This window comes from Zosterops lateralis (genome assembly GCF_965231275.1).
Source record: "Zosterops lateralis genome assembly, chromosome: 5".
Lineage (NCBI taxonomy): Eukaryota > Metazoa > Chordata > Aves > Passeriformes > Zosteropidae > Zosterops > Zosterops lateralis.
This window is the reverse complement of record NC_139766.1, coordinates 72,200,593-72,323,266: the sequence shown is the minus strand read 5'-3', so window position 1 is coordinate 72,323,266 and position 122,674 is coordinate 72,200,593. Positions and strand designations below refer to the sequence as shown.

Below are 122,674 nucleotides of genomic sequence, written 5' to 3'. Positions count from 1 at the left end.
GAACTAATCAATTGTTTACTTAAAAAGTGGTTACTATAGAAATTATCATTATGGATTGGCTGAACTCAGGCAAAACACAAAATGTAAGAAATGTTTAGCCTTCTAGCTGACTCCTGTGCAGCCCACAGCTATGCTTCCTTAAATGTCAGCAATTAAAAACAAAAACAAAAACAAAACAAAACAAAACAAAACAAAACAAACAAACAAACAAAAACCCCCAAAACAAACAAACAAAAAAACACCGGCAAAACATTAATTTGACATATAAACTTTAATATTCTAATATAGGTGATGCAGCTTTGGCTTGAGAGGTCTCATTTACATTTTTGGATTACAGATCCAATATTTCATTATACGTGAAATACACACACACAAATAAATCACTTTTTCTTATGATTTGCCTTTATTTTACCTTCAACCACACTTGAAGAGAATGAGAAAGAATCCAGAATCTTGCCCAGATGCCCTTTGCCTGTAATTGCCATGGTGTTTTTCAGTTTTATATTCACAAAGGATAATCATTTTGAAAGCTCATCAAGCAAATTAGAAGCCTGAAACACACCTTCAGAATCATTTATGCATGTTAAAATGCAAGGCTCACAGAGTACTAATGCATTTTAGGATTTCAAGTGCTTAAGCCATTTCTTAACTAAGACTCCCAAAGTACAGAATATATTACAGAACAAATGTTTTGTTTTTTCAACAAAGCACATACAGATCTCTTAATTGAATCAATTGTTAGAAGCTTTTGCTTTCTGGGCTTTTTTTTCCTCTCACAGTTCTCCCTGTAAGGAAATGGTCAAAGTTGGCATGATGTTTTAGGAGCAACTAATAGAAAATGCAACATCAGCATCTGAGATAGAACACAAATTATTTGCAAGACAGTTGAGTAGGATATATATGTATATTTCCAATGACATTGACCACGGATGAGGACAGCCAAGGGCAAAATCACCTGACTTACTGCACCAAACAGGCAGATGTTGATACCAAAGGGGTTTTCAGACTGGAAGGGTTTGAGTGTTAACAGTAACGTAAATTTACCTTCTGCTAACTCTGCACCTCTCCCGGGCTAGCACTGCTCCTCGTAAATTCTTGATCTGTCTGGATTGTCTTTATTTTCTTTAATCACAAGGCCACACCACTTGAGATGCTCACAGAAGACTTGCTATAATGAAGAAATAGAGATAGTTAAAAAATGTAACCTAAAGCAAATGCTATGGCTACATAAAATGTGTTTTCAATCGTTCTTTTTCATGTGCAATTTACCAGAATTAAAACTGAGTGGTTTATACAAGGCTAAGAATGTGTATCACAGAAAACTGTACTTCTCTGAATGTACAACCATGTGTGTTCTTTTCCTTCTTTCTCCCTTTGCCTTGGACAGCAGTCATTGCATGCTTGCTGAACAACTTCAATTCTATTACTTCTGTTTAAAATAAGTCAGGATGGTCTAATTTTAGTTTATCTTGCCTCCCATTTCAGATGGATCTTTCATGCTCTGCACCAAGGAGGTCCTGTGAGCTGGTCCCTTTGGTATGTGTGCTGAAACAATACAATCTGGGGTTCACAGTGCCCTGAATGACACAAATAAAAACATTCCAGCACATATAGAAGTTGCAACAATGGCAAAACTGTACATATCAAAGACAACCAAAGCATTCACCAGTGAGAATGGCAGGATTTGGGGTTTGGATTAATTTTAAAGTTTATTTGGATGATTAATTTGGTAGCCTTGTGGAAGTTGTAGCAGTCCTGAGTTTGGGTTAAAAATTCAAGAAGTTATGAACTTTTTCCCATCCCTGTATAAATTGCAAACAAAATTCATGTTCCCTCACTTCCTGCTTCCTGACCTTCACGACGACACTGCTTCCAGCAGCTATAAATGAAACTGAAAGTGGATCCACGAGGATCATTTTACCATAGCAGAGGTTTCAATGCATTGTTTGTCTTGTAGAACTTTTTAAAGAATCTGGCACACAGGAGACAGTTCCTGAAAGTTTTCACTGAATCCAGATCTCAAGCTTTCCCACTACTCCTATGGAGTGCTCAGTGGAATGATCAATAACCTGGAGGAAATTGAATAAACACAGAAGTCACAGATGAAAGAGATAACAAAAGATCATCATTTTTCTCCAGATTTAGGAGGGTGGTGAGGCCCTGGCACAGGTTGTCCAGAGAAGCTGTGGCTGTCCCATGCCTGGAAGTGTCCAAGGCCAGGTTGGAGAGGACTTGGAGCAACCTGGGCTAGTGAAAGGCGTCCTTCCCCATGGCAGGGGGCTGGAACTGGGTGATCTTTAACATCCCTTCCAACCCAAACCATTCTGTGATTCTATGATTCCATGATTTCCTGCAGCTTTATGTTACCAATAAACCCAAGTGTCCAAAGTTAACCAATGTCACAGACTCACCAAGTGAAGGAAATGTGTTTTTTAGGTATTACTTCCCTAATTAGAGCCTACACTGACTTTTCAGTGATATGTAATCCATTCCTTAAGAGCCTAGTGAACAAGAAACATGGCTATGGGTCATACACCCTTGTGGAAACTGAGACACAAAAAAACCCCTAATTTAAAAAAAAATTAATTACTTTTGCCTTCATTATGTCTTGATGATTATTGTAGTATTTACAAGAGTGTTTTGGTTCGGGTTTCTAAAATACAAGGTGCTGGAGAAGTGTCACACTTTCCCAATGCATTCAAACCGTCCCAAGATTAGGAGCACACTTGTGTCTATGGCTTTGCCCACGACAAAATCAAATCTTGTAAGTTCCATGGTTCTAAAACCGAGTTTCTCTAAAGAACTCAAGTGCTTTGATTGCTGTTGCACTCACAGAATCTCAGAGTCATTTCAGTTGGAAAAGACCTCCAAGACCATTGAATCCAACCTGTGACCAATCTCCAGCTTGTCAACCAGACCAGAGCCCAGACAGACACAGAGCCCAGACAGACAGACCAGATAGGACACACTGTCGTGTCCCGCTGTATCTTGAACACCTCCAGGGATGGCATCTCCACCACATCCCTGAATAGTCCCAATGCTTGACAACCCTTACTGCAAAGAAATTCTTTCTCATTTGCCACCTGAACCTCCCCTAGCACAACTTGAGGCTTGTTTCTTCTTGTTCTATTGCTTGTTAACTGGGAGCAGAGCCCGACCTCTACCTGGCTGCACCCTCCTGTCTAGAGGGAGTTCTAGAGAGTGAGAATATTCCCTGAGCCTCCTTTTCTCCAGGCTGACCGCCCTAGCTCCCTCAGCCGCTCCTCATGATGTATTCTCTAGACCCTTCCTCAGCTCTGTTGCCTTTCTTCCCCTGGAAGGGCTCCAGCTAGGGTGGAGGCTCAAGCTAGGGTGGCAGGGAGAGCAGGGGTAAACTGGGTGCTGTGAAATGGAGGAAAAGGACTTGCTCTGCAGTGCGAGATGAGGAGGCGCCACTCTTTGATCAGAGCAGAGGTCGCCACCATAAAAGAAACGGAACAAACAGTCTCCGACAGGCCACTCTGCCTGTGCCAACACCAGTGGTGCTGCTAACTGCTCCCTCTGATCCTGGGCTAGGGAGTACCACACACAGATAAAATACTGTGGCTGCTTCCATTAGCGAGAAACTGGACCCTTTCCAAGTCCTAACAACCTGAAGTTGGATATGGTGCAAGTGCCCCCGGTATCAAAGGCGGATTTGTGATACAATGTAGCTGAGGGAAACCGCAGCCCGAGCTCTGCAGTAGAACCCGCAGGGGCCATTCCCCACCTCACACTGTCCTGGGAAGGGACAGAGAGAGGGTGGCTGACATCTCACAGGATAAAATCCAGCTCCACAACCACTCTTCCCGGACCCAGGTGGGTGAATGTGGTGCATTTGGACTACCTGTATGGCTGCTTGTACAGTCAGAGCAATCTCAGATGTGTTTTGTTTAAAGACAGTCGCCTCACGGATTGAATACCTTTTCCAGGCTTATCCATTGGAAACGTGACATCCTTGTCACACCACCCCATACCACAAAGACTGTAGGGCTGAGATTACCTATATTCACTTACAGTTCCCTTTTCTGCCTCTTGTGATGACAATAAATAATATATAACATTAATGCCAAGTAACATATATGTTATATAATTGCAACAAATAACAAATGTTTAATCTGTGTTTGCACCTCTATAGAAACCAGTAAAAATCAATGCATTTGCATTACTTTTCATGCAAAAAAAAAATTAAAAATATGAGGACAAACGTATTATTGTCACTGAACTGCCACCACACATCTCGTGCTGGTGTAGTTTGAGATTTATGTGCAGTCATACCAGGAAGCACAAGGTAGGTGGCTAGAGTATTCAGCTTATTCCTATTGGTTCACATCAAACTATAATCTGCAGACATATTTATAAAGGTACTGTTCAGTTTAGACCTTGTACCTGAAAATTAGAGGTTAATCTTCTGAATTAGAAGGTTAAGAATCTGTGGCAGTTATTTCCAGCTGACTTGAAAATAATGTAATTTAACAGTGGGGCTTTTACAACCAAGGCAGTCCCTTTTATTAAGACCATACAGAGGCACGTATCAGGATCTTTCGGTGGGATTTCAGCAACACAAAGATTTGGGGGGAACTGTGGTTCATCACTCCATGATGAGTGCCAGCTGAGGATTTATTTCAAAAGTAATGTTTGATTTCAGAGGAGCTGCCAACCTGAGGGGTACTCTCCAACATCACCCAAATAAGAGAAACAACACCTGAGTAGTCAAATAGCAACAATCTCTTTTCATTTCTGTCTGGAACAGGCAGTTGGTTTGAAACACCCATTCCAAAACATCCATAGTGTGCCAGTGCATAGAGCCATTACTGATCATTACAGTCATGTGTTTCTGCAGTTAACATCATTTTTATTTCCAACAGGTCTAAAAAGTAAAATGGAAAAGGCCCATTTCTCCAGCAAAGAAGCCAGAATTTAAATATTTAACTTATATTTATACTTACATTTAACATACATTTAACTTTGGTTACTGCAGGACTTGGTCTGCCCTAGTGGAGGCAGCAGTATTAATATCCCAAGTACACTTTGGGAATGAAAATCTGGGGAAGGGGGGCCTGAGGGCTGAAGCAGGGCATCATGACAAATCCAAAGGGTTTCATTAAAGAAATGTGGTTGAATTGACATGGGCATCTCAATGTTTGTAATTTTTAGTGAAATTGTAAGAAATTTGTTGTAAAATAGGGATTTGGAAGTTACTGTTAAATGCAGAGCACACAAATACTTAGGCTGGAAAATACCCCCAAGCCGCTGACTTCAGCCTTTGACAGATCACCTTGTCGGCTTGATCAGAGCACTGACTACCACGTCCAGTCGTTCCTTGGACATCATTTTAACTGGAATTCTGCGCTCTGCCTTTTCACTGACCACCACTTTCAGTGACGCTCTACCAATTTATTTTCTGACTCTTTTAGCAAAACCTCACCAATTTCTATTATAAGAGGCGTTTGGAGATTGTTTTTTAATTCATATTGTCCGCACTTTTAATCGGAATTCTGAGAGCTGTGGAGTTTCACCGCGGGCCTTCCCTGACGAGGGTTTCCCGCTCCCGCTCCGGGGCAGCGCTGCCCCCACAGACCGCGGGCCCGGCCGGGCGCTGAGGGGGGAGCTCGGGGCACCCCCGTAGCCACGGGCGGCTCCGGGGAAACGTTCCCGACGGAGACCAGGCCGAGCCACCCGCGGCCCACACCGAAGCGGAGCAGGCTGAAGGCTGGCAGTGATGACGCAAGCGGCGGTTCCGGCGCCGGGGCGGTGACCGAGGCGGCGGCGCGGGCGGAAGGAAGGGAAGGAGGCGGGGGAAGGGTGTCTCGCCGCCGCCGCCGCTGCGGTGCCATTGCCAAGAGCGGGAAAGGGACGCGCGGGGAGCGGGCGCGGGCGGCCTGAGGGGAGAGCGGGAGCGCGCGCCGCGCCAGGGGAGCCCGAGCGGCGCCAGCGGCGGCCACAGGAAGTATCGCGAGAGTTGGCGCGGCGGCGCCGGCGCTAGAGGTGACCGAGGCAGCGGCGGTCGGGGCGCCTCCTCCTCTTTTTCCTCCTCCTCCTTCTTCTTCTCCTCCTTTTCCTTCCTCTCCGACCATGGAGAAGGCGGTCGGCGCGGCGGTAGCGGTGACGGCGGAGGAGGGAGGCGGCGAGGCCGGCGGCGGCGAGGCCGGCAGCGCCACGGCAGGGCCCGGTCCCCCGGAGGGGCCGAGCGGCCCCGCCGCGCCCCCATCGCCGTGCGGGCCCGGGGCGGCCGGGCTGGTGCGGGTGTGCGACCTCCTGCTGAAGAAGAAGGCGGTGCCGGGCAAGGCGAAGCGCGGCGGGCGGGCGGCCCGGCCGACCAGCAGCAGCGAGAGCGGCGGCGGCGGCAGCGAGAGCAGCAATAACGGCAGCGACGACGAGGAAGAGGAGGAGGAGGAGGAAGACGAGGAGGAGGAGGAAGAGGAAGAAGAAGAGGAGGTCTCCGAGGTACGGCGCGGGGGAGGCCCCGGGGGTTTTCCCTGCTGATCCGGTTTCATAATTCCAGCTCGTTCCCGGCTCCCCCCGCCCTCGGCCCTGCGGCAGAGCCGGGGAAGGGGCAGCACCTCGTGGCGGGGCACGGCCGATCCCGGCCTTCGGTCTCCCCCGCTCGTCGGGATGCGGTGCCAGCGCCCGCGGTTTTCCCCAGGGGTCGGGGGCTCCCTGGGAGCCGCAGCCAACGGCCGCCTTCATCCCTGGTGTGGCTTTATCCCGAAGGGAAAGGCCCAGGAGCCGCTGCAGGTGCTCTCTGCCGCGGTGCTGTGTGCCATGTGCTATATCGCGGTGGATGTGGGAGCCGGGAGAGGGAGAGCCGAGCGGTGGGAATGCTGCTGGCAAGCCCGGGCTGACGCTCCGGAGATAGGCCGGAGTGCTGGCTGCGTGGCTGGAAAGGTGTTGGCGCGCCCAGTGGTGGGAATCGGTCGTCCTGGAGAGAGTGAACAGGTAAAGCAGGTGAAGGTGCAGCTGAAGCAGGTGAAGGTGCAGCCAGGAGAAGGCTGCCAGAGAGCCCAGGGTGTTGAGCTGTTGGGTGATGTTTTCTCCTAAGCTGAAGGCCGCCCTGATTCCACGCAATGCAGAGCCCAGGGGAAGCATTAATTCGATTTTGTCGGGTGTTTGGATTTTCAGGTAGGTATTGTTGGAAAAGGCCTGTAAGGCTGGAGCCCCTTATTTGCATATGTAGTCACACAGGGTTGCTTTGTTGAGTGGTTTTAATTCTGTAACCTCCCCAGCTGAACGTTCACTTCCACTTTGTTTTTTTGAGTAGTGTCTGCACAGAAGTCCACTTGAAGCTTTTCAACTTTTCTTTGAACTTGGTTTCTAAGCAGTTTGGCTTTCACGTGGTATATCTACAGTTCTGTTAGAAACTGGGCAGGAAGGAAGAGTCTGATAGGTCCAAGGAAGGGCTGGGCTAGGATGGTGATAGGTTTTTCCACGCTTAAGCAGCACTCTGCATTTTATTCCTGCTGAAGCTGATACAAAAAGCATTTTATCCAGCTGTTTGAGATAAATTGCACGCAGTGAGCGTGTCTCAAAACATCTTGTTTCTGTGGCATTGGTTTTTAGGAAAGTCAATGTCATTGTGTAGGTAGAAGTTTTTATGGTGTAAGACTTGTAGGATAACTGGTTTGCTGCTGAACTATGTTGTCCAGCAGTCCTACAGGTGCTTGGAGTACTCTGTTGAGCAAAGGCTTTGGGATTTGCTGGGGTGATGTGTGAAGAAGGGATGGAGGCCCTGGAGTGACTTCAATGTATCTATCAGTTGACAAGCCCTGGGATCAGTTGTGCGTGATGGAAACATTCAACAGAATTTGTGTCAAGTGGGACCTACTGGTGAGGTCACAGGCCAGTTTTATTTAGTGGTCCACAGCCATTCTTCCCAATGGCTCCTTATGCTAGGATCTTTCAGGTGGAATCTTGTGTGCAGCAGGATGAGAAGGTCAGAGCCAGTTGAGGAATACAGGTAGTGGATGAGCTGAGCCTTTTCCTGCATGCTCTGCCTTCAAAGCCATAGGTACCTATTTCACATGCTTTGAGACTTGCAGAGAGGCATAAGGCACCGGAATACTTCACTTTTTATTTGACAGAGCGACATGTGCTGTAGACACTGATACAGGCAGTTTGTGAAGGCAGTTTGGGCATCTGGAAGCTTCCCTGATGGTTTCATCTTATACAAAGTGAAGGCTTTCCCAGCCTGGGTCGTCTGGGATTAAATATTAAGCAGGCCTAAGTAAGCAAGTGAATAATATTGAGATGGTGAAATTCAGAATTCACATCAAAAACATATGCTGCATGCTTCATTTATAATTGTTCTTGATCATGCAGGTTGCTTGCAAAAATCTGTTCGAGTCTTCCTCCTAGTGACTTCAGGATAAAATGATGCAGCTTGTAGAATATGCACAGCTGAAGCCACAGTTTTTAGGAGTGTGAACATGAGGATGGCCTGATTATTGGAGCAGAGCATCCAACTTGAACCTTGTTCCCAGCAGCTCCTGGGGAGGAAACGTGTTTTGAGTGTTCTCAGTGAAAGAGGGGTTTCCTCGTCTAAAGGGAACCTGATGGTTAGTTTTGGCTTTTAGAAATAATAATAATAATAATAATAATAAAAACAATGAAACCACTGTAGAAATAAAGGGCTATTTAATTGTTTGGGGATTAACTTTTTAAAAATTATTTTGTATTTTCTTGAGTTGTGCCCAGCTCTGCAGTTGGATTGTGGTCTTCTGACCATGAGCAGTCTGGAAGACACATAAAGTGAAAACCACAAAGAAATGTAAGTTGCTGATTTCACTGTAAGTGGAAACTACTGTGGGAATGCTGCAGAAGCTGATGTTCCTCCCAGCCATCCCCTTCATTATCTCTGTAAACCTAAAATAGTTAGTCTTAGGCTATTTTTTGCCCTTCCCATGCTTAATACATTAAGACTTCTCTAATCTCTGTAGCAAAGTGCTGCTAGATTTGACTGCTAATGAGACTGCTTCTAAAAATCAGGAGTACAGTAGCAACAAGTCCAGTGAGTTCTAAAGAGAAACCTGGTGCATCCTGAGTCACAGAAACCCAGGAGGAGAAAGACACTGTTTGGCTTAGTTGCTGCTGAGCTGATGGAATGGGGTAAAGAGTTATAATCAGCTGTTAGCATCTCTATGTCTAAACTCCATCAGATCTCAGTGTGGAAACACAGGCACTGTGGAGAACTTTGGGAGAAGTTTAATGGAAATTTCATATCAGCAACGTAATGAACTCCTGTAACACTATTCATGGCAACCTCCAAGGCTGATTTTTTAGATTGCAGAAAATTGCTGCAAAACCCCAAGACTTTAGGTAGTGGGGTCCAGTGTTGTTTGTAAAAGGTAAATTGCCTTTTTCCTAAAAAACAGTTGTTAGAAAATGGTAACTATTCTCATATACAGGAAGAGGAATCCTAAAGTATGAGAAGAATGACAGTAGGAGTTACATAGCAGGGGAGGTCAGCTTGCAGGTTCCTTCAAAGTGTTCTTGTACATACAAATTTTGTTCAACATTTCAGTTCATAGTGAAATAGTGTAAAAAATGAGCAGATCCTCATAGCAAGTTGCTGCTTAGAAACCTGATGTCCAGAGTGCATTAGGGCTTCTCTTATTTAACCATGAAAGGTTTAGTTGTGTAATAAAAATTGTTTACAAGCTTATTTCAAGTCTTGGAACTTGGAGGATGTTTGCTGCTGGCGGTGAAATTTATAATTTCCCTTTATATCCATCTTAAGAGTTTGTAAGTTACATTTTGTCCATGAATCTTGTGATGATCCAAGGTGTAGATCCATCTTGGATTTGTGTGTATTTATTACCTTTTCTGTCACCGAATTTTTATGTGCTGTGCTAATTAACCTTCCAGAACACAATCCTCAGTTAACCATACCTGAAAGCTCTGCCCTGTGCTAAGGGTGCTTTTTGAGGTGTTTTGACAGGTTTTTAAGCACTCTTGGTTCACTTGAGCCTCCTGAAAGTAAAAATTCATTTCTGTTTTTTTAGCTGCAATTGAAATAGTAATTGATCTGAGCTAGTAAGATGAAGTAAGTAGAACAACAAAACACCACCAGTCCTCTAAAATTTCTTCACGCAGAAGCTGCTCTGAATCCCTTGGCTTCAGATTTAAGGCAAAGTTAATCTGAAAACTTGGGCATCCTGGTGTGGTTTCAAGAGCATCACAGGCACATGGTTGTAATATTTAAATTGGAAAAGACTTGAAGAGCTTAAGTGTTCAAATGAGCTGATTTGAAACACAGAATTTATTTTAGAAATCTGTTTAGCTTTTTTAACCCTAGCTGTCTCTTCATCAGAATCCTGGAATAAGACCTGTGGATTCTGCAGGGCCACCATCTCTGGCTTGACCACTGTGTGATGCTTCCCTTCACTGGCATTTCTTTCATGTCCTTGGATCCTCACAGACAGGACTGAACGTGCAAATAACTGGGCCCTGTCCTTGTGAGTGTGTGACATCCCAAAGTGCAGTTCAGTCTCACTTCTGCTGCATTGTCTTTATTTTTTTCCTGTCTGTCTCAGCTGTGTTTTGCCTGTACCACTTTGTTTCTTCCATTCAAAAGAGGAAATAAGAGAGAAATACCTTAGCATGGTTCTCAAAAATCCCTGAGATCTCAGGGCTGATCCCAGGGCTGTTGGTGGGGGAATCCCACAGCCAGGTTTCACAGTAGTGAAATCTGCTGTAGTTGACCCCAGGGAAGCATTAGCCAAAACTGTTTAACATCCTTTCCTTACTGTTCCTGGACTAGGCTCCACCAAAATCAGTTTGGTTAGACCTAATGCTTTTTTTTTCTTTTTCTCTTTTTTTTTTTTTTTTTTTTTTTAAATTCTTAAATATTACTGTATTTTTTTTTTTCTGTGCTTTATTTAATTCAGGTAATCAGTGAATATCTGGGTTGAAAAAGAAAGCCCCCCAGCATAAAGTGGCCACTGAGAAGGTGGAGTTCAATATTGGTGGCACCATGTGAATTTGTTTACTTCCTTAGCTATTTCTTCAGGAAATGTTCTTATAAACATAATTCCCATGTGCAGGCTGGAGCCAAACACCTTACATTTTAAGCCAGTAATTCAGTTCTGTAAAGAGAATGGTTTCTCTGGAAGAGATTTAGCTCAGAGAGTTTCCTCATTTGTGAAGGTTGAAGGCAAATGGGATTGTGTTTTTATTTTTTTCCCCTGTATCTGTGTTTTAAAACCAAAGCTGTTGTGCTTATTTAGGATATAGCTGATTTGCAATTGGATTTAGGAATTAAAAAGTCGATGCTGCAGATCCAAGATAAGTAAGAAGCCTTTGTTTTGGAGGTTAAGGGAACAAGCCCTTTTAACTTGATGTTAAATAAAAATTGCCTAAATTTGCTGTTGGTGTCTTCAGGCCACCTGAGCAGAATCCATGGCTGCCTCAGTAGACACTGTGTGGTTTTTTTTTTTTTTTTTTAATGAAATGCTGTACTTCTGTTTTCTTGATGGTGTGGCTTTGTAGGTGACTCAACTGAAATGACATCCTGAAGATGTGCTGTGTCTGTAGAGCTTCTGTGGGACTTCTTTTGGCATGTCCATAACTTTTGACCTGTTGAGTAAGAAAACCATTGGTGAGGAAGGACTAGTGCTGGCACATGATTTGGGTAAGGTCATTTAGCTGTTGTGTACTTAGGAGAAAAGTCTTCTTTAATGTGAAGTTACCAGTGAATGTCAGTAGGTCTTGGTGTTAGTGTGAGAATTCTGGTGACTTCCATCCAGTCATTGTGCAGTGTCCGCAGGAATTCTGGAGAAAAAAACTCCATTGTTGACCAATGAAGGGCAGCATTTCCTCTCTGTTTCCACTAAGCAGTGCTTTGTGCTAATCAGTACTGGGAGAAGTTATCTCAGTATTCCAGATGTTTTTCAGCCAGGTTATCCCTCATACATTGTCCTAAGCTCATGACTGTGCAAAGAGGTAAAGCCACATGGAGGTATTACTTAACTGTTGTGTCACCTTATTTTCACACGAGGTAATAGTCCTACACCAGGCTAAAAATCAGCCACAAAGCCAAGCATGTCTTTAATACATCCTTGTTTGTGCTTGCAGTATTTTCTTTTAGGCTGGATGTTGTCATTAGAATGATTTTGTTGGCGTTACCCAAAGCAGTTTTTGACAAATTCAAATTACTGGTGTTTGATGTACAGGAGTCATTCCTCTTCTGTATTTTACCTGTATCCTCAAATTCCTGGAGCATAATGGCATATTCTAGGAAATTAGCTGAAGTAAACCTTGATTTTATGTTTTTCCCTGCCCCACCCCACTATCTTATGTGGTATTAATCATCTAGAGTGCATAATATGTCCAAATAAGCAGCTGCTCAAAGCTAGAAAGATGTTGGAACATTAAGAAATATGATGAAATACTGCTATTTAGAATATCAGTTTGGTGCTTTGGCTTCCATTCCCCTCAAGTTCAACTTGAAGCAATCAAAAAGTGTCTAGATTCCTTATTTTTTAGTTTAAAACTGAAGAAATCTTGCACACAGTAATAAAAGTTCAAACTGCTGCTAAGGGAGCTGCCTCATATTTGGTCTCAGGTTCGCTCTCCCTTGCACTGATGTACAAGGAATGGTTCTTGCTGAGTCTGTACATCTGTCCAGCTGTGCAGGAACAGTTTTGGGGACTACAATCCCAGCAGAAGGGGAGTATCTGCAACCCCCCTCTCGAGAAGGGAATGATTCAGAGATAAGAGGAGGAAGGTCGCTCTTATCCTCCCAGCTGTACCTCCCAGTTCTTCCCACACACAAGGGAAAAGCTAAACACTTGCAGGAGAAGCTGGAGCTCCCTTGTACATCTGTGTCTGGCAGGTGACTTACGTGTTTTCCTGTCCTGGAGCTTTCCCATTTCCAAACTTCAGGTGTTCTTGCCTTTTGTTCAGTCTTGTCCTGAAATGCTTTGCCAGTGGAATTTTCCTCTTGATACTCTTCTGCAGATGGGAATTGTCTCCACAGAATGGGTAACAATGCTTTAATGAAGTTGAAATTTTCAAGTCATGATGTGACTTAGTTTTTTTCTCCTCAAGTTGCTCAGTGCTGTTCAGCCCCTGCATCAGTGTGGGTGCTAATTCCACTGAAATTAGGGGAGTTGGGCTTGGAGGAAGGAAAAAAAAAAGGGCATTCAGTGCTCCTCCCAGCCACTTGGGAAATGATGTCGTTGAAAAAAAAACCTCAGTAAGAGAAAAAACACATTTCCAGTTGATCAGTTCCTGGATCCAGTTTGTCAGACACAAGAGCTTGTGCTGACACAGCGAAGAGCAGGAACTCAGGCAGGGAGGGGGATGAGTACTGCCTCTTTCGGTGGGATAATTCATTTAAATCCTTGTCATAGAAAACATTAGCATTGTTTCTGAGGACTCCAGTTGGTTAGAATGGTACAGATCAGCAAGAATTTTTGTCTTCAAGGGCAAACTAGTCCTCTTGACACTTCCTCTGGATCATTCTGTTTGGAAGTGACTGGAACAGATAAATCACACAGAATTCTTTTTGGTTTTTCTGTGTGTAGCTTATAACTTAGAGCTTCTTCTGATAAAATCAGCACTGACTTTTGTCTCTGGTCTTTGTTCAAGTTCTTGAAAGCAGCTTATTAAGGATAGGGAGAAAGAGTGGAATTAAGCAGGATTTTATTAAAGTACTGCAGTCTTTTGGTTTATCACCATCACTTTTGTGTCATTTAGTGCAGTGCAGCAAAGGAGTCACTTTGGAGACTGACTAAAAAAGTCACAATTGTGACCATAATCATAACACAAAAACCCAAGCTGGCTTAAAGAGACCAAACACTTTGAATGTTCCAGTCGGCTCCATGGATGAACATATGCCTTCTGTCCATCCCTGTCACTAACAGAAGTGAAAGCTGGCATAACAGCATGCTGGTATTTTTGTGGAGAATCAGCTTGATCAAGGAACTCCTCAGGGATAAATATAGTGGCCAACTTTCTGCACTAAATTTCAGAAAAGGCCTTTTCTGTAGCTTGGATTGGGGGGGATGGGGGGGGTGGTGTCTACAGTTCTGTGTAAAATCACTCTAAATGCACTTGTGCCTTCAAGTTGAGAAAATTTTCTAGTGTCTTTAAGTTGAGGTGGGTTTTAGAAACATGCTGGTACCTGCACCACAGCTGGGTTCTGCAAAAATACTAAGGTTAGAAAATGGCACAGTGTGATGGGTTGACTTAAAGGCTTACCTCTGTCTAGGGTGGGAAATCTCTTTGTCCTCTGTGGCTGAGCACTGGTGGAACAGCTGTGCCAAGGGCCATGTTTATTATGAAAGTTGATATGGAGCCTAATTCCTTCTGTGCTTTGGAGCAGTTGTGGGTTGTTGTGTCCCAGGGCTGTTTAGTTATATCAGAGGATGCCCAAAACCTCAGTTAGGCCTAGAAAAATCTTACAATAATAATGATTTATTGGTTTTGAAGAGGTGTATGGAGTAGTGACACCCAATAGGTGCTTCCTTGGGGGAGCTAGACTTGAAGTAAGAACCAGTAGTTACCAGTAGAACTCATAATGAAATTAAAAAAAAAAAAAAAAAAGTTACATTTAAAAATTTACCAAAATGTTTTCAAGAAGGGCAGATGTCTTCTATGGTGGCTTTCATTCTAATCCAGAATTGTTTGCTACAGAGTACACAGCCTTTCCAAAAACCATTGGAATACTTGTTAATAGAAATAACTCAAGCAATTATCTCATAACAAAAGTATTGTCCACCCTGTCCAGAAGATACTTAGTTTTCTAAACAACTTTTTGTCAAGTTCCACAGCATTTATTAGACTTGGTCATAGTAAAATAATTCTGTCAGGCTCTGTGTGTGTGTGATGTAATTTAAATGTGGTGGGGGGAAGAAGTTCTCTGTGGGAGGGGTGTGTTGGGTTGGCAGGGGACCTCAGCCTGCCTGCTGGGGCAGTGAGGGGTTTGACCACGCTGTTGAGGAGGGTTTAAGTGTTTTTGGTATGGACTCTTGGGTGCCTTTAGAGGGTTAGTCTTGGGCTAAAATCAGGCTCTTTCTGTGAACACCTCTGGAATTGAGGGTAAGTGTTTGTGAGTTAAATGTCATATCTTCTGGTAATCTGAGATAAACTGAACCTGTGATTTTATTTCTGAAGGCCCAGCAAAGAAGAGATGGAGAACAGGAGGTATAGAACTCCAGTGTTCTGCCAGACGTGTTTCTGTGTGGCAGCTGGTCCAACTACACTGGTAGTAAATTTTGGGAGTTGTGCTCTGTGGTCCCCAGTCTGTCTTGATCTTCCTGGTAACCTCAGGAAACCTCATGAAAAAGGGAATGAACAACCATATTGAATGAAAATAGAGATCCCATTAGTATCTCATGTTCTATTCAGTTTATGTATTTTGCCTTCTTCAGCCTTATCCAACAGTTTGTTCTGTTAAATTCTAGGCTTGATATTGCTGTCAATGAATGGAGTAGGTTTTCAACCATTTTTAGTCTGTGAATTTGAAGATGCTAGCTGAGTAACTCTGATTATTGAGAGTTTTGTAAAAGAAACAAACATCAAGTACATTGTTATGGTTCCTGTTTTTGGAATAGGTTTCAAAATCTGGTATTAACCAATTCTGAATTCGTTATGAACAGCCTGAATCTAGAGCTGTTGAGACAACCATCTGATTCACAGCCAGGAAGACAGGGGCAACCTGATCCAGCAGGTCCTGGATTAGAATTTGAAGTGAAAATACTTGATATAATATTCACTTAATTAGCATTTATGTGTAGAAGTAAATGCTGGATGAGGGCACTTTTAAAGGAGTAGGATACTTTGTCCTAAATAGTGGGTTTTCCTGCTTTAAGGTTTCCTAATTCATGGCAGGGAACGTATCTGCACTTAAAAACTTTTTAAGAACTTGCACTCAAATTTTCATGTTCCAATGTGGAGATACCTTGGATTAGTACCTGCCTTAGGATTTGAGAGGTGTTGGTATGACTGTTGTTGGACTGTATGTGCTGCTTCATTACACACAGCTTTTCTGTCACCAGTATTTCACATGTGGAATGAGAAAGGAATAGAAGTTCATTCATTTGAAGAAGGATCTTCCATGTCCCAAGTTGTGTTTTCTGAACATGTCCTTCATTTTAATTGTGTCTTTCCCAAAACCATGGTTCTTTAGTGTGTTTCAAAGTCTTTGGCCTAAGGCCCTGGAGCATTGTATTGCCCAGTGAAAACTTACTGGATATGGATAACTTAAAGGAAGATCTCTTACAGGAAGCTCCCCTTAGACAAAAATGTCCACCAGTAATCTTACACTTCTGCCAAAAAACCCTTTCAAAATGCTCATGTAATTTTGTCTCCCTTTTTCACCTTCTGTCAGATACATTTGGATTTGCATTGGGCAGTTCCTCCATAGCAAGATAATAGGAGTTACATTCACATGGTTGTTTTTTAGTGATGTCGTAGTTCAGTTCATCTTCAGGGCACTGCTGTGGATGAGTATTTCCTCCTTTTTCCATGCTTAGGTTTGCCTTAGGGAGTTGAAATCCAAAAGAATAGGGCTGATGTAGGCACTGACCAGGGTGGAAGGCCCCTGGCTGATGAGCAGGGTTTGTCTCTCTGTATGCCAGGATGCTGGTTGATTGCTGGGCTATAAAACTGCTCCAGGTGTCAGATGCATTTAGGCAAAGATAAATAAAGACTTAATTGAGAAATGTTTTTATAATGTGCCTCTAGTTTCTGTCTCAAGATGGATAGTGTGACAATAAGAGGCTGCTGATAAAGTGGAGATGATTAGCTCACAACTCTTGACCGGAGTGTTGCAGTCTCCCTCCAGACAGAGCTTGCTTTTGACATTCCCTGTCTTCAGGTTCCTGGGAAAAGTCTATAAACTGAGTGCTTTCTGGCTGAGCTTGTATGATCTGTTGGTGAATCTTTATATTTCTCTTTCTGGTGTGATGGTGCTAACTCATAATTTGGTTGTGGAATTAATCAGCTTTTTTTATTGACCCATGATTGAGGAATTGTCTATGAAATGGTAATGCAGCTGGAATGCTGCAATTCCTAATTCCCCAGCTATTACTGGGAGGAGAAGGCCATCTCTTTGAGAAGGCTTCTCTGGGCATGGAGTCCTTATATTCCCTGGCCCCATCACATCCTGACAGTTCCTGCAAGCTGCCAAGTCAGCTTCCACAGCGTAGTGCTTCTGCTGAGGGAGAACAGATCAGAGGAGGGTTTTATGAAGGGAATTGGGGAAGTTAGTCCATCAGACAGGTCATAAGTGTCCTAGTCTCTCAACACTCAGTCTTGAAACCTTTTTAGTGATATGTAGTCTTCTAAATGGACGTAAAAAAAAACTCAGGATGTGTTAACTGTGCTGCTTTCAAAGGTAGTTAAGTCAGATACCTTTTCCAGATTCTAATTTCCCCACAGCTGTGGAAAACCTAGATCTCAAGGATACCATAAGGAATAGAATTCCATCCTTTCCAGCTCTGTCTCTTTACCAAAACGAGTAACACTAACTGAACGGAAAACACTGGATGTGTCAGAAGGGTCTGGAATGCCTTGCTGCTGCCCTAGGCCAGGGGAAGAATAGGCTGGAGAGAAATGAAAGATTTGTCTCGGCAGAAAAATTAGGTTTTGAGTGGGAAATCATCTTGGATGGTCAAAAAAAGTTGTTACATGGTTGTTAGAGAAGAAAAATATGTGTCTTTGTTATCAAAGTTTCCTTGTCTGTGGGAGATAATGGAGCTGAATCAAGGGGGGTGTGATAATGAGAATGGGCAGCAAGGATCATCTTGTGACTCTAAAACTCATGTGAAAGCTCCCCTGCAGCTTTTGGCAGGAAAGTCTGAAATGCTCAGAGAGAGACATTAAATTATAAGGCTAAGGGAATAAAAAAATCAGAATAAAATATGTCTTCAGTATTTATCAGTTTAGAGCCATCATCCCTGTACATCCCCACCCCAATTATGAAAATGAAAGGAAGAAAGTAGGTTTCTTTTATTTGAAATTCAGTAAGCACCTGCCTGAAGGATGTTGGAAATTTAGGCTGACAACTGCAGAGCTGTGATTGCTGCAAGAAGTGAAGTAAAAGAAACCAATATTCAATGTGAAAATAGAAAAAAAACAGATGGGGGTCATGACTTCAGGCGGTGCCTGAGGTTTGGGTTTGGACTTACTTGTTTTTATGTAACCACTGAGGATCTAGAAGTAGGAGTTGGATGAATCTCTGTGGAGGGAATACCTGAAATAGTAGGTTTAAAACTCATTTTATTTTGTATTGACATAGAACTAAAGGACTTTAAAGATTGCACCAAGTGGTGACTGATGCAAACTACAAAGAGATGATGCTTTTGGGGTGTAACAAGATTTTTGTATTTAGAAAAGAAAAGGCGATACAAGAAGCAGCAGAGAAGAATGTTTTTAGTGTCTTGGTGGTTATACTGACATGATGGAGAGCTGCAAATTATGGGCTGTAGTTCTTAATGAAGGTTGATAAATCCTGGTGCATTTATCTGGAGCAGTGAGTACCCTTGGGGTATCTGTTTGGGGAAACATTCCGTTCTGGCTTAGTTGTAAAGGGGTTTGAAAAATTGTTTTCATTCTAAGAGCAGATATGAAGAACTGGGTTCAGTCCAGCAAATGAATGTAGGTGGAAGTATCATCACTCTAAAAATGGAAAAACTAGGCCCAACATAAGTTTGAAGCAGCCTTTGAAAAATCTATGTGGATATTCCTTGCACCGAGTATTTTTCTTGTTTATCAACAGCTGCTCCTGTAATCTTGCCACGGTTTTTTGTTTTGTGTTGAAGAGCAAACTTGGTCATTTGAAGGTTTTAATGCTGGAATTTTTCCTTTGGTGAATTAACAGAGTTTTCTGATTTCAAGCATGTTTCTAATGAATGTGAAATGCTCATCTTATGTGTGTAAGTGTATCTTGTCTGTATTTTTCATTGTCATAGGTATCTCAGTTTTCAAGGTATTCTCTGTGACAGTGGTGGCAGTTTTGGCTCTTGGCACTCTAGCAGATAATCAGAATGTCACAAAATTTTGGCTGGAAACCCACTCTGGTTTTTGGTTTTAACTGTCTCAGGAACTTTTGGATTCTGTCTGATTGTGCACCTACTTCTGGAAAGGGAAATACTTGGGAATGCCTACTAAAGGGTATAACTGATAATTGGTTCTGTATCGAGGGCCTGTCTTCAACTCTCCTTTTTTTTCTTCTCAGAGTGATTAGAGTTTTTCAGTAATTAATGCACCTCATGATTTTGCTGAATAAGGTGTTAGTAGCTGCATGGGACAGGGTTTAAACAGCCCAACCTTGACACTGTGCTCTGTGGCTCTGAAAACACACACAAAAAAAGTGTGTTTATGTGCTTTGGGACAGTTGGTGACCAGTACTGCTTGATCAGCTGTAAATAGATAACAATGTGCTTTTGTGATATAAGAGTGGGAATTGTCTGATCAATTGTTCAATGCTCACATTTCTGGGTGCCAGAATCTGTCTTGGATCAATGGTTGAAATGCTTGTGCTTCAGGGTGACATGATGCCAGTTCAGAATTAGTGGTGGCTTGCGTGGGACTGGAAGGTTGGAATGAAAGGTCTTCCTGAAAACTGTCTGCGAGCTCTTGAGCGTGTACAGCTCTGCTCTGCATGAGCAACTGTGCTCTTGTGGAGGTTTTTATTCTTCCCTTGGTCATTTCCACATAGTTACCAGTGCTGTGTGGGGAGCACAGTGCAGAGTAAACAAGCCTTGATTTGTACCCATACCTAGTTTTGCTTTTCTCAGAACACTTTCAGGATTCAACACACTTCATATGGTTTGAAGCAGGACTTTGTTCCCCATTTTTAAGACTGTCTCGTCAAGCTGCACTTGAGATGTTCTCTCTCCTACCTTCAGTGTGGGGAACAGAAGGGTTTTGTGTGTTTTGGGCTCACAGAGTGTAAGGGACATGATGGATAGACACAGCTCAGACAGCTGGGTGGTTTTAGGGTGCCTCTTGATCAGGAGAAAAGGGTGATTTTTAGTAGTGGATGGTAATAAATGAGAGTGCTTCAGCATAATGCTCAATAAAGATAATTAGCTTCCAAGTAGGAGCTGAGATGTTTCGAAGAGATGTGTTTTATCTTTTCTGATCAACCAGTTCGAGTAATTCCTAGAGCTAGACTTGAAAGTGAGCAAGAAATGGGTTTGTGTTTACCTGTGCAGAATTGAAGATGTATTTCCTGACCTGTGTGTAAAACCGAAAATCACACAGTTGAAATACAAAAGAAATTAATCACAAGGGTCTAAATATTTTTTTGTTTTTTCAATAGAAAGTTGTTTTTTTAAAATTTCTTGCTCTATTTTTCATGAACAGAATGGAAGCATGTCTTAAAGCCTTTACTTTACGCCACTATGAGATCTTCAGTAAAACATAAAGAGTTGGGATGGGCTTTTTAGAATTTTGTAATCCATACTGTAAATATTTTTGAAGTATGAAAGAAAGTATGAAATCTCCTTTTGCAGATGAGTTCTTCTTTCTAAGCCAGTACCAGAGAGCTGCAGATCAAGGTGTGGGCCAGGGGAGAAGAGGAAGGATTGGGTACTGAGGTTGAGTGTGAAGTTTGGAATGTTTTGTTTGCTGCCCCTAAACAAATGTCGAGGGTGACTTGTTTTCAATGCCAGGAAGGTTTTTTACTGCCCTCATGGCTCACACGTAGAACTCAAGTCCTCGTGTCCCTCATGTGTACAGGAAAGTCTGAAATATTCTTTGGCTTAGAGTTTTGTAACTGATGTGATGCTGTTGCAGACAGGGCTCTGTAGTTACCCAAGCAGAACGGGAAATGGTTCAGCTCTGAAGGTGATTGTGCTCCTTCTCCTCCTGAAAATCTGGTGTTTGTTTTATAGAGTTGGAGGAGATGGTGCTGTTTCAATTTGCCCTGTGTGGAGCAGAGGGCTGCTTTTGTTCCAGTGTAATGCCATTTTTACATTTGAAAATGTTTTCAGTGGTGTCATGTGTGAAGTCCCTAGCTCAGTGCTAAGTTGTGTGTTTTAATCTGCCTTTTTTTTTTTTTTTTAATGTTATTTAAGGTATCTGTTAATTCTTTCTGAGGCTCAGAAGACTGAATAACTTGTCTTTTGAGACATGAGTGTTATGTGGGAGGTGGTGGCTGGTATTTTCCTTTTTTATATATATATGGAAAGAAATCCTTCAAGCTGTCAGGGACAGCTTTGTACTTGGGCTGGTGTTTGTGCGTTATTACTGGATTTCATGTACACAGGAACAGTTGCTGGGCTGCTGGAGATCCCACCCTAAAAGCATGACTCCAGAGGAGCCATGGAATAATCTTCTGTGGTTTTTCCTTGAATTAATTCTTGTAAAACAATGTAAAATCTGGGATATTTCCTTAAGTGGAAAAATAGTGCAGACAGCCTGAGCAGATGTCAGGTTTTTGTAAAATGGAAGGCTTTGTAATAGGTGAGTAGGATGTAATTCCCATTTTTTGTGGTTAATTCACATTTTTTAATGGAAGAATGTAGTGCCTAAAATTTATAATGATCAATGGAATTTCTCTTTGTGATCTTACTAACCAGTCTGGCCAGCTTTCTAAATCCAGGTAAGAATATTCTTGCTGTCAAGTCTTTTTAACAATTAGTATTTTTTGGGGAAAGATAGCATTGATTAAACTAAGTGCTTCTTACTGTGAGTATTTCTTCAAGTAAAATCGTGAACTTAATTCCTTTGGCCTGTAGACTCCTTTGTGCTCTGCTAAAATGACATAATGAGAGGAGATTTTTGTGGGGTTGACAAGATTTATTATGCTGCATGTTTTGAACTGGAAAATTAGTTATTTTGAGAGCTCCAGATACGATTGCTCAGTGATTTTGACCTCCTGTGTACAGAATTGGTATCACTGTCACCTAGGGTTATGGAGTATGTAAGATAAAAATCTTTTGGTCCATTCGATATTTTGAGTTAAGCAGAGAAGTGTGTAGGTAAGACGTGGTTACTCATCTTGGTGGGCAGATCATGATCTTTCTCAAAGCTGCATTGTGGAGACCTTGCTCCATGCGGTCAGTACCCTTTTCTATTGGTGTCCCAGCCTTTTTCTGGAATTCCTGCCACCCGGGAGCTGGGTGGAGGAGGAATGGATGAGGCCAGGTGGAAACACGGCAGTGGATGGAGCAGCGCTGGAAAGAGGTTCAGGAGGTTTTGGTGTAATGGGAAGACAGGTCATAGCACAGAAACAAATGTGGCATGGCACGGACCTGCCTAATCTAAGGGCTGGGATTTCTGCGAGTTCACGGCGGGGGAGGAGGCGAAACGATCCATTGGGACACGTAAAAACGAGCTGGTTGTGCTCGGGCTTTTTTCGTTTAATTATTCTCTATTTCCAGCGCGGAGGCGCGGGCGGAGGGCCCAGGGCGGGCGTTGGGCAGCGGCGCGGCGCGCGGCCCCCCCCCGCACGCGGGTGGTAGCGCCGGGCGCGCACGGGGTGGAACGGTCCATTTCCTGTTCCCGTGCCGGCGGCGGGGGGGCCCGGCCGTGAGGGAGGGGGCGGTGGGGCATGGCGGCGGCGCGGTGAGGCGGGGCGCGGGCGGCCGCGATGGAGGCATACGTGCTGGAGGACATCCTGGAGGTACGGCCGGGGCACGAACAAAGGGGGCCGGGGGATCGCGGGGGGCCTCGGGGCCGGACGCCCGGCCCCGGCCGTTGAGGCTGCGGCGCTCGGTGGGGCCCGGGCGAACGGGGCCGGGCACCGGCGCTCCCGTCCCCTCCCCCGCCGGGCGGGGTGTGGGACGGGCACCCCTGCGGGTGACATTGCGGTCATATTACCGGCGATTTCAGCCGCCGCCTGCCGTAACTCTCTCTTTTTTAATCTTTGTTGCCAGTGTTTCCGTTTCATAGAATCATGGAATCACAGAATGGCTTGGATTGGAAGGGACCCTGAAGATCATCTTATTACAGCCCTGTGTTATGGACAGAGACACCTCCCACTGTGCCAAGGTGCTCCAGGCCCCGTCCAGCTTGGCCTTAGACACTTTCAGGGATGGGGCAGCCACAGCTTCTCTGGGCAATCTGTGCCACGGCCTCACTACTCTCACAGGGAGGAATTTCTTCCTAATATCTAAATCTGCTCTCAATCAATTTGAACCCATTCCTCCTTGTCCTGTCACTACATACTTTTGTAAGTAGTGTCTCCTCCTTTTTCCTGCAAGTTCCCTTCAGGCGCTGAAGGCCACAATTGGGTCACTCTGAAGCCTTTTTTTTTTTCCAAGGTGAACAATCCTAATTCTCTCAGCCTGTCTTCATAACAAAGGGGCTCTATCCCCCTGATCACCTTGGTGGCCTCCTCTGGACTCTCTCCAGCAGCTCCAGCTCCACGTCCTTCCTGTGCTGGGGACCCAAAAGCTGGAGGCAGGACTTGAGGTGGGGTCTCAGCAGAGCAGAGAGGCACGTGTGTTGCAGTATGTAATTTCTCTTACTGCATTTCCAGTTGTCTTAAGTGTAGCCTGCTCTTGCTTCCTCTACAGAAGTAGATCTCCCGCTGCAGCAGTAATTTATTATGAAATGAGTGACATTATCCCTTCCTGTGAAGGTAAGCTGGAAGTGACCTTTCAGCCAAATGGAGAGGCCAGCCAAGAAATCGTAGAGTGAAAGAGGTCTCTTTTACAGGTTATATTCACTGTAATTCAAGGAAATTCACTGTAGTTCAAGGAAATGTTCCCTGGCACAGGTTGCCAGAGAAGCTGTGGCTGCCCCATCCCTGAAAGTGGCCAAGGCCAGGTTGAACAGGGTCTGGAGCAACCTGGGAGGGTGGAAGGTGTCCCTGCACATGGCAGGGGGCTGGAAAAAGATGAGCTTCCAAACCATTTTCTGAAATACCTTTTTCGTGTTCCTGTGGTTTTTCAGGATTTGCAAAAAAACCCATGATTTCATTGCCAGATGACTTGTCAAAATATTTGCATGCATTCTTTATTGTTACAAGAAGCTGCAACCTTATTAGTTGCTGTTAGAATTCTGACAAAATAGTTCTTCCACCAATGCTTGTCCTGTAGGTTTTTTCCTGTGGTAGCCACACTTAGGCTGCCATAAAATTTTTGATCAATAGGAATACTTGGTATTAACTTCTGTGTGGACTTTGGAACTATTTAACATAATTACATCCAGAATATTAACTCAGCTGCTCCCTTTGTGCTGAATAAACTGGCACAGGCACACGAGCAAGACATTTTCACCAATATCTGTGTGTGTGGCTGGGCTTGTGTGGGGAAGTAGGAAGAGCAATAGTGAACTGGGCTTTGTGCCATCAAATAAATATTTCAGTACTTCACTTGCCTCATTGCATACTGAAAGCTTTTTCTTTTTTTTGTTCTTTATTTTAACTACAGTTGCCATATGCAGCTTCGTAGTATGTCAAATTAATAAGGTGCTTATCAATAGTCCAGCTTGGAAGGGCAGTTGGGAAGTTAATTTTGTCAGTATAACAGAATTTGGACTTGTATGAACTGAGCAATTACATCTTGCTTCTCAGTGGGATGTGGTGGCTTTTCTTTTGATGATTTTGTCACACATTCACTTCCTCAACACCAGCTGGATCCAGGTAAAAAACATCCTGGGGAATCAAGCATGGCTTGTCAGGCTTTAGATGTGTGTGAAGTGTGGCTGAGGCAGTTCATGGATCTCTCAGGTGTTCTGGTAGCAGTATACAATCTGTTTGTGATTTCTTAGCACATCACTAGAAGCCATGTAATCGTCTTGCATTCCAGGACGTGTCCAGAGGTACAGTTTATAGTTCCCTGCAAACTTGTTTCTGTTGTAACTTCAGTCTGTTTACAGAGAGTGGCTTATTTTCCCATTTCAGGGCTTCTTTTTCTCCCATGGAGCAGCTTCTGGTGCTCATTCAAAGACAGCAGTGTGGAGATGCAGAGAACTGCTCTTGCTTGGGCAGCAGGATCTGTCATCTCTGTTGTTTTGAAAATAATTGGTACTGCTTAATATTTAATTAAGTTGGGAGTGATCATCAGACCTTGCCTCTTCGTCAAATCTTCAAGAAGGTTTTACCTCTAAGCTGGTTAGAATTTAAAACCAGAAAAAAAGGAGTTTTCTGTACTGTGCTAGTTATGTTCAGTTACCAAAGAGATCGAGGCTCAGATGGTGTTTGAGGTCCTTACTTGCAAGGGGTCCTTCTGGAGCTAAAATCCCTTTGGAATGATAAAACAAAAGTAAGTCTTCAGCAAATTTAATGCAGCAAGAGGGAGATGTTGCTGTCAGCCCAGAGGATTTCACACAGAGTCCTGACTGCCCTGTGCTCAGGCCACCTGCAGAGAAGGTGCACTTGGTGCAGAAGTGGAGCTGGCTTTGGTACTTGCAGCTGAAGATGAGTGTTGTTTTGGCTCTGTCACTTGAATCTGGCATTGCAAGCTTTGTGTGGGAATACAGGTGAAGGAAATGTCAGCACTGTGGTTAACCTGCAGTTAGCTGCTGTTCACTAGGCTCTTTTGCTCCTGTATCTTGACCATGTATGTTGGTTGATCTGTGACTTTACTGACACAAGGCTTTTTTTTTGTTGGTTTAAGCTTTCAGGTCTTGGCTCGTATGTGCCAGTGAAGGAGTAAATGCATTACAGGAGACCTTAGTATGGTATAAACCTGTAGTTGTGTTTTTGATGCTTGAATTAGTCAAGATAAGCACTCTGAGTAGGAGAATAAGGGGTAAGTTCATTCCTGGTGGATGAGGATGTGGTCTGTGTTGAGCCAAACTCAGGCTCATAGCTCAGAAATCCACTTAAGAAACCTATGACAGTGGAGGGGTAAATTTATGTTCCCTGTTCTGATTTGGGACTTTTTGAGGGCAGCAGCCATGTGGTCTGACCTTCAGGTTCTTTGAGAGCTCATTTGTACTCAGCTTTAGGGAGACAGGTTGGGCTCTAGTGCAGGCCCACACCTGGCACTTACGTTCTATCTGTACTGAGTGTTTTTGTGTCCTTCAGCTTTCTAGCTTGAGGTAGATAACTTCCACCTACTTTGAATTGAAACTCAAAATCACCGTGAGAAACTTTGTTTGTTACTGTGGTATTGGGAGTATTTCCTGACTACAAGAAGAGGTTTTTTAATTTGATTTTGTACGAGACTCATGAGGATAGTTTAATAATGCCCAAGATCCTGCTTTGTATGTAGCTGCCAATGGTGTAGGTAAGAGGTGGGGTAATATGAAAAGATCAGGTGTTAGACCTTTGGTTGTCTGGCTGAAGCACAATGAGGACAGTAGAGCAGGTGGTGACCACAAGATTGACACAGAGCAGGGGCTGCCCTGCATGAGCACACTGGTGGAAGGCAGAGCAAACATTGGGTAGCAGAGTTGTGTCTACAATGCATGTTCAGAGATCAGGGAGGCTGCTGCAATTCAATTTTTCTTTTCTTTAACAGGCCAAGTCTTTTAATATTTATAAACATTGTAGTCTCTTGGTCTGAAGATTAAAATCAGTATTATATTGCAGTGTTTGGGCATTAGTAGCTTTCCCACGTTCCAGCTCTTAAACAGGCTAATCCTTTCCCTGGTTTCTTTCTCACAGTTTTTCTTAGTAATCTTGTCTGGTTTACTTTTTACCTATTTTCCTGTCTTTAAAAAGAGTTTGCCCCAATGAAGTTGGTGTTGGCTACTATGTGCTCCAGTATTTCCTAGTGATTTCAGTCATAGAATATCCTGAGTTGGAAGGGACTCACAGGGCTCCATGGATCTCTTTCCCCACTGAAGTCCAGCTGAGTTGTTGCAGTTGTTCACAGGTTGTTGGGACAGCCTCTCTATGCATTATTTTCCAGTAAAGTTGGAGCGCTGCTGTAGTATCCCTTTTGCTGAGGCACCATTACTGAGTCTGGGCCACATCTTGTCTCAGCCCCAGGAGATGAATATTGGAAGCTGATGTTCCTGTGTCTGAGGTTGTAGTATGAGGAGGAGAAGCAGCAATCCTTCCACAAACAACACAGCACTGAGACACCCACGTGGGACCAGGAGAAAACTTCCTGGTAGTAAAGCTTGGGTGGTTCCCAAGGGCTCCTTCACTGTCCAGTGCTTTCAAACAAACCATGGGAAGGTGATTCCCTTGAAACTGCTCTCTGCTTCCTGCTGCCTCCTCTACCTGTTTTTCCTGTGACAGGAGGCAAAGGGCTTGGAATAATCATGTGTTGAATCTTCCTAGAAAAGCAAATACTGTCTTGGATTTCTGTTACTTTTCCTGCTGGTGTGCAGAGCAGGGAGCTGGTTCTAGGTTCCTTTGTGTGACAAATGGGAAAGAAAATCTTGTAGATAGAATTTCTCTGAGTTTTAAGCTGTTTCTTCTTGACATGCAGCAAGAGGTTACAGACTTAATGGTATAATTTGAAACCATTCCTGTTATTTATGCTTTATTGCTTTATCTTTTTCAGTAACAATAATATGAAAATGCAGTTGTTGTATGAGAAACCTCTAAGTAGCTAACTTCATCCTAGGTAACTGTTTAAAAGATCAGTATCATTCAGTGGTTGTGTCTGCCAGTGAGGGTCTCAGTAACTGGGAAGTCTTAGCCCAGGCCTTGACTAGCAGGTGGGATCAGTTGATCAGCAAAGGCCTCTTTGGCCCCAGGCTCTTCATCTTTTAAGTTCTTGGTTCAAATGGAGTCCTTAATAGAAAAACAGTGAGAATTGAGAGGGACATTTTGGACAGGTGGATTTATTTAGACTTTTCCTTTTTTTTTTTTCTGCCCCTTCATACATCTTGTCTTTAAATGTTCATAAAAATGTGTAAAGAGGTTGTTTCCACAGCCAAGGTACTTTTGACATTTTTCTGCATGTGTTTGAAAGCTCTTCAGGTCTTTGCCTTGCTGGAATTTGCTGGCTGTGTTGACTGATAGGAAGTCACATGCTGGTCTAAAGCTGAAACCCACACTCCAAACAACCTGTTGCACTGCCTTGACATCGGAGTCTTGCAAGTAGGAAATCCAGGGAACTGCCTGGTATAAATAGTGGTTCTCTGTTACTTAATGGCCATGTAAATATGGAATAAATAAGATCAGTTATCTTCATGGGACAGATGTGATCGGAAGCACTAAGGAGAGAGTAGAAATGAAAATTGTGGTGGTGACTGGAAGGAAATTGGCACGTGATATTTATATCTAACATGGGAAGCAAACACTGAAAAGCGAAGACCACTTAAACTTGCTGTCTCTGCCCTTAAACATTGATTTACTTTTTTAAAAATAAAACCTCTTTTTGCTAAGATGGGAAAATAGGTATATTTGGATTTAGTCATACTTGTGTCTTTGCTTTAACTACCTTCACAAGTCTGTTCATTTACCATATGTTAAAAACTGTTCAAATCCTTTCAATATGCTGCAGCTTTCAGTTGGGTGTGCCAAATAGAGCAAAAAAATTTGCAACTCACTTATTAGATATGCCTAACAGAAGTTTGTATTGAAAGAAGAATTCAGGGACTGTCAAGCTTGTCAGAATTTTAACCAAATGAGTTGAAATTATTAGAAATAATTCCTTCTGTGCTCAGTTCCCCAGGCAGTAACAATAGGAATTCTAATCAGATACTGAATCCAACTGTCTCCTGCTGAAACTTTATCCTTTCACTTCTCATCATAAAAGAAGATTAGTGAGCTGGGCCATACTGGTTCCTTCATTGAAAAAAATACTTGCATTGTAAATGCCAAAAAAAGGAAAGGAAATCTGCATTACGATTCAGCTGGTTCATTTCACTCCTTTGTTGGGCTCAGTTTTTCTGTGTGTAAGCATGGCTACTGTTTTGGGACAGTGGCACAGATATCACTTCATTTAACTTTATAGGACAGGAATAAATAACAAATGAATTAAACTGGAATAACTCGAAGTAATTTCAAAGCTCTTGACCTAACTAGTCATATCTTCCAAAACTATTTTTGGTTAACATTATTAATGTCTCTACTTAATATGTGGACTTGGTTGTGCTGCATGATGAGGGATATCAGCAATTTTTAATATCAATAATTATTTCAGCAAGATAATTACATGAAGAAATGTAGATGTCCTCTAAGGACCTCTGGTTTCTACTGTCTCCTCCCCAGTCCTGATAGGTTAAATTGGATGTGGGCTGCAGAACTTCTGGAGGCAGGATAAAACAAGTTCTGATAAAATTCATCTGCACAGGAAGAAAAAAGGGATTTCTGTAGCTTGCCTTAAACTGAATCTTACATAGGATTTGATTTCTTGGGATGAACCAGTTTCCCTGATACTCACTTAAAACACATTCTTTAAGGAGCCATTCTTGAGTCTCCAGGTTCTGCTGTGATGGTGAATTTCAGGCAGTAGAAGCTTTGCTGGTGTCTTTGCTCTTTCCTGGCTTGAGAAGTTAAGGTGAGGGTAATGGTAGTTAAACCTTCATATACTGAAAGGTTTCACAGTTTCACTTAAACTTTGGGGAGGCTGGAATCAAAATGCCTCCCCAAAGGAGACATAATTTGTCTAATAATAAAAAGAGGCATCTGCAATGTCTTTTTTCTATTATTAGACAAATACTTGAAAATTCTGTCCTTCCAGTAACAATAATTTCTGCCACATTATATTGTATTTCTTGTTTCTAATGTGCATTAGTGTCCACATCCCCTGTCCATCAGTCACTTAGTGTAGCATGGCTTGAGACAAGGAGCTACCACCTGGTGTCAAGAAAGATGAGCTGTGGGGTGAAGAAACCACATTTCTTTGGCTTTCTCAGACCTTGGGATTGTGTTTCGTGTTAAGACCATGAAGAGAGGGATAGAGGGATAGAGTCCTCTCGTAGGGTGTCCTCTGAGTGAACTGGTTCTCTTAATTGCTTTGATGATGGGACGGGAAAGCTCTGACTAAGCCAAGCTCCATGTGGCATTGCTTGATGAAAAATTTGTTCTCTCATTCCTGCTTTTTTGTTGGGTTGGGGGTTTTTTTGCATATCTGCTCACCAGTAGATGCTGTATTGCTGTGAAGAAGCCCATGCACATGCTAATGTTTCATTCATGCCAAAGGGAATTCTGAGCTGGACTGGAACAGAGTAGCTGTTTGTGTGTTCATCCTGTGCCTCCTCCACATGTCCTCCTTCCCTTCTGCTGCCTCATCCTTCAGAGCAGAGCACTTGCTTGCTATTGTGAGGAGCAGCTCACCAAAACCACTTACAGAAGGGAAAGATTACCTGCCAAATTTGTGTAAGAAAACATGTGGGCAGCTTAAAACTATTTCTGTTTGAAACCCAGCTGGTGCTGTGCAGTTCAGGCCACTTGCTCATTGTGTTTTATGCTCAGTGGCCACAGTGAATGATTGAATAAATTTATGTGTTCTATGGGTGACTGTGGACCTACTGCCTGAAATGCACATGACAGAGCGTGTACAAGAGTGATCAGAATTGAGAATCTGAGAGGATTTCCTTTTTTGCAGGAACAAGGAGGAAGAAACGCTGCTTAGGTGTGCTTTCAGTATTTTTTATGAAAGCTTTTAATCCCCGCTGTTGTCTTGTGGGAGAGAAACACAGTTCTAGGGGGAGTGTGGGTTATACATAGTGGGCAAAGCAGGCAGACTGGAGTGGGAGGAGAACAGCTTTTTCTCCTTGCCGTGCTGGGAGAGATGGATGTCTGCCACTGACATGTCTTTCCCTCCCTAGTAGATCTTCATTTTCTTGAGCACAGGCAAGGAGACAGCGTGCTGCCATGGAGGGGACAGAGAGAGCTTGGGAATATGCTGTGTGACAGTATTTTTTGCTATGGTTCATTTCCCACACTCCATCACCCCACTCTGTTCCTACTACAAAATGCCATTTTGTTGCCCTGGGGTTCGTATATCATCCTTTCAGTGGCTAAAAAAAGGGGGTGTCTTTGCTTCTTGCTTGATGGTAATGTGATGCTGTACAGGGGTTGTTAGAGCTTTGAGACACCACTGGGGGGGTGTTGGGTGACAGCCCCAGCTGTTGTAAAGAAAGTTCTCCATGTGGTTTTTGGGCATGAGAAAATGTTTGAAGTGCTACTACAGAAGTAAAATTTACTTGTCCACGAAGCGGGGAAGTTGCTTTTTCTTAGTTTTGGCTTTGTGGTTGGGAAGGAGATTTCTCTGAAGCATCAGGGTTGTGTGCACCACAGATCCAGTTTGAGTAGTAGATCGATGTGATGCAGCTTCTTTTAAGTGTGTGTTGGATTCACAAAGGTTGATCATGCTTTCATGGAACCGCAGTGTTACGGACTCTTCTTCCCACAATAGGAATGCCTGGGATTCATCATCGCTGCAGAGCCGAGGACAGCCGGTCCTGCATGGATGGGTGCTGGTAGTGGGTTTCTACAAGTGCTGTTGGGAGGGCCTCATCCCAGGAGAAAACAGAGCTGTTACCTTGGAAGGTTTGGGCAGGGCAAGGAGTTTCCTAGGGATGAGAAGATGCAGTGTTTGAGGCCATAAGAGAGGGCATTAGGAGTCAGAATAACTTTCTGACTTTCTTTAATAAATCATACAAGATACCAGATCCTTTATTTCTGCTCCCATTGTTTCTCTTGTCCTGTGATCTGACCAATCTGTTTATCTCAATACCCATATGTGGGGATGAAAATACGTGGGCAAACATTGATTACTTACTTGCCTTCTGATACTGTTGAAGTGAAATACTGTTGACTTGATAGCTTGTCTGCATGTCGGGTTTCCATGGAATGGAGGTTTGTCTTCTATTTGGAAGCTTTGTGGTGTAAATGAGCATTTGAGCTGTCCTCTGTTTTGATGATGAGTTTGACTTTAGGATTAGAATTGGGAAACAGACAGAAGTCATCTGACAACAGTTGGGAACCAGGAGTAAGCTTCTTATGGGAATTGTAGCTGCTGTACTACTGCTGTAGTCACTTGCAGATGCAGGAGGAATGCAGCCAAGCTGACTAGGCTGGTTGCTGAAAGTCTGTGCTGGCTGAGAAATCCTTTCTGGCACATTCAGTGTAAAAATCTAGAGCATTTATTGTTGAAGACTGGAAAAGTCCGTGGTTTGTCTCTTCTTAACCTTAAAAATGGAACATGCTCTATCAGGGAAAACAATGCACCATGCAGAAGCTTCCTTTTGGGAAATTTATTTTGGATGGATATAGATGATTCTGATTGAGGGGGGTAGAAGGGTGGTCTTGCCTGTGACTGACACGATGAGCTATAAATGCCTATCCTCTTTTTTCTCTGGATCTGCATGGTTGCTAAGTTCAGCAGCTTGCTTGGCATGGGCTCCAGGGGAGCTGCTTTGATCCGAGGGCTGGCTGCACTGCAAGAAATGATCATGTGCTCAGATGGGAGGGGGCTGCTCCTGCATGGACACACTTGAGCTGTGCTGTTAGGAAACCTGGGTGAAGGCAGGGCCCCACAGCTCAGTCCACCCAGAGCTTTATTGCTGCTGGCTTTGTCCACTTACAAGTTCAGATGTCGTGTTTCCATTGTTCAGCTGTGCTGAGCTACAATCCTTAGAAAAACAACTTGTTTCAGCTGGAAATGGATGGGTGTGCACAGTTCTGAGCTGAAACTTGGACATGGTGCATGAGGCTGGTCAAATGGAATAGGGGAAAAATATTCCAGAAAAAGTGTTTGTGAGAAGTTGTTCCACCTTCAGTTGTGCAAAGCTACTCTGAACTCCCTTTTCAAAGGATTAGTGAAGGGTCATGGTCTGTTGCAGCAAAGTCTGAGTGTGACATAGAAATGACTGCTTATTGAGCTGTGAGAAGAAAGCTCAAGGTACTTTGCCTTGAAGACTTTGCAGGCAACAAACATGTAGAAAAGCCTGTCAAGTTAATCAGTGATAAAGGTAATAAATTATCATTGGGATTTCAACCTTGACTCTTGTGGAGATAACACTGAAACAATGCATTTGTGCTTTTAACAGCTTAGGGTTTTGGGATTTCTTTTAGGTATTCACATTTTCCTTAGGTGTCAGTTTAAAGGAAGATGCTTCAAGGACCCAAGTCAGCCGCTGTAGATCTCTCAGTGTAGCAGGGTGCTTCACTGCATGCTCAAAAGTGTCTTGTATTGAGAATTAGTCAAATCTATCCTTGGACAGTCAAGGCAAAAGGTGACTCTGATGGAAAAGGAACGTGATTAACTGTGAGAGAAGGATTTTCTCTTTCTTGGGAGCTCACCTTCCTTAAACAAGGCTTAAGAGAATAATTAGTCCCTTGAAGTAGGGCAGTGAGGAATAGGATGTAACAGTGCACAGCAGGACTCCTCAGTCGTTTCTCAGTGTTGCACATGTTCTCTGGAGATGCTGGTGTTACTGTCAGTGAAGGGTGTTTCAGGAAGATGGCTGAAATCTTCTGTTCAGAACAGAGTCGTGCTTCATGTATTTCCCAGTTTTTAATTACTGGGTTGACCAAGTCTAAACAACTTCATATACCAACTACTGCAGAACTACAATGTCCTGTACTACTTGTGTTCTTTGCATTCCTTAGTTTTCACTACTGGATCCATCAAGGCTGGTCGTGTCGTGTTTAAGGATCTTTCTGAGCCTGTGGTGATGGTCTTCGGGATGTGCTTATCCAAGGAAGTGAAGAGTCCTTGAGCTGTCCTTCAGGAAAACTCCAAAATGCTATTTCTGTAGCTCTTGTTACCAAGCCTGTGGCACAGTCTGGGGGGAAGTAACCCCTGTAAGCTTTTCAGGACTGTGGTGAGGCGGCTCTGGTTTGAGTAATTTGTTAAGTAGCTTAGGTGATGCTTACCTCAGGTACTTGGGGGAGAATCTTAGGGGGCTGCAGGTGTTCAGGTGTGACATTTTGGGAATTTTGGTGATAAGGGATGAGCGTGATTCTGGGAAGCCCAGGGGCGCCATCTCTTTCGTCGTGGTTATGTGATCTCTTTACTTTGTCTCTGCTAAATAGATAAAACAGTGAGGAAGACTTGACAGGTCACTTGCTAAGGGTGGCAAAAACTGCCTGCATAGGCTCAAGCTGTCCCTTTAGTATCCCTCAGTTGCTGGGTATTTTGCAGGGGCTGGTTTCCATTTTGGTTCTGCAATGGCATGGGAAGAACCTTTTTTACAGATGCTGCTGTGTGTCTATGGCTCTGATGTAGACCACCCCGTCTCCAGTGATAAATGAGTTATTCATACACTGTCAGAGCTTTGCTTCTGTGGTCACTTCTTTCAAAGCGTCTCCGAAAGAAGGGGTTTCTGTCAGAAGTTCAGGTTGAGGGAGGGTTCGGAGGAGAGTAAAGGTGCCAACTTGTGTTAAGGGCTTGGATTGAAAATGTGGCAGCTTTATATTGTTGATGTTCAACAGCATTGTCTGAACCTCAGCTTCCACAGGCGTGAGTATGTGTTTCAGTGGGTTTTTTATTGTGATGTTTATATCTTATTACTCATGTCAGAGACTAGAATGTGTATTCTCCCCCCCCCCCCCCCCCCCCCCCACATAAATGTGAAATTTGGTCAGAGAAGTTAAATGATAGTGAGACAAGGTGTTGCTATTTTTATGCTGGCATGAAATTTTTCTCGCATGATCAGCTGCAGCTGAATACCAGTTAATGCATGAATTTGCTTCATGTGGAAGTATGCCAAGTGCTTGGAATGAGGGTTTGAAGTGGAAAAAGAATATTATTCCTTGTGGCTTCACAACCTTCTCATAGCTACAGCTTTCAGCATGCCTGCCCCTCTGTTTTTATTGCTGTGTATGCTGCTGGGAATGCAGCGTGCGGAGGAGAGAAAGGAATTTTCCTGTGAATACCTCAGCACCTGTCTTGTCATCAGAAGCACACTGCAGTCTTAATGCAGGTGTCCCTGCAGCAGAGACTCGGCTGGTGCCAGTCGTGGGGACTGTGTTATGCCATTTCAGCAGCATGCTACTCCTCTCACCTCCCTCCTCCTCTCCCCGCTTTTAATTTTTGTAACAGCAGCAGCAACGAGAGAAATGGAGTGTACAGTTAAAGGAGTAAAATGAAAGAAGATACTGTTGAGATTTTCCAGCTGCCAGACCTCAGATTTATGTTGAACGAGGCATTTTGGTTTGGGGAGGGTCAGTTCGTGTTGAGAAGACAACGGATCTCGTTGTGTATCCCAGATAAGTGGGAGTGATCCTCACTGTGCAGGGAAGAGGTGGTGCTGTCAGACGGTGTCTGTGGTGACAGTGCTGCTGTAGTAGCAGGGTAGGGCAAGTGAGAATCACACAGCTTGTTCCTCTTAGAAAATGAATTTGAGGAAAACACACAAAATTTGCAAAGCTGAAATGGAGTGGGCACTTGATTGTCTGCTGCACTTGGCTTCCATATCTGACCAGGGAGCTGATCTTTATCTAAAGAAAATGGTGTCTTGTATAAGGAGCCAGGAAACCATCACATGTACTTCAGGGGTATATCATCCAAATGGAATGGTGATGGTGAGGGTTTGACCCATAGAAATGCCAGGCACTGCCAGAGCCTTGGCTTCAGTAAAGCCTCGGATGGAATTTTTTCTGTAATGCATTATTAATGCTGTGAAGATCTGCTTCTTAAAGTGCCTTGAAACCTGTGTTACTAAGTGGTAGTTTCACCTGAAAACATGTAGATGGAAAGGCAGAACCTTATACTTTGCCTCAGTAGTTAGTTTGTGAAAGTCAAAATCCATTCTCACTGTTGTATTTGAAGACTTGTGTAAGTTAATTTCTCTGTCTTGATGTTTCGAATCAGACTATTTTTTCCAGTAAGCTGTCTTGAAACTGAGATGGGCTCATGTATTTTGAAAGCATCAGAGGTGATATTCTGAAGGCCTAAAGGTGGCAGGGTGAGGGAGAGCAAACATGAAGTTCTTGCTGTAGTATGGGGTATTATACCTTGTAATTTGCAGAGGTTTTGGATTGCCTATTTAAATGTTGTGGTTTGGATCCCAAAGTGAAAAAATGGTGCTTGAACTACTTGGCCCAGTTTGCCACATTTCAAATGATCCTTGCTTTGTTTTGATTCACGAATCTCTTGATGTGCATCAAATGGTTAGATATAAGGCATGAAAAAGCCCTAGCAGTCTCTTGCAAAGTGAACTTAGCTAGTTATTAGTCAGAGCTGGACTTTGTTCTTGCACTTGGAATGGGAGTTTATTTCCTCTCGTGTGTTCCACTTGCAAGGTAATAGTATAAACACTGCTATTTCTGTGTGAAATAGGCTTCAGGTGTATTCCTGAAGTGAACAGTGGAAAATGTGCTGTCAAGAAATGCTCAGTAATGTATGAAGTGTAGATAGATAAATAGATTAATTGTTTTTGGAGTGTCTTGGAGGTGTGAGAGGTAAAATTGTTCTGGAGAGAAAGCTGTGATTATCTTGGATGGGAGTTGCTGGAGCACCAGGGAAAGCAGTGTGGCTGTAGGTCAGGCATGAGGAGTTCCTCATGTAAATAAGGATTAAAACAGCTCACTGTAAGGGAGTCATTTTTAGCTGAGTAAGGAAAGAATCTGAAACTTCCTTGCTCTTAAAGCAGGGAAGTGAGGCTGAAGTCAGCAAAGTAGGACTAAGGGTTATTAACTGACCTGGTCATAGTTGTGGTTTTGGTCTGAAGGTGGCTTTGCAACACCAGAGTTGAAAATTCTTACTAAATTTAATGTTGTCTTAAAGAACTTTTTGCTGCTCTCCAAAAATTTTGGAGCTGGGGAAAATCAACTGTTAAAGCACTTATGCTAATTGGCAGTAAGTGCCTCACAAAAAACTGAGCCAAAAGGAGTTTCAGGTAAGGTTTATTTTAGGGGGTGAGTTTGCTACCTGGCAATGGCCACTGCCTGTTCCTTATCCTTAAGGTTCTTTGGAAGGGCTTTGCTCTGGTCCTCATAGATCCGTTTGGCACCCTCTGGGTGTCGAACACCAAAGGCCCAAATGCCAAGTTAAAAATGTAGCAAATTCTGAATTGTGTTCCATGCCTAATATAAGGCAAAAGTCATGGAACTCATCTGAGAAAAGCTGAGACACGAAGTTGTGTTGGATTTTAAGACCGGAAAACAGGGGACAGCCCCAAAAATAAGCAAAACTCCTGCAGTGAAAATATTTTTTGAAATGAAAGGTGGGATTTTTTTGTTTTTTAATACTTGTCCGAGCTAGTGTGGTTCGTCCACATCCAGTTTCAGATGCTGCTGTTTTACATTACGGTGCTTAAAAACACTGAAGCTTAAAAAATAAATCCTGTTAGGTTAATCAGCCCAACTTGCTGTTTCACAGTCGTATAGAGCTGTTGCGTGCAGCCTGGCTGCCAGACACTTGATTGCAGTGTGCTGCTTCCTTGGGACTCCTTGAAGAACTCTGCACTAATGCTTTGAGCCTGTCATTGAGAGACAGAGGTGGCAGGTTGTCTGCTGTCTGATAAATGGCTAAAAGGCAGCTCAGACCTCACCTCGCTTGGGAGGTGTTTGTCCCAAAGTGCCATTTGGACAACACTTCCTCTGAGCAAGTGTTCGGGCTGGGTAATGACACTGAGTGCCCAAATGTACCATTTGGGGACCCCTTGCTGCTCTGCCTCCACATGGCACGTTACAGGCGTGATTTTAGTTTGCTTGCTCTGGCTAAATGCTGGAAGGCAGGAGCGCATCAACACTGGGTGCATGCAGGATGGCCTGAAGGAGAAGGATCAGGGAATAGGATCAGCAAAATGGGCTCTTGGAATCACACATGAAACCTAAGATGGGAAGGAGAAAATTACTTTCTACAGCCTTTTCTTAATGGTTCTGCGTTGTCCTTGTAGCAGAGGTGTCATTTAGAAAAACTGTAGCTCAGTGATAACCAAATGCTAGAGATGCTCTGTAAATGAGCAGAGCCATGCACTGATTAGATGGATAAATAATGGGCTTGTGGCATTTGCAGTGAAGGTAGTGGGTTCTGGAAACCAAGTCTTTCCTGCCTTGTTCATAAAGTGAGTGTTTAAGGAGTTGATTTACTTCTGATAGAGTTCAGCTCATTTTAAAGCTTTCAGGTAATGGAACTGGTGGCAGGCTCTTCTGTTGGGAGTAAGGTTAGAGCTGCTGTTGTTTTAAGCTTGTGATGTTAATTTAGGCTTTGTATACTCATTTTGGTACTTAAGAGACTTGCCTAGCTTGATACCTTACTTGATGGTGTGGTTCTAGAGGAGCTCCTTGGTGTTGGATACTGCATTTCTTCCTCCTAGCAGAAGATGATGTTACATCAAGAGACAGTTGTTTGTAGGTGGGATGTATTTTCCCTTCTCCCTTCCTCTCTGGCCTGGTGTAAAACTATGAAGATACTAATCCATGCAGTAAATTTGAAATCAGTAGATAACCCAAAGCTTTTCTTCAAGTCCTTAATGCATGAGAATTGTTTCTGGTTTTGTTTGTTTGGGGGAGTTTATGTGTGTGTAATTACTTGGGTTTTTGTTGTGTCTTCTTACTGTGAGGGAACCTCTGAGAGGAGGTTGATTCTTTGACCTTAGTTTACACAATTGGATTCTGTCAGAGTATTGTTGGGTTGGAGGAATGCTGACAGAGCATGCAGATGAACTATTCTGAGAGGTAAGGTGGAGCATTTGTGTGCTTTTTTTGTGCTTCCCTTCACTTTTTTTAGTGAAGGGAAATAAAATTCATCTGAAGCCCTTTAAAGGAAAAGCCTGTTTACTTGATCTGGTACGTGGAAATGCTTTGTCTTCATTTGTAGCTTCTGTGGAGAAGGCAGGACTTTCTTGAGAAACACAAGTGGAGTTTTCCCTTCTATCAAAATACGATTTTATTCCCTGCTTTGATATACTATGTCTTTGTCACTATCCCTGTATGGGATTGTGTAGGAAAACTGAAAAGACAAGACTTTAACTCTGATGAACCTCTGAAGGTAAATAATTTCAAAACCACAGAGGGGATGAGAAAAGCTGCAGGCTGAAGGCGGATCTCTTCTACCTTGCAATAGAAAAGATTTTTACTGTGTATTTAATGTTTAAAAAATAGTGTAAAGTGTTTTTCCAAGAACTTAATTTCTTGATGTTGTTCTGAAATATTTTCTGTGACAGAACATAATATAAACATTCTCTAGTCTTTATTGCAAGGATGTTTTCTCCTGGTCTCTCATGGGTGTCTTGGTGCTGTGTTGTTTGTGGGTGGATTTCTGCTTCTCCCTGTTCTCCTTGGGTTTTTATTTAATCACAACATGCACATATTCTTAGCTGGAAGGAAGATGAGAGGATTTTTCCATTTGAAACTTAAACTGTGTGAAAGACCTAATTTTGGGGAGAGGATATGTGTGTGGGAGAGTAGTTTTCCTATTTTTACTTTTTTCTTAGCAAATATTTCATAGTGTTAGGAAGAACCATGACCAGCTGTTCATTATTTCACTTGGAGGAGATTTTTTTTTTCAGTTAGTCTGAGCAGTTGGGGTTTTGCATAATTTGGGTGAGCCAAGAATCCTTCTGCTGACTCCGGAGTTTGCCTTTCCAGGGGTGAAATCTGTCACTTGGTTCCTGAACAGTGCAGTGGTTCTTCTGTCTTGCTGCAGCAGGCTGTCCTCTGGAAGGAGACAAATGGCAAGTCCTCAGATGAACCAAAACAGGCCTGAAATGGTGTTGCAGGTGCAGAGAGCGGTGATGGGCAAAGGATCCTGGCAAAGCAGGGTTCCTTAGGACTGGGGAGGAAACTAGGAGTTGCCAAACTGGAGAGAGCAGCCTGTGTGAGCATCACTTGGAAAAAACACTGCTGGGGAGTGACAGGCAGTGCTGCTGGACTGTCCCCCTCTTGGCATTACAGCCATTGATCTGAAGTTGGAAGTCCTCGCTTTCAGCTGATGTTCCCAGATTTGGAGGAGGAGGGCAGAGAGGCTATAAAAACCAGAGGGAGGCTTTAGAGGTGCCCTTGAGATGTTTGTGTATTGTTTGTGTATTGCCAAGAGCCGACCAGAGGCTTTGTTTTTCAATGGTGATGTTGAAGGGATGAAATGAAGAAAATGGGGAAGTAGTTCTCAGCCTGCCTTCCTCAGCAAACAAGGCGTTTGGGTTGAAGCTGAGTATGTCCTAGAGGTGTTGAGTGGGGGACAGACGGCAGAAGGCAAAAGTTGTATGAGCTCCCCACTTGTGACAAGAGAATGGATGGGGAGTCTGGAGGGACCTTCCAGGAGTCCTTGGATGAACTTCTTGCTCTTCTGGTTTATCTGCCCACAGAGACGGATTCTTAAGGAATTTATCTGAGGGAATCTGAACTTGTGATGCTCATGGGACTGCTTTGAAACTTTGGAGACACAAATAAAGCTTAAGAATAAAATAATTTTTTGTCTCAATGAGATATATTCCATGTGGAAGCACATACAGACAGTGGCTGCTTTTATCCAGGGATGACTGCAGTTTTTAATTGTTGTAAGGGTGGCTGGCACATGTGATTTCTCTGTTGGGTGGACCGACATTTAAATTGATACTGATTTTGGATTGCAATTGGGATTTGGATTTTGAAACCGGGAATTTTGGAAGCTGTTCAGCTTTGTAGGGGGATGTTTAACTTGGTCTTTATAATTTGATAATGGTTTTGGTGACTAGTTCACAGGCTGTGGAGTGAGTTCATGGAACTCTGAGAAGTGTCTTCTCTAAACTCAGTTGCCTCAGTTGTTCTCTAGCAGGCAGAGCACAAATGGGTATTAGGGCATTCTTCTCTAAAACACTCATCTCGTTCTTAATTTCTACATATTTCACAGCAAAAACAAATGGACAGCACAGGAAAGTAGGGTCTACAGAAGAACTTTGACAACTCAGTATCTCTTTTCTAAAAAAGGCAGATGTGGAGTTGCATATTCTATAGATCAAGTTTAAGAAAATATTCTCTTGAGAAAGATGCTGTGACATGAAGACATTTTGCAGTGGTGTTGATATTATGTGGAAGATGTTGCTTTTGGTTGTTTTCTTTGGATGTTGGATTAGGAGACATCAGACCTGAAGTGAGATACCTGAAGCCAACAATGTACTTAAAATACTTAAATAATAACTACAGCTGTGGGTTTTTTGTGTTTTAAGTCTGTTTTGGTCAGTTCTATCATTCTTAAACCAGGTGCGTTACTTTTCAGGTGGAATCATTTATCTTGGATCAGGATGATCTTGATAACCCCATGTTGGAAACAGCTTCTAAATTGCTGCTGTCAAGTACTGCTGATGGTGCTGACCTGAGAACAGTAGATCCCGAAACCCAGGCAAGATTAGAAGCTTTACTTGAAGCTGCGGGTAAGTCCTCTTGTCCCGTGCAGGTTTAACCCCAAGGCCCTTACAGGAGTCCCTACTGGAATGGCTTGTGTAAGGCTAATCCATAGGAGCGTGGTACAACTGCAAAATGTACGGCAGGGTGGATTTGGCAAGAAAGAGAAAAAAGTTTATTTTAGAGTATTCCAAGGTTTGGAAAATCAGAATTTCACGTGAAGATGCTTCAAATCAGAGTCCTCCAGTGTTGGCATTCTAAAAGCCTGTGTCAAAATTGACGCCTGACTTTGGCTTGTGCCCTTATGTCAAACCCTAGATTGCTAAATAGGTTTTATTTTGTAGTAGTTACTGTATGAAAGTTTCAGTAGTTGTTTATATTAAGTAATTTCTGTAGCTGAAAACAGATTCTTTCTGTGGATTGGAGGGTTTCAGTCACATGCAGCTTTTAAGGAATGTTGTAAACCATAAACCCATCGGTTTGGGAGCTGTAGTTGATTGCACTTGGAATGTTTCTGCCGACAGATTTCATAGGCTCAATCTCAACTTGTCTGTTCTCTCCTTTCCTGGCACGCGTCCGCATTGGTTGTGAATTGGAATGGCAGGAATAGGGAAGCTGTCGACAGCGGATGGGAAAGCCTTTGCCGATCCCGAGGTGCTCCGCAGGCTGACCTCCTCGGTCAGCTGCGCGCTGGATGAGGCCGCCGCTGCGCTGACCCGGATGAGAGCGGAGAGCACAGCCAATGCAGGGCAGACCGACAAGTAAGACAACTTTTGTCATGGAGATTTTCAGCCCTTTGCTACTTCTAGAAGCAGTTTTTCTTGTTCTCTCACTTGCGCTTACGGGATGATGAAACTTACTCGAGTGGAATTGGTGCCAAGTTATCATCACCTTTGCTTCTCCTGCTTAAATATTTGTGGACTGGCAGGTTTTGCAGTAGAGAGTGAAGCAACTTAATGTTACTTAGAGTTATGGAATGACATTCCAAGGGATTTATTGCAAGCAACTGTAGCAACATTTCTAAGCTCTTCAATAGTATGGGCCTTAGAACTGCTCTAAGCAGTTGCAAGTCCCAAAATGGGTCATTCAGGGATAGCATGAAACAAGATTTCAGATCAAAAAAAATCTTAGGGAATTTCAGAGTGCCTTTTTAATTGAGGAAAGGAAACAGCCTTGAGGGACTGGAGCTCCATAGAGGTCAGTGTCACACAGGGCCCTAGGTAGAGCCTCAGCCAGGGAGTTGCTCTTGTACAGGACTTTGTGGCTTTATATGTGTGATTTTGTCTTACTGGGGTATTCAGGAGGGAAAGAAGAAGGAGGTTTAATGCTAGGCTGTCATTAGGCTTCAGTGCAGTGGAAACAGTGTTAATAGGGACAGTCAAATGCTGCTGTGCTAATCAGAAGTTTGTTCCTTCTATACGGAATAACTCCAAAGAAAGATTTCTTGCTGTAGGAACAGGGTGTGTGAAGAACAGTGTAATTTTGGGTTATGTCTGCTTCTCTTCTGTGTGCATCTCTTCCCTTGTACCTCCTCCTTGGGAATGGTGGTGGTTGCCAAAGTTGTTACAGGGATACAGGTTCTTGGAAATTAAAAAAAAAAAGGTCAGCATGTAGTGAAGAGACATATTTCAGAACTGATTCTCCATGTATTAAAATTGTGTCTGGTTACAAGATCCTGGTATTTTCAGCACAGGAGTGAAGGGAAGTGGTTACCTTTCTTACAGGAGAAGACTGACGTGGGTGATTTGTTTTAGTTTAATTAACAGTTACAGTGTTAAACAATAAAGTTTTCTCCAGATTGACAGGTGATTTTTGTGTCCTCTGGTCCCGGGATATCCTACTACATTTCACTTATAAACTTCTGTTAAAAATTAATAGCAGGAGTGGATTATGGGCATGACTTAATTTTCAGCCAAGTTAGCTGGGAGACCTCAAGTATAAAGCTGGCACTTCTTCAGTTAGCAGTTGGCATGTTTTTAGCTGGTGTTTCCTTTTTTTGCTGACTGTGTCCTCATGGCACGTTGGAGTCAAGGCATAGTCCCTTTCCACTTTCAATGCTTTCTCCCTTGTTAGCCGCAGCTTGGCCGAGGCTTGTTCTGAAGGAGATGTGAATGCTGTGCGGAAGTTGCTCATTGAAGGCCGGAGTGTGAACGAGCACACGGAAGAAGGGGAAAGCCTTCTTTGTTTGGCCTGCTCAGCAGGATATTATGAGCTTGCACAGGTTGGTTTCCTGGCTGTTTGTACTCTGTGTGTGTTGAACAAAAAGAAATGTTAAATCAATATATTATAATTTTGTGCACCCAGAAGGGGGTGTTAAGGTAGTGAGAAATGGCAGTTCACTGGTAGTCGAGTCTCACACATGCACTGAATGTTGCTAATGCATTCTTGGTGCCTGTTTTCTGCAAGGGTTGCTCACACAGCACTGTGGTGAGGGTGGAGGTTTGCAGTGCAGAGGCACGGTTTGTCACTGCGGTGTTGTTGATCACTGTCTCTCGGCAGGTTCTCCTGGCAATGCATGCCAATGTGGAGGACCGGGGAATCAAAGGAGACATCACACCTCTAATGGCTGCTGCCAATGGCGGGCATGTCAAAATTGTCAAGCTGCTGCTAGCTCACGGTGCTGACGTGAACGCACAGTCATCCACAGGTAAAGAGCTGCTGGGGGCGACTGGAGAGCTGGGATTTGTGGTGTGCAGGGAACTTGGTATGGAAGTTTGGGAGCAGTGGCTCCTCAGCCCAGCAAGGCAGAAAGCTTTCTTGTGGTTTTGCCATTTAAGTTATCTTTTCTGAATGAAACTCTGAAATATTGTTGAATGCAGATAAAATATTATGAAGGCATATGAAGGTGGATAAGGTCAGGTAGTAATTGGAAGGTGTTTGAGTTGTTTTGTTGTCATGTTTTAAGCACAGTTTGGTAAGTTTGTGTGTACATGGAAAAGTTATTTGGTGGCAGGTCAGGAAACCCAAGGGGAAAACAGGAAACGTGAGAAGATGGCCTCCCCCCTCGCCCCTTCCCCTCTTCCCTTGGAATTTTGCTAGCCATTTGTGTTGAAGTGACCAGATTAGGAAATCTAAGTTTTTGTAGCCTGGAAGTGGAGATGGAGAGCTGGTTTGCAGTCAGCAGTAACTGATTAATGGAGAGCTGACGCTGAGTGAGGGGGAGAGTGGGATACCAGAAGACACCTTATTTGTTTTTTCAGTATTTTTTTCAGTGAAGTAGTTTTCTCAGTGGCAGTATGGCCTTGACATTTAACTTTTTTCAAAGTGTCTTTCACAAAGGCAAATTCTTTGACTGTTGTGTGCAGATACGTGGTTTTGTATTTTTTCCCTGAAGTTGTTTCCTCTCCTTGTAAAGACTATGAACAAGTTGGAACCAGCCCCTTGCAGGTATTTAAGACTTGATTTAGAAGCAGCAGTTCATTCTGCCCCTGGTTTTGAGCTTTCATTCTTACAGCACTGTGTGCCCCTGCTGATTAACAGGAAAACAGATGGGCCTTAGTGACAGAAGCTGGGCTAGAAATGGGAAGAGGGGTGCATCAGTACAGTCACAAGGAGATCCTCAATCTGTCAGCACCGAGCTTCTTGGTGCCATTATTTATTTCCTCCTCCCTGTAGTTCTTCATCTATAGCCTGAAAATCCCTGTTCTGTCAGGTGTCCAGGTAAAAGGGACAGAATGGAGGTGACATTCTGGGTGAAGAAATGCCATCACATTCCGTTTCCAACCCTTGTTCTCTCTGGCTTTAGGTAACACAGCCCTGACCTACGCCTGTGCCGGGGGCTACGTGGATGTCGTGAAGGTGCTGCTGGAGTCGGGCGCGAGCATCGAGGACCACAACGAGAACGGCCACACGCCGCTGATGGAGGCTGGGAGCGCTGGCCATGTGGAAGTGGCCAGGGTGCTGCTGGAGAACGGAGCGGGCATCAATACGCATTCCAATGAGTTCAAGGAGAGCGCGCTGACGCTGGCTTGCTACAAAGGTACAGTAACAAGCGTGGAAAAGTGTCAGGGGCAAAGAGTTGCTTCGGACACGGGTTCATTCAGCCTTGCTGCCTGCGACCAGGGGAATTTAAAGGGTATGAATAGACACTGGTGTTCTTGTCCTGCCTGTGATATTACACAGCACATGTGTGCCATGCGTAAAATTATCTGTGTGTAGAGTCTGGGAATCAACATCTAAACCTTGGCTCTGAGTTACGATTGTTTAGGAGATGCTCTGTCAAACAAATCAAGAGACAAGGAACTAATGTATTATATTCCAGAGTAAGTAAGCTAAGCTTTCTGTATTACAGCTGTATTATGCCAGGTACCTCTGCTTAAATACAGAAAATATTTTATTTTAAAGGACTTGCACTTGCAAATCATGGAAAGTTTAGGACATTGCATTTTAGGTGTCAGTGGTGAGGACAACAGGCCTTTGTTTCCTCCCTGAGAGCACCCCAGAAAGGGATGAAGATGTTTAAATAAGAGGCAAAATATGTTCCTACAGCCCAGCAGCTGCTGTTATAGTCACTTAAGACATATTTTACTAGGCCCTTGCCATCGTGGAGTAGTTGATGTTAGTAGCAGAAGTACTTGTGTGGCACCAGTATGGAAGTTGATCTTAATCTTTAATTTATATTTTTACCAATTATACTGATAGGTGCTGTGCACGTAGATAGCAGAGATATAAACACACCTTCCCAGAGTGGATTTTTTATGTTGTAACATGGACATACATGACCTTCATCATGTACTTTAGATCCTTTCTATGGGTGTTGAAATATACTTTCTCAAGCAGTTTCTCTCTGTTAACTATTTTCTTCACACAGGACATCTGGAAATGGTGAGGTTTCTGCTGGAAGCTGGTGCAGACCAGGAGCACAAGACAGATGAGATGCACACTGCTCTCATGGAGGCTTGCATGGTAAGAGACGTAAGGCTTGAGCAGTGAGGTCGGTGGGCTCTCTTCCCAAAGATGGAGAAAGTGATTCTTTCTTGTCTCCTGCTGGTACAGAATCTAACTGTGATGTTTTGGTTCTCTTGTCTGCTTGAAGTTAGTGATGGAAAAATACTTTATATAGGAATTTAGAAATTAAATCACTTTGAGTGGGAAGATTCTCAGTAGTTGTTGAAATGCATTTAACATTTCTACGGTGCTAAACACAGGCAGTGAATATGGTCATAACCTGGTTTTTGGAGGCATTTAACACACCTCAGTGATGTTAAAGCAGTTTGTAAGCAGGTGGTTATGTGTGTAACATATTTCAGTATAGTTCACATAACCACATACTCCTTGAAAACACAGGACCACAAGCTCTTTGGGAAGCAACTAGGAAATGAAAGGGGAAATTGTTAAATCTTACTAGTGAGAGTGAGAGTGCTTTGATGTTACTCCTTTATCCGTCTGAGGTGGTTGTGTTCACCTGAATATGGAACTTTATTGTTAAATTGAGAATTCATTTCTTAAATTTTCTTTTTATCCTTCTCTCCAAATAGATTCTTCATGTGTTGGGATTTTCATGGCATTAGCCCTCTGTAATGTCACATTGTGAACCCGTGGCTGTAGAGGAGGGCAGTAAATCCCTGTTTAGTCTGCCCTTTCCTGAAACAACTGTAATCATTCTAAAATCACCTAGTTATGTCTGTTCAGGGAAGTTAATGGTTTAAAATAGGGGAATGATTAACAGAAGCCATTATACTTCTTGAAAGTTGTTGCAAAGAAAGTCACATAGATAAACAGAACTGGAGCTGTCCTTTATCTCACCCTGAAATCTTACTACAGCGGTCACATAAATATCCTTGCCGATGGCCTTGCAACCCGTTCCTGGGAGTTGGTGGTAAAATTACCTTGTTTGATGTTGCAGTTGCCTTCTCATCAGGGTATTTTTGTTGTGGAGCTATGGATCAAGCCTTCCTTTCCTTACCATTCTCTTTTGCCCTTTTAACTCTCTAATAGACTAACAAAATTCCATCGGACCCACAGAGATGTTAAGACCTAATTTTTGTTAAAAATTACTGAGCAATAGGAAAAAATTGTTCTCCCTTATTTCTGCAGGAAGCTGTTCCTAGGGAGGCAGTTCCACACTGATGCTCAGAGCTGGCATAGTTGAGTCTCATATCTGCAACTCTGCTGATGAGAGAAGAAGCGGCTTTCTTGAGCAGTATTTAAAAACTTTGCAGTGTGAAATGAGGCAGAGCAATGACTTCCATCTCAGCATGTTCTTTGTGCAGAAACAGTTACTGCTCTTCAGTGGCACAAGGAAACCTCCTTCTCTGGAGCAGCATTGAGCTTGAATATGTGCTAACAGAACTGTCTGTCTGTGGCAGGTTTAAGGCAGGAACACTTTTCTGCCCGAGACGTTATTTTAGACAGCAGTTAATATTGATTTAATGCAAATGAGGTGTTGGACCATGGCACTTGCCTTGTGGGAGCAAAAAGCAGGTTGATCTAGTTGGCGTTTCCTCTTGTTGAAGGACTAATGCCCACAGAGCCCCCCATCTTTGAAAATGCAGCTGGTGCTCTTGTGAAGGTTGCTCAGGTGACTTTTTCTAATCTGTTACCAGCTGGAAAGCTTTTCCTGGCTGTTGTAGGAGAGCTTAACAGCCTCACCCCATTGCAAGGTTTATTAAAACATGGATCCAGTTCCTTTGTGTGGTGAAGCACCAGCAGTTCTCCTCCAGGCTGCTTGGCCCACATTGGAAGCTTTGAAGCAAACCTTGGTGCTTTGTCGTGCCATCTTCGTCGTGGATCGGGGTGAGCAGTTAGCTGTCTTGCCAGAGCCTGATGGATGAGGCACCGTCTCTGCATTTCCCGGAGGAAAGATTCTTTATGGAGTCTTGGAGTTTTTCCCTAAAATAGTACTGTCATTTCATGTAAAAGGTGAATATGTCCTAGTTAATGTCCTAGATATTTTTCCGAGAGGAAACTGTGTTTTGCTCCCTGGATATCAGAATAAGGTATGAAACACTTGAGAAAATGAAGCGGAAAAATGTCAGTTGCAGTTCGGTATTTTGTCTGGAGAAGAGCTTTTTGGAGTTGTGGTTTCCAGCTTGGCGAGGACGGCTGTGGCTGTGATTTGCTGCCTCTTAGGAATTAATCTGAGATCAAGGTGTACTTAGCTCATTCAGTGACAAACTTGGGAAAGCCTTGTGTTCCTGTGAGCGGCTGTTTATTCGCTACAGCCCTCTGGTGTTTTGTTTGTCAGATTTTAGTTCCTCCAAGTTGGAATGGTGGTGATCTCCTCGTGGAGAAAACCCGCTTGGAGAGTTTATGCTGTTGTTGGAGCGCAGCGACCAAGCCGGTCTCTTGTTTCTGTCTGAACAAAGCAGAATGGAATGGCAGTTGGATGTGTCACTCTCAGGCCTCCAGTGTAAACATGGAGCTGAAAAACCACTTCAAATAGTTCCTGAATTTATGGCATACTGAAAATATGGAGATGGTATGCTCAAGTATTTTTGAAGGAAGAAAGCAAACTAATCAAACTTTTGGTAGAACAGGTTTGACAGCACAATCACAATACCTGGAAAATGCTGCCAAAATCCTGCCAATGGAAAGCTGTTGCTCAGGTGGGTGGCTCCTAGGATGTGTAAGGAACCTCTGACAAGTCATTTCATTTTGGCTTTTCTCTTGGAAGGAGAAAGTAAGTCTTGACTCCTCTGTTACATTGAGCAGTGAAATAGTTTTGCAGGAGCATGAGGCAAGCCAGGTCAGTGTGCACGGCTGCTTCTTAGGAAAGGGAGGAAACAAAAGGATCTCACTACTGTTCTTGTGGAGGACACAAATTTAAAAAACAGTGGTGAGCTCCCTCTCAACTTTCTGGGCTTTGTTTTGGAGCTCCCACCTGTCATAAGTAAGTTGATCCCAAACACCTGAACTTGAGTCTGATATGAAGTTGTCCAGCTTGTTGCTTACACCATTGACAAAGAGGTCTGATACGAGGTTTACAGCACATACTCAGTAAAACATGCTCAGCATTTCTACAGGTGCCTCTTCAGTAGGAGATCTTAAGCTTTATCCAGATACTTAGGGAAAATATTCAGAAAAACAGTTCAGCAAGTTTCATTGCATTTTTGGACTCATTTTACTCACTCATTGCTTTTTGTGTCTTTTGAGGGAATTTGGGTCTGTGACAAAGCTGTGGAGAAAAGCAGTTTTTTCCGTTTGGTCAATCTTTTCATCTTGTTTTTTTGCATTTCCAGGATGGTCATGTGGAAGTGGCAAGATTACTTCTGGACAGTGGAGCTCAGGTGAACATGCCTGCGGACTCCTTTGAGTCTCCTTTGACTTTGGCAGCCTGTGGCGGGCATGTCGAGCTGGCGGCTTTGTTGATTGAACGTGGGGCTAACCTGGAAGAGGTCAATGATGAAGGATACACACCACTGATGGAGGCAGCTCGAGAAGGCCACGAGGAGATGGTGGCACTGTTACTTGGGCAAGGTAACTGCTGCGGTGCCTTCTGCGGGCTGGAGCTCATCAGGCAGCTGCATATGTTGGGGAAAAAGCTCTAAGTTTCTGTGATTTTTGTTTTCTTTGGTAATAAGATGCCTTGTGCCTGTGGAAGTGGTTTATTTGCTGATTCTGCCTTCTGTAAATGGTGTTTTGTATTGTTTGAAGGAGCAAACATCAATGCTCAGACGGAGGAGACGCAAGAAACCGCATTAACTCTGGCTTGCTGCGGAGGGTTTTTGGAGGTTGCTGATTTTCTCATTAAAGCAGGAGCTGACATAGAACTCGGCTGTTCCACACCTTTGATGGAAGCTGCTCAAGAGGGGCATTTGGAGCTGGTTAAATATTTATTAGCTGCAGGTATGGAGTAATTTTGTTAACACTTTCGTAAAGGCTTAATCTAAGAGAAAACCACTTTTTTTGATATTCATTATGTGTTCTTTAGCAGCTTCTTGAAGTTAACTGTGAAGGTCTTTGGACCCCAAAGTAATTTACTGGTGGGACTCTAATTTAGCTTTTGAAGACTAACTTGATGTAAACTTGTTTGGAACTAACTTGCAGTTAATGTTTTTATTCCTCTAGAGTACCATCAAGTTATCAGTTCAAAAGATGCTGGATTGGAAGGGGGAAGTTTAATTTGCTGTTTGATCCTGTAAAGATTGTGGACACTTGCATATTTTCTGTAATGCCCATCATAAAGCTTACAAGATTTTGTCCTTTCTGTTTCAGGGGCTAATGTGCACGCAACAACAGCAACAGGTGACACGGCACTGACGTACGCCTGTGAAAACGGCCACACTGATGTAGCAGATGTCTTACTTCAGGCAGGTGCTGACCTGGTAAGTCATCTACCATCTTTAAAAAATCAAAGTAGGATATAAAATTACCAACATCTGATATTCTTTCTGTTTGTTTCTGTGTTCATTGCTGAAAACTTACATGTTCCCTAATGTGTTTTGGGCTGTTAAATTACCCTAAAGTGCTGAGGTCAGTTCAGTTCCTCTGGTGATTGATGTCTAAAGCATTTCCAAGCCATTCAAGGTTGCCTGGACAGGAAAATAGGGGATTTCATTCTTTTGATATGGTATTTAGCTCCAAATTGTTTAACTGATTCTGGGTTAGTCCTTGGACCTGCAAATCTGTTCTATTCCTTATGCATCAGATAGTTGAGAGTCTGTTTGGTGTACTGTAATTAAGATGATGAAGGTAAACTGGTTTTTACTTTTCAGTAGGCTTGTACACCAGTGTGTTATCAAAAAGTCACATTAAGCATGTCAGAAGATGTCCTTTTTAACTAAAATCCCTCATATGTGCCTTGAATGCTTTTTGTCCAGGAGTCACACCTGTGCAGAGACAGGTGGTGAATGGTTTATCTGCCTTCAAGATACCCTCAGTTGAATGTTAGCTAAATATTTATGTCTAAGTTTGTGAAACACTAAAGGAGGATGTTCCATGTCTAGTACCTTTCCACTGAAAACCCAGAAGGGTGGCCTGCCTCCTTTCACATGGTATTTTGGATTTTGAAGCCTTTTTTTATCTACTCTAGGAGCATGAATCGGAAGGTGGAAGAACTCCTCTCATGAAAGCTGCCAGGGCAGGTCATGTTTGCACTGTTCAGTTCTTGATTAGCAAAGGTAAGAGTGTGGAATTGTTTGGGTTTTCCTGACATTAGAAATACTTCAAGTTAACAGCATGTCAGAACTAGTCTAACTTCCTTGGATGTGTTTTAAATGTCCTAACTCAAGTAGGCAATTGATTTGCCGGCTAGGCACAAAATGATTACGTGTGGTTTCTGCTGAGATTAGTGGAACTGTGTCTAGTTGTAAAAATAGTGTATTTCATCTTTAATTCCTAGCAAAAGTAGCAGTAGTAGGGGTCACTGGGGTCTCCATGCCCCCTGGTGCAGCTTTGGAGCACTGTCTTTGAGAGTTGAACTACAAGTGCCTGTTGTTTTCCAGATTTTGACTATAGCTTGTTTAATGTTTCAGTACAAACCTGGGATTTCCATTTTCTCTCTCTTGGGCTGATTCTCCTGAATTTTTCTTATCCCTACCTTGCATGGAATAGGACATCTGGCAGGATGGAATTTTCCCTGTGTAGATTACAGAATAGTTAATTCTTATAGTTGACAAAGGTGAACCTATTGAAGTCTGTTTTAGCTGTTTGCCCCTCTGTTCTTACAGGAGCAAATGTGAACAGGACCACAGCAAACAATGATCACACAGTTTTGTCGCTGGCCTGTGCCGGAGGTCACTTGGCAGTAGTGGAGTTACTGCTCGCTCATGGTGCTGATCCCACACATAGGCTCAAGGTTTGTCCCTCACCTGCCTCATTATCCTCTCAAACTAAGGATACCCAACTGAATTTTCTCCTTTAGTTTTCTCTACAACTCACCCAGTCTGTGATGATTTTAAGTAGAAGTTTGTGCAAGCCAACTTCTGCTTGTGTATGTGTTGTTGGAGTTAGCACAGGTCTCTTGATCGTTATGAGTATAAAGGCTGCCCTCCAGTTGTAAAGTGCTCTTTGTGGAAGAGGAAAGAATTTTAAAGGACTTTTTTTTTTTTTTTTTTTTAAATACTTTATCAAGTCTTTAAGTTTGGATGTGAACTTGTGGAGATTGAGTATTTACTGAAGCAGAAACCAGTCACATAGGTACTGTGTTGTGTCTCCCAAAATGCTGCAGGGATGTTCTTTCCTAACTCTGTGACCTTTCGCTCTTCAGGACGGATCAACTATGCTAATTGAGGCAGCCAAGGGTGGTCACACCAGCGTGGTTTGTTACCTTCTAGACTACCCAAACAACTTGCTTTCTGCTCCTCCGCCCGATGCCACTCAGCTGACCCCACCATCCCATGATCTAAACAGGGTAAGATTTCCGGGCTCGCCATCTGCGGGGCTTCTTTGCAGTTTCTCACTTGAGAGTTTAAAGGTGGGAGAGTCAGTCGTGTCATATCATAAACTGTAGGGGAGCACACTGAAAATTACTTAGAGCTGTAATGGAAATGGGGAGGACTTTTGAACATGATGATGTAGTGCTCTCATAATTCTTGTTGTTCTCTAAGTATTACTGAGGAAAAAAAAAAAATGAGGGTGGAAAAAACCAGCAAGTGCAAAGGTCTGCTTAAATGAGACTCTTCAGAATTGAATTTATAGCCCACTGTGGCTTGTGTTTGCTGTACTATAGTACAGCACTGTGCCATGCCGAGTATAGTCCAGCAAGTAATTTTTTAGGTTAAAAATGCAAAGTATGTGGAGATCATGTGATCTCCAGGTGTTAATTACTGAACTCAGCATGTTAAAAATCATATTAAATGTTCTTAGTCACATTAAAGTCTACTTTTCTAACAGATTTTATTTACCTTCTATTGAATTGTAACTAGCACAGAGTATGAGAAAAGTAATCTGTTAGTATCCGACGTTTTAGGCTCCTCGAGTACCAGTGCAGGCGCTGCCCATGGTCGTCCCACCCCAGGAGCCTGACAAACCCCCTGCTAATGTCGCCACAACCCTTCCCATCAGAAATAAAGGTCAGTCGTAGTTCTGGAGCTTATTTTCTAAATGTCCTTCCTAGGTAGAAGATAGAGGCTTGCACTTATAGCAGAGTAGTTCCTATGAAGAGTGTTTATGGATTCGGTCAAGGAAACTGCAATTTTTTTATTATTATTTTTTTTTTTTTAAGATTGCTTATCCATCAAGTATCAGTCATCTAAACCTATATTCATAAAACGTCAAGAAATCTGCCTAAGTAAATACGTTAAAATCTCTAGTCTGACACACTGAACTAATGCAAAATGTTACCCAGAAGTCTATAGAAATTGGAAAATGGAAGTTGCAGAACCCATGTTAATCTCCACATCATAGTTGATTTGATAACTTGTGTTTCCTTAGGGTAGTAGTCTGGGAGTGGGTGTGACTAATTGGATTGAAGGCGGAATTTCTTGTGCAGTAAAATCTTTAGTCTAATGTGGCTCAGGTCCTCTAGGACTAAATTTGCATCTATTTTGCTCTCGCCATTTTGACACTTAATGCTTTCTGTACCTAAGAATTCTCTTCAAAAATCAATTTTTATCAAGCATCAGAAGTAGCAAATACAGGCGTGCATGTCCTAAAATTAATCCTGTGTGTACACTTGTATTGTTCTGGAGATACAGCAAGGATGGCTGGAAGAAACTGGGCACCTCCACTGCCTCAGATCCTGAGTTTTGATTTGCCTTTCGCCCTTCAAAATTAACCGATTATTGCTTCTCCACCTGGTATGGCAGAGCATGTCAGCTGTGTTACTGTGGACTTCTGCATAAAAGACCAGTTGGATTAGTCCATCGCTTGTTCTTGCAGGAAGGCTGAAATATTTGCCTTGCCTGGGCAGAGAGCTGAGTTTTGACACAGGCAAAATCATGTCTACTATGGATAAAACGTAGTGGCTAAAGACACCCTGTTAGATCCTGCTAAATCTAAATGACTGTCCTGGGTTCTGGCACTCTTTGTCACCTGAGCAAAGCTGGATACCTGGAGCAAAAGGATGCCTAGTTCTAGAAAGCATAGCACTTCTTAAAATGTACCAGCGCTACTTAAAATGTACCTAAAAGTCGGTTGCAAAACCGGTGGCCTAGTCCCAGTCCTAGAGATGTTGTTGTATCCCTTGGGCTGCGCTTTCAGAGCTGTAAGCATATGTTTATGTCCCAACACCATTCCAGACGCAAATCACCGAGTAAAGAGACAGCATATCCTTGCTTTTTGTTCTCAGTTTTCTTATAGCAGCACTCAGTAACAGCGGCTCGAGACAATCACTTGCTTTGGCAAAAGTGTAATGATTGCTGGAGTAGACCTGTCACCGTAGCACAGGGATATGTGGGATGCATGTGCAGTGGTGTGTCCTGTTAAATTGCAATCCGACTGCTGGGTACAAATGGGCAGGTGTTCTTGGAGGGCCTTTGGGACACGCTGACCTTCCTTGGGTGCTGTGCCCTGGTGCGTAGCTGGCCATGCAGCAGCCCAGCAGTAGCTCTGTAATGAGGATGCCATTCCTATGCACTTCCATTGGTTCTGAGGGGGTTTCTTTTTCACACAGCTGCTTCTAAACAAAAGTCCAGCAGTCATTTGCCAACAAACAACCAGGATGTACAGGGTTACATCACCAATCAGTCTCCAGAGAGCATTGTAGAAGAGGCTCAGGGCAAGTTGACAGAGCTGGAGCAGAGGATAAAAGAAGCCATAGAGAAGAATGCTCAGCTGCAGTCCCTGGAATTGGCACACGCTGACCAGCTCACCAAAGAGAAGATTGAGGAGCTGAACAAAACGAGAGAGGAACAAATTCAGAAGAAACAAAAGATTTTGGAGGAACTGCAGAAAGTGGAGCGAGAGTTACAGCTGAAAACTCAGCAGCAGCTAAAAAAGCAATATCTAGAGGTAAAAGCGCAAAGAATTCAGCTCCAGCAGCAGCAGCAGCAACAGTCTTGCCAGCATCTGGGACTACTGACTCCCGTTGGGGTAGGAGAACAACTCTCAGAGGGAGACTATGCACGATTGCAGCAAGTGGACCCCATCTTGCTTAAAGATGACCCTCAGCAAGCTGCTGCGCAGACGGGTTTTGCACCAATTCAGCCTCTGGCCATGCCACAAGCTTTGCCTCTGGCAGCAGGTTCCTTACCTCCAGGTTCCATCGCAAATCTTACAGAACTGCAAGGTGTTATAGTTGGACAGCCAGTGCTGGGCCAAGCACAACTAGCAGGGCTGGGGCAAGGAATACTGACAGAAACACAACAAGGGTTAATGGTAGCCAGCCCTGCTCAGACGCTCAATGACACGCTGGATGACATCATGGCAGGTGGGTTTATATTATTATGAGCAGGTATAACATTTGCTTCACCAGTTTAAGGGTATGTCCACTTCTTTTTGTGTGTGTGTGTGTGTGTGTTTGTGTATTCCCACGAGCTCTGCAGCAAGCACCACTCGCCCTCTGATCCCTGTCTTGAGGAGTTGGGAAAACTAGCTTTTAACTTTTCAATTCGCAGGGTGAGCTAACCGGTGCCTGTTGGTCAGGTTGGTATGGTAGAGAGTGGCATTTTAACTCATCATAGTTGGGGGAGGGATGTATTAGAGTTCACAAGGTAGTTCTGTTTTGGCCTGATTGTAGCTCAGGAATAGCACCATAATGGTACTGAGTAGTACTTTGGACTAGCTGAGAGCTGACTTGCGGTAGGGTGAGCAACTGCAGCACCACAACTAGCTTGTAAAATGTGAGGGAGCTGTGGGTTTATCTTCAGAACAAGAGCTGCCCCAGTTGGCCTTCTGTAGTCTACTTATTGGAAGCTTTTACTTCTGCTTGGAAAAAAACGGCAATAATCCTGTGACTTTTTGAAATATCTGTTCATGAAAATGGCTGCCAGCAGAAAACACGTTTAGCCTTACCAAATTCTTGTCATCGCTTTGAAGAATTCTTTACCCAGTGACATGACTGCTCTAAGGCCTTAAGCGGTAAAATAAAAGAATGGAGCAGGTTTTAAATGTGAGTTGTCACTGGTTTAGTTTACACCTCACTCAGTTGTGCTTCCTCCCCTTTCCGTGCTAAAGCAGTCATTGAAATACTCCTTGGCTGAACACAGATGAACTGGTAGGACATAGTCTTTAAAAAGTGTCACTTGATGAAAAAGTACCAAGATGCTCTTGGTTAAGACGATGCACTTTTGATTTGTAAAAATGATGTCATTTTTACAAATGCTGTCTTACCTGAACAAGTCTGCTTTGCAAAGCTGTAAGGATGAGGCATGTATGCCAGAGAGAAGGCAGGTCTCCAAGAAGGTGTTAGCCTGGAGCTGGTCCTGCGTGTACTGCAAGAGTTGGAGTACAGTAGTAGTACAGAGTCAATGGAAGGTATGGTAAAAGATTAAAACTACCAGGTAGTGATTTTGTAAAGTACTTGGAACACCACTTTCGAAATGAGACGTCTGATGAGTGACCTTGTGTCCAGGCAAGGCTTCATTAAAGATGACTGAAACGTCTTTGCTGAAAATGTAATGTTAGAATTGAAGCATAGACGTAAAGATTGGAAGTGGATAAAAATACATATGTATGCATGAAAAAGTAGATTAAACAACATATATCATGCACTAACAGTAAAGATTTCTCTTGTGGAACTGCTGAGGTACAAGACAACATGAATTTAAAGGCTGGGATGATTGTAGTTCTTGGTAACTTATAAAGAATCTGTGTGATGCACTTGAATTGTGTTTAAATATAAGTTAAACCCAGAGTTAGGATATTTGGGACATGTGTTTAATTGCATGTCACATCTTGAGAAGGTGCAATTTCAGGTCACCTGCTGCATACCCAATGTCTGTGCATGCCTTTTTGGGCAGTCAGGTATTTCCAGGGTGAACTTAAATTAATATTTTGGTGCTGCTCAGCCCTATTTGTTAGTACATGTGTGCACACGTCCTGTTGGAAAGGAAGTCTGAATTCATTTTCAATCAAGTGCCTGATTATAGGGTGTTCTTTTAAGCAAGAACAGACACAGGCCTGGGTATAGAACTTCAGTGCCAGCCTGTAGTGAGTCCACAAATAACAGTTTAATGTGGAGGTGAAATGGGCTCAGTGTGACACAGAACACTTCAGTAGCAGCTAAATATTTGATAAGTAACTCCATGTACTACTTTAAGAGAAGCTTCTAGAGCATTCTTACGGATTTAAATTCTTGTTTCTGAGAGTTAAGTTCCATTGCAGAGCTGTGTTTATAGCACCAGTTACAGAAACAAAGCTTCACCTTGACTGTGCAAACTTGATTTAATGTGCATCTCTGTGCTTAATTATTTGAAAACAATGAATAAGTAGTAAATAATACTTCATTGTTTGCCTTTAGGCTCCTTTGTGGTCCTGCTGGAACTGAGGACAAGTGAAAGGCTTGCTCTTGAGCTTCAGATGTTGGGCAAGTGAGGCTCAGGAAAAGAAGTATTTTTTAGGGTTAGTTATGTAAGTCTTCTATGAAAACATTGCATCTGTTAAGTGCTGTGGTAGAGATCTAAAGAGAAAAAACCACCTTGTTTTTAATAGCAAGCTTTTTATGAAGTAGAAACTATTCCAAGAATTATGTCCAGTCACAGAGCTTCTCAAAGAACTTCAAGAATCTTGAAGCACTTAATAAAATGCATTCCTGGAAGCTGCCTTGTGGGTTGATTCCATTTGAAATGCAGCTGTCTAAATTAATAGGTTAGAAAGAGTCTGACTTGGCTGTAAGCTTTTCACAAAGACTCAATACTAAAAAAAAATAACAGTAGAGTGCCAGCATCCCAGGAAAATCAGGTTGTGTCCCACTTGGGACCTGACCAGGAGCTGGTTTCATGTGGGGCTGACCTGCATTAAGGTGGCCTTGCACACTCTTAACTAATAACCACTGAGACTGCAGGTGTGGAATGGTTCTCAGGATTCATCCATGGAGCCCTTCTTGCACAGCAGCAACCCTGTGTTTATGTTGGAATTCAGAACATAAGTTGGACTGTTACAGTCTGAGGCGTCTTCTGCATCTCAAGTGCTCTATAGTGATTTTAATCCTGTGTGGCAGGAACATGGTTTGTAATAACTGAGGATACTACAGAGAAATTGGAGGCAGAGAAGGAACTGATGTGGAACAAGCCTGTAGAGTTGGCTTGAAACCAGTTGGGAAAAGCGGAGATGTCTCATACGTTTTGTGTAAAGTATTGTAATGTGGAACAGTTTCTATCAGTCCACTGTTGACATTACAGGAGACAAGAAATCAGTGCATAAGGCCAATGCTGTGCCCACAGCTGGACATCACTTGTGGGACATGTGACACCCACATGAAGAGAGATGGGATTACAAGGGTGAAAGCCAAGGGCATGTCCTACTGGTGAGGCCAGTGGCTGTCGGGGAGGAGGTAGCTGCTCTGAGGGTGTCTGCTCTTCATTTAAGCTCAGAGAGAGTTGAGGCATGGCCAGAAGAAAATTCAAGATGAAGAGCAGTGCTGTTCTAGATATCAGTAAGCACAAAACTGATTGTCTGGTGCCCCAGCAAATGTCTGAGACTTGAACTGGAGGAGTGAAATGTGCTTGGCGATGTCTTCCAGCCAAGAAGCTTGATTAAAGTGTAGATGGTCCTGTACAAGTTGTGTATATGCTATAATATTCTAGGGGTTAGCTAACTTTGAAGACTTGGTTATCCCAGGCATGAAATAATGATACTTCTGTGGTGACGTACAGACTTTAGTTCACTTTGCCACTAGTCCATTAGAGTAGAGCAAGGAGCAGAGTGCAAAGATAAATATTTGTCTGTCAGTGTGTTTAGTGTGTAGAAACAAGTTAGTTGGTTACTCTTCTCAGTGCTCAAGACCGCTGTGCAAATCTTTTGGGTTACTGAAAACTTTGAATATTTTAGTTCGGGCGCCGTAAAAGTTCTGTTCATTACCCATGACACGTTCATTACAAATTTGAACTCCACACAGGTGATGTTGAAATAAATATAATCAAAGTGATTACCCATAAAAATGAATATTGTGAATATTGTGTCTTAGTGAATTGTGCTGTAGGTATATGAACTAAATTTGTGAATTATTGCTGAAGTACACGTCTTTCTTTTTTGGGGTTGTTTGATTTTTTTTTTTTTTTTTTTGTATTTGGAGGGGCAGGGGGGTGACTGGGGTTTTATTTGTTTTTTCTTCCCCCTCACTGCAAATGTAAAAAGTACACTTTACCTGAACTGAGACCTTCTTAACTAACTTGATTTTTTAGCCTGAGAATTTACTAATGCCTCGTGTAATAGAGAAGATGCTTCCCAGTCCCCTTTTTGGGACCTGAGCAAAAATTCTTAGAAACTGTTGAAAACACAGGCGATTTTTGACGTTATGTCAAAATATTTTGGCATATCTTCAGTATGTTAATTTTAATCCATACCTAGTGTGATTTATGAGATAAGTTTTCAAAAGGCATTCAAAGATATAGATCAAGGAAGTTTGAATTCTGAATTCTGAGTTACTGTTAAATATAAGGGTAATGATACTTTCCGTGTTAGCAGCTGAGGGTTCTTTGCTTCTCCTGGTGTCATTTATTAACTTCTTTGCTGGGATTTTGTGTAGGAAATCCAGAAATTAAATTAGTTATGGGTGTAAAATACAGCTGCCTTGCAGAGGTGGGAGCACACAACTGGGCCTGTTAGGATACAGGTTTTGTGGCATCAGTTGGGAAACTGTTTCATTTTGCAGTTTAAAGTGCTTTTGTCAACTGGACAGAAGTGTGTGGTGCTTCACTTTCTCCTTTGCTGTTACACCTGAGAAACGCTGGAGAAGTGACAGGGAAAAGAACATGGAGTTCTTCTGAGAAAAAGGAAAATGGGTGTTTTCCCCAAAGGCTGCTTTAGACTCAAGTTTGCTCTGTATCTCTAAACATCCCATGTATAGAATGAATTTCAGGGGGCGTGGCAGTTGGTGCTATCTGTGTCATGTCCATATGCTATTATCACTGTAAGTGGTTACCTTTGCTTACCTAACACCTTGACCAAACTCTCTGCAACCTGCTGTTCCACTTCTCTGGTTTCAGCAAATCCTTCCATTTGAGCATCCTGCCCTGTTGCTTTTTTGTTATGTTTATGGGGGGTAGGGGTAAAGGCTGGACTGACTTCTACATGAGAACTTTTAAACTGTTTTAAGAAAAATTGCATAGATACCCCTTGGTTGGACTTCTTCTGCAGCCCTGCTTCCAAAGATATGGAACTCCAGGTCCAAATAATAGCTGATTTGTTGTAGGAAAGATCTTTGGGTTAAAAAAAGAAAAAAAACCCACAAAAACCCCAAACCAACAACAACAACAACAAAAATTCCAAAGCTTCTGGTGGGCTTTTAGAAAACATGTCAATCTGATACTTAACTCTTTCATTGATTGAATACAGTAATCCTTTTTCATCGTTCAAATTCTAAGAGTGAAAGATTCAAAGGTTGGGCTCAATTTGTGGAATAGGTACATCTGTGGAAAATGACAGGTTTTAAGGAGTTCTGTCTCTCAGTGGGAGTTCATGCCACTCTCCTTTTATTGTCATATTACACTTGGGAGGTGTTTTGCTTTGACTAAGTGTGGTTCTTCTGTCCAACAGCAGTGAGTGGAAGAGCATCTGCAATGTCAAACACTCCTACCCACAGCATTGCAACCTCAGTGTCCCAACCTCAGACGCCGACTCCGAGTCCCATCATTTCTCCTTCAGCCATGCTGCCCATCTACCCTGCTATAGACATCGATGCCCAGGTGAGCCTGCCACTCTCCCACATGCATAAAGCTATTTTTTCCTGCATCCTGAATAATTCAGTGGTGGCAAGCAGCTCTGTTGTATAATGGATTTGGGTCTGGGGACTGGACTTGCTGCCTTTAGAAAGCCAGAACAACACCCCCGAGAGTTGCAACCCACTTTCCTCTGTGCTCTTGCTGAACAAAGAAAATATCTCTGAATTACTAAACAATTGTATTTCTTACTCCCTTGTTGTCAGCGTGATTATGAGAAAAAACAGTTGTCTACTGACAGAAATTAAATGTTTTCTGACCTGATATCCTAAGACAAAAAGAAGCCTTAACGCATTGCGTACCAAGTTTTCGGTTGTGCATCCAAGTTGTTGGCCATAAATCACCGATGTATGAAAGTCTTGAAACTAATAAATGCTATGATTTTTTTTATGAGAGGAGATAATTCAAGCTCTCATTTCCACTAAGGGAAAGGCTTTTCTCTATTGAAAATAATTGTTAAAAGGTCAACTTTATGTTGACTTTGAGCTAGCTGGCCATCAGCTAAAAGTATACTAACTGGCATATATCTATGCACAGCTCTGGGCTATACATAACATGACTAAGATTTTGGGCAGCATGGAGTAAAGACATGAGATCATTTTGGAGAAAAGGAGAGAAACCTTTGAAAAATCAGCCCTTGCTACTTGCTTTTGGCACTTGGCTTGAATTCTGCTGTGATGAAGCCTTTGGCTGAACCAGAGTGCTAAGAGTTAAAGGTAGAATTCTTACCTTATACCATCTAAAGGTCACAGTCAAGCAGTGGTAAAGAAGTTAATCTGGTTAGCAGAGCACAGGTGAGAGCTCAGTTCTCGAAGAATCTCAGTTCTTGTCAGGATTTCTTCTTAAATCTCCCAGCAGAGCTGCCTTGAGAGATAGAATCCTGTCATGAACTTGCACACAGAAGGTCAAGGGGGGCATCCATAAACATGCCCTTAGCTTATAGAAACTTTTGGTTTTGGCAGGGGTGTAGTTATGTTTTGGCTAACATGCACTATAACGGGGGCTGTACTTGAAAAAGAAAGTACTTATCTTGTCTATTTGCTTTAGACTGAGAGTAACCATGATACAGCCTTGACACTGGCTTGTGCTGGTGGCCATGAAGAACTGGTACAAACCCTGCTGGAGAGAGGAGCTAACATTGAACACAGGGACAAAAAAGGTGGGTATCTCACCAAGGCAGTATGAACTCTTTCTGCTTTGCCAGTGTGTCCCACTGAATAAATCCCCAATAAGCCTAGACTTCATGTGAAACCTTTATGAGTGAAACATTTAGGCTTTCTTTTCTGGTGGTTTAAGTCATGTCATGTTTTCTATTTCAGGGTTTACTCCGCTTATTTTGGCTGCTACAGCTGGCCATGTGGGTGTTGTGGAAATCTTACTGGATAATGGAGCTGATATTGAAGCCCAGTCTGAGAGAACCAAGGACACTCCTTTGTCTTTGGCTTGTTCAGGAGGGAGGCAAGAGGTGAAGTAAACCTTAGATCTTCAGAAGCAGTGTGTGAATGACATATTGTGTCAGTACAATACAAGAATCTTCCAGAAAAGATGCAGTCACATGGGATGTGTGTTTAAAAAAGATGCAAAAAACTTCACATTTTCCAGTTTAGACATTACAACATGTCTCACACAGATTGCTTTTTCTCTTTTGATAACTGGACTGGTGCTGTGCAGGTGTCCTTGTGAATGCTGTCATTAGTGCCCCATTGTAGGACTTTTACCAGCATAATTAGATGTAGACGTGAAAGTGAATGCCATGAGTGTTCTTGCTGAGAATCAGGAGTTAGACACAAATGGGTTCCATATATGAGCCTTATTGTAGTTTTTGGGGGGAAAGAAAAGGGAAAAAGCTGGGCTTTGGGCAGCAGACATGATGTCAGAACACCCTTCTGCCCAGATTTTCAGGTTTCACAGTATATTCGGTGATTTCATGGGAAAACATTCGGATTGAGAATTGTGCAGGTCTAATCTAAACTTTTTTAATGCTTAAAACCCAAAAGTGAAGCAAATTTAACGTGCACTGGAAGTGACACCATGGATTTTCACTTCAGTATACACTGGGATTTCAAGTTGCTAGACAGTTCTGTTTCTTGTCAAGTCCTCTGCAGGAGAGGACGAAAAGCAGGAGTACTTTGTGCACCATACTGAAATTGAATGTCTGGGTCTGGCAAGCTTTAAAGACTGCTGAAATAATCGTGAAGAGATCTCTCTTTTTTTCTTACACTGCTGTTGAATTTGGTATACTCAAGAGCAGTCATGATCGATTTTTTTTTTTTTTTTTTCAAGGAAGTTTTACAGTGGCTTTGGGAGCACAGGTATGGCCTAATCTGGTCATGAAGGCAAGGGGTATAGCAAAGGAACTGATTAAAGTGGCTTTCTCACCATTGACATCGTCCAACAGAATGTTTAGGTCTAAAAAGCATTTATCTTGAATAGATTCACAAGTTTGGGAGAAAACCAGATGTTATTTGTTGAAACACTGCAGGTGGTGGAGTTGCTGCTAGCTCGAGGGGCAAACAAGGAGCACAGGAATGTGTCTGATTACACACCTTTGAGCCTCGCTGCCTCAGGTGGCTATGTGAACATTATCAAGATTCTGCTGAATGCTGGGGCAGAAATCAATTCCAGGCAAGTTCCCTTTACAACCCTTATCTCATGTGCTTGGTTGTGAGTTATGTGAGGGAAGTGTGTGTGTTTTCCCTGCGTAGTTTTCTCTGTGTGTGTGCATTTAGGCCATGCTTTTGCATCAGTTGAGGGGTAGAAAACAGCTCAGGTGTGAGCCACACAGGTACAAGGAAAAGTTATAAGTTATAAGCACACCTCATAGAAGATGCTCTTCAATTTGAAGCAATCAAAAAGTAACTTGCGTGGTGTCTCTAAGTAGAAATACCTGTCCTAAACAGTGCTGCTGTGGAGAACCTTTTGTAGCTTCAGTAGATCTTGGTATGCAGCTGATTTTTCAGTCTTGTGTATGTACTCTGCCTTCATTAGTTTATTATAATCACATTTCTGAAATGACCTTTAAAACAGTTCTGGTTCTTTCTTTCTTCTCTTTCAGAACTGGTAGCAAATTGGGCATTTCTCCCTTGATGCTGGCAGCCATGAATGGGCACACTGCTGCTGTCAAGCTGTTACTGGACATGGGCTCTGATATAAATGCCCAGATCGAGACCAACAGGAATACAGCTCTGACTCTGGCCTGTTTCCAAGGAAGAACTGAGGTGGTCAGCCTGCTGCTTGATAGAAAAGCTAACGTGGAACACAGAGCCAAGGTAAAGAGCAAACAGTGGGAGGAGACTCCAGAGAGAGGTGTTTGGAAGTCTGTTGTTACCTGATTTTCTTGCCTTTGTGCAAGTCAACTTCTCTAGTCCAGTTAACTGAACTGAACAAGTTATTGTATAGAAGAAATGGCTGCATTTAAGGGCTAAGATTTTGGTGGTTGCAAAGCTCATCAAAAAATGTGTTTCTCCAAAAAAGTGTTGATTCATCTGCAGGTGCTTACAAGCATAAGGACAGTAAATCCATTATGTTGGTAAGTTAAATAAATACTGTGTCTCAGGTAAGCCACTCACCGCACAACTAATGACTTCTTTCTCCTGCTTGCTTGTCCCAGACTGGTCTCACACCATTAATGGAAGCAGCTTCTGGGGGATATGCAGAGGTGGGCAGGGTCCTGCTGGACAAAGGTGCAGATGTCAACGCTCCCCCAGTACCTTCATCCAGAGATACAGCTTTAACCATTGCAGCAGACAAAGGGCACTACAAGTTCTGTGAGCTCCTCATCAGCAGGTACAGTGTTTGCAAGTGAGCAGTTTAGAGAAAAATATAGCTGTATTTAGACTTCATTTTCCCAATATACAATAATGTTTCCAAATATCCACTAAAGGGTTAGGAAATGGGAAAGGTTCTCTGCGTCTTTTGACTTTTACTACGTAATTTAATTTATCCCAAGTACTCAAATGAAGTTCTTCTTGGGGTCAGAGTGCTTCCTTTTGCCTAAATGCAGGGTTTTGATGGAATGTGTTTGGTTTCATAGGGGAGCTCACATTGATGTGCGGAACAAGAAGGGGAATACCCCACTGTGGCTTGCAGCAAATGGGGGACATCTTGATGTTGTCCAATTGCTGGTCCAGGCTGGAGCTGACGTGGATGCAGCTGATAACAGGAAAATAACTCCTCTCATGGCAGCCTTCCGAAAGGTAGAATGTTGGTTCTTAGCTGGGATTGTCTTGCTCATCCCTATGTAGCTGTTAGAACATACTGACAGGAGCTACATATCTAATAATATGTCAGTTAATTTGAATACTTGGCATTGAATCTTCAGAAACAGATTTGTGTGTAATATCTGTGTTCAATTCTAATTGCAATTTGCTTTACAGGCAACGTATTGAGGCTGGTTCTGGTGTGTGTGAGGGGTGAAAATTGCAGTGTGTTTCTGTGTGATAGAACTGGGAGGAAATAGGATTGGTTCCCTATGCAAAAGAGAATGAGGACTTTGGTTAAAAAAAAGTTTAGCCTGATGTGAGTCTATAGATGATTTCTGTTAGTAAGGGAGTTGAGGTGTTGCAGTACTAGAAACATTGCAGATGACTGCAGAAGCCTGTAGCTTTTAAAGGTGTTAGAGATGAGTGTCTAAAAACTGCCCCAAAAAAGGCACAACTGTGCAAGTACTTCTGGAGTAAGGACAATCTGATGAGAGGTAATTACTTGCCTTCTCTGGTGTCAGAAATGTGCAGAAATCTGCCTCACTAGTTCAGAAGGTGAGAAGGATCTCAAAAAAAGTGTTGAGAGCTTCATGTGTCAAGAAGTTGCAAATAAATATTTGCCAAGGGGTGCTAGGACTGAAGTGTTTCTCAGTAAGCTGGAGGCAGCTGGTCTGATGGAAAGCTTTGTCCTTGAAATTTGTTTTGCAGGGTCATGTGAAAGTGGTGCGTTACCTGGTGAAAGAGGTAAATCAGTTCCCGTCCGACTCAGAGTGCATGAGATACATAGCAACCATTACTGATAAGGTAAGAGGGGAGGAAAGGAAATGCTTGAGAAAGAACAGTGTTGTGTCTCAGCTCCAGAGACAGTGTTATGAATTTTCTTTAGCTCATTGGCCACGCAGCTTTCAGCCAGAGCACAAGTCCCGGTGGAGTTTTTGTGGAAAAACAGCAGGAAATGAGAACACGTGGCACTTTGTATTCAATGTACTTTGTCATTTCAGGAGATGCTGAAGAAGTGCCACCTGTGTATGGAGTCAATTGTTCAAGCCAAAGATAGACAGGCTGCTGAAGCCAACAAAAATGCAAGCATTCTGCTAGAGGAACTGGACTTGGAGAAGGCAAGTGGAAAGAGCTGCAGCTGGGAATATTTCTCTCTTAAAATTCCAATTTCACATTCCTTCAAGATGATAAGGTCGGTAAAAGTAATTACCGGGGTATAGGAGTGTGTGTAATCATCATAATTGGAGTGTCTAGAGCTGAGCATCTTTTTGTTCAGGTAATCTTTGAACTTTGCTATGATTCAGAGACATTGGATCAGGAAATGCTGATACAACTATTTTCTCTGTACCAAAAGAAAGATTTTCCAGTATTGTACCAAAAAAAGGATTTCTGAATATGAATTGTCAAAAAAATGAGCGCGGCATTTTCTAGTCATACTCATATGGATCTTAGGTCTAAACCCTATTTTGTCTCCTAAATATTAAAAAAATAAATTAATTTACTAAAAAACGTAGTAATGTAGTAGAAATAAAACAGAAAAGTCCAAGGAAATAAAAAGCATTCGGATTTCTTTAAATGCATGGAACATCTTGTAATGCTGTTCCATGTGCTTGACTTGCAGCTAAGGGAAGAAAGCAGGAGACTGGCTCTGGCTGCCAAAAGAGAGAAGAGAAAAGAGAAAAGGAGGAAGAAAAAAGAAGAACAAAGGCGAAAACTAGAAGAAATAGAAGCAAAAAATAAAGAGAATTTTGAACTTCAAGCTGCTCAGGAGAAAGAGAAGTTAAAAGCTGAAGGTGAGTACTACAATTATTCCAAGAAAAGAATGAAATTCAGTATGAGGCTGGTATGACATCTGTGATAGATTCACGGATGTCCCATAGTCAAGTGTTTTGTGTGTTTCTTGGAGCTTTGTAAAAAAGTTAGTCCTAAAGTTGTTTGATTGGACAAGTGTGATTTGGAAAGCAAAATATACTCAGGTTTCCTCAAACCAGCTAAATTACTCCTGCTTTTTTTTACTCTTTTATCAGATGATCCCGAGGTCCCAATGGAGCCCCCCAGTGCTACCACCACCACCACCATAGGTATATCTGCAACCTGGACAACATTAGCAGGTTCTCATGGGAAGAGGAATAACACTATCACCACAACAAGCTCCAAGAGGAAAAACAGGAAAAACAAAGTAACTCCTGATAATGTTCAGATTATATTTGATGATCAGCTTCCAATTTCCTATAGCCAACCTGAGAAGGTGAATGGGGAATCCAAGAGCAGCAGCACTAGTGAGAGTGGTGACAGTGACAATATGAGGATCTCCAGCTGTAGTGATGAGAGCAGCAATAGCAACAGCAGCCACAAAAGTGACAATCATTCCTCCACAGCTGTCACTAACACTCAGAGCAACAAAAAGCAACCATCAGTGCTCGTCACTTGTCCAAAGGATGAAAGGAAAGCAGTCCCTGGCAAGTCATCCATCAAGTAAGTTCCTGTGACCATGTATGCAAAGTGCAAGTCATCCTTTTTTCCTCCCCCATATAATGACAGCAATAATTCCTTTTGCAGGTTGTCCGAAGTCATGAATGAAGTGACAAGTAATTCCTTGTCTACTTGCACAAAATCTGCTCCTTCTCCCCTTTCTTCTCCAAATGGAAAGCTAACCATTGCTAGTCCTAAACGTGGTCAGAAAAGGGAAGAAGGTTGGAAGGAAGTTGTGAGAAGGTAAGCACAATAATTCCCCTAATTCCCTTTGATGCTGTCCTTTGTGTAGCCTTCCTTGGAGTTCCTGAATGACCTTCTTAGTGGGTTTGAGATCTCATAAAGTTGCTGCTGCATGGGTTGAATCAAAAAATATGGTGTTCTTTTGACCAGCCTGCCCACAGCTTCTTGCCATGGAAGTGTTTCCTACTTAATGTTGTTTATTTTTTATATAGATCCAAGAAGGTTTCTGTTCCATCAACTGTGATTTCCAGAGTTATTGGCAGAGGAGGATGTAACATCAACGCTATCCGGGAATGCACGGGAGCGCATATAGACATTGACAAACAGAAGGATAAAACTGGAGACCGAATAATCACAATAAGGTGAGCAGGATCCTGCATTGGCAGCAGCTCTGTTCTGTGGCTATCTTCTCTTGTAGAATGTTTGTCTGCATAGGAAAATTAAAGGCTTGATCTGGTTGTTCCTTGGAAGATCCCTTGAAAGCAGGGGAGATGAATGGGGTGGGGAAACAGAATTTACAACCACTAGTAGGTACAAAAGACAGCTTCTGAGATAAGGTGAAACACAAATGTTGAGATTCTATGTTTGGGTTTGTTAATCTATGGTGAAATATGAAGGAATATTTAGGGAAGTAAGTATTTTATCCATGTGAGTTTTTTTGGGATTTGTAGTATTCATCTTGAACTTTTTGAGTAATTGTCCGCAGCAGGACTGTGCCAAGCTCAGTTTTTGGATAGAGTGTTATTTTCCTGTTTGTGTTAGGGTGATAGAAGGTAGGCTGGATCGAGTGTGGGAGGTCTTTGACTATAGTATGTGTAAATGCATTACATGCACTTTCCTTGTCCTTCTTTTTTGTAGAGGTGGCACAGAATCAACCAGGCAGGCCACACAGCTGATCAATGCTCTGATTAAGGATCCAGATAAGGAAATCGATGAACTTATTCCAAAGAACCGTTTGAAAAGTTCAACTGTAAATTCCAAAATAGGGTCCTCAACACCTGCCACCACTACAGCTGCTAACAGTTCTCTCGTGGGCATCAAAGTGACCACCGTAGCTGCTTCGTCAACATCTCAGACGGCCTCCACGCTCACCGTGCCTGCAATCTCCTCAGCATCCACTCACAAAAGCATCAAGAACCCCGTGAACAACGTGCGGCCTGGTTTCCAAGTCTCTCTTCCGTTGGCGTATCCTCCTCCGCAGTTTGCACACGCGCTCCTCGCCGCTCAGACCTTTCAGCAGATCCGTCCACCTCGGCTGCCCATGACGCACTTTGGAGGCACCTTCCCCCCGGCTCAGTCCACGTGGGGTCCATTTCCTGTCAGGCCGCTGAGCCCTGCCAGAGCCACAAACTCGCCGAAACCTCACATGGTGCCTCGCCATAACAGCCAGAACAGCAGCGGTTCTCAGGTGAATTCAGTAAGTTCTTTGACGACGAGTCCCACGGCAACGACGACTTCAGTGGCTTCTACTATGCCTGGATCTTCAGCGAGCGGCAACCCAAGCTCTCCTTCGGTCAGGAGGCAGCTGTTCGTTACGGTGGTGAAGACGTCCAATGCCACCACCACCACCGTAACAACCACGGCGAGCAACACGAGCACAGCGCCCACCAACACCACATATCCAACTCCTACTGCCAAAGAACACTACCCTGCATCTTCTCCCTCATCTCCTTCTCCTCCTGTGCAGCCGGCAGGCATCTCCAGGAGCAGTCCTCCCGACTGCGCAGCAGCCTCTCCCAATAAAGGTGCACCTCCGTCTGAGCCGGAAGCAGGGAGCCCACCTGTGGTGGATGCAGGCAGCTCGACCAGCAGCAGGCAGCCCAATCCTGGGACCAGCAGCTCCTCTGTGCATCCTGCTCATCAGCAGCCCCCGGGAGCACCTCTGCCAGAGGCCAGGGCCCCTCTCCAGCAACCTCAGGTTCCTGCACCAGATCCTCGCATGGTTGTGCCTCCAAATTTAGCAGCGACGAGCTCATCTGCTCCCGCGGTAGGCTCGAGCAATGCTCCGATGACCTACCCCATGTCCCAGGCATCGATGGGGTCTGCTCAGCCCACAGCCAAGATGGAAACCCCAGCCATCAGACCACCGGTCCACGGAACCGGCAGCGTCCCCAAGAATCCAGCTCCTGTGCAAAACTCCTCTGTCGCAGTCCTCAACGTTAACCACATCAAAAGGCCCCACAGTGTTCCTTCTTCGGTGCAGCTTCCTTCTACCTTAAGTACACAAAGTGCTTCTCAGAATTCAGCCCACTCGGCAAACAAGCCCATGGGGAACAACTTCAGTGCTACTCTGCCTTTTGGGCCCTTTAGTACATTGTTTGAGAACAGCCCCACGTCTGCTCATGCCTTCTGGGGTGGGTCTGTCGTTTCCTCTCAGTCAACACCAGAGTCCATGCTATCAGTAAAGTCCTCATTTTTGCCAAATTCAGATCCGTTACATCAGTCTGATACTTCCAAAGCCCCAGGTTTTAGGCCACCGTTACAGAGGCCAGCTCCAAGTCCCTCAGGTAAGTCTCTGGCTTGTGTCCGTACCATAATAATACAGTTTATTCTTGTGTTTTTTAAGCAAGTTGAGTTCATTTTGAGTGCCCTGTCAAATCTAGTAACTGTTTGGCAGCTGATGGGCTTGATAGAATAGGGGTTTTGCCATTCCAGCCTGTTCCTCTCCAATAGCTGAGATAATAAAACACTCTTATTTCCATCTCCCTTTCCTACCAGATAGTGACTCTTCTAGTTTTAATACCTTGGCTTGAGGCTGCAGAAAAATATGCAGCATCTTCCAAGGGTTAGGATGGTAAAAAAGGGTGGTTTTGATATCAACTTGTAAGTTACAAGAGTTATGTTCTCTTAATTACTAAATTTGATCCAAAAAATGTAATTTCCTTGACTGCCTGATTTTTTTTAGTGAGATGTTGAGGTTTCTGCCCAAAACAGAGGCCAGGGAGTTGTCACAGAACCTGTTACTTTCAGAAAGTACATAAATAGTTTGGACCATCTCTGCCTGTTTTTGTAGGACCTCTCAGGTGTTAAGGGATTGAGAGATACAACAGCACCTTTTTTCCTATTTTGTGAATATGATGATGTTGAATTTTTTCATCCTGATTGACTAGTCAGCATTTTGATTATGGCCCTGTATGCCCCTAAGATACACAGATCCCTAAGATTGTATTTTTCCCTTTCTTCATTGAAGAGGACATGAAGGGAGCAATAGTTTTTATATTTTAATACCTTGGCTAATAGATGACATTTGACGTTACTGAAATAAGAACCATTCTTGTTTTAGATATACAGCACAACTGCCACATACTGAATAGATTTGCAGAGTGTGAAGCCTAATACTCCAGTTTCCTTTGGAAAATTGTAACACATCCCCCTAAAGATGGATTGGATAATCCATCCGTTTTCCTTTTTATTTCCAGTTGTGCCCATTTTCTCTTGTAGGTATTGTCAGTATGGATTCTCCCTATGCTTCTGTAACACCTTCTTCTACACACCTGGGGACCTTTGCCTCGAACCTGTCAGGAGGGCAGATCTATGCACCCGGGACGCCGCTGGGTGGAGCGCCTGCAGCTGCTAATTTTAACAGACAGCATTTTTCCCCTCTTAGTTTATTGCCTCCATGTTCATCAGCATCAAATGGTGAGCTCTGGTCAGCAGGAAGCTGCTGAGAAGCTGCTGTATGAATAAAATCGCCTGTAAGGAATTCTGGGAGAAAATCCTGAGGGCAGGTTCTGGTACCTTCCTCTAATTTTGACCCCTGCAGTTAGGAGTTTTTTGGACAGAAAACAAACAAGCTGTTGAGTGCTGGCTTATTTAGGGAAATGTGTTAGTCTGTTTTATTGGTAAAAACAAAGACAAAAAACCCTCTCAGGGAACAAATCAAAAAGAAGAAGAAAAAACAAACCCAACAAAAACATGGGTTTATGTGGGCTTATTTGAGCTCTGATTTAGGATCTAATCCTCAAATCCTGTGTTGCTGATAGACAGTGATGCTTAGTTAAGGTTTTGAGCTGTGTGTCCACCAGTGGCTGAGCTGCTAAGGCCTAATAAGCATTTTATATAAAAAGCTGTATCAGTGGTGAGCATTTCTGTGATCTGGAAATAAATTATCCTCAGATGGATGAATCTGGCATTAGCCATCTCCCTGTTGGCAGTTGTTGGACATTGAAGGATAGGTTTGTGGGATCTGGCTGCCATCATTTAATGCTCCTGTTGCTCTCCTTGCAGAATCTCCTGCTCAGTCTGTGTCCTCTGGAGTACGAGCACCCTCTCCCACCCCTTCGGCAGTGTCCTTGGGATCAGAAAAACCCAGTAACGTTTCTCAGGACAGAAAAGTTCCTGTTCCTATTGGGACTGAACGGTCTGCACGTATTAGACAAACTGGAACATCTCCTTCTGTAATTGGGAGCAACTTGGCTGCCCCAGTGGGACATAGTGGGATCTGGTCCTTCGAAGGTATAGGTGGCAGTCAAGGTATGTGTTGTTCATAGATGCACTTGAATTGATCACACTGTCATGTTTGCCAAACTTATCTTCAGCTCAGGAGGGTGCAGAAGTGAGTGCCTCAAAACACAGAAGTGTTCTTTCCAAAGGATTTGGAGCAAGGAGTTCTCTTAGCCTTCCTGTCCACTTCAGAGTTTTACAAGGTTTCTGAAACCCTCAGGGGTTTTGAAACGTCCTGGCTGTGAAGATTTGGTACTCCAATTAAGAGCAGAAAAAATTTAAACAGGGTTTCCAGGGATGAACACAGTGAGTGAGGATCATTGAATTTAGGAAGAGAGGAAATTAGGGTGTCACAAAATAGCTCTCTGGTGTTTTTTGTTGATAAAGAGGTTATTTGTGCAGTAGGAGTAAATACTCAATTTGTAGCTAAGGTAGAACTTTTTGTGCTGAGCATGGTGCTTTTATAAAGTGATAATATTCCATGTTGGGGTTTGCTTTGATCTTTTCAACCATTTGCCTTCTACTAGCACAAGGCTCTTGGCTCTCCTGGAGTCACACAGAATTTAGTATTTCAGAATTTATTAACAATTTCAGTTAGTGATGTCACAGCTTTTCTTACCAAACTTGTCAGGAGTCTTGGAAGCAATTTCTGGGAGACTGATGAACTTTTTTCATATTGATTGGGGGTTTTTTTGTGGGGAGTTGATCTTTAGTTTCTTTAGGTTTTTTTGCTTGGGATGGGAGGGTTATGAGTATTGAGACTGTTGGATTGGACCTCTGGATGCCCTGTCAGCCTTCTGCACAAAATGAAGTTTGCTGTGAGTTCTGCCTGTATTGCTCAGGGGTTTATTCAGTCTGCTCTGGAAAACCTGCAAGTATTGGAACTGCTCCACCTCTCAGAGCAATCTGTTCTGCTCCTTGACTGAGTCCAGACAGCTGAAGGTTTTAACTGATTGGTTGTGCTGGAATTTTTCACCAAATGCAGCCCTTTTTTTTTACTTCACTAGTGGTCTTTTCCCAGATAAAGCTTTAGAAATTCACTATTTATTTGCATTGTGTGCCTGTAAAAGCTGTTCTTTGTGCCTGTCTTGGCTTTTGGCATGCTGCTTTCCTTCTGCTTTGGTCAACTACTTCAGCATTTTGATTTTCAGTTCACAATGGGATTGGCTCTTCTCTACCTGAGTATTAGGGTGCCTCAGAAATGTTTCTCTACCCCTTCTCCAAGTACAATTTTCTTACGTTTTGTTTTGAGGATTGGATTTTTGGATGTCTGGGGTTTGAACTGTAGCACCAATACCAAGCTGCCTCTGATGAATTCGCAGAATTAGGACATGAGCACATGTGTGCAGCTGGTCATTTTCTGGGTTTTTTTTTTGCATGGATACTTCTATGTCCCTTAGAATATTAAATAATTAATGGAAGAAGGGTAGTGAAGTAGAACAAATAGTCTTCATAGTATACATAACCTTTCTACAGCACCAAAGGCACGAGGAATTGAGGTTTTTGGAGGATCTGAGATTTTTGGAGGAGGAAGAGTTAGCCCAAATTCCAGCTTTGCTGTTGAAATGGAGGAAAGTTGCAGAGGCAACACTCTGGTTGTAGGTAACTGTCCCAAAGTCCTGGCAGTGGCTCAGGGTTCTTGGCCTGGGGGCTGCAGGTGCCATTCCTGATGTTCTCCATCCCATATGCTCCTGAGCTCTAGTGCAGGTGGAAGCCTGAGAGCTGCAGGCAGGCAAACTTGGAGGCTGGGAAGCAGGCAGTCAGGGATGTTGTGGATAATACCGTGTCTCTGTGCTGTCAGATAAAGTGGACTGGTGTCACAGCGGAATGGGGAGCCACATGATCCACAGGCCCATGTCTGATCCCGGCGTGTTCTCGCACCAAGCCATGGAGAGAGACAGCACGGGAATTGTAACGCCTTCTGGTACATTCCATCAGCCCGTCCCTGCAGGATACATGGACTTCCCAAAAGTAGGGGTAATGACCTCCTTGGCCCCCATATGCAGCATGAATCCCTTTCTGTCTGTGCAGTAGTAATAGCATTCATGAAAACATCCTGACTGTTGGTTTTCCTTCCCCTCAGGGAATGCCTTTTTCTGTGTATGGGAACGCCATAATTCCTCCTGTAGCCCCCATCACAGATGGTACCGGAGGCCCCATCTTTAACGGGCCTCATGCTGCTGACCCATCTTGGAACTCGCTGATAAAGATGGTTTCAAATTCCACAGAAAACAACGGGCCTCAGACGGTAACTGCTCTGGTTTTTTGCACTCTGTTTTACTCAAAATGTATCATGATTCCTAACTGTGCACTTGTGCATTGGGGAAAAGAAATCTTGGGGCAGAATTTCATAGGAAAAGTCAATTTATGTGCTGTTAAACTTTCCCTTCCCAAGCAGGGAACACAGCAACAGGACTGCTTCTGGGCTCTGCAGTATAGGATGTTGTGACTGTGTTAGGAGCACATGGAGGAAGGGCATAAGGCAGCTCTTTAGGAAGGGAATAAGTATCCCTTTGCTGCTCTGATCTTGCCTGACTTGTCCACTAAGTATAATTTAGGCAGAGGGATTAATTCCCCTAAACCTCTTGTTCATGCTCAGGAACTAATACTATAATGGAACATCAGTAGCTCTGGTTAGATTATGTCCTGTGATTATGTTTAATTAGACAGTGATCCCTGTTACACTGTTACTAAATAAGGATGTTTCTGGGCTTAATTTGCTTGGGAATGATCCAAGCCATGGGGAGCAGCTCCCAGATCTGGTAGGCCATAGGTGTGAGGGAGAGGGGGTTTTGCCACAGTTCAGGTATTGCTCTAACGTGGCTTCTCATCCCTGCGAGGTGATTTCTGCTTTAATGAGGAAACTTTGTCCCCTAAAGAAAGCTTTACTTGGTTAGACTTGGGATTCCCCAGATCTGAAGGTGTTAGGTAAGGTGGCAGAAATCAAGTTCTTGTTTGTCTGAACTTAAGGTCAAAAGGAAAGCAAGTCCCTTGCTCTGGGGGCGGAGGGATTCAGGAACTGGGCTTGCAAATCATTCGCTGCACACCCAGTGTCCTATTAATTTTACTGTCCTGTCCTGGAGAGGAAAAACTGTGAGCCCTGCAGTGTCTCTGTGAGCCGTGCCCTGCTAGGAGCAGCCCAAAGCACAGAGTTAACGCAGGTTTCTCTTGCAGGTGTGGACTGGAACTTGGACACCTCACATGAACAGCGTGCATATGAACCAACTGGGCTGAGTGGGATCAACATGCTGGCCTTGAGATTCCTTTTTTTGCAGAGGAAACCACAATTGGCAGAAACAGTTTGTGCTCCCAGATCATTCTACTGATGTGCTTGACTGAAGTGTGTAGGCTTTTTGCAGAAGAACTTACTAACTGACCTTTTTCTGTGAACATTGTGACCGCCCATTCCCCACCATCATCCATCATATGTTTCAACTTAGTTAGACTTTCTTTTTTCCTTTCCTCCTCTTCTTCTTCTTTTTTTTTTTTTTTTTTTTTTTTTTACGTAACTTTCTGTTGAAGCTGTTCTTTGGCTGGTTGGTTTTAGTACTGTAAACTGCTTCTGAGCAAACACAGAAATTTAGCAAAATTATGTAAACTTGATCCTGAAGTTTTAGAATGGCAAATAAATGTACAATTGTTTACATAACAAATGGCTAAGCAGAAAGTAAATTTCAATATGTCAGTTATAGAGGCTCTACTTTATGTAGACTTAAATTAATGTGAGATATGTACCTTCATATTCAGAAATCTGGATGTTTCCTTCATACATTAAACTATTAATAAGCATAACTTTTCTATTTGTGTAATTTGAGTAAGTTATAAAAAGAAAAACACCCCAGGCTTTTTCAGAGGGTGTTTTCCAAATGTGTGTTGAATTTTTTTGAGAATACATGCATTGTCTATTTGACATTTGAGGAGAGCTTCCCTGCTGAAGGCTCCAGAGGCAAATTTGTTCCAGAATAAGGCCCATGAAGGTTTATTTGGACAAGGTTTATTTCCCCAAGTGGGAATTCTGGTATACATTGTCAGGAGCTGTCACCTTGTGGACAGCAGTGGCAAGAGGTGAAGGAGGGTAGGTCCTGTGAGGCCAGGCTGGGTGAGCAGTGGCACAGATACAGTCAGGTTCTTGTAGAGTTCCCTTACATTTAAAGGATATCTGCAGCTCAGATTTAAGAAGTAATACTTGGTTTTATTATGCTCCCTCCTTTGAAAACCAAGAGAACACCTCAGCTGGTCACAGAAACTATTGCCTTTTAACTATTAGGATATTTGAGGTGTCCACAAACCTTTTGCATACCCAGGGCCTCATATACCTGCCCTTAGGTGCTGCTCTGAGTAAAAGCAGGTTTCTTTTTCCAGTTGTCTGATCTCCTGAAATACATCCTGTGAAGATCTGGTGGTAGCAAAATAGATCCCAAAGTGAGGAACTGCTCAGGAAGTGGTTTGAAACTCTTTATCACACCTTATTGTGGTGTGGGTGAGTCCCCTTCCCCTCTGCTACAATCATTTGCTGCAGGCTTTAGTGCTGTTGAGGGTTATTAATTATTAATCCCACTGAGAAATAGTATTTATTACAGCCATGAATTCCAGAGTATTTTGTTGACCTGACAGTTTAATCCATGCCTGAGGTAGTAAACAGGCCTGATGCTGTGGCACTAGGCTGGGCATGGGAGATCCTGGGTGGGGGGAATTGGACCATTTTTATTCCCAGATTATTTTTTTTCCCCCCACAACATAATGTATTTTATTCGTCCAATAAACCAAGGAATATACTCTTTTGGGATTGGCCAGGTGCTGCTTATTTGGGAAAAGGGAACAGAACCAGGGTTAGGACAAATGTGGAGAGGAAGAGAACACAGTCCAGAGGTGTATGGTCAAAGGGGTATTTTGACCTCTCCTTGCCACAGAAGGGCTAAGGAGGCAATCCAGAACCTGGCTGGGTAGAAGAATACTGCTGATGTGGAATGATGAGGTGTTTGTTAATGATTCATTACTCTTGAATATAATTTTCAGGCTGAGAGAGTTGGGGCCGTTCAGCCTGGGGAAGAGGAGGTTGTTGTGGGTTCCTCATAGCAGCCTTCAGTATCTGAAGTGAGCCCAAGAGGGACTCCTTGTCAGGGACTGTGGTGACAGGACAAGAAGTAATGGGTACAAATGGAAAAAGGGGAAATTTGGCTAGCTATTGGGAAGAAATACTTGCTAGAAGAGGGGCGAGACACTGGGTCAACCTTGGCAGGGCTCAGCCAGTTTGGATAAGACATTGAACCTTCACGCAGGGTTTGGACAACACTCCTAGCCTGTGGTGTGATCCTTGGGGATGCCCTGCGCAAGGCCAGGTGTGGAGCACCCTGATCCTCGCGGTTCCTTTCCAGCTCTACACGTTCTGTGCTGCGCTGGGAGGTATCCCTGCCCACGGCAGGAGGGGTTGAGACTGTTCTAAGCTGCATTCCAGGCCTGTACCGGTCCGGTTACAGCACAACGCAGGTGCCGGAGTCAGCAGTCGCTCCCCCCGCCCTCGCTGCCCTTCCCGTGCCCTCAGCCGCCATGGCGGCCGCGGGGCGGCGCGCTGCGACGGCGCGCGGGCCGCGCATGCGCCCCAGAGGAAGGAGCCGTCGGCATGTGGCGGCTCGCGCGGGCGGGCGCGCGGGTCCCGCCGGCCCTGGCGGCGGCGGCGGGAGCGGGGCCGGGGCCGGGCGGCCACGGCGGCCCCGAGGGCTGGTACGAGTGGGCGGCGCGGTCCGCGCCCGTGCACTGGGCCGAGGGCGGGCTGGCGGTGCTGCAGGAGGCCACCGGGCTGCCCTGCTGGGCCGCCATCGCCGGCGGGGCCGCCGTGCTGCGCACTGCCGTCACCCTCCCGCTGGCCGCGCAGCAGGGCCGGCTGCTGGCCAAGGTGGGAGCGCTGAGGGGGCTTTGAGGGAAGGGCTGATGGAGGGGCTGAGGGGGCCGCGGAATAAACATTACAATTCTTTTATTGAAACGGGTTTGGGGGCGTTTGGGGCTTTGTTAAGGAATTTCGTTACATTTTGTGCTTTTTTAGGTTGCAAAAGTGAGCGTCTACTGTGCTCTCGCGTAACAGCGTCTCTTATGCTGTGGGTAGTGACTTTGTTCACTTCCAAGTTGTGTCCTCGTGGCCTTTATTTTATTACTCTTTATTTTATTTCTCTATATATTATATATTTCTATATGTATTATTTATATATTTCTGTATTTCATGTATAGCACAGTATATTTATATATTACATGCAGTATATTGTAAATAATATATTCTGTAATATATATTGTCTATTAATAGTTTTTAACATTGTCATTTATTTATTTTTATGATTGAAGTGGCATTAAAGGTGTGTCTTTTTAAGTGAAGTAGCTGATTACAGGTGCTGAGTGCAGGTAAAAAGATACTTGTTAAGAATTGTCCTGATTTCAGCTATGATAGAAATAATTTTCTACTTAAAAAGGTATAAAATCTAAAAAGAGTAGATTTCTGTCTTCATTTCATGCAGTAGTAAGAGAGTAGCTTTGATTGTTACTGTGACCACTTGTCACTGTTACCTTCACATAGTTATTTTGTTTCAAGATGAAAGGTGCTCACTGATGTTGAACAAGACATTGACAAGATGTCCCTCACTTTACTACCTGTACAGGTGTTAAACTACAGAGGTAATTAATATGCTTGATGCCTGTGCTGGTGTTAAATCATAGAAGGGTAATTATTGCATGTAACACCCATAGAGGTATTAAATTATACGGTGGCAGTGTGTATGTTTAATTCCTGTACAGATATTAAATTTTACAGTGGTAATTAGTAAGTTTAATACTTGTTCAGGTATTGAATTACCAGGGGTAACTAATAACAGAGGTGAGGAGAGGAAGCAATTGTTACCTGCCCCTGTGCCCAAACATTTCTCCTTTTCTTTAGCTAGCTGGAAAACCTGCAGCCTGAGATTAAGGAACTTGCCAAGTGCCTTCGCTATGAAGTTTCAGTGCGGGGAAAGCAGCTGGGCTGGTCTGAAAAGGTGGCCAGGTATGAGGGGGATTGTGCACGCCTCCTGAATCCATTCTGGAGTGAGGCATGGCAGGAAGGAAGATCCCACAAACAACACCTTTGCAGCAAGACCCTGCCATTGCCCAGAGCTTAGATTTTCTTTCCCCGCCTACGATGTCTTTGTTTATTCTATTCTCTTTCAGATGCTGTACCCATCTCAAAGCTCTAAACTTTGGGTTTTTTTCTCTCCAAAAAGGCTCCACTTCAGCAGGAACATGCGGAAGGTCGTTACGGAGCTGTACGTGCGGGACAACTGCCACCCCTTCAAGGCCACCCTGCTGCTGTGGGTGCAGATCCCCATGTGGATGTGCGTGTCCCTGGCTCTGCGCAACTGCAGCGTCGGTGCCCTGGGCTCAGCAGGTGCTGCACCTGCATCTTCTCTTACTGCTGCTTTTTATTCACTTGCTGCTTCCGCAGACACCTTGTTGGTAAAAGAATGCAATGTCCTGAGCTTGATGTATGAGCTGATATAAAAACGGTCAGCTGCTAAGGTTTTAAACTCAATATAGTTTCAACTTAATCTAATTAATTAATACTAATAATAGGTAATTAATGTAGTTAGAAATGAGTTTTCAGCTTAACATAATCTGGTAACTCTCTTTAGCAAGTAATATTACATGTGCCACAGCACACTCACTTTTAATCTGTATTTTTTTCCTTCCATGTGAAATGCTGTAGACAAGGTGAATGTGTGAGCATCTTTTAAATAAAAAAAAATTATATACTGATCTTTTAGGCAAGAGTTTATAGTTCTTTTAAGCAAAAATGTAGCTAGTTATACAGTTACTAAGAAAAATACAATTTTTTCAAAATCAAGAAATTAACACTGTAGGTTACTGCATTTTCATTTTCCTCATTGACTTGTAAAATATTTGAGATGGAAGCATTTTTTTATTGCAGATTTACCAATCTGTGGCTGTCATGAGCTAAGCTGGGTCTCAGCTTGTATCTCTCACTTTTCTTACCTACATTGGTAGCAGAGCATTAAACCAAGGATTTCTGCTTTAATCATACTTACCATGCAGATAAAACATACCTAGAAACTTGGGTCTGTGATTGAGCACATGATACAGTTCTGGCTCATTTGAGACAGCAAATCATACTGAATTCTGTGTTCTGTTCAAATTTTTCCTGTAGTACAAGAGCAGTTTTCCTCGGGAGGAGCACTGTGGTTTACAGACCTCACGGCACCTGATTCCACGTGGATTTTGCCAGTTTCCCTGGGGCTGGTGAATTTGCTGGTGGTGGAGGTATGTTGGTGGAGTAAACCAGCAACAGTGACTACAAAGGGCTAACACATAAAGGTGGCTGCAGATCATCACTGCTTTAAATGCACTAGGCAGAAGTGAAACATAATCTGTTTGCTCTGTGTATTTTAATGTGGGTGTCTTTTGTTCAGAGACCTCCAGGTCGGAGGTAACGTGTCATATCTACTTGAGCTTCAGTAATATTTAGTCTTGACTACAGTTTCTTTTAGAATGCTGCTCTAATGGTGTTAACCCTCAGTATGGCTGTTCAAAAAAGCTTGTTTATAACTGAGTTTCTCCTCTTTCAGATCTTTTCTTCCCAAAAAAAAATGCAAGTTTCCCATTTCCAGAAGCTTGTTACAAACTTCTTCCGCCTGGTGTCCGTGGTGATGGTCCCTCTTGCTGCCACAGTGCCCTCTGTAAGTACCGAGGTGACCTCTGGGATGTCACCTCTGACTGGTCTGTTCTGGTGCTTAAAGGACAATCCGAAGGCCTCACGTGTTTTATATTTCTACTGCTGTGTGCTTAAAAAAAAATAAATCAGATGTTCTGTCTATTGTATGTTTAAATCTTGTTGCCTTTGGAATATTTTTGTTCAAGGAGGAAGACTTTGCAAATTTGAAAGAAGTTAATGTCCTTCATGTAGTCTGCAAAAGGAGAGGAAAGCTTTATGTAAAGACACATAGGCAAATGCTTGTTAACTGGAAACCAGTGTAGATCTTAAATTAGGGAAATTTCTATGTCTTTGTTCAAACACTTCACGTTTTTACCAGGTTTTCTACTGCAGAGTATTCTTAGCAAAAACATAGTGTCTGGTTGTTTGGCTCAATTACAGTTTCAAATACAGACGTTGAAGCAAGTTTAATATGAATTCATTTAAGAAGTGTCAAGCCCCAGTGTAGATGGCACTTTTCCCCAGAAGAGTTGAGACAGACAGTTACATTTCACATGGAAGCCATTATTGCAAATGAGAGGAGGAGTGTTTTAGGTGAGTCATTTTTATCAATACCTGGGAGTAACCCACAGCTGTGGTCCAGGAGGAGTTGCCTAAAGTGTGTTTCCCTTGCCTCCAGGGAGCTGAGCTGTGCTTGTCTTGTTGCAGTCCATGGCGCTGTACTGGCTGTCCTCGAGCCTCGTGGGACTCTCCCACAACCTCCTGCTGCGTTCTCCCACCTTCCGCCGGCTGTGCTGCATTCCAAGGACCAAATCCGACTCAGATACTCCTTACAGGGACATCGTGGCTGCCTTGGCTACCAAATACAGCTTTAAGTAACAACACCACTGAACTCCAGAAAGAGCTGTTTCAGGAATGAAGTAGTGCTGTTTTAGTGAGATGTACTTATTTGCTGTATATTTATTTTCCAAATAAAACACTGGCTGGCCATAAAGAAGGATTGGTCAGCAAAAATGTGTCTATACTGGGAAGCTTTGTTTGAAGGGCGGTCGTTTTGCAGTTGAAATAGTCCAGAACTCCAGGTTTGTCTCCTGAATTATCATAAGAAATTTGGCATGTGGGAGTGAAATAAAACTGTGACTCATATACAGTGACTCTTTTTTACTCCAAGTCCTGAAGGTAAAGAGATTTGGAGGTTTTTTGTTAAAATGATCAGGAAGTCATTTGCTTTTAACTTTTTAAAAGATTCCAGGCTACTACTGTGATGTAAACTTACAAAAATTCACAGAAGCAGAATTTTTAATGCAGACTTGGAAGCATTTATTTGAATTGTTTTGATAGCCTAGTAGGACTTTACAGATAGGGCTGAGATACACTCTCTGACTAAAATCAGCATTTTAGAAGAAAAAGTGCAGATGTCATTGTACTAATGACACTGCACTTCACCTGTGGGGATGTTTCACTGAAGTCTTTCACTGTTTTCACTGCTAGGAGTCTCAGAACATCAGTGTTACAGTTATATCTGGATGCTGCCAGGATATTCTTATGCCAAAAAAACTCCCCAAAAGAGGTCTGAAACTGAAGGTAAAGCAGCCAAAAGCATCTCATCTAATGGTGTCTAACAATTCAAAATCCACAGGTAAGGAGATCAGAAGGTATATGATAAAGCCCTTTCTGGGTCTGCATTATAGGTAGGATAATGTTCTAGATTTTTAAAGGGTCTTACAGATTTTTCTGAATGAATATCGTCATTTTCCCTCATCTGAAGTTGTTGGAAAAAGACTTTGCAAAGGGGTGTGAATTTTTGTCTGGGAAGCCAGTGGTAGAGGGAGCTGGTGCTCCATGCAGTGCTGAGGAAAGTCACCTCTCCTTCCTCTGCAGTCTCACCAGAGAGGGGCTCATGTTCCCAACGTGTTCACGCTTCAGGAACAGGGCAAGCTGACAACGGCTGTGTCTTATGGGTAGTAAAAAAATAACACGAAATTTCTTGGGAAGCATAAAGAGGGCTGTGAAACTGGTCACTGAAAAAAATGCCTCACAGCTCTGTCAGGACTCCTTATGTTCAATGCAGGAAACTGGCTTTGTTAGATTTGCAGTTCTCCATTTATTTATGTTTATTTTACACTCCTTTTACCTTATAAAATTACACCCAAGACCTGCCAGTGCCTGTTAAAAGAGCATAAGGTTCCTCCAGTGAGTATTTGGTGGTGGATTTCTCACAGCATTATTCTAGGTCTGGAAGAGGCTTGTTGGAACACTACATATACTTAGGAGGGAGCTTAAGCTTAAGGAACTGAAGTCCAGCAAGTACAAGTTCCCAGAAGGGGTTCTCTTCTGGCAGAACTCAAAAGTGCTGAAATATCCTGGCTGGATAATATGTTTCATTCTCTATCTTGAAGATGCAGTGTGAACTTCCAGAACAGGGCTGTGATGCTTGTTATCTTTGGTGGTTGTGCCCTGGAAAAAGACATTGTTTACCCAAAAGCTTACCTCTGTTCTCAGACATAGAAATGACTTTGTTCAAATACATTGTCTGACCTAAAATCCTTGTCTCCATGTTTGATGCTGTTTCTAGGAAAAAGGATTGGAGCTTTGCTATTTGCCTTTTTATGGTAATGTAATTATTTTGTTGTCAGTCCATGTTGATGCGACAAAGATGGAGCAAAGATGCATATGATGCTGTGTGTTGGGTTGATTGACTCCTTCTTGACTGTGGAAGAGCCAAGGGAGATTTCTGGAAAAGAAATAAATTTTAAAAACCCCAACATTACCCCATTGCTGTGTTCTCTGAGAAACCCAATTGAAGTGTCTTTAAAAAGCTTGTACAATATTCTTTGTGAATGGCACTTTATTATTTAAGTAATGTGATCTATAGCTCTGGCTTAACTGTGTCTCTGCCTCTCCTGTTTGCTTCCTGTTCTGGCTTTGCTGAAAACAAAGAAATTGTAAGTAAATTAGCAAAATCCAGTAGTGATAAAAGAATTGTGGTTTTAGAAAGGAGGGCAGTTTCCTTCCTAACTTCCCTCTGATTATTAGGCTGAAATACTGTAGGTGAGGTAAGTTGGCCCCCTGTCCCATTCAGGAATGAAATGTCAGTATGATCTAACACTTTTTATAGGGTGCTGGAGGGAATGCTGCTGTCTCCCAGAGAATTTGACACCTTGCAAGTCCACCTGGTTGTTCTTTGGGGTTGTTTTAGTGGGGAATCCAAATTCTTCATCCAAAGCTCAATTACTAGGGTGGATTCCTTGAAGTGCAAGAATTTTTTTCCCGGCCTAAGTGTCATTTTTGGCGCAGTTCCATGGTTTCTGGAAAGAAAAGGTGTCGAAGTACTGTTGAGTGCGCTACTGTACACATGGGGGTGCTCCAGCTCCTGTCAGCTGTAGAGTTGCCAGGTTCTAAAATCCGGGACAGACAGGCAAACATTGGACTAAAACATTTTTCCTCCTCTGTCTTTCATCTTGCTGCTGTTTCAGAACTTAATCAGGCTGTCCTTTACAGTGTACACTTCTTTTCCACCTCGCTGCCATGTCCCTTTGAAGTAACCCAGTGTTCAACACTGCTGAGCTCAAAAATAATGGAAAGAACTCGCTTGCTGCTCCCTCTTTGTGGCTGAGGCTGCCCAACGGAAGCAGGCAGGTGTCGGAACAATCCCTGGTTGTCTTTGCAAAGCCCTCCGTTCGTGCAGCCATGTGGCCAGCTGGCAGCAGGACTCTTTTTTTCACTTGATATTATTAACTTACCTATATTTAATTAATCTGACTGATTTCTATTGGTAAATAAGGTATTCTTCATTCCTTTGAAGCTCAGCTAAAAGCAACAGCACCTGCTGCTTTTCTGAGTGAGGTGTTTTGCTCTGTTTTCTAAGTTTTAGGGATCACAAAAAAATTCAGAATAAGGGGTTGGTGCTCTAAATCAATGGCACCTTGATGATTTTGATCCAGTTTTACTGCACACAACTCTGGTATTATGGGTTCTGGGTTTGGGTAGGGATATTTAAAGAAGCCTGTGTAAATTAGGTTCATCATTAAGGTGAGTGCACACATCCATATGTTCCTTTATTTAAGGAGTTGAGCTTCATTTGTCAAGGTACATATTCAGAATTTGCCTTAATTAACTATGCAGTTGGAATAATGGTAAAAAACTTTTTTAGCCTGTTTTACTTAATATAATCCCCTACCTTTGTTTGAAAGCAGCAAAGAAGAGACCACTATCGCCTTATTTGTAAGGAATGGGCTTCTTGGAGGAAATCTTCCAGCTCCCAGAATCCCTGGTACACAAATCCCTCATGAAAAAAAGGAGTACTGTGCTATATACTCTGAGGCTTAATATTACCTGGCCTTTTCAGGCCTGGAGTGAGGTAGGGAAAGAGTTTCCCTGTGCCAAGTACCCGGCCTTCCTGCAGGGAAATCACACTCCTATATTCACGCTTGAGCAGTAGAAAGATGGGTTTGGTCCTTCTTGTTGTGAACAGCTGAGAATTTGGGATGCTGTCACAAGCTTGATTTTGGCTTTACAAGTCCAAGGCTCAAATGTGTGAAATGGAGGGGACAGAGAGGTTGAAAAGCCACTTGGAATGTCAGTGGCTACCACACAGGCTGTAACGGGAAGAATGTTAATTGGAAACAAATGCCAGCCTTCAGCATCGTCCATTCCTGAGGAAAAGGGCCTTGCAGATTCAGGAGTTTAGGCCTGAATATATTTGTCTTGAGTTTTCTGGGGAACTGTTGGTCAGTGGAGTGCAGTTGTTGCAGAAGGGGTGGAACACAAACCTGTGGTAAATGATGGATCTGTGGAAGCACAAGAGGGCAAACAGGTCTTTGGATTGTAGTTAAAATGTGCTCTTGCAGCCAAGTAAAGTAAGCCAAGAAGTGCTTTTCCACTCTTGTGTTTTAAGATGACTTGGGATGGGCCAAGAGTCTTCAGGGAGAGACATGGTAAGTTTTGAAATACTTAAACTTGACCAGGGGAGATCATCTGCTTGGCTTTAGTCCTCCTTCCTATTTGAGGGTGGTGATGGATTCCCATTTGTCCTTGTGTGTGTTTTTCACTTTGGGAATGTGTTTAGGAAGATGGCAGACTGTGAACTTTTTCTGACAGGATAGCATTTAAAATATGGATTTCCTGGAAGTTTTGGAAAGCTGGATTTGATTTGAGAGGTCTAGTGGAGGTACCAGAACACTTAAGTGCAATGATTTTCTTTCAGCACCTGAGTTTGAACAGAAAACTGACCTCTGTCCTGCTGACAGAGGTTTATCAAGTGTACCTTAGTGGGAGCTGCTGCAGGCAGAGAACACATTTTTCTGGACGAATTCCTGACCTTGAGCCCTTTCTGTCTAGAAAATAAATGATAAAATCTTCTACTGGGGGAAATCAGTTGCTCAGAAATGTATCTAATAAAATATAGATAGTGGCTGTACTCTCTAGGCACATTATTTCTGCTTTGAGGAAGAGTTGGAGATTGAAAGTTGGCAGACAGCAACTTTTTGGAGGTTTCATATCAAGGTAGGCTAAACCTTGTGGGTAGAACTAAAAGGATTTTAGTTTAGATATGCTTTAGAATTCAAGTTCTTTGTGCATTTTGTTAAAGTCCAGCTGGCCGCATAATGAAACAAGATATTTTTTGTGAAGAGTCTGTAAAGAGGTACTTGATACTCACTCAGCTGTTTGGAAATATTTCTGTTTCTTATTTTCAGGAATTTCTTTAATGCATTGCCAGAGTTACAGTTGAGCACTAGGCCCTTATTAACTTTTGTAAGTGCAGAGGGTGCAGCTTTGTCAGAAGGGAAATGGGGAGGGACTGGAAGTGGGTCCACTGATTCCCAAGTGGGGCCATTTGCCAAGAGTCCCTGATTTTCCTCTGTAATTGCTGTGCATTTAATGGTTTTTATTTCATTACTGCCTAAGTGCTTGCTCCAGAGTGCAACTGATAATTCTGTTGTATTTTACAAAGTAAACAAGCTCAGATTAATTTGCTAATAAAAGCTTTGCTAGTCTTGCATTTTTCTACTTTAAATGCCCTTGCTAGAAGGCTGAGAGATAAGCTTTGTTTGGAGATATTTAGAGTCATGATTTCAGCAATAAGTCCCCAGAGACTGACTATGCACATGACAGCAATTTTTAAAAAAATATATGCTGACCTTTTCCCCTTCAGATGCAGATTGTTTAGAGTGAACTAATTGTAGAAGTTGGAAGAAAATAGGAGCAGTGATGCTTTAAACTGCTTTAATGCAGCATACCTTTACAGTGAGAGCTGGTCCTGCAGATAACTCCAGTTGCCAGTGCTGTGTTTTAGTTATTTCCCAGTGTTTCCCATTGCTGCAGCATGGTGATGTTGATATGAGCATGTCAAAGTTGAGCAGAGTGGAGCTGACAGACTGCGAGAGCTTGGAGCTCTGGCATGTGTGCTTTTCCAGTGCTGCCAGCTCCCCAGGGATTGGATCCAAAATAAGAATAGTCTGGCTCAGGTGTGAGTTTCTAGATCATGTTATCTGCTGTCACAAGCTGTTTGCTCTTGTGGCAATGCAAAATTCGGATTGATGATGTTGGTGGAAAATCAGACTGAAATTTGGGAGGTGCTGAACTGCAGAAGTGAGGCCTTGACTGCTAAACAGATTCTAAAACTGCTAAAGATAGGAAATACTGAATATAGAGAAAAGTAACTCCATTATTCTGGCCAAATGAAATCTGTTTGATGCTTTAGCCTTTTATAATATTTCCTCCCAGGTTCTGTGAGGTGAGAGGACGTTCTAAAGCTGTTAAATAATTCAGAACACGGATTTGTGGTTCAGGGCTGAGCTGAACCGTGTGTTCCTGTGCTGTCAATCTGTGGATTTGGGTTGGTTTGTCTTTGCTCATTGCTCTTTGGATGGCATCACCGGGACTTGCTGTGGGCTAAAATTTTTCCAAATTTTGCCCAAGTGTGTTGATTTTTATGCTTCATTTGAGTGAATCCATCTAAATTCATCCTTTCAGAGAGTCTCTGAAGCCTCAAACCTGCTGCTGCCAGCAGGAATTCTGTGACTGATTTCAGTGGAATAAAGATCTCATTCTTTTCTCCATTTTCTTCCTCCTGTGAGTAGAATGATACAAAGATTGTTTCTTTCTTTTATCCCTTTGCTTATGCCACGATTTGGACACATACAAAGAACACGTCTCCTGCTTTATCTGTAAAATGACTGTCAAAAATACTGAAATGATTTAGCAACAAACACTTGTTTCTCCCCATAGTGTATGGGTTATGGCTAAGCATTCCAGCATGCATGGTAGGATCCTTTCTGACTGCTTCCATCTAAATATTTCTGGTTTATGGAAGGAAGCTGAGCAAATAAACTGCTCCTCATCATAGGTCTCTCCAAGTTCAGAATATCCTTCAAACTGCAAAAGAAAAGCTCTGAGAGGTCAATTGTGTGGGCTCTGTCTGAAGTTTGTCACTGATTAAACCCCCACAACTTATTTTATGTACCTTTTTTTTTTTTTTTTTTTTTTTTTTTTTTTTGGGTGTGGGGGAACAAGCCTAATTGCGATTCCAAGCTTGCAGCCTTTGTTGCCTTTTATTACTAAAATTTGATGTTGGAATGCTGAATATCTTTGTAAATCCAAGGATTTACCACCCCAAAGGCTTGATTCTCATGCCATAAAAGCTTTGTGTAGGGAAGTATAAACAAAACTGATTAAGGAATTTTGAAATGCAGGTTTTATTTATGGGTTTTGTGCTCCTTCACACCCTGAGGACAGCCATAAAGCAGGTTTTTCTATTACATGTCATAGGAGTTCACTGAACCCCAGAAACAACAGGACCTGACTCCTAAGAGCTGTTTTCTTGAGTGCAGAAGACATTTCTTCTCTAAGGAGTTTACTCAGGAACCTCATTAGTGTTATATGTGACATGAATTCACCTCCTGAGACATGTAATGATCACGCTGGATCAGTGCATCTGGATGAATGCAAGATTCTTTAATAACCAGGTACAAGTTGGTTTTTATAGAATTATACTTTTTTATTTAAAGAGTACATGAATGTCTGTATCCAGATGCAAAGAGGATATGTGACATAAGGATGTACATTTTTTTGTCAAAACCAGCTAAAATCTCCTTCTTTGCAGAGCTGAGTATTTAAACTGCAGAATTGAAGGTGTCAGAACAGTTTTCTTCATGCCTGTGTATAACTGTGTCACGGTGCACTCTTAAATGGCCACAGACAGTTTCATTCCTGGTAGCAGTGCCTCAGTGCATGGGATAATGAATGTTCAGAGGGTTGTGGACTGCATGAGGCTCTTGAATATGCTATAGGAGATGAAGTTGAAATGAGATCCTGTTTGGGGTTCTAGGATGGCTTTCCTAATGCTCTCTGCCTTACTTGAGGATCAATAGGTTGTTAGGGAGCAATCTGGCCCTTAAGCATTATATTCTTGCCTTAAACTGCTCCCATCCGCTTTATTTTCATCTTCTAGGAGAAATCAGTGTGGTGTAGATATACTGTCTAGATGCTGGCGGCTGCTCATCACGAGCTTCTTGGGCTCATTTAGACCCAAACAGGAAATGTTAACTTGCCATTAGGAGTTTTTTTTGTGCTGTTCATAGAAAAGTCCAATGCACTCTCGGCTAAATGTTTCATTTGCTGTGGGAATTTGCTTTGGCTGATGCAGTTTTTAAGACCTGTTGGTTCATTCAGAGGTTGAGGAACATTTATGTAAGAGAGTCCTCAATAACATTGCTTTAACTTGGCAAGTTGAAAAAGCACAGCACCATTTTTTTCTCCTCTTTGGAGAAAATTTTTTGGATCCTCTTGATTTTCAAAGAGTAAAATTCCTTTTAAAGTCTGGATACAGCATCATGTAAAGGTAGAGATAGGCAGTATGGACTAATTTCCATTGATCACCCTATCTCCCTATCAATGAGGGTTATCCCAAACCCCAGCACACTAGGTTTTCAGGTAGACAGAGGTGTGATAAATGTGACATTGGGGTAAAAATTCGTGAAGAGAAATATAGAAATCTATGCTTTATTGGTGTTGGTATAAAAATATGAAAAAGGTATGGTCTGTTTAAAATCCTTCCCAAGTCAGGCGGCTGCTTGTGTAGCAACCGCTTCTCAGCCCGAGACAAAAAGCAGGACGAGGGCCATCAAGGTGGACAAAGAAGTTAGCCATCCAAGATAAGGATCGGCATCATACCCAGATGAAGAATTTCCTCTCTGGAGGAAGAAAAATTCCTCTCCGGAGTCTACGCACCTATGCAATCAGGGACTGGCTAGCATGATCCGCATGTGAAAAGAACCTTCCCGTATCGCTATTTGCAAAGCTCGACGAATCCGGGAAATCCATTCAATGTTGTATTTGGGCTCTTTGTTGGACTATGCCCCACACCTGTTTTGCCTCGGGATACGAAAAACCCTATAAAACCCCAAGCTGCAGTCCGCTCCGTGTGGATTTGGGAAAATCTGTACCTTAGGGTGCAGATCCCGGTCCACCCAGCGCTGCGCTGCCTGTCCTATTTTGATTTTTCTCTTTGTTGGTGATTGGGATCGCTTTTCTAATAAATTGCTTTTTGATATTAATCTGATTTTGCTATTGCATTTATAACAGAGGTAAGATTTGGCTAAGCTTCCATACTCCACCTTTCTGCTGTTGGGATTTTTCATGCATCCAGACATGGCAGATGTGAGGGAAGGCTCTGTGTTCTCTGTGTGTAGCTGCTTCTCTTCACTGAAAATTCCGCAGTGTTTTGGTGTTTTCTATCTCACACTTGCTAGGAGAATAAATTCTCAAAAGTGTTTCTCTTAAGTCTGTGAAAAATCCCTCACTTTTTGGTAAATTCCATATTGAAAGCATCAGGTTAGAAAACATTTATACTGATTTCTTTCCCTAGAAAGGTAGACAGACTCCTGCCAGATGCAGGAAGGTAGGTTGGAGGCTGATTTTCCTGAGCTGCCTCATGTGAGTTCAAGCAATAGGAAAATCAAATGTCTTCTCCAGAGAGTTTTTTGGTTTTTTTTACATTAAATGCTCTTTGTTGCCCTTTTATATGCAACTATTTGATTGTGTGGGTACGAAATTCATGTCTGCATTATGTAAAGCTGAAGGAGGAGGAAAATCAGGGACACTGCTGAGATGCATGGGATCTCTGGCTGACTCCACAAGATTTCGGGTATCATAGAAACACTTGAAGGAAAGCTGCCCTTAATTTTATTTGCCTCCTCCTTGCCATTTCCTTTGGGACAGAATGATATGGATTGTTTTATCACCCCATTTTATTGACAGATCCTGTGCTCTGCACATGTGAACCCCAGTTTAAAAACAAAAGTGTGTTTTATTGTGGAATGATGAAGTTGTGTCGAAGCTGTCTTGTTAGAAGAAGTTTCCTGAATCATGCTGGGACATTATTCCATAGAGGGATAGCTGACATGGCAAGAACCAGGGTGAACAACTATGTGTCAGTGTGTGGACTCTCTTCCTGAGGGATCACCTGGGCAGTGAGACAAATGACACGAGGAAGGCAATTTGAATAAGGAAAAATTTAAAGAAAAAATTGGTGAGATGCCTACATTTTAGAGAGTAGTTCTGGAGTAATATTTGAAATGACTGTGTGGTCAGCTCTGTCACTCCACTGCTTCTTTCTTAGGACTAGTACTTTTTACTCACACACGATTTTTCTGATTAAGGGAAACGAGGATCCACTTGTTGGGTACCTTAGTAACATTAGAACATTCCCACTGCTCCAAACTGAGAAGCAATGATGCGTGTTTGATATGGCCAGAAAATAGCCAGTTCTGTCCCTTATCCCAGGAAAGTTACCTGCTAAGACTGCTGCATTTTACAGGTGTTTTGGGGAGAAAGAAAAAAAAAAAAAAGACAGCAGGTGTGAGGTGTGATATTTTCATGTGACAGAAACCCCAGGTGATGAGAAAAAGTTGTTTTGTAAAGTTCTGAAAAAAATCTATTTTGACCTTGAAACATGTTTGGCCTTTTTTATCTTACTGCAGTCCTTGCATTTATACCTGTGGTGAATTAATCTCTTCGTTAGCTACGTCTGAGTGCTCAGGAAAATGGATCCCTCAGCTGGGTGAGCCTTCCAGCATTGTTTTTGTGCAAAGAGATGTCACCACTTTTAATAGCACATCCTGGGAGGGTGGCTAAAGCTTCTCACTGCTGAGAGGGACATGGCTGGGCTTTAAATGAAGTTTGAAAACACTGGCATAGTAAGTATATTCTAGTGCCTAAACACATACACGTATGTGCACACATGCTTCTGTCTCTGTCTTTGTTTTACAGGTGTGAGCCTTAAGAAAATCTGCAATTTTGCTGCTGGTCTAGTAGGTGATTTTCTGTCTGTAAGAGGAAAAAAATGAGATTTTAACTGTATTATAGTGGAAACTCATGTCTCTGTCCACAGTTGCTGGGGAAAAGTGCTATTGTAAAGAAAGGTTTGCAGCTCCAAAATACTTCATACATTTTTCCTTTTTTTTCCTTCTAAAATTTTGATAATTTTGACAATTGCTCTCAAGCCTTTTTGAACTGCTTTTTTGTAATGACTTTGAAGTGCTTTCTCAGATTTATTTTCAAGATGCTTGTCTTGTTATCAACACTTGATCCAAGTATTTTACTGCCTAGAAAATACAACTGCAGATTTTTCAATGAGCATTCCTGATTTTTTTTCAAATTTTCCATACTGCTAGTGTATTGGAAAAACTACAGTTCTCGTGGTCCTTTTTTGATTTTAGGCCCTAATATAAAGCTATAATAAAAAACTTGATTTCTAGCTTAGACTTTTATGTGCTTGACCTTCAAATTTCAGACACTCCTTTGCTGAAACTGAACAGAACCTGGGGAAAGTATTATGGTAAGTGATGGGAGGAAGGAAAGTATTCATTGCGCTTAAAGGTTCTTCCTTGGGCGGTGATTAGTTGACCTCCTAAGATTATTAGTGAGGTAGAGAAATTATTCCTGAAGGAATCAGGGTGTCTGGTTTCCTCTCTGGTGAAAAAATTTGGGTTCTTAAAGAAACCCAACCTACATCTTTTTAGACTCAATGAAAGATGCTGATGATCCTGGTTGATCATGTTAAGATGCTGCTGCTTCATTTCTCAACTGTTTTTATCCACTGGAGGTGGGCTAAGCTGGCACAGGTGTGTCAGCAGGCAGAGCTCATACTGCATTTATTTTTTGTATAAGTGTTTTCTAACTCTTTTTTCTCAGAAACACTAATTTTTTTCTCCCAAAGCTGATAGTTTGAAGTTCCTTTTACTATTTCATAGACTTTTCTGAGCCAGCTCCGAGTAATTTGCCTTTTCTTTCTTCCTGCAGTGCCCTTTGGGGGAGGTTTTGGAGTAAAGGAGAACTCCAGTTGGAAGCACAGTCAGTACTCAGAAGAGGGCAACCCTGCCTAAAGGAGCTTTAAGGTGGGTTCCAAAGGAGTACATGGGAAATATATTTTTTTCTGTCATGGAACATAGAGTTTTGGAATTGGAAAAGCCCTCCAAGATCCAAGTCCACCTATTTCCCCAGCATTAACAAAGACACTGCTAACCCATCTTTTAAGCATCTCCTGCCACAAGTGAGCCAGGAATAATATACCTGGTAGCAATAGAGTGGGATAAATAAGGCAGTCATTTATCAAGGGCCATTTAAAAGATGAGATTTCCTTTCAGTGGGATCTGGGTTTGGATTGTTTGTTTGGTTTTTTAAGGAACTAATTTGGAATTAAGGATTATTATGCTCTAACCCACTTGGTGGGTTTAGGGGAAAGTAGTTTGATTGACTCTGGGCAGTGTACAGAGAAAAAATCAAATTCTCAAGGAGTTCAGTAATAAGCTTTTATTTGCAAACTTGCAAAGATAGAAGAAGGTACTAGACAAATTTTAAAACAACATCCAGACAAAGTGAGATGCTTCACAAGCTTTAACTTGGCAAATTTAAACTTATCCAGACACAACAAGGCATTTACTAAGGTAATGACTGGATTTTTTCTGTCTGGTTTTCATTATTATTTTGAGGAGAAGAAGGTAGGAGAATAAAGAGGGAAAGAAAGGAAAAGAGCAAAGAGAGAGAATATGTATATATATTGATCACTCCAGGTTCCCCTGTGGTCTCAGCTGCTTCCAAATCCAGGGCAGTGGAGCATCTTAACCCATGTGTCACTTCCTTTTATCTGCTCTGGTCTCCTGGGGCCTCTCCCATAGTATGGATGTGCTTTAGTGTTCGCTGTGGGGCCCACGCAATCAGTCACAGAAATTTTGGGGCTCTCAGCACAGTTGGCTGTGGGTCAGTTCCTGCCATTTTGGATAAGGACACGGATCAGTCCCCACCATTTTGTGGCTCTCAGCAGCCTGTGGGTCTGTCACTGCCATTTTAGGGCTCTCAGCAGCCTGTGGGCCAGTCGCATCCATTTTGGGACAGGTCACAAATTAATCTGCCTTTCTGGGGCAGGCCATGCAGTCAGCCTCTGTCATTTTGGTGTGGATAGGAGGCTGTCAGTGGCTCAGAGGTGCAGGGAGGGAGCCGTGCTTGCCTTACAAACAGAGAGCTCAGCCTGTTCCCCTCTGCCCCAATTTCCATCTGCCTTTTTTGAGGCAGTCAGCCATTCCTCTTATTGCCCACACCACCCCACAGCTCTAAGCAGTGACCAGGACCTGGGTGCTGGGACCGTTTTTTCTGTGATGCTGATCCTAACATAACAGACAGGGGGAGAAAAAGGAGAGGAGAAAGAGAAAAAAAGGAAAGAGGAGTGTCCTACAGAGGACAATTGCTATTCCTGTAATCAAAAATATAAGTCCAGTTAATACAGATATTCTGCTCAGCTTCTGCTTAAGATTCCAGCTTTGACCATAAATCAGTTCTTTTTTGTCCAACACTCTGTTATCCTCATAAAAAAGCCTCCACATCACTTCTTGGAGTAATCCTGAGGCCAGTGTTAATGTTGTGACCTGCCCCAGGTGGTCACAATAGATCCCTTGGCGTGGATTAGAAATGATGGGTGTAAAGAAATAGAAATATGTAGGGTTTATTTTTAAATTTTGTTGCAATGGGAAGGAGGTATGTAGTCATTTTGGTTATTATCTGTAGAAATACAGCAATATAAAAGCATAAAAATATAATCCAATAAAATATATAATAAAGAGAAAGAAGGGATAAGAGTAGAAAGATATCCCCACCTGTGGATCTAGCAATGACACTTCATTGCTGTAATTCAGATGTTCAGATGTTCATTGGTCAATGTGATGGTCCCAGTCTTGGATCCATCAGGGGAGGGGGGAAGCCCCTGAAACATAATATTTGAGTAGTCTGTGTTTGCTGCCAAGTTTTGAAGAAAATCAAACTGCTGAATTGGTGTAGGTTCCTGGATAATCATAGTAATTTGACAATTGCTAGTTCAGGAACCTACCCAGTTATCCTAGCTATAACCCAGATTTCTTGAACCCTCATGCTGAGCTGAGAACAGGCTCACTCCATAAAGCCTTAGCAGCACCGTGATTTATAGCCTTTCTTTGGACATATTTTGGTGCATCCAAGATCAACTTCCTGCCTGAGTTGCTCTAGACAAGTAGAGGAATCAGTAGGTATTCTAACAGTTTCCAGAATGGAAATGAACTGTTTGTTCAGGTGCGAAAGGGGTGAGCTACATGATGCAGCAGAAGGAGAAAGCCATGGAGAGGCTGTCACAGCTGGGAGGAAGCAAGGAGATAGGCAGGGAGCCAGGCAAGAGTTGAGCAGGGACAGAAAATATCTGGAGGGCAAGTGCTGGCACATCTGTTTATGCATGCCACCTGACTGGGAATGTTGCAATAAAAAATAGTCTCTTACAGTCAAGTCAGTAAATAAATTTGAAATTGCAGATTTTATTTTTCAACAAGTCATGCTCCATGTATTTCCATGTATTAAGGATGTAAACATTTTTCTGATTATCACAAAGCCGTTTCTCTACTATCTCTAATTCAGAGCCGTTTCTGAGCCATTCCAAGCAATTTTCTAACCTCTGCTAGAACATTTAGCAAATGTATTCTACATCAGTGCTTAGGTCAGCCAGACAAGATATTTACATCCTTCCCCAGCTCTGAGTTTTTACCACTGTCCAAAAAGAACACAGCAACTAAATTTTGTCATGACGAGGCAGAGCTATCCCAGCCAAAGTTTTACCTCTTTGTCTGGCTGATGTCTCTGCAGTAACAATTATTTAAAGCACTGTGAAGTGCTGTAATTCACATGTCTCTGTAAATAAATGAGTATCTTGGGGGGAAGGCTATGGCAGCTAATGGGGAATGAGAAACTTGGAAAGGACTTTTTATTCAGTATATTTCTCTGACTTCAGCAAGACAAAGAACTTGCCCAAGAGCTAAATTTGCAGATTTTAAGAAAAAGGAGGGGAGATAATAAAAGTTGGAAATGAACAACGATTTGATATACATTGAAAAGGGAGAAAAGAGGTACCAGGTGCTCTGTATTTCTTTATATATATAGTATGATGTCAAGCTTAATCATTCACACATCTTAAAATAGTTAAGAATACAGTTCAAAACTTAAAATTAAAGGTGGTTCAGCAATGTTTGCCTTGTAGGCCAATAGCTGGTGTAAGCCCATAGTTGAGTGACGATTTCAGGGAGAGAATTTATTTATATATATTTCTGATTATTTATTTCTTTTTAAAAGCAGTACATTTCTTTGGAAAATAATGTAATTCTTAAGATCATAGGCTGGTTTATGTTGGAAGGGACCTTAGAGATGATTTAGTATCAATGTGTGTGCCCATGGGTGACAAGTAAATGCCAGATGTCAGTGAAGAGTCAGGAATTTCTCCTTTGTATGGAGAGTTATGATGTAGCAGAGAGAAAAGTCTTGGCTTCAAAACTACAGGTGTCATCAAGTGCAATTCTTTACTAGATCTGCCAGAATTCAGGATCTGGAATAACCTGGAAAGTGGATGAGAGACAGAATTCTTCTTTCCACCCTGGGGACCTGGCTTGATTGCTGGAGCTGCCTCCTCACGCTCTAGCCAAAGATAGCAGATGATTTTTAATGGCCACACCTCTTTAGGATTGTTATTTTTTGTCTTCTCCAGTAAAGGACAGAAGAAATGTTGTTCTGTTTCTGAAAAATATGACAGGCATTGTAAGTGCTTCCAAAACTAACAATTCTTTAGAAAAATAACTGTGGTCTGAGGAGCAGTGGACTCAAGTTTCTTGTTAGTGTAATGTTTGCCTAACAGGACCATTATTAATTTAATTAGTATTTATTGTGCTGACCCAATTATAAATGTATACCATCTTCTTCTGGTTTTTGGCAAGTTCCAAGGAAATGTGAGGAGTAAGATCTGTCATGGAATCACAGAATGGGAAGGGGCCATGAAGGATCATCACATTCCATCCCTCTGCCATGGGCAGGGACACCTTCCACTAGACCAGGTTGCTCCAAGTCCTGTCCAAGCCAGTCTTGAACACTTCCAGGGAAAGTGTTTTGGCATCTTATATTATTGCATAACTAGAAGTTTGCGTTTAGATGTATGGAATTTACAGATTTACTGTATCAACTTGCAGCACAGAGGTTTCTTGGCTGGTTTCCAGCATTTGCTATGGAATTGTACTGGCATTCCTAATCCTTGAGAGAGCCTGAATTCAGACTAGAACACAGGGTGTTAATGAAAGCATTCTTGATTTTGAAATATTTTTTGTGTGAGTTTCTGCTTTAGAATGTGGTTAGAGGCTCCTTGGTGTCCTTGCAAGAGCAGCCTCCAAGCAAGCCAACTCTGGCTGATTTAGAGCCTATGGAATTACTGCTGTCCCCAAACTGCAGCCAGCATCAGGAAACCACAAGAATCAAACAAACAATAGGATTTGTTTGGTAAAAAACGCTTTTTCCAAACCCTGCAAGATATCATTTGTTGTACATCAGGGATTTATGGGGTGGGAGGAGAATTCCTCTTATTTCAGCCCAGTCTCGAGGGAATGTATGAGCATGTCTTTGGTCCTGTGAAGAACTTCTGCACTGCTTCAGGGAAGGCACACACAGCTTAGGGACTGGTCAGGACAGCTCCCAGAAGTGCTGAGGAAGTTCAGTGCAGCTCAAGTGTGACATGACTTCAGCCTTTTAGCTCTTTAGCTTCTGAAATGAATTTTGCCTGTCCTGTACTCATCCAGCACAGTGGTTAAAAGCTAACCTTTCCCAGCACTGTGTACATGATGCCTTTCCCTGCATACATTTCACAGCCTGCTTCGGGCCGTGTGACCCAGAACAACTTGAAGTTTTCTAAAACTTCCAGGATATCCTGGAAAAGTCTTACATTACATGACATTTGAATATTTCCCAAGCATTTTTATGAAAACATTTTTTCAGATAAAATAGCAGTAAGCAGATATTTATTTAGTGCTACGGGAAAAAAACTATTTTTTCCAGAAGCAAATGTAGCTTGAAATCTCCTGTCCCATTTTATACAGAATTAAAGGCAAACATTACTGGGACAAAATTGAACCAGAGTCTTGATGAACTCATCGTAGTTTTATTACCACTCAAAACCCATGTATAGGAAATTCTCATTGGAACTAAACAGCCAAGAAAGATTTAAGCAGCTGGAAGTTTAGGTGGTTGGCTTCAGTTTTATCTTTTTAAAACATAGAATTGCTCCTTTCAGTTGTCTAAAACGAACATGAAGGAAATAGGTGACAATTAGCAATAATATCAGTGAGATGGTTCTAGGAAGAATCCACCCTCCTGGAGCTTCTTCCTTCTTGAAAAGATGGAATTGAAATCTTTAACACATTTTTCATTTAGGAAACAAGAAGTTCAGTGGCTTTCTGTGGTATCAAGTGCAGGTGAGCAGTCGTTGGATTCTGAGGTAGGTGGCTTTCACTTCTACTTGGGTGACTCTTCCCTTACAGTCTTTGTGTAAATAATTAAGCTGATAACTGTTTCACTGCTGTATCAGGCATTTACCACAGACTTGCCACTGTTAAATGGTGCAAAACCTGAAGATCTTGCAACCTTAAATACTTCAAAATAATGGCAAAACACTGGAAACAAAACTTGCAGAGTTGTAGAGGAAAAGTCATTGGTAAGACATGCTCTTTGTCCCATAAAAGACTTGAAAATTTAGAGGTACCAATAAAATCTTTAGAGGATGAAAAGAAAGAAATAACAGATTGGCCTAGGAGTTTGGTGAGGAACCAGCAGCTCTTGGCTGTGTACAAATTCTTTCAAAGAAACATTTGGAAAAGTTCTTTGCAGCATTTTTATTGTGTTTTTCTTCATCAGTTTTGTTGCTAAAATGATTTAATGTGGGCTGAATACTCACTGTGTCTTATTCTCTCAAAGTTCTTTGACACAAGCATCTCAAAAAAAGGCAACTTTTCTCTGTTAGACAGCTCAGGCTCGCTCTTTGGAGCAGAATAGCAGCAACTGTAATGTACCATAATCCAGATGGATTTCAGAAGGCCTCAGACCAAGGCTATGCATCCTGGGACTCGGGAATCTGTTTATGGCTTTGCCATATACATATAGCAATCAGAGACGATTGTTTCCTGGTTTGCAGTCGTGATTAGTGAGGGTGGCAAGAGAGATCCTGACTTTGAGATGTCCCAAGAGCCACAGATTGTAGTAAACCTACTGAAATGTCAGTGGTTCAAGTGGTTAGTGATTCATATGGCACCAAACCCAGGAATAACTGGGAAATTTTGTTGAGCAATGGTGTCTTTTTCTAAGAGTAGAATAGTTGCATTTGTTGAGCAGATAACTGTCCATCTGGCCTAGTATCCCACTTCTGGATACTTTAAAGCAAGGTGTTAATCTGCCTCTCCTCAATATCTTGTTAATTATCCAACACTATAGCTGTGTTGGGCTTGGAGCAGAGGGGATTTCTTCCTGATCCCAACTGGTGATCAAGCTTATGCCTTGATGATACAGATTGATAGCCCAAATAATACTTAGATAAGCCAGCAGCAGTTTGAAATTTAATCCTTTTCATAATGGAAATTGAATTTTTGTTTTGCAGGCATCCACCAGGCGAGGTGGAATCTTACATATTCCAGCAGCCTTTGGAAGTTTGCTGTCTAGTTTGTGTCAGTAGCCTCATTCAACCTCCTGTGAATTTGGTTAAACCCACAGCTGCACTTATCCGGTCTCATAACAGTAGGAGCTGAATCTTCTCATCCATAATGAATAAAGTCCTATTATGTCTAACAAGATTGACCTCAATCCTCCCTCATACGACAGGCAGCACTCCATCTGTACAAATTTCAGTCACTAATATTCCTCTCCACTCTAAAAGTGGATAGTTTGAGCGGCCACCATAAGCACAAGCTCATGGTTTTGTTCTTTGATGGCTCAGTTCAAGGACACACAAAAATAGTGCTGTGCTTTTGCTGGTCTACAGAGACTCCAGGTGTTCTTTATAGATGCCTCCCATTGCTCTGGAAGAAATATTGGTAGTTGGGATTAAATGTTTTGGATTTCAAAGCTGGGATTTCTTTACAGAGGCAAGCTCTTGATCGCTCCTTCTAATTTACTAATGTTCTCACTTCCTTCTGGTTTTTGGATTTCTTCCAGTCTAGTCTGAACAGCAGCTGTGACCAAATGTGTTTCTTCATTAAGCTAATTTTGTAAATCATTTGTGCTATATCCCTGTTTGACTGCTGAAATGACAATTGGATCCCAGTTGTCTGTTCTAGATCAATGGGCAGTGTGTCTGTATAGAGGGAGATTTTCAGTGATGGGATGTAAATGGACACACAGAACTTGATTCTGTCTCATTTTTGCTCTTGGCTGAAGCATCTGTGCAGTTCCATGTGTATACTTTTAAAGCCCAGTCAATGCCTTTCTTATCTCCCAGGGAATGTAGGGTTGGACAAGGCCCCATGCCATTGGAATCTAGCACTGCCTTGACTTTGTAAGAGAAAAACAGGTTCAAAATATGGCTTTGTAGCATTGGCAGCACCCACTTCAGTCTTGCCTTACCTCACCAAGATCAAAAGAGAGAGCTGTCAGTGACAACCGTATCGTTTATGTCATTTCACTTCACAGGCAGCTTCCAGCTGCTTGAAGGGGATCAAAGATGGAAGAGACAAACCTGGCTGTCTCCATCCTGGAAATTCAATGCAACTGAGCTGATGTGGCTGCGGTGTCTGTGAGCCACCCACATGTCCTCTGGGGGAAGTGTTCAGGATTTCTTGGAGTTTTTTTTTAATTGATGGAGTGAAATGGGAATGTCCATATTGACAGTTGTCATGTCTCTGCTGTGGACAGGAGTTTCTTGGGATGTCCTCATGAAATTCCCTGTAACTGTGCAGTAATCTCACTATACCTGTGTCTGTGAACCCTATGTATCTGATTCTGAATTGGGTGTTTATTTCTTGCTTGTAAATATTTGCAAGTGGGCCTGATTTTAATTCCTGGGAATGTTGACAAACTCTGGTAACAGGCATTCGTTGGCTTTCTCAAAGAAAACAGATACCGTTTCTCACACCTAGTTTTTATTTTCTATACTTTGCTTTTCTATATTACAAACTCAATCCTAGGGAGCATGATCCAACCCACAGCAGAATTCCATCAGGGCCCAGGCCCATACTGTGTCGTTCTCTGTTCCTGGTGCAGCCAGTGTTCAACAGGAAGTGTAAATCCATTGTGAATTTGTACCACAGCTGTATGGAGATGTCTGACTCAACAGGGGGGCCACCATTGTTTGTTTGTACACAGTTCTTCAGTCTCCTGCCTTCCCGTCTATCTTTTCAAACAAGACCCACATGGGAGGCTTTTAATTTTCTTTGTTAGACCTAGAGATGGGATCAAATGTCAGTCGTTTGCCTTTTTCAGCATGCATTGCATTCACAGACCGTTAGAAGTCTGTGTTCCACCAGGGCCATGAGAACCATTGCCAGGTTTGGACTTGATGGACCAATTTTCATTTTCACTGCTATTATCAGAGTGAAAAACAATTCTTTTAGATGCCAAACCTGGCCCTCACTCGGATTGCTACTAGGGTTGGCCAACTTTCCATGAATCTCATGTTCTGACTTAATCCCAGCATTCCCCAGCGCCTCAGTGATTTCTTAGAAAATATGTTCCGTTTGAAATTAAACACTGGCCATAGTCACATGCACTTGTGTAGAAGGTTTCACCCCAAAATCTCCAAGTGGATATGTTCTTGCCTGTGTATCCAGGATGGAGTCCTCATGGGATGATGTGACTGGTAGTATTTCCCCCTGTTCTGCACACCTCAGCAACTCCTTCCTTGGTGCAGTTGTTAGGGCTGGAATCCAGCAGGAAAATTAGACTGTACAGTGCTTTGGAAGAGGGAGTAGGAATCTTATGGAAAAGCAGAGTGGAGAGCCCAAGGGTGACCTTTCCTTCCCTTCTCTGTATGATAAGTGCAAGATGATTTTTGGCAATTAAATGTGATGAGAACCAGTGTTATCTCACCCCAGGTCAGCCATCTCCCCTGCTCTTTCATAGGATGTACAGCTGGTTTAAGCACTGCTTAAAATCAAAATCCTTGACTTTTGTAAACCTCCACAAAGTCCAATCAACTGGAAGTTCAAGATTTATTGGGAATGTGACCTTTAGAGAGTAAACAAATAAAACATTCTGCTAATAGTAGGTACTACTAGGCTGGTCTTTATTTCTTCCTATTGATTTCTCTTGGATGTACAAGAAAAAATGCCTCTTATTTTATCAATAGTAAATTCTTTGTCAATTTTCACCTATCAAAAATACACTTCTTTCATGCAAATTACTTTTATATTTAGGGTGATTGATGTATCTGTTTATCCTGAGACTGACACCAGCCTGAGGTAAAACATGAAAAGATTTGTAGCAAATTATTTCTTTCTTCTCAGAATGACGCTCATCACTTAAACACTCCTGCTCTCAGCTACCATTTGCAAGGACTGGCAGGATACAAAGAACAAGTACTGTTTGCTTTATGTGGAAACTTTGCTACTCTGGGGATCAGCTCAAGTAAAGCTGGAAAATATGATAATTATATTTTCCTAGCCCAGTGCAAACTAGGCCAGTCCAGGTGGCACCACGAGCCATACACAGTGCCCAGTGACACCCAGTGCCAAATTGTGTGGAGCTGCATCTGACTACTGGAAGTGCGAGGAGATTCGGGGCAGAGCTAATTCCTGCTCCATTGGTCTGTCCACAGACACCAGTGCCTTTTGTGTGGGATTGCTGATGGAGCTGGAACAGAGCTGTGAGCTGGTGGGGACCTTTAACAATCACACATTATAAGAGGGAAATGGAGTTTAAGTGTAAGTTAATACAAATACCTTGTGTCTCTGCTACATTAGAAATTGAGCACCAAACCAATTAATAATTTGCCACAAAGCCCCGGAGCAACATTTGGAGACTTGGCATCTTCATGTTCTTCACACAGGAAAACGTCCCAGCAAAGGTCGGAGCAGCATCTCTTCTCCTGATACCCCAAGTCTTTGGGGTTTTTGCTGTGCTTCATAGAGATTTTATTTAGACTGCAGGTTTGTTTTCAAAATTATTGCAAACATGCAAACTGTCTGCAGTCCTGCTTTTCTCAGGCCTTGTTCCTGTTGGTCCTGGAGAAGCAGGACCTGGGATGGCAGATCAGATATGGACCAAGTATTGTCTGTCCCTCATGAGTGTGTTTGCAGATGCAACACCTCCTCATGCCTTTAGGATATTTGCAAAGGTGCTCTCTGGAACACTGCCATCACACATCCTTCCATGGTGAACCTGGTAAGGTTTACAGCCTCATCCTCCCTAAAAATGGCTTTCCCCCAGTTTAGATAATACTTCCTCATGGATTCTCATTTGAGAAGGCTTTTAGCATGAAGAGAAATTGATAATCTTTGCTGCATCACTGCTGGAGCAAATCTAGTAGGAAATTAGATCCTTAGGAAAAGGTTTTGTGGGAGGGTGTTGAAACCTGCGCAATCTAATTAGTTGTTTGATTTGTCAAGGTTTTATAATTTCCACAGAGCCTTATTAAATCCCATGAACAGCATCTTGCTTTCATTCCTCCTAGACTACACAGGTCTGTTGAAAAGGTCCTATTGTGCATAAGGATAAAATGAGTTGATCTACTGGAAGTTTTGCACTTCACAGGCAATTTCCATTGATTTTGGCATTACAAGGCAACAGATTATGAAAGAATTAGACAAATTGGACCAGAATTTGACAAAAATCTTGATATTTGTCACTTTAAGAAATGCATTTTCAGATTTTTAGCCAATTTTTTTCACATTTTATTTAGATCATCTACATTTTGCTATTGATGAGAAGCCTGTTTCAATAAAACATTGTTTAAAAATAGCTCCACTAGATAAAGCAGGAATATCTAATAATATCAATTGAGTGAGGGCAGAGTTTGTATCCCATTATATTTACATGTTCTGGTGATGGGCACACTTAAAATCATGTGGATTGAAACTGGCTTTGGACCTGTTCCCTGCTATTTGGTTGCCTGAGCAGCATGATGTGGATTGAAACACTTGGAGTTCCACCTTAGGCAGAACAGAACTGTGCTGCCTGGAGGTTAAAACACACCCAGGAGACACAAGGTTTTAGGTGGCTTCATGAAAAAAATAGACATATTAGGTCTTCAAGTTGTTTTCTAAATGCATTAGTCTCTCTGCTTCCTCCCCAGCAATGACACTAGAACATTCCTTTAGCTATTACATGAGGCAGAATCTCCTTTCCAAAGTGTTGGAATGTGCAGTTGATCCAGACATCTGATGGCTGGAAAAAAAGCAGGAGCACTGTGCAATTTTTATTTAAATCACAATGCTCTGGGTCTGTGGCCTCCAAACCATTTGTACTCCCTGCAACAGATAACTTTTAATTAATGAAAGATATTAATGCAAATTCCAGTGCAAAATAAACACATGTAAAATTCTTGTGAAACACTGAAGTAAAAAGTCTTTCCCTTGTGGTCTTGGAGCATGTCAGCCATCAAGGGATTGATATAATATAATATGTTGACACAGTGAAACCTACTTATTAAAAGATACTCTGCTTGAAGACTGAAACATTCTGCTTTGGTTTTTTGGTCAACAGATAGTTCCAAGATTTCAGGGTTAATTCTAAATGTCATGTTTTGCCACTATTCATTGATGGTTGCAAATAAATAGCTATGTTGAAAAAAAGCAGAAAAAGAGAACAAAAGAGGTTTCAGATATCCCAGTACACACCAGGAAAGCCTGCCAAATGTCCAGAAAACTGAACTTAGTAACTGAAGCTATTAAAAGCAAAACTCTTCATAGAACTTTCATTTTATTGCAGCCTCATCCTAAGGTATTTAATAGAAAACATTGCACATGGGATGTTGTACACTCCCCAGGTTTTGTCTCCAAGGTCACAGTGTGTGTGAATACAGCAATTTCACAGTAGGTGCCACTATCATGGAACAGCAGTGCTTCCCACTGGAACACTCACCAGGCACTCAGGCAGGGGTGGGCAGGAGGTGCAGGTGATCGTGTTCTGCCCTCCCCACATCAGGAAAACTCTGTGCTCTCACACTGATGTTCACCACAGCACAGAATTTGGGGGAAGGTAATAAATGCAAGGGCTGCAGATGGAGTGTGCTACATGTTTTTTAATAGTGGTGAAATAAAGAGAATGAAATAGTTTTGGAAAACATTGCTCTTGCCCTGACTGTTGGTGCTTAAAGTAACTCTTTCCTTTTGTGGGAGAGGTGTGTGAGACAGAAAAGGAAACAGCCCCTGTAGGTACAGTAAGTTTTGCCCATTAGCATGCTCTCTGCGAGTTAAAGGTAAAGCAATAGGAATTATTCTGTAATAAATCCCAAAACAGCAGTGTAAGAATGAAATTATAGAGGGAGATGGTGGATATTCCATATTCTCGGATTCCATATTTTTGGATTTCCTCCTCTGTCCTGGTGCATCAGGATTTTGCAGTTAACTCTTTGAAAGGGGGAAAAAGTGATTTCCCAGGAGTGGACCTGTCTGCCCACTAACACTTTTATGATATCTGTTTCATGTTGCAGTGGGCACAGTTGGAAATGTAAATGTGTAAAGTTCTACTGTCTCATCATTCATAAGAGACACACTCCAGTCCCCCTCCCTTCTCAAAGAAGCCTCTGCATGTGCTGTGACACATCTCCTGTATCCCTCCGTGGGCAGAACCAAGGGCTGTAAGTACTGTTACTGGGTAGTTTGGAAGACCAGTTGCTTAGAGTGATGTTGTGTCTTTCTGTTAATGCTCAAAAATGCTCAGTGCCTGGGGTTTTAAGTAAGTAACTTTCCTATGTTAGTGTAAAAACTTAAAAAGAAATTTAAATAAGAAGATTCTGACACTTGTGATTCTTTGAAGTAAAAGAACTATTTTTTAAAAAACTTAATTCCCCTTGTCCTATGCCCATTATCTTTGATTTATTCATCAGGAAAAGTTTCCCTGATGAGCTTTGCTTTACCTTCACTGGAAAATTTGTTTCAGTTTATGGGGTTCTGTGCTGCATGGTGAAGTTCTTGTCTGAGCAACCCCTCTTCTGAAGGAAATTCCAAAAGAACAGATGGGTGTGACACTGTTGCTTTGGATGGGCTTGGAACAACCTAGTGTAGTAGTGGAAGGTGTCCCTGCCCATGGCATGGATGAGCTTTTAGGTCCCTTCCAACCCAAACCATTCCAGGACTGTGATTATTTTTGAGTATTCCCTGTCCATTGCCCACCACCTTTCTTATATGCTTTGAAACACCACTGGTGTGTAACCAACTCCCCACTGGATGACATCTCCAGTCTTCAGTTCAGGAAAATTCCAGGGTGCAGAAAGTCCGTAGGAGACCACAAGTGTCCTGAGACACCAGTAAATATCGTTACCTCAAGGGCAGCCGGTCCATCGGCTGTTCATCTGCCGGGAGGGAGCGGGAAGCTGAGGAGGTGTGATTTAAATGTCAGATTGTTTTGAAGTGCTGTGTGTGCACTATGTAGGTCAGGGCTGAAGGGATAGACTTCAGATAGATAGCTCTGCAGAGATGCTGAGATTGATTAATTTCTCTGGGCAGAATTCTCCGGCTATGTTTTTTACCTTGTGCTCAAGTCAAGCTGCAATTCCTCATGGACTGTGGGCCCAGGTTTTGGACCATCTGCCTAAAGGGGAAATTGATCCTGACAGCTGCTGAAAGGGAAACTCTTGTGGATTGGTATCAGTTTGTGCATTAAAAAAACGATTTTTTTTATTTTTTAATTTCTTTTTGCTATGTATTGGGGAGCTTTTCAAGGATGGTTTATGTTGCTGCTGTGTTCTCTGCCCATTTGCATGAGTGAGAGGTGATATTTCAGTGCTTTCCAGTAGCTACCAGGCACCATGGAAGGTGTGGACCAGGCTCCTTTCACTGTCTGAGCTGCAGTACCTAATTTCCTGTGGAAAACTGTGCCCTTTCAGTCCTTACCCCTTTGGCTGATGCCCAGCTCCAGTCTGTATTGCCAAACCAGAGATGCTAATGGGATACTATTTTTTTTTCAACACAATAAAATCCAGCCTCATTAAATACTTAGGGAAGACTTAAAATCTCACTAACTCTTCCTTTATAAGAGCTCAAGTCTTGTTGTTCTTCCCCTTTATTCCCAAGCAGCCTGAACTTCTGTCTCCAGCAAAACATATAAAAATTGGCTAATAAGTAGTTTTAAATATCAGTAGAAAAAAGTTTGGAAAAATTGTTTGGTGTTCTAAAATGGAATCCAGGAATGGATTTTTCAAACAGCTTTTGTGATTGTTGCCCAGCCCGTCTTCTCATACTTTACAGATTAATAGTGGTCCTGAAATTGTCCAAAGGAACATATCTCCAGGGCTTGGGTTTTATTGGGATTGCAGAATTCCTGAACACAAACCCTGCCTTCCCTCCTACTCAGTCTTTATATTGTCACACACTCAAGAGTCCCTGAGAGATGAGAAGCAGGTGGAGGGATTATGCATAGGGTAGACACTGGATGTGCTCTGTGCTACAAGGATGGTTTAAAGATGGGCTTGCTCAATAATTATCTCAGCCATATTTTTTAATACAGCTTGGCAAGTTCCTCCAACACTTCTGATATAGGTGCATGTGTAACTTGTACATATCCTCCGAGTAGAGCTTCATCATTTGAAAGGTGGCTTGCAAATGGTGCTATTTACTGAATAAAAAATGTTTTCCTGGAATCCTGATGGGTTTATTTATGGATATATTGCCTCTGCCGTTTGTTTCTGGCAGCTGCCCCATCATGGAGTTGTGCCTTCTGGGTCAGAGATGAAAGGAGCTGGCTGTAACCCTGTGCAACTGAAACCCTTTTTCCAAAGGTACAGTAAAATTTAACCTGTTGAAATGTAGCTTTGCCTGCTCAATAAAGCCCGTGAATTCATATTTTTGCAGCAAAGAGAATACTTGGATTCTTTGTTGCTGGACACCTTTGGTTGCTGCCAGATTTTTGAGATGTCTAAGTCAAAAATACTTCCTTTTCATTTTGACCTCTTTTTCATGAATCATGGAAAAACCTCCATGATCTGGGATTCTGTTTGTGTATAAGTGTATAATTTCCAAATAATTTCTTCTGATCAGGTAGAGTCCTGTTATATGGGGAAAAAAATACTGTTAAGGATACTTGGAGGTTTTGCATTGAGGACTGCCAATTTTTCTCAGACCTACCTTTAGAAGATTGTCACTCTGCTGACAGCTCTTGGGGTCTGAAATACTTTCAATATATATGGTGCGAAATGGCATCACAATGTTAAGATAAATTCTTAAAATAAAATCCTGAAGCAGAGCTTGGAAGTGAAATGACAGGAAAAACTACTGGGAAGTAGACGAGTTTTGTTTTGGTTTTGTCACTGCTCAGATCACACCCAAACCTGAGGGCTTTCTGATTTTCAAGCAGAATTTTCAAATCTGCAGTACCCTTTTAAAATTCCAGAATTCAGCTGAAACTCAAACTATTAAAACAATGTGAAAGAATCTGTGCTGGAGAGCCAGCTTGAAACACGGTCAGTACTGGAATTTTCATTTGAAAAATTGGATCTTGCAAAACTGCTATGTGTGTTTCCAGGCCATTACAGTCTAGATTATCTAAGATAAGCAACTAAACTCCACAGATTTCTTGCAGCTAAATGTGGCTTGCAGGGACTCACCCCACAGGCAAACCTCTCATGTTAGAGGTTTGTAGAGACAAAAAACCATGACTCCCAAAGTTGTATGAAAGCATTGCATCTGGTTTTAAATAATTTGGTTTTTCCAGTTAAGAACATCAATATTTTTTCTATTTTTTGGATGGAGGAGTTTTGTTGCTTTTAGAATTATCTGTAACTGAATTTAACTATCATAAATTAATCTCTATTTTTTGTAGAAACCATTAAAATATTAATTTTAGAGACTTCAGAATTTCTGGAACTATATTCCAGAAATATAATTTTTTCCTGGATTTGAGTCTCCTCTTACCAAACTATAAGGGAAGGGATTCTGGCAGAAAGTTTAGACCTGTACATTTTCCAGGGGTACTGAGGAGCTGTGTACATGTAATCACTTTGATTGCATCAGTCTGAGTGCATGTTATCAAGGAGGAATTCCTTTTTCTCAGAAGTGACTGACATTCTCAAAAAATGTCCATTTCCCCCCCATTTTTCGGAGAAGATTTTGAAAGACAACATTGTGATAATCCTTTTTGATGTATTGTTTCATCTCACAATTTGAGAAAGTCAAGTCCTCTCGGAGCAGGATGTGATGTGTTGGCTGCTTCCTTATGCAATTATCAGAAGAAGTAGAAGGAGGGCTCTTCTTCTAGTGTGTTAGGTGGTTTGTTGGGTGGGGTTTTTTGGTTTAGTTGTTTGGAGTTTTAATTCATCCAGGTTTTTCGTTCCTCTCCTTCCGTGACAACACACTGGGAAGGGGTAGCAGTGTGGAGGCATGGCTAGCAAACCTGAGGAAAATTGATTGAATTTGTCATCTTCTCCAAACTCCCTTAGTCCATCTGTACAGTAAAGCATTTTATGATTATATTTGCCAATCTTTTATATTTTGAAGGGGACATTCAGAATATCCTCTGAACGAAGACCACAACTTGGAATATCCCAGGTTTAGGGAGGTGGGTGGTTCTGCAGGTGTTCTAGTGGGTTTTTTATATGCCAGCAGACATAACAGCAAATCAAACCAATTTACATCTGTTTATTCTCTTGCTTTGAGATGAGAAGACATTCCTTGAAATGTCCCTTGAAGAGCTGCATCCAGACAAACCAAGGAGCTTTAGCACTAAGGGTTTGTGTAGTGCTGCTGCTTGGAGAATCCCTGCAAAACCTCACTTGCAGGGCAGGTCCTGCTCTGAGCACCTAGCTTGCTTGGGTCTTTTTGAAGTTAGTCACAGGAACAAGGAAAAATTACAGCTTATTATGCTCATGTAAATCTAAGAAATGACTGATTTAATAGTGTCTAATTTTTATGCTAATTTTGAAAAAATATATCAGAGGTTTGAGAGTTTGTTTCTTGACTCTAAACTTGATTAATCATTTTTCTCACTCCTTGCCACAGAGGAATATAGAGAATCCTGATTATTTCATCTGAACTGGCACGTTGTAAATTAAATTTGCCACACCCCAAGTTACCCTTGTGTGAAATAAATTTTTCTTAGGAAATAAAGCATGGTTTTTAATTCTTGTCCTCTTCAGTGAGGGCCCAGACAGTCATCAAAGCTGCAGTGAAGATATGTGAGCACCCTGAGCTACCTCAAAGGCAGGGTATGGCAGTTCTGCCAGGGCTAGTATGAAGTGATAGATTCAAAAATGTGCTGGTGAACATGGGAAATCCTGCAAATAATGAAATTATTGAGTCTAACAGATATGAAGTATTTATTTTGCATGTTTACTTGAAAGGAAGAAAAAAAGTGGGCATGAAAAATCTCAGTCTGAGTTACGGATCTTGTAGTCCTCAAAAGAGTAACCACTTCAGTTTGGCCAGAGGAAAATTAATATTTCCTGCTAAGGATTGTATTCTTGAGCTACTCATCAGTGTGTGCAGGAGTATTACATCACTGTCCTCTGGGAATATCCATTTCCATCTTTTTCCGTCCCATTCTGTAAAACACTCTGTGAGAATGAAACGATTCCCCGAATGAATTCTCATTTTCTTTGACCTCTTCCCTGCTGAGGAACCCTATAATACAGAACAGAATTAAGTAGCACAGAGGAAGCAAAGCTATACTTTTATATAAAACATATTATTAAGGCTTCTGCATCTGGGGATGTTTATTCCCAGTCTGAACAGATGCACTGGTTTTCGGAGGGACCATGTCCCTGGTTTCCATAGGTGTGGCATACGAGTGATTAGCCCTATTGGTTGGAATCTTCATTTTAGAAAGAAAATCTATCCAGAGCCTGTTGAAAGGAAATGGAGCATGGTCAGAGATGAACGTTCCTCTGTAGAGCTTGCAATGCACTGTGCCCTCTGATAGATTTGTACCTGGTCCAGGACAGCAGCAGCAAAGCAGGGATGTTTCACCTGCTGTAGATGGTTCCAAAGACCTGCTGCTATGTTTGCTTAGAGCCAGACTGCTTGACATCATAGAATCCTAAAATCATTTGGGTTGGGAGGGATCTTGGAGCTCCCCTCATCCCAGACCCCTGTCATGGGCAGGGACACCTTCCACTAGACCACAATGCTCCAAGTAAGAAATAAAGAGCTTAAATCATGGGTTTACTTGGGCTTTGGGATCTTCTCCTTAATCATCATGGAATTAGTGGTATTGCTATTACATTACACTCATGTTCTGCATTGCTGGCACAAAAATGTCACTTTATAAAGAGCAGATGTTATTGCTATTAGAATACCCCTCTTCACTGTGTTTAGCATTCAGGATGTTCCTATGGCTTGAGTCAGATAATGACGTTGTTGTTTAAAGTCTATAAACGCTGGCCTTTAACCAAACCTTACAGCAGGAATGTTTCTGTACTGGATGAAGAGGGGAGTGAATCAGGCTCTTTGTCTACTTTTGGAAGTATTATTGGGATATGATGATAAGTTGTTCCTGTTGACATCTGAACATAGGATGGGAATGTAGGAGGTCTGATGTTTAGTGAGACACCACCTGTGCCAGGACTGTAGGAAAAACCTGTTTTCTCCTCTTCCATTTTTAACGCACCGTGTTCCACATAGAAAGATAACTGTTATTTACAGGGATTCAAAGAGAAACTGCTAAGGCCCATCCCTTCTGCAGTGCTCTGGATTTTGCTGCAGAGATACAGCAAATCCCAGAATCTGTTTGAATGGTGTGTGGCCAGTTTTAGCTTATCTTAAATCCAATTTACAGAAGAAATTATACAAGAAATTATATTCATGTTGGCTCGGACATTCCAATTGCTCCATGGAAAATGTAATTCTAAGGCTTATGGCAAATTTTAAGCTATTTTATATTTTATCAAGCTATAATTTAGGAATTGATTCAGGATTAAGTTTATTCAGTGAGAAATCATGCTGGAAATTGCTTGTGAGCAAGATTTCTAACAACTCCTGGTTTTGACAGCTTTGGAAGCTTAAGAGGAGTAGCCTTCCTGGTTTCCTGCATTCCTTCCGTTTTCAAAGGGACTTTTTGTTATTTTGGTTTTGCTTTTCAGAAGAATATGAACTCCAGTTCTTAATTCATTTGACCTTTGTGTACATCCTCAGTCTGTTCTGTTTGAGAAAGTTTGGAGACTTTTATTCGTATGACATCTCCTTTATCCCTCTTTTTAGGCTGATACAGGAACAATGCTGAATAATGCTAAATTCAGTGTTTATGTGGCAGACTCCAAAGTTCCCTCTGAACCTGCATTATTTCTAGAACAAGATGTTCCCTGAGGTTCACATGTTTGGGGGTAGGTGTGAGCAGAGACCAGGGCACAGCACCAGTACAAAAAAGAAGGCAGAGTCTATTCCAGAGACATGAGAGCAGCTGCCAATGGAAGCATGTCCTGGCCCGGGATAAGTGGATAAGCAAGTAGAGCCTAAGAAAACTAGGCATTGTTTCCTTAGGAAAGTTTGTTTAACTAATAGAGTTAATTTGCCAATGGTTATCTTTAAATTAGAATTTACAATCCTGATTGCTTCAAGATGCATTTTTTTCTTTCAAGGACTCTTAAATCCCAGGAGAATCCCTTTAAACATCTGTTCTGGCTTCTCTAGAGATAGTCATGGGTGGCTGCTGTGATACTGTAATTAGATGTGGCTCCTTGATTAACTGGGATTCTTGTGTCCACCTGGTGACACCTTTTAATGGAAGCAGACAAATGCATCCCATAGGTGAAATCAATGCATCTGTCAAAATGCTGAAATGGAATTCAGGGCTTGTTTTATTTATATATTACTTATATTTTATACATGTAGTTATCTGAGCTCTTTAGTGTATAATCTAGGGAAGTTATCACATGTCTGAGTATGACAAGTACAATGATTTATGTGCATCCAGTGAAAACTATTTTACCTCATGAAGGATAAGATTCCCAAAATTCAGTACTGATGTAATACTACTCTTATCAAAGTTGCCACAGGTTTGAGAGACCACTCTTGTAAACTTGTGTGTCCTTCTGTATCATTTCTTCCTTACATCCTTTGTGAAAAGGTTCTGGCCATTTGGTTAAGTGCACGGGCCTGCTGGTGTGTAGAACACCAGCCTGGCTTTATGTAGCAAACCAAGCTGCTGTTAGAATTGAAAGGAAAAATAACATTTTAAATCCTGGACAATTATAAATGAGAGCTGGATGTAACAGCTTGTCTTGGGGTGGACAGGCCGAGTCTCAGACCCCTCAGTTCCTGTGGCTCCATCTATAGGTTGATCTAAATGTGTCTGTTCTTGGATTTTAGGTCTGGACCCGAGTCAACTGAACTTCTCCAGTGTGTAGTGATCACTAAATTGGCCTTAGAGTCATAAGAAAAGGTGCTGGAAAACTTGTAGCTGGCTCTGAATTGCCATTCAACCAATATGTGTAAAAAAAGGCTGCCAGGTATTCACACTTGACATATCATCACTTTTTTTGTTTTGCTGAACAAGTGGATTCCAGGGAAGTACCAGATTATCTCTGCTAATGCCAGTGGCTGACTTCCAGTATAAAGAAAGAAAAATAATACTCCAGCCTTACTTCATTGTGGTGGTAGTAATGGTGGTTGTGATGGGGCTGGTGGCAAAAGACTTAGTTGGTGACTTTCTTTTCTGTTGAGGATGCCACTTAGGATTGAGTTTGGGAAAGGATGCAGTTCTTAATTACTGGCTGAATCCTCTGCACAGGGAAGCTGGGTTTGGAGATGAAACACTGAGTTTATACTCCTCCCTCTTGCTAATCATTAAATACACACGAGGAGCTGTGACAGATGGGCCACGTTCCACATTTTCAGAGCATATTTCATAATTAATTGTGCTGACAACATTTTAGAAAGAGCAGCTCCAGACTCTTTTCTCTTTGGCAACAGTGGTTTCTGGCTGCTGTCAGGCAGATGATCGCGTTTTTCTGAGGTTATTATTTTGGGTTTGGCTCACATGCTCACTGTACTGATGATTAGGGGTATGGCATGAGCATTACCAATGTTCATTAACCAGGCTTCAAATACTTGCAGCCATCAACAGCTTTTTACCTGAGTGCCTGTGGATTTGGGAGAAGGAATAGCTCTGGGACTAGATAAGGAGAGTGGGAGGGAAGCCTGGAACAGGATCCAGGCTGTGTTGTTGTTTGTGGCCAATAGAGATGGCTGTCAGGGATCCAGAGGGCTGAGTTCTGGTCTGCAGAGAATTCCAGCGAGGGTTAGTCTAGACTAAACATTTTTGGATGCACCAAGTCTATTGCTCTTGCTCAGATTCCTCTGCCAGGAACTAATTGGAGCTGATGATCGCCTGCCATGAGAATTGCAAATTCCATTTTGAAGGTGCTTTTTTTTTGTTCTTTTCCTTTTTTAAAAAGCAGTTTACAGGTTTTGGCAAGAGGCTGGTTTTGGCTCTAAAATGACAGAAATGCTTCCAGCATAGATTTAGGCATAACTGTTAATATTCTCCAGATTCCTCCATTGAAAAGCCATGCCAGTTACAAACAAACAAAAATCCACCCCTCTCTCCAATTTGGTTAGCCAAATTTACTTTCTACTCATTTATTTTCAGCCCATAAAAGCTCTTTCCTTCAAGGCTTGAAATGCAGAGTGCATTCTTTCATTCTAGTTTTGACAGACATCCATTATGTGTTTCTCCCACAAAATTTGCACACTGTGGTGGGATTTCCAAAGCATTCCCCCTCAGCCTCCTATTTCTGTGCTTGGAGTCAGCTGGATCAGTGTTAGACTGACTCTGGATGCCCCAGAAATCTCCTTGCTTGGACACTTTGAGTTTTTTTCAGTCATTTCTTAAAAAACGTTTTACCTGGATAGACCTTGGAACACCTTTACTTCATTCTCAGCTTTCAACATATATTACTTGTCAGTACGAACAAAAGGAAGATGATAAATAGTGTATTAAGATGGATGTTAGGAATTGTTGAAGATTTTCTTTAATTTTAAAAGGAGTTTTGAAGCATCTTCTCACCCCATCTTCAGCTTTGTCAGTTACAGGAAGAGACCTAATTTCAGTGGTGGCCAATCAGTCAAAGGCTTTTTTGAGAAGAGATATCAAAAGCTAATCACTGTTAAAATTAAGATTTGGAGGTTTCTTATGAGGTTTTTTTGTGTGTGTGTGCGTGTTTCCATAATGCTAATTCTGAAACAAGGAGATCTTGTAAAATCTGTGAAGGTTTTGATAATGCAATTTAATTAATGTACATTTTCAAATTCTTTTAAAATCAAAGCCAGATCCAGAAGTAGCTGCAAGAAAGCTGCAGAATGCGTAAGAAGGTGAAAAACAGAAACTGTGCAGAGGAAGATGACTTATTATATAGATCTTCAGGCTGCTGCCTCAAGAAACAGTGTTTATAAGCATAAACTAGAGATTGGGATTGGGATAAGAATAAGGGTCTGATTGGGATAAGATGGGAAGTTGCTGCTTCTCAAAAGTCCACCTGAAGCTAGTCAAGGTTTGAGGACTTGGATTTAAAAGATCTAATAATCACCCTTGCATACTTTGCTGTAATAATCAGATAATTATTATCTTCCCTTTGTGTGGTGAAGTTAATTTTGGTATTATTCTGCGAGTCGTAGCTCAGCTGTCTGGCTGAATGGGAAGAAATGCAGACTCTCAGAAAAACTCTCCTCATTTACTCATGCTTTTTCTATGGTAAAGCGTGTTTTGTGATGAGTCAGGCAGATCTGGCTCCCATTTTGTGGGGAAAAACTCCTGACATACTGTATTCCTCCTGCCAGAGTAGCAGCTCCTAGAAATCTTGGGAACCTCCAAGTTTATTCCAGCTCTCCTGAGATTTCTGCAGAGTCTTTGGAGTAGCCAAAGCAGATTTCTCTTTGCAGAGAAATCTTCTCCTGGAGGGCCTGCCTTCTGTGCCCTCTCATTCCTTGGAAAGACTTCTGAGGAAGTGACAGCTGACTGACCCTAACAGGATCATAGGAATTGGAGTCCTTGAGGTTCCTCCTATAGATGAGGGAAATTGTTGAATGTAAGAACACAAAAAGAAGAAGTGAGATGCAATGAGGAATGGCAATTGTGGTTTGAGACTGTCAACGGTCAGTCCAGGTGAATGTCAAAATAAAAGGTTTTTGTAACTGGTTTTTTGGGGTTTTTTTAAGAGCCCAAGGCTGATCTTTAAATAAAGCATTTGCACTCACTTGTAGGAGCTTAAGCCAGTTGTGTGCCCTCTAATTACATCAGCCTAGGAATGGAGGTGTTGGGAACAGCACCAAATCCTACAGGAGCTGCCAGGAGTGATTTATTCCAAGCACCCATGCGGAATCTTAGCCTGTGCTGAAGTCACAATGTATTTCAGCAGTATTTCTTTGACTCTCTGCTATGGTGTTAGTTCAGTCATGGCCTTGTAAAAGGCAAAGTGAAAAATGCTGGAGAAATGCCATGTTAAAACACATAATGCCAGAACTGGAAATACTGGGTTCTTGTATTATTGTAAAAATGAGGCTATAACAGACCTAAAACAAGAACCTAAATAATTTCTTCTCAAATCCTAGAAACAATAAATAATATTATATACAATAAATAATATATATTATATATATATAATATTATATATAATTATATATATAATATATATAACAATAAATAATATTAAATAGCATTGCTCCATTAATCAATGAATTTGCCTCGATTTACATCAGCTTAGTGTCACAGCACATTTTTTAAACTAAGGCAAGCTGTACCTGGGAGATGTGCAAAGGATTTTTCTCTTAAAGAAACCTGGGATTAAAAAAAAAAAAAAAAAGTTATAAAATGTAGAAGAGGCCTTGTCACATGGTTTGAATTTACCTGGCCCATAGCCAGCAGCCATAGGTTTGATTTGTATCCCAGCAGGTCACTGCAGACCATAGCATTTCTATTAAAATGTGCTCAAATTTGTTAAAAGGCACCATACACACATAGGGTGTGATCAGTTATCAATTTTAATTGCATTTCCCTGCAAAAGGCATTGGGAAAACTGCTGTATGTGTCCTTGTGGCCTGCTTTGCTCTTTTTTATAATATACTTTTTTTTTTGTTTTACTGTACTTAAACTCATTACCTATTCTAAATTCTTCCCAAATCGCAAATGAGGGCATTTTGCATCACCATAATAAAAGCTGAAATACATTGTAACAGAACTAATCCATTGATTGAAAAATGGCTTAAAAATCAATCAGTGTAATTATTTTAACTATGTCCATAAAGGATAAAGGCTATTTCTTGGCTGAGGTAATTACCAGTGGTGAACAACCTTACAAACTTAGAGCAAGTTTCATCTCTTGCCTCAGAATAAGTCAGAGTGAGTAATCTCTGTTTATTCTTTAAATGCTCAGCAAATTATTTGTTTATTGTTATTTCTCATTTTTTCTCTGTCTTTAGTGTTAGAAATCCTGCAGAGTTTTGCCCTTCATAGAAGCAGGATTAAACCAGCATAGTGGTATGAAGAAAGAGTACCAAGCAGCCTTTAGCCTCTTGGGAAAAGGAATTCCAGTAAGGAGCACTGCATCTCAGAGTATCATAAAGCCTTCCTTTAAATTGGAAAGTTCTAATTTTAAATTGCTGCAGCTGATGAAGATTTTGGCACTGTCTCAGGTGATCAGCTCCCCACAGGCTCTTCTTCAGCCTTCCTGCCTGTGCCTTGATTAAATTGATGGATTCTGAAGGGAAACCTCAGAAAACCACCATTTTAGCTATATTTATGGCATGGTATTTTTTCATAAACCAATTGATGGTAATTAAAAGAGAGCAGCAGCAACACTGTGCTTCATTTTTACAGAGTAATAACTCCTTTCAAAAGCAGCCCAAATATAAGGCTGATGACAGCATTATTGTGCAGAAAAATGGACAAGTCAGTTCTCTTCCATCTCTCAGACTGGGAGGGAAATCATTTGGTGCTCACAGCAATCAGGACAGAACCATTAACATATTAATAGAGAAATAATATTTCCCTGTCTCAGTCCCTGGCTGAGTTTTGATGCCCAGCCCACCCAGGCTCTGGTGGTTGCAGCCAGCAGAAGCAAATTCAGCCCTAGGGCATGACCAAGGGGCCCAGGAGTGACAAAATTAATTAGAAAATCAAAAAACTAGTGAGACCTGAAGAGTGTACTGCTGTTCTGTGTTCCTGGGCTGCAGGATTCAAACACCAAGGGAGAGGAGTGAAGGGAAAGGATAAGCTTGAGTTTACCTGCCTAGTCTGGGAAGGATAACTAAATGGCATGCAAGTGATAAGGTATGAAGTGATCAAATGCTTCCTTTTTGGTTCTTTCATCCTTTCACAGGTGATGAGAATAAAGATATACCTGAGAACATACAAGGGGCTTTGAACAGATGCTGACTAAACATCTGTGGGATGTTGAGGAGCTGACTTCAGCATCATGTAATGAAAGGAAATGCTGAGGTTAGGGTTTCTCATGGGATTTTTGGGTGGTTACTGGCCACGTCTGTACCACTGTGATGTGGGGGACGGTTCAGACTCCTCTTTAGGGAATGCCTCGGTTACTTGTGCGGTGCCTGGATGAAGGATGGGTGCATTCTTTGTCTGGAGTATGTACTGCTCCATTTCACCAGCAGCCAACATGAGCAAAGGACTGGGAAAATCAGTTCTGTGAGCCAGTGTGGCAAATTCAGAGTTGATGTTAATCAAGGCTACAAACTTCAGCATATGAGTGACTTTGTGTTATTAGTGGGATGGGAGTTGTGGGTGGGGTATGTGATATTTATAGGAGAGGCACAGATATGAGTTACATTGGGACAGAAACCCCTTTCCATGTTACGTTGCAGAATGTTTGTCACTTTAGTGTCTCCATCCCTTTCCATCCTCAGTCCTTGCAAAGACAGACCACGCTGCACTGTTTCGTGTCCTTCCCCAGCAGAAAACATCCATTTTCTGTTTGTGCCTTCTTTGTAAGAACAAATTTTTGGGACTGTTACTGCTTCTTCCCTTTGTTCTGACCTGATGCTGAGGGGACAGGACTAGAATGGGGAAGGACAACTTCTCTTTTAACCTAAGAGAAAAAGTCATAGCTGGCACCAGAAAGGAGAGAAAATCAATGGTTGTGTCTGGTGTAAAGGAAGAGGCAGAAGCAGTGAAGCTGCCTCAGCAGCTCTGCCCCACCTCAGTCTCTAGTGCAATTTGTGTCGATGCTGCTGTCTGCCTTTGGAACACTCATTTGCCACTGCATGTGTGGTAAAACTGAGCTCAGTAGATGTGAAGAAGGTCAGTGGGTTTGCAAAAAATCCAGAACTTACTGGAGTTTTCTGTACTGAGGCCATCAGGTTGATCTATCTCTGTGCGATGTATGAATTTTGCATTACATACTCCATTTACACTAGGTAAGTTGCAACTAAACACAATTTAATATATCTCTTAGAGCAAGCAAGCCTTTTCCAATGTAATGAGAGTGAGGAAAGTCCACTATTGCCATTTATAATCCAACCTCCCAGTAGTCTGATATTACCCCAAGCAGACTCTGAGAGAAGTATCTCATGTTCCAGAGCTTTCATCACGGTACAAGAGCACTTAAATTAGTTTTGCCATCTCTATTTTATTTTGGTGTGGACTTGCTGAGAAAATACATTTGTTTAAGGGAAATGAAGTCAGAGTTGAGGAAATCCCAGCCCTAGGGGCTGGTCAGACATTTGAATATATCCCCTTTTGTATAATTTCAGTGGGAGAACTTTGGGAAATACCAGCTGCCTCTCTCCTTATTTTATTTTTCTATGGATTTTTTATTTTCATTTTGTATTCAGTCTTAACTTCTAAGTATCTCTGCCTTTTTCATATTTAAGTCTCTGCTTTGCTATTTCTGTTTCCTTTGCCATTCTCTGCTTTTACACTCCCTTCCTAGTGAAGTAGGAAAATTCAGGTGTTAATACTAGAATGATTTTTAGTGCTGTAGTTTTGGCTTTGAGACTTGCAGCTTTCCCTTGCTTTCCTCAAGCTGATGAGACCTTCTGTGTGAGAGCAGTGGCATGGACTTTCTGTGTAGATCTCAGAGTGAGCAATTATTATTAATACATCCAGAGTAAAATCCACAGTTCTTTCAGCACAGCTCTGTGTCATTCCAGTAGAAACATCCCATTGAAATAGGTGATACTTTGCCAGGATATGAAAGGAACTTCCTTAGGATAACATTTCTCCTTCATCTGAAGTTGTTCCCTTTTTTATTGTATTAGTACAGGTTTTTCAGCTGGTTGTTTTAACTCATTTTTTTCCTGAAGATCCCCAAGATTCCTGTATGAGGTGTTTATTTAAAATATTTTGCAATGTAAGATATACAGATCCAACGTGAGCCTCATTAAAGGAACGTTGCCGAAAATGGAAAGCCTTCAGAGGCCTATTAGAGTGAATTATCCTAATGAGAAGCATGAATTCTGTCCTAACAGCTCAAACTGCTTCAGTGGATTTGGATCTTTCCCAAAACCTGCCAGAATTTAAGGACCTGTGTCTGTCTGGCTTCCCTTGCCTTGTAACCAAGACAGAGAGCAGTCAAGTGCTGTCTCTACCAGCTGTATATTCAGAATATAATTTAAACAAAATACTTAACTAACAGCAGAAACTGTTTTGGGTTGGCTGAGCATGTGTAAGATATTTTTAGATAAAAATTCTCATTATTGTTTCTAACAGAAAAGACTTGCTTTTCTTCCTGTAATAATTCTGTACAAGTGAGCAATGGGAATTAAAATTCATACCTTAGTCTCTGTTGTGAGCCATTCAGGAGGATGGGGAGCAAGGAAATGAAGGTCCAAAGCAATCAGAACTATCATTTTGAATGTAGTCTCCCCACTGTTCCTGCTCCAAGGTTTTAGGTGAATGTTTCCAAGAAAAAATAGTTACTTTGTGTAAACTATCTCTGCACTGTCTGCTTTAATTGTAAAAGCATCAAGTGGCATTTCCTTCCCCATGAAATTTCCTGGCCTTGTATTGCCTGATGTGGCCATAATTTGTACAGCTGTAAATCAAACCAGTCCCTTTCTTCATCTTGCTGAAAGCTGCTATTCTCAGATGCTCTTTGCTATTGGTTCCCTCTCAAAATGAGAAGGTATTGTTACAGTGTGACACGTAAACTTAATCTCCAGTTCTTTTTCCATTTTTCTGACACTGATAAGCAGTTTGAAATGCTGATGTGTTACTGGCAGTTTTCATATGGGGTTGGAATGGTGCCCTGGAACTGATTCCTGATGCACTGGAACCCTGGCCCTGGCCATATGTGTAAGTCTTCTGGCACCTCCTTCCTTACAAAATTAAGTAGATTTTTACCCCTCTGCTTTATGCTGTTTTACACACTGCACATGCTGATGGCATCCATCTGGTGAGTTACTGTGATCCTTTAAAGAGCTGGATATAAAGCTGGAAAGGTAACTAATTCTTTTGAAAACAGGCACCCACTTGCAAGTTCAAATTACTTTCCATGAAGCTTTGCTGGATAGAGCAATTTTTCAATTCTAGATCTAACATGGAAACCTCATTTCTTACTTTCAAAATTAGGAAGGTGTGTTTTACTTCTTGATTTGCTCATTCTGTGCAGAATATCCTTCTTTCTTGCTGCTGCCTTTTTTTTTTTTTTTTTTTTTTTTTTTTTTCTCCCCTGGGCAGCAAGTTGCAAAGTGCTCATCTTAAAAGTAATTTTCACCTCTTAGTTGCTGAAATCTTCAGGGAACATCTATCTCTTCCTAAGGCATAAGTCAGTTCAGGTTTTCTCTTGAATTCGACCCATGCTAGCTCAGGATATCTGGGCACTCAATACTTGCTGAAGAAAACAGCTACACAAAGCTTTCTGTGCATTATCCAGATGATGTGTCTGAATCTGGGATCAGGTAGAAGACCTTTTTTGCAGGACATTCCCTTAGTTATGTTCCTTTTGCTGTGCAATTTTTACTAGTAGACAGTATTGTTCATGAACAGTAGCTATAATAATGATAGTAATTTATTTTTTTTTCCTCTGGGTCTGACATTTCTAGAAAAATACGTTTGTTGCATTTTCTGTCAATGCTGTTTTATACAGAAGCTATTTATTTATTAAACCATAAGGAGTTAAGGGAGAGTTTTCTTCAATTCTATGTCATGCTGGAAATGCTGTCCTAAAAGCGGGTGTCTCAGGAAGGGATTGAATGAAGTGATGTACAGAGAGGAGCAAAGGTGCAGATAAATGTAATAATGTCTTTTCATGACTGAATGCAGCAGCTGTCAAATGAGTTAAATAGCAGCATTTCTCAGTGCAAAAGCTGCTTGAAGCTGATAATTATTGTGCCTTTGAGAAAGCAAAGCCCCCTCATTATAAATATGTAATGAACTATGAATCCCCATTTCACACAAAACTATCTGAGATTAAATCTTCCAGTTTGCATTGTTCAGATAATTATATTTCGCCGTGGTCAGTGTGGATGAT

General features: G+C 42.2%; 2 protein-coding genes across 7 annotated transcripts; both read left to right on the top strand.

Annotated features, from left to right (window-relative positions):
* Nucleotides 1–5,876: 5,876 nt before the first annotated feature.
* On the top strand, nt 5,877–75,903 carry ANKRD17 (ankyrin repeat domain 17). Of its 6 annotated transcripts, none has more exons than XM_083861784.1 (34): nt 5,877–6,465; nt 40,926–41,079; nt 41,655–41,811; nt 43,124–43,271; nt 43,550–43,697; nt 44,796–45,029; nt 45,861–45,955; nt 49,231–49,468; nt 49,646–49,837; nt 50,207–50,316; nt 51,024–51,111; nt 51,661–51,788; nt 52,200–52,343; nt 52,902–53,004; nt 54,546–55,301; nt 60,569–60,717; nt 61,798–61,909; nt 62,070–62,215; nt 63,233–63,375; nt 63,806–64,019; nt 64,361–64,536; nt 64,784–64,946; nt 65,661–65,756; nt 65,954–66,070; nt 66,574–66,745; nt 66,980–67,427; nt 67,512–67,667; nt 67,880–68,029; nt 68,526–70,174; nt 71,109–71,306; nt 71,895–72,140; nt 73,912–74,087; nt 74,194–74,358; nt 75,285–75,903. In XM_083861784.1, the coding sequence occupies exons 1-34, from the start codon at nt 6,094–6,096 to the stop codon at nt 75,342–75,344; spliced, it is 7,803 nt and encodes a 2,600-aa protein (XP_083717910.1). In that variant the 5' UTR covers nt 5,877–6,093; the 3' UTR covers nt 75,345–75,903. The 6 variants fall into 6 exon arrangements, with proteins under 6 accessions (XP_083717910.1, XP_083717912.1, XP_083717913.1 ...); XM_083861786.1 differs by lacking the exon at nt 5,877–6,465 and adding an exon at nt 22,513–22,597 and having other exon boundaries at nt 60,572–60,717; XM_083861787.1 differs by lacking the exon at nt 5,877–6,465 and adding an exon at nt 22,513–22,597 and having other exon boundaries at nt 73,912–74,081.
* A 1,827-nt stretch (nt 75,904–77,730) lies between these two features.
* COX18 (cytochrome c oxidase assembly factor COX18) lies at nt 77,731–83,683 on the top strand (the record flags this gene model as incomplete). Its single annotated transcript, XM_083862327.1, has 6 exons — nt 77,731–78,003; nt 79,034–79,134; nt 79,352–79,515; nt 80,293–80,405; nt 80,711–80,821; nt 81,505–83,683. 6 exons carry the CDS (start codon nt 77,731–77,733, stop codon nt 81,673–81,675), a joined length of 933 nt encoding a protein of 310 aa, XP_083718453.1. The 3' UTR covers nt 81,676–83,683.
* Between the last annotated feature and the right edge of the window lie 38,991 nt (nt 83,684–122,674).

Bases quoted from the DNA above. Each gene is read 5' to 3' on its own strand.
- ANKRD17 (XM_083861784.1), top strand. From the start codon at position 6,094: ATGGAGAAGGCGGTCGGCGCGGCGGTAGCGGTGACGGCGGAGGAGGGA. The intron at 52,344-52,901 runs GTAAGATTTCCG...CCGACGTTTTAG, and splicing joins CATCCCATGATCTAAACAGG to GCTCCTCGAGTACCAGTGCA. The intron at 74,088-74,193 runs GTAATGACCTCC...CCTTCCCCTCAG, and splicing joins TGGACTTCCCAAAAGTAGGG to GGAATGCCTTTTTCTGTGTA.